A 144,179-nucleotide genomic window follows, 5' to 3' on the forward strand; every position below is an offset into this window, starting at 1 on the left:
TACTATTAGACGTGCCTAAGTGTATACCACTACTTGACACTAAGTCCATTAATAAGATTGTGCCCCTTCCAATGGAGAAGATCACACGCTCTTAATTAACTTCCTATAGTCATCCAAAATGGAAGTTTGTTCTAGTGATCCACAAACAAGCTCATCCGATATGGAGGAAGGCACTCAGAGCCAACGCGCAAACTTGTTTGCATCACTTACAAACCAGTAATGAAGACCGTGGAATTTATTTAAAATCCCTCTCCCACTTAGTTATTTATAAATGAGGAATTTTAACTATGATATCCTACTAAACATGTTTACTAACATCCACACACTGCACAATATAAAAGCAATAAATGAAAAACTAATTTTCAACTATTATGGCTTTTATCTATTGTTGTCCTCCGTGTGTCACCAACCCTAGCTGCTGCCTTATTTGGCCACCGCCACCGGGTCTTGCTGTCGCATCCATCTTGCTCCTTGTTCCGCTGCGCCTCTGGTCCTCAAAAGGTTCCACGCCTTGCAAGATTCGATCCGCGACATAAATAGAATTTTACATTTTTCGATCCTATATTCCTCGAAGGAATGTACATGTGAATTAGATCGAACATAAAATAAAAATTTACATCCATCGATCCTATATTCCATAAAAGGAATGTACATGTAACTAGATCAAAAATAAAATCCTAATTAAAAACTAAGTACAGCTCCTGTTGTATTTTATAATACAATCATGCACACACATATAATTGCCCTTGACATGTCCAAGGGTCCAATCACACACATAAAGAAAACTATAAGCCATAATAGTTGGATCCTGCATCCACAAAGTTAGCACATCCTACTATTAACCTGCCTAAATTATGTATGACATGTGCATAATTAAACTAATACCAAATACACAGAGGCAAAACCCTAGCTCTGATACAAATTGTTGGATGCTACTCGGAAAACCTAGAGGTTCCACTGTACAAAAATTTTGTACAAAGGTCTGAACCTTTTCCTAACTACCATGTGTTATTTTAAATTAAATTTTTGATCGCCTGCGGAACTTAACACGTTTGATCCAAAACTTAATTTATTTGTTCTTTTAGGTTTAGACTTGGATCTCCTGCGGAACTTAACATGTTTGATCCAAATCACCTAAGTCATTAATTCCATTAAACATTAATTTCCATAATTGGTTCCCAGTACTGACGTGGCGAGGCACATGGCCTTCTTGGATATGGGAGCAACCACCATCGACTAGACAAAATCTTTTATGGAAAGCTAATATTTAATTTCGTAAAATAACTTTAGGTTAACCGAAAGGAACAATCAAATCACAAAGAAAAGAAATAAACAAAAGAACACAACATCGAAAAACATATTCGAAATACTAGAATCGTAAGCCTCTTGTATTTGGTATTATTTCCAAAAATAACTAGTATGATGCGGAAAGGAAAAATTACTAGTTATACCTTCTAGAAAGACCTCTTGATCTTCTACCGTATTCCTCTTCTAACCTCGGACGTTGCGTGGGCAACGATCTTCCGAGACGAGAAACCACCAATGCACCTTCTTCTCCTCCTCGCTAGGTTCAGCCAAAACAAAAGAGCTTCACCAAGGATGAAGAAAAAACCACCAACCAAGCTCCAAGGGATACAAGCTTTCTCTCCTTCTTCTTCTTCTTCTCCAAGTAGTATCCGGCCACCACAAGAGCTCCAAGCAAGAGGAAGGATTCGGCCACCACAAAGAGGAAGAGAGGGAGAGAGGTTGGCCGGCCACACCACCAAGGAAAAGAGGGATAGAATAATAGAAGTTGTCCCCCATGAAGGCACCCCCACCCCTTCTTTTATATTTCTTGGCTTTGACAAATAAGGAAATTTATTTATAATAAAATTTCCTTAACTTTCCTTGACAACAATTAATTAAGAAAAATTAAATAAAATTTCTTAATCAATTAATCATGGCCGGCCACCTCAAATAGATAAATTAGGAGAGTTTCAATCAACAAAATAAAACTTCCTAATTGGTTTCCGAATTTTTTTTTAAAATAAAATTTCCCTTTAAAATCCCTTCATGGTTGATAAAAAGAAATTTCTATAATTTTAATTTTCAACATGTGAATAATTTTCAAAGAGAAAAAAATAAAATATCTTTCCAATCTACAAATAAGGAAAGAGATCTAATCTCTTTCTTTAATCTTTTGTAGATCCTTTTAAGAGAGATATTCTAATTTTAATTCTCTTTAATAAATTATATCTTTCACATAATAAAAATTAAAAATTAAAATTCTTTTTAATTTAATGGGGGTCGGCCACCTAAGCTTGGGTTCAAGCTAGGGCCGGCCACCCATGAATTAAGGCTTGGCCGACCCTAGCTTGAACCACAAGCTAGCTTGGCCGACCCCTATATCATGGGTACGAAGGTGGGTATAGGTGGGTATAGTACTCTATAAATAAGAGGCTACGATAGGGACCGAGAGGAGGAATTGGTTTTGGTCTCCCGATAAAATTAAGCATCCCGTGTTCACCCCGAACATAACTTAATTTTATCAATAATAATTCATTCCACTAGAGAACTATTATTGAACTACCGCACCAATCCCAAATTATATTTTTGGGCTCCTTCTTATTATGAGTGTGTTAGTCTCCCTGTGTTTAAGATATCGAATGTCCACTAATTAAGTGAGTTACTGACAACTCATTTAATTAATATCTTAGTCCAAGAGTAGTACCACTCAACCTTATCATCATGTCGGACTAAGTCCACCTACAGGGTTTAACATGACAATCCTTATGAGCTCCTTTTGGGGACATTATCAACCTAGTATCTCTAGGACACAGTTTCCTTCTATAATCAACAACACACACTATAAGTGATATCATTTCCCAACTTATCGGGCTTATTGATTCATCGAACTAAATCTCACCCATTGATAAATTAAAGAAATAAATATCAAACATATGTGCTTGTTATTATATTAGGATTAAGAGCACACACTTCCATAATAACTGAGGTCTTTGTTTCTTTATAAAGTCAGTATAAAAGAAACGACCTCTAATGGTCCTACTCAATACACTCTAAGTGTACTAGTGTAATTATATAGTTAAGATAAACTAATTCCTAATTACACTACGACCTTCCAATGGTTTGTTCCTTTTCATTTTGGTCGTCAGCTACTGTTTATAATTTATAAGGTACTGATAACATCATCTTCTGCATGTGACACCACATACTATGTTATCTTCAATATAAATTAATTGAACAACTACAAACAAATATAGATAATTTGACTAAATGTGATTCTTTATTCAAAATAAATGTTTACAAAAGCTTAGGCTTTCAGTATACACTCTAATAGATCGGACTCGTTTCGAATTGTTTAACCCAATTGGAAAGTCTAAACCCTAGAGGTAAAATCTTTAAAATAAATAGCTTGAAAATTATAACCCAATTGGGAAGCATGAACCCTAAAATAAAATATTAAAAAAATATTTTAATTAATTTTTTTAATTCAAAATTTGAAAAAATAATAATAAAAAATAATAGACGATATCTAGTATTTTTTATATTTTGAATTTAAAAAAAAAATTAATATTTCCTTATATAAATCCCTAATCCATGAATATATCCCCTAAACACATTACAATATTCCGTAAATACTTAAATTAATTTTATTTTAATTTTTCTTTTTACTAAATACTATAAACACAATTGAGAAGCCTGAACCCTAGAGGTAAAATCGTAAAAAAAATAACTTATAAATAATAACCCAATTGAGAGGCATGAACCCTAAAATAAAATCTTAAAGAAATATTTTAATTATTTTTTTAATTCAAAAATTAAAAGAATAATTAAAAGTAAAAAAAACAAAGCTGATATCCACTGTTCGCATCGCGCAGGATATCATATTCATGTATATATATATATATATATATATATATAATTCAGGCGCGATTCAGTGCCTGTATTTAATTTCGATGCCTCGATTTTGTTTCTATTTTTTAAATTTTGTAAAAATAAAAAATTCTTTAAAGAGCAAAGAATGAGGAGAAACTGCTTTTGTGGGGAGCAGAAGAGCTCTGAGACTCCAAGATGAATTTTAGGATTTAAGGCGATGGTGCACGGAACACGCCCAGTGGTTAAATAGATCGTGAGCGTTGGCGTCGGTCGGACTCGTTTCAAATTGTTTTCCGGGTTTCCATGTAAGTGAAGTGAATCCATTTTCGCTAGCAATTAAATTAATTATGTGCGGTAAAATTTTAATAAACTTGGTGTGTGTGTATATATATATATATGCTACCGACCGTTTATTATAGTATGATCGGTAATAAATTATTTTAAGATATTTAGAATTAATTCAGTCGTGATTCATTTTTTTATTTTCTAATTTTTTTTCAAAGTGCCTGTATTTAATTTCGGTGCCTCGATTTTGTGTTCTATTTTTTTTAATTTGTAAAAATAAAAATTTCTTTAAATACTAAATCTAAAATTGTTGGGAGATTGTTGGTGCAATATTCCCCAGGTGAAGGTTGACCTAGTTTGACTGAGCTTGAATTAGGTCAAGCTCGAGTCTTAGTGTTTATGTTTTGATGGTTTGACAATACATGTTGATAATACATGTTGACGATACATGTAGACAACATATGGAGATTGCAGGTGCAATTGTTCATGTGTGGAGATTGTGATGGAGAGTCAAGTAGGTCAAGGTTAACCGGATACTTGACTGGGAAATCCTGGTGAGTGAAGCCATGTGAAAGTCCTAACTTGGAGGTTAGGCAGACTGGAAAGTCCTGGTGAGTGAAGCCAGACAGATTAAAAGACCTAGTGAGTGAAGTTAGGCAGAAGGAAATCCTGGTGAGTGAAGCCAGGTGAAAGACCTAGTGAGTGAAGCTAGGCAGAAGAGAAATCCTAGTGAGTGAAGCTAGGTGAAAGACCTGGTGAGTGAAGCCAAGCAGAAGAGAAGCCCTAGTGAGTGAAGCTAGGCAGAAGGAAAGTCCTGGTGAGTGAAGCCAGGCACGGGGAAATCCAGATGGGTCATGGTTGACCAGACATCTGGTGAAAGTCCAAGTAGGTCAAAGAGATTGACTGGATACTTGGCACTAGGAGGAAAGTCCAAGTGGGTCAAAGGGATTGACCGGACACTTGGTGAGCGAGTTCTAGCAGGTCAAGGGTGACCAGATGCTAGGTATAATATACCAACAGGTCACGGTTGACCGGATGTTGGTTTAGGAGGCTTTAGACTTGATTTTGGGAGAAATCATGAGCTGGATCGATCAGCCGATCGATTGGCTCATGCCCAATCGATCGGTCGATCGATTGGGCGAGTCTTTGCGACAAGCTTCCTCCCAATTGATCAGTGGATCGATTGGGGCGAGTGTGCGATCGCACAGAACAGGGCTGGATCGATCAGTGGATCGATCCAGAGCCCCCAATCGATAAGTGGATCGATTGGGGAGTGCAATTTCGCACGATAAGCCTTGGATCGATCAGCCGATCGATCCAAGCAATTCCTGAGAGCACAGAGGCGCTCTGGATCGATCAGCCGATCGATCCAAAGCCTCCCCGATCGATTGGGAACATCCCAATCGATCGGGATCCGACTGTTGGCATCGATAAAGGCTGCAAGCACTCGATTCCTTCGGTGCAGATCTCTCGGCATTCATCTCAGATCTTCACCAGCGACTCCACACTTCTTCTCTACTTTACCGCCAGTTCTTGAAGGGGTCTTGGAGCAAGTTTTGCTAGTGATCCAAGATCAAGAGGCGGGCTACAACAAGAAGTTAGGGTTAGGGTTTTCACTGCATATCTTGTAAGCTTTTGCTTGTATTTCATTTCCCTTTCCTTCTTCTTGTATTAAGAGTGTTGTAGGCCTTCTTCGCCTTTGGTAGTAACCATAAAGGAGTGTTTTATTAATGGAGGTGTGTGTGTGTGCGTGGACCCTTGGACTAGTCACCTCTTGTGAGGTGGATACCAAGTAAAATCCATTGTGTTATCATTGTTGTAGTTGTTTCTTGTATTTCCGCTGCGCATCTTTAAAGAAACAAGCAACGCCAAGCACACGAGCACGCGACGAGCTATTCACCCCCCCTCTAACTTCATTTCGGTCCCAAAAAGTGGTATCAGAGCGAGGTCGCTCTTCACCGGAATCATCGCCGGAAAGGGCAAAGCTCTCAAGAAAAGCAAATGAAGTAAGGAGCAACTCTAAAGATGTGAGGCCAATGACAAAGTGACCAAGCTTTTGGTCAATTTATTGCCGAACAACATTTTAGCTCAAATTGGAGAGTTTGAAGATGCCAAGGAGCTTTGGAGCAAATTGGCAAGGATTCATGAGATCCCCTCCACTGTACCGAATCAAGGAGAATCTAAAGAGGGCGACTCAATGGATCAAGACCAAGAGGAGGACTCCGAAGTTGAGAGATGCTCAACTTCCGAAGAAGAAGTCCAAGAAGAAGCTTCATCTTCGAGGGAATGTAATGAAGGGAACAAGGAGGGAGCATACTCCTTGTTCCATGTACAAGATGATGAAGCCTCCACCTCTAGGATTGAGGGGGAGCAATCTTCATTGACACCGGATCAAGAGCAAGAAGAATCCTCCACATCCGGGTCAAGAGAAGAAGAGGATGAAGAAGCTTCCACCTCCACGAGTCAAGTCAAATCTATTGGAGGAGCATCACTATCGGATCAAGAGGAAGCCTCTACATCCACATCACATGGAGAAGATGCCACCCCTACAAGCAAAGGTATAACAATTTCAATTAATAATAAAAATCATATCATATGCTTTGAATGTAGGGAAAAAGGGCATTATAAAAGTAAATGCCCTAAATTGGCCAAGAAGAAGGGCCAAGTGGCATTGAAGGGCAAGGAGAAGCCCAAGGAGATCATCCCCAGAACAAAGAAGAGCAAGGAGCACATTGTGTGCTTCTCTTGCAATCAAAAGGGGCATTACCGAAGTCAATGCCCTAAGGGGAAGAAGGTGGTCAACGCTCAAGGAGGAAGCTCAACTCAAGGGGGAGCCTCCAAGGTAAAAAGAAAGGTAACTTTCATTGAGCCTATTCCCGTAAATAATGGTAAAAAGCATGCTAGTACTAACCTATATCATTTTAATGCTATTTACCATGAAAATAGGAGGCATAATAAGATTAAGGAGAATCATGTACCTTATCATGCTAAAATCACTACACTTAGGGCTAAGAATGTAGGTAAAAGTCTAGGCAAGAACTCTAAGGATTTTAGCTACAAGCCTAGAAAAAAAAAATGCTCATGAATTTAATGGAAACCCAAAAACTAAGGACTTAGTGATGGAAAATCAAGTCTTGAGGTCAAGACTTGACAAACTAGAAAAGACCCTAGAAAATATCCTTAAAGGGCAACATGAGCAAAACCTAGGGCTAGGACAATCAAAGCTATTCAATCGCCATAGAGGTTTGGGATACAAACCAAAGGCCAAGAAGGATGTAATTTCTTACCATAGAGTTCCATATAGTTATGGAACAAACCCTAGATCTAGTGGGCAAGCCAGAAATACTAGGGAGGTCATCCCTAAGAGTATTTTTGCAACAAATGTGACTAAGACTTCTAAGAAGTCAAAGAAAGTCACAAAGAAGGTTACAAGGGAAGCAATCCCTAGGGTTGACCTAGAAAAAGTGACCAAGGCTTCTAAGAAGTCAAACAAGGTCACTAGGAAAGTATCTAGGGAAGTTATCCTTAGTGAATACCTAGAGCATCCAAGGAGCACCAATAGGTGTTGGGTTCCTAGGAGCATTTTCTCTACCCCATAAATGGGTTAGAGAGTGTCAGTTCCAAGAAAAAGGGTAGTTAACCCACTTTGAAGAAATTGACACTCAAGGAGCATTTTCAAGGTTATTATTAATCTTTGAAAATAAAATGGATTTATGGTTACTCCTTGAAAGAGTAAAATGTGCCAAATTTGATAAGTATTGATTTTATGTTAAATGTCACAATTTGGGAAAATGTAAGAAATACCAAGTTGAGATTTTGGTAATTTCTTAGTGTTACTCTTGTGGAAAAATGAAATATGCCAACATTTGAGGAGTAAGCTTAATTTCAATTAGCATAAGTTAATCAAGAGAACTATAAATGTCAATTTAGGTTTTGGCATTTTCTTGGAGCGTTTAGAGGGCAATCTAGGTTTAATTTCAACTTAGCTAAGGTTTAAGGACACCTAGATAGGTAATCTATGTATTTTACTTATGCTAAATCTTGCCATGATTGTTTGCGCATTATATGCCATGACATCATATTTAATTTTGTATTTTGCATTCATGATTTATTATGAAAAATTACAAAAATACCATGTCATGTCATACATACATCATATAGTTATAGGAATCTTTCTTTTGAAAGCTATTTCATTTTGATGTATGCCATAACATTATCATGCATTATATTTATTTCCTTAAAAATAAGGACAAATGGCATTTATATACAAGTTTACCAACAAATGGTATTTATACACAAGTGGAATCAACAAGTAACATCCTTGTGGATGTTTACCACTCAAAATGCCTAGATAGATATGCATGATCCCTAGATTAGGAAAAAACCAAAATTTACATCTCACAAAGACCTATAAGATGACTTGTATGTGTTTTAGTGCACATTAGATACAAGTGAGATGTTAGGACGATGAACAAAACTCAAGATATTGATTTAGTGCATTCTTTTGAATTTTAAGTTCATCAAAACACATAGGAGGCTTTAGACTTGATTTTGGGAGAAATCATGAGCTGGATCGATCAGCCAATCGATTGGCTCATGCCCAATCGATCGGCCGATCGATTGGGCGAGTCTTTACGACAAGCTTCCTCCCAATCGATCAGTGGATCGATTAGGACGAGTGTGCGATCGCACAGAACAGGGCTAGATCGATCAGTGGATCGATCCAGAGCCCCCAATCGATAAGTGGATCGATTGGGGAGTGCGATTTCGCACGATAAGCCTTGGATCGATCAGCCGATCGATCCAAGCAATTCCTGAGAGCACAGAGGCGCTCTGGATCGATCAGCCGATCAATCCAAAGCCTCCCCGATCGATTGGGAACATCCCAATCGATCGGGATCCGACTGTTGGCATCGATAAAGGCTGCAGGCGCTCGATTCCTTCGGTGCAAATCTCTCGGCATTCATCTCAGATCTTCACCAGCGACTCCACACTTCTTCTCTACTCTACCGCCAGTTCTTGAAGGGGTCTTGGAGCAAGTTTTGCTAGTGATCCAAGATCAAGAGGCGGGCTACAACAAGAAGTTAGGGTTAGGGTTTTCACTGCATATCTTGTAAGCTTTTGCTTGTATTTCGTTTCCCTTTCCTTCTTCTTGTATTAAGAGTGTTCTAGGGCTTCTCCATCTTTGGTAGTAACCATAAAGGAGTGTTTTATTAGTGGAGGTGTGTGTGTGTGCGTGTGCGTGGACCCTTGGACTAGTCATCTCTTGTGAGGTGGATACCAAGTAAAATCCATTGTGTTATCATTGTTGTAGTTGTTTCTTGTATTTCCGCTGCGCATCTTTGAAGAAACAAGCAACGCCAAGCACACGAGCACGCGACGAGCTATTCACCCCCCCTCTAGCTTCATTTCGGTCCCAACAAAAATCTCATGTGTATATATATATATATATATACTCCTAAAATTATTTATCTTAACACTATAACCTAAAAAGAAAATCTAAACACTAGGAGACGCCAAGATGAATTTTAGGGTTTAAGACGATGGTGCAAAGAACGCGCCCGGTGGTTAAATAGATCGCGAGCGTTGGCGTCGGTCGGACTCGTTTCGAATTGTTTAACTCAATTGGAAAGTCTAAACCCTAGAGGTAAAATCTTAAAAATAAATAGATTGAAAATTATAACCCAATTGGGAAATATGAACCCTAAAATAAAATCTTAAAAAAATATTTGAATTAAATTTTTAAATTCAAAATTTGAAAAAAATAATAACAAAATAATAGACGATATCTATTATTTTTTAACACATTACAATACTCCATAAATACTTAAATTAATTGTATTTTAATTTTTCTTTTTACTAAATACTAGAACCCAATGGGAAGCCTGAACCATAGAGGTAAAATCTTAAAAAAAAAACTAGCTTACAAATTATAACCCAATTGAGAGACATGAACCCTAAAATTAAATCTTAAAAAAGTATTTTAATTATTTTTTAAATTCAAAATTTAAAAGAATAATTAAAAATAAAAAAAACAAAGCTGATATCCTGCGCGACGCACACTGTCGCGCACTGTGCGCGTCACGCAGGATATCATATATACAGAATTATTATGCTACGGGCTCTATCCTGCGGATTGTTACAGAGCAACTGCCATGTCATATTATTTTATTTTTTTAATACAATATTTTCTCTTTCTTACTTTTTTTCCTTCTTCTTTGTTCACGTTGTAACGAAGCCACGCTCACCGCGCCTCGTCATCGCTGGCCACTCGCTGCTGCTGCCTGCCCACCGCCGAGCTGAGAGGAAGTCTCGGCGGCCAGGGGATCTAGTCGCGTCGGAATCCGACCGTGATCGTGTTCGGTCGTGACGCGTCCAAAATTCAACCGCGATCGCGCCGCGATCGGAATCCGGCGCGATAGCGGCCGAATTCTGGCGCGGCCGTGATCGCGCAGGATTCCGGTCGCGATCACGCCGGATTCCGGTCGCGATCGCGCCGGATTCCGGTCGCGATCGCGCCGGATTCCGGTCGCGATCGCTCCGGATTTCAGTCGCGATCGCTCCGGATTCCGGCCATGATCAAGCAAGATTCCGGTCGCGATTGCTCCGGATTCCGGTCGCGATCGCTCCAGATTCCGGCCGCGATCGCGCCGTATTCCGGCCGCGATCGCGCCGTATTCCGGCCGCGATCGTGCCGGATTCCGGTCGCGATCGCGCTGATTCCAGTCGCGATCGTGTCTGGAATCTGGCGCGATTGCAGCCGGATTCAAGCACGATCGTGGCCGGAATCCAGCGCGACTAGATCCCCTCGCCGCCGAGACTTCCTCTCAGCTCGGCGATGGGCAGGCGGCGGCAGCCGGAATCCATGCCACGATCCCCGACGGGTTCACCCCTTGGGCTATAGTGTGGGTGGGTCCAGGCGGCCGGAGGCCGCCGACGGTGGGCAGATGGCCAACGGCCGGGCGGGTGGCGGGCGCGCGAGGAGGCGTGGTGAGCGTATGGCCGGCGGGTGAGGAGGCGCGGTGAGCAGTGGTGAGAACAAAGAAACTCAAGAAAAACTTATATTTAAAAAATAAAAAAATATTTAAAAAATCAAATTTTGTAGATCGCGGATGAGTCCACATGGCCAGGTTCGTATTTTAACAAAACTCATCATATATATATATATATAAAGAGAGAGAGAGAGAGGATTGATATCCTGTGCGCCCGCATAGTGCGCGATTGTGCGCGCGCAGGATATCAATTGATTTTTTAAAAAATATTTTAAATTAAAAAAATCAATTAAAAAAAATAAATATTTCCTTATATAAATTTCTAATACATTAATATATCCCCTCAACATATTATAATACTCAATAAATACTTAAATTTATTTTATTTTAAACCAAACACTATAACCTAATTGGGAATACTGAACCCTACAGATAAAATCTAAAAAAAAATAACTTAAAAACTATAACCCAAAGCCTGAACCCTAGAAATAAAATTTTTTAAAAATATTTTATTTATTAAAAAATAAACATTTATTTATATAAATTTCTAATACATTAATATATCCCCTCAACATATTACAATACTCAATAAATACTTAAAATTATTTTATTTTAATTTTTTTAAAACCAAACACTATAACATAATTGGAAAGCCTGAACCCTATAGATAAAATCTAAAAAAAAATAGCTTAAAAACTATAACCCAAAGCCTGAACTTTAGAAATAAAATTTACAAAAAAGTATTTTATTTTTTTTAATTCAAAAAATAAAAAATAAAAATAAAAATAAAACGAGTGACCCGCAGGATATCAAAACTTTATATATATATATATATATATATATATATATATATATATATATATATATATATATATATATATATATATATGACCGACCGTTTACTTATAGTATGGTCGGTAATAAATTTTTTTAAGATATTTAGAATTAATTCAGTGCGATTCATTTTTTTTATTTTCTAATTTTTTTTCGAAGTTCCTGTATTTACCCTATAGATAAAATCTAAAAAAAAATAACTTAAAAACTATAACCCAAAGTCTAAACCTTAGAAATAAAATTTACAAAAAAGTATTGTATTTTTTTTTAATCCAAAAAATAAAAAAAAAATAAAACGAGTGATATCCTGCGGGCGCGCAGGATATCAAAACTTTATATATATATATATATATGACCGACCGTTTACTTATAGTATGGTCGGTAATAAATTTTTTTAAGATATTTAGAATTAATTCAGTGCGATTCATTTTTTTTATTTTCTAATTTTTTTTCGAAGTTCCTGTATTTAATCTCGGTGCCTCGATTTTGTTTTTATTTTTTTAATTTGTAAAAATAAAAAATTCTTTAAAGAGCAAAGAATGAGGAGAAACTGCTTTTTTTTTTTTTTGGGTGGGGGGGGGGGGGGGGATAATTGGAGTCGTGAATCAACTTCGACTCAGTGCAAAAGAGCTCTGAGACATCAAAATGAATTTTAGGGTTTAAGGCGATGGTGCAGGGAACGCGCCCAGTGGTTAAATAGATCGCGAGCGTTGGCGTCGGTCAGATTCGTTTCGAATTATTTTCCGGGTTTCTATGTAAGTGAAGTGAATCCGTTTTCGCGAGCAATGGAATTAATTATGTTTGGTAAAATTTTAATAAACTTGGTGTATATATATATATATATATATATAAAACTAACTACCGACAATTTTTTATAGTATGGTCGGTAATAAATTTTTTGAAGATATTTAGAATTAATTCAGGCGCAATTCATTTTTTTTATTTTCTAATTTTTTTTTCGAGGTGCCTGTATTTAATTTCAGTGCCTCGATTTTGTTTCTATTTTTTTTTTTTTGTAAAAATAAAAATTTCTTTAAATCTAAAATCTCATATATATATATATATATATAATTATTTATCTAAACACTATAACCTAAAAAGAAAATCTAAACACTAGGAGACGCCAAGATGAATTTTAGGGTTTAAGTCAATGGTGCAAAAAACGTGCCCGGTAGTTAAATAGATCACGAGCATTGGCATCGGTCGGACTCGTTTCGAATTGTTTAACCCAATTGGGAAACCTAAACCCTATAGGTAAAATTTTAAAATTAAATAGTTTGAAAATTATAATCCAATTGGGAAGCATAACCCTAAAATAAAATCTTAAAAAAATAATTTAATTTAATTTAATTTTTAATTCAAAATTTGAAAAATAATAATAAAAAATAACAGAAGATATCTAGTATTTTTTTTTTATATTTTGAATTTAAAAAAAATCAATATTTCCTTATATAAATCCCTAATCCATTGAATATATCCCCTAAACACATTACAATACTCCGTAAATACTTTAATTAATTTTATTTTTAATTTTTCTTTTTACTAAATACTATAACCTAGTTGGGAAGTCTTAACCTAGAGGTAAAATCTTAAAAAAAAAAATAGCTTACAAATTATAACCCGGGAGACATGAACCCTAAAATAAAATCTTGAAGAAATAACCTTGGGTTCAGGCTTCTCAATTAGGTTATAGTGGTCGGACTTGTTTCGAATTGTTTTTTGGGGTTCCATGTATGTGAAGTGAATCCGTTTTCACGAGCAATTAAATTAATTACACACGGTAAAATTTTAATAAACTTGGTGTGTTTGTATATATATATATGCTACCGACCGTTTACTATAGTATAGTCGGTAATAATTTTTTTAAAGATATTTAGAATTAATTCAGGCGCCATTCATTTTTTTATTTTCTATTTTTTTTCGAAGTGCCTGTATTTAATTTCGGTTCCTCGATTTTGTTTCTATTTTTTTAAATTTGTAAAAATAAAAATTTCTTTAAATCCTAAATCTAAAATCTTTTATATATATATATCATGAACTCCTAAAATTATTTATTTTAACACTATAACCTAAAAAAAATCTAAACACTAGGAAAAAATCTTATTAGCTTAAACTCATTATAACTTAACTCCTAAATTTTAAAATCTTAAACCATAAATAAATATAATATACCTTATTGATTCAAATCCGTTACCACTAAATTCTAAAATTTTAAACCCTAAATTCATATAATATATCATAAAATAAAATAAAAAATAAAAAAAAACTTAATGAGTTCAAGTACCTGGTTTCATTCAAGACGCCTAGACCATGTAACCCATGGATGTCTAGATCAATTTCAAGCGCCCCAAATCCCGTCAGGATCATTCTCCAGGGATCCGTAACATATTAATTACTCTTTTATTATTATAATCCTTTTCCTATTAAAATAAATTTAGTATAAATTTATTATGATAGAAATTAATTTTAATATGCTCTATCTGAAATTGATGGATGGGTCAACTCCTATTGGATCGTTCTGTATTGACTTTTGTCAAGTCAACTATTGCTGAATAGATCCCTGAATGAACATTTTCAACAAAGTCCGCTTTTAATAGATCAGGTTCGCGTCGAGCAAGTTGGTGACAAATGGATAGAATCCTAGGCGACAAGTGGATAGAATCATAGTGAATCAATTCCTCTCCGCCTTGCTGAAGGAAACTAACAAGAGATGGGCAAAGACACATTGCAGCATGATCCCTCCAATGTTCAAGTTATAATTGAAGAAAAAAAAATGAAATCTTAAAAAATATTACTAAAATGGGAATTGTAGTGTCAAGAGTATTCGACGTATCTCTATTTTACTAAAAAATATTATGGAATCGTCACATCAGTGATCTCCTTAGAGCCGGTCCCGCAGATATGGAGGAAGGTAAATACAAGTACATAGTTGAAAGCGTATGGTCGGGATGCTAATCCTAGGTAATGACATATCGAGGATCGAATTCTAGACCTTTCGACCACTAAACCATGTGCCCCCAGCTGTGCTACGTCCTGGGAGCATATCTCTATTTTACTAAAGTTGCTACCTTATATAGAGAAGAAGAAAAAGAAATGTTGGATCAAATAAAAAGCCCCCTCCTTGGAACGGTTGCACTCCTCCCCTTTATTTGATATCATCATTCCAAGTTTCAACCGAGTTGGCTTTTAATAGATTAAGTTCGCGTCGAGCAGGTTGGCGACAAATGGATAGAATCCTAGTGAATTGATTCCTCTCTATCTTGTTGAAAGAGACTAACAAGAGATGGGCAAAGACGCACATTAGCATGACCCCTCCAATGCTAAGTTATAGTTGAAAACAATAATGAAGAATGGGAATTGTAGTGCCAAGAGTATTCGGCATATCTCTACTTTACTAAAGTTGTTGCCTTAAATAGAGAAGAATAAAAAGAAATGTTGGATCAAATAAAGAGCCCCCTCTTTGGAACGGTTGCGCCCCTCCCCTTTATTTCATATCATCATTCCAATCGACTGCATAATTTCAGGAGCTTGTTTAACTCTAACGTTTATAACCGACACACCTTTTCCCCCAATGCTCACTATTATTGTCAAGATAACTTACGATCATGTTCATCTGATGCTGACATGTATGTTGCTTTGTCATACTCAAATCTAGCTTAATTAACCTGCTAACCAAACCCTCCTCTGACTCAGCATAAACTTCGCTCGATTTGGCAGAGTCACTAGTAGGGGTGGGCATCGGCCGGTTTGGTCCGGTTTTACCCTACTACTGTTTTATTTTTTCGGTTTCGGTTTTAAAGATTTTTGATCCAAAACCAAACCATTTTATTACGGTTCGGTTCGGTTTTTATTGTAATACGGTCCGGTTTATATGGTCGGTTATATACGGTTTATACAATGAATTAAATTGATTTTGTGCTACTATAAATATTAGTTTAGAGACAAAGGAAAAGTATCAATTTATTAAAATAATTATGAATTGATGCACGCTGTTAGGGGTGGGCATCGGCCGGTTTGGTCCGGTTTTACCCTACTACGGTTTTATTTTTTCGGTTTCGGTTTTAAAGATTTTTGATCCAAAACCAAACCATTTTATTACGGTTCGGTTCGGTTTTTATTGTAATACGGTCCGGTTTATACGGTCGGTTATATACAGTTTATACAATGAATTAAATTGATTTTGTGTTACTACAAATATTAGTTTAGAGACAAAGGAAAAGTATCAATTTATTAAAATAATTATGAATTTAAAGTAATACTAAAATTTTGTTATCCGATAACAATAAGTAAATATTAATATATAATTTGATTATGCTATTATATTATAAATGATTAGAAATTAATCCACTTGTATAATCCAATATCCATAAAAATAATGTTTTAAGTATAATACGGTCGGTTCGGTTTTTGCGGTTTTTTGGGAGTCAAAACCGGAAACCGAACCGAATAACCGAATTTTAAAAAACTTAAACCGAAACCGGCTGAAACATCGAAAAAATCGAACAAAAAAAATCGAAAATTTTCGGTTCGATCGGTTTTTCCGGTTTGAACCGAATTATGCCCACCCCTAGTCACTAGGATTAGTTAAGAGTTCTCCCAAGTTGAGACGATCAATTCCGAGGTCATTCTGGTTCTATTCGACTCAAACTTAAGTGCAATTACGTCCTAAGGGGCTTAGATCTATATTAACCAAGTCAAGGATTTTCTACACGGACTCTATGTTGACCAAGTCAAGGACATACATGTGGAATATATGTTGATCGAGTCAAGGACCTATTGCACGTAACCCTTACTTACCCCCACATCATAATATATTAGCTATAGGTGAATTAAATGTTAGTGAATAAATTTAATGTTTAATTTTGTAAAAAGTTATTTATTTTCTACCAGGTTAATTAAATTAATAAATTTAAATAACTTATTATATATATAATTTATCCAACTTATTAATATTAATAAACAAATATTTTGAACTATTTGGAAATAATGTTCATAAATAATATCTACAAATAAAATTTATGAACTATATTTATTAATAAAACTCTCATTAAACTTGTATACAAATAAGCTCACAGTATCCGGTTCATTGATCAATTAAAAAAAATAAAATGTACAAATTTTAAATAAACTTAAATTTAGAGTTTGATAATATCTAAATAGACGGAACTTAAACCAAGCTCATAAAAAAAAACTTGGATAATAATTTATTTCAAAAACTAAAACCAAGAAACCAACTTGAACATCATAGATCAAATCCAAACTAGACAAACCTACTAGATAGGCTAAACACACCAGACAAACTGAATCGGAATGGGAATGAGAATGTGTATCATAGTATTATGGAATGAGAATGAGTATGAGTTTGAATATCATTCTTAAAAATGATATTTGATTAGTTAAATATTTTCAATTGGAATGAACCTAAATTTCCTTTTTTACCCTTACAAGAAAATAAGAGAAAAAATTAGATGGAAGAGAAAGTTGAATGTGAGAGAAACACATGATGAGATAATATGATGAGAGAGAAAGTGTGTTGGAAAAAAAAAGAGAGAAAAAGTATGATCTGAGAAAATGAGGAGAGAGTGCATGATAGGAGATATTGAGAAGAGAAAAGGTATGATGAGAGAGAAAGTGTGTTGAGAGAGAAAGAGCGATGGGGAAAAAATGAAGAGAGAGAAAGTATTATGAGAGAAAATGAAAGAGTGAGGAGAGAAAAAATATGCTGAGGGAGAAAGTATGATGAGAGAAAATGAGAGACTGAGGATCGGAGAGAGAAAGTATGTTGAGAGAGAAAGAGTGATGGAAAAATGAAGAGAGAGAGAAAGTATTATGAGATAAAATGAAAAAGTGAGGAGAGAGAAAGTATGATGAGAAAGAAAGTGGGTTGAGAGAGAAAGAATGATGGGAAAAAAATGAAAAGAGAGAAAGTGTGATGAGAGAAAATGCGAGACTGGGGAGAGAGAAAATATGATGAGAGAAAAAGTATGATTAGAGAAAATAAAGAGAGAGTGTATGATGAGAGAGAATAAAGATAGAGTGCATGATGAGAGAGAAAGTGTGATGAGAGAAAATGAGGAGAGAGAGTATGCTAAGAGATATTGAGGAGAGAGAAAGTATGATGAGAGAGAAAGTGTGATGAAAAAATAAGTAGAAAGTGTAATGGGAGAGAAAGTGTGATAGAAGAGAATGAAGAGAGAGAAAATAAGGAGAGAGAGTATGGTGGGAGAGAATATAGAAAGAAAATGGTAGAAATGTGTGATGAGAGAGAATGAGGAGAGAGAAAGTATATTGAGAGAGAAAGTGTGATGATAACATAAGGAGAGAGAAAATATGATGAGAGAGAACAAGGAGAGAGAGTGTGAAATTAAAAAATTGAACAAATATACTAAGAGTATTTTTGTCTAAAACTTAATTCACATTCCTATTCCATTAAAACCCAAGGGAGGGGGTGAATTTCATCCATACCTAAATTTTTTGGTTTTATTTCAAAATCTTGATTTCATTCCCATTAACCAAACACAAGGTTTGGGAATGAATCTATTCCCAAATCCATAAACCAAACGCCACCTAAAAAGACACATCGATTCCAGAGTATTGTGTCTAAGCTACAAATTCATCAATTCGAGGGGAGTGTAGAAATATTGAAAATTATATTTTTTAGAAAATTGTAATATGTAGCGTTCTTTATTATTTTTTGCAAGAGCCAATTTAATTATTAGATAAAGCTATTTAATTTTGTTAGAAAATTTATTAGGAGGAATAAATCTTGTCATCAATATATAAAAAGGATTAGGATTCTAAGTATTGGTCATCATCAATTTAAGAGTTAATTTTTTCCCCCAAATTCTAATACCTCCGATGGAGTATCACAACAAATATGGCCTTAGTCTAATATGGAATAACATTTTAAAAAGAGTAAAATTTGATCACATAAACACTAAGTTATTAAGGGGGTGTTATGTGTTCCATTGGTAGAGATAGGTTTATAAAAGCTGTTGACCAGCTTTAGCATATGGGGAAGCAAAATGAGTGTCCTTTTTCGAGTATAAAAGTACATGCCAACTTTTTTTAGGGGTAGGTAATTCACTGAGAGTGTGTTTAATTTAAGTTATCATATATAATTTTGATAATATGATTATTAGGTAATTACATAATTAAGATTATGGAGAATAAAATATAACCAAATGTTGTTTGGTTCGACCTATGTAATGCAATAAAAATTTATTTGTTTGAAGATTTTAATGAATAATCTAATTTATATTTTACTATATTACTCTCTTACAAAATCAACTATACATAATAATAATAATAATATTATTATTATTATTATTATTATTTAAAATCTTCGTGTTTTTTAATTTTTCTTTTTCACGTTTTTCTTTAATTTTATGTATTTTTTTTTTATGTTTTTATTTTTTTCCATTTCTTTTAAAAGTTTTTTTACTTTTTTTTTTGTTTTTTTTAACTTTTTAATGTTTTTTACATTTTTTTATTTTTAATGTTTTTTTTTTACTTTTAAAATTGTTTTTTACTTTTTTTTTTCAAATTTTTTTACGTTTTTCTATTTTGTATTTTTTATGTGTTATTCCCATTTATTATTATTTTAATTTTTTAAAGTTTTTCTATTTTTTTATGTTTTTCACATTTTTTAAATTTTTTTAATTAATTTTTTATGATAATTTTTTTACATTTTATTTTTTATTTTTTTATATTTTATATTATTTTCTTACATTTTTCTTTTTGTCACATTTTTCTCTTATCCGAGAGTATTTTAGGTAAAAAAAAATTATTAACCCGGGAATCAAGAAAAACTTGGGTTTTCTAAGATTTTTCGATTCTTGGTTGTATGCCCCTTTTGTTGACATGTCGGACATGGAACATTACTCGGGAATCATCGATTACCCAAATCAAACATGGTTTTCGTTGATAACCTTGGATGGATAACCAAGGTTATCAAGGATAACCCCAACCAAATGCACTCTAAATGATATAGAGGGTCTATATGTAGGATTGCAATATTTTTTTTTTTGGGATGAATTTTAAGAATTTTTTATGAAAGGATGGAAATATTATGGTGGTAAAAAGGTGACTATAATAAATTCGTTCTAGGGCCAACACAGAGAAGGTAAATCATGGATGACTACTAGTATTTGGATTAGTGAATGTCATATGAGAGAGACATTTATTTCGGATATGTCAAGATTTAAATCTCATACTTCATGGTGGTAATATCTCATGCGTTAGCTATTAGATCGTCAAATTGTAAATGAAAATTAATCATGTTTTTAATAAAAAAAATAAAGACAACGAAAAAAAGTAAATACAAACAAAAAGCAATACTAATAAAAAGGTTTATCATGCTTTTATACTGTTCTACTCTCCTTGCCACTCATTAGATAAATCACCATGAAAATTCTCCTATATTAAAGTTATTTATTTGATACAATATAAGAGATGAAGCCTACAAAAGCCAAAAAAAAAAAAATAATAATAATAATCTCACACAAGGAGAAGCTAAGAAAATCATCAAAAGCCCTGAGGAGATTGCTTGTTGATTGTGATTATGCCCAGGGCATAACTAAATTAGTATTAAGTAATAGACTTATATTAATGAATAAGAGTTCGAATTATAATTGCGACAAATAATCTTCTCATTTAGGTGGTCACTCAGTACCTGATTTACTTCCCTTCATCTCATCGTGAGATCAACGATGAGAAGTATTTGATGTGAGCATTATCATATATATATATATTTTACATCAATTGTTGATTGTGATAGTTGTTTTTTTGAGTTCCCTTTCCCTTGAATTCAAGTCTAAATAAGCCTCGATAAATGTTTTTGTTTGAATCTAGTTGACTCAGTTTTCCTCCCATTTATTGAAATCTAGATATAAAACCTTATTTACCAATGGCTATCATTCTAGCTATCTTAAATATTTGCTTAGTGGACAATTTTAACTATTTCAAACTTATTCAATGAAATTAATTGGATTTATTTATTTTTTAAGTCTGACGATTTGTATTCAATTTCAACCATATATTCTAATAGCTAGCTTTCTAATCAATTAAACATATCTTACGAGTCTACCCACTCGTTGATTGGCCAGAGACACGTGGCTTATCAGCAGGGCCGCTTGGCAGATACTCGATGTGTAAGTTAAAACAATTTCAGGTATTTCGAAAACCCCACAAACTTGCCGGCGGCTATACCCCATCGTTTATGAAAACGGGACGTCGTCGCCGTAGCCGTCGCTCTCGCGAATCCTCCTCACTCCGCCATGTCGCCGGAATCCATGGCGTCCGACTGCTGCACCGATGAGGTCTCCGCCTCAGAGCTCGTTTTCCGCGCCGCCTCCATGGTGCCGGCTGCCCATTACCTTCTTGCCTGCCTCATCGTCCTCCTCGTCTTCGTCTATAACTTATTGGAGTTCCACTTCTTCAGGGATCTTCTCCGTGGATTCAGGGGAGATCCGGTAGTTCTGACCTTCAATCCGAATTCGTATATCTACGAAGGAATCGTCGCCAAATGCCGAATGCTTCGAGGGAGGTGAATCATACTCCACCCTGATTCCCTTTGGTTTATTTCAGTGTCGATTTTGGTTGCAGGGTCAGGTGATGACTAGTGTCTTTTGTTCAGGTATGTTCCCACTCCGTGGCTTCCGAGTCCCCATCTTCAGACGGCATTCTTGCATTTTTATGGAAGGCCTCCTAACGTTTCCTACAGAAGGTTCTTAGAACTCACTTCATTGCTTTTTTGCCTTGATTTTTCCATGGAATCGTATAGTGACCTGGATTTTGTAAACAATCATATTGAGTCGTCTTTGTTCAACCCCATTCAGTAAAATTTTATGGGTTAGCCTCTACTAGTCAAAGACTATCCGTTTCTAAAGATCACTTTATAGGGGGTCTGAAGATGCTCTCTTTGTTGTTCCTAGATGGGTACTGTTCTTATGTCCTGCAAAATTAGATCCACATTTTTTTTTCTGCCAAAAGAATTTCAACAAGGAACAACATAGCTTCATACTCCTACTTTGTCTATGAATGTTTTCTCTTTTCATTCTCTCTCAGATGCTTCTATAATATAATGTTCTGTAATTGAGATAGATCGTGTTTTTTTTTTTTTTTTAATGTTCATCTATTGATTTTATAAGTATCAAAAGCTTTGATGAATACTAGGTTTACGTTTCAGGCAATTATTCTGCACACATGATGGTGGAACCATTGCTTTGGATTGGTTGCTTGCATCTGATGGTAAGATTAATATTTTCAGTGTGTTTGAATGCCAGATTGCTATTCTAGGGTTATTGATGTGTGTCACACTGATACAAAACTTCAAACATGACAATTAATCTTCCAAAGCCCTTGTTAAATAAATTTATTTTTGCTAACTTTTTCAGCATTTGCTAATGAACCAAGGGTTGACATATGTGTGTCTCAACTGTAGAGTGGCAGAAACTGATTCCATCCTCTTCAGGATTTCATGAGTACTACTAAAAGTTCAAATTATTTACAACATAATTATGGTGTGAAAAATTTTCCTTAATACTTCACTTGAGTTCTAGTTGTAGATGCTAATTGTTAGCTTTGGTAGTTACATTTCTGAAGTAAATTCCCTTTTGTTGATTTATGCTTCTAAAGATTCTTGATCAGATCATTCTGAACAAGTTCTGTCTTGCATTATGTGTTTTATATAAATCTGTAGCTAAACAGGTTATACATAAATTCTTTGTAAACTATTTTATTATTAACTTTTTATCAAATCTTGCACAAATTTGCGGGTTGCCATCCATCACATATTCTTCCTTTAGGAATTTCAGTTGTAACTTGTAGTGATATAAGATTCTAAGGAAAAAGGCCCTAAAGGAGTAAGGAAAGATAGATAGTTGCCTCTGTGGATAAAGTAATAACAATATTTGCAAAATAGAATCTCTTTTTTCTATGATCCATGCAAACTGTTGAAGTATTAGCAGAGTTTTCTTCACTTTGTCAGCATCTCCTATTGAGTATTCTCGAAAACACATTTTCTATAAGGTAGGAAAAAATTAATTTCTATTCTAGTTTCATTTGTAATCCATTGCAACTGAAAATTTCTTTCATGTCAAGTTTGATATGACTAAAGTTCATTTGTGTTTTGCAGTTGCAGGAGATTCCTATTACAAGGACAAGTCCATAACACAAGATGATACTACTCCTATCGTAGTTGTAATCCCTGGACTAACAAGTGATTCTGATTCTCCTGTATGTTTCCTTCTACAAGACTGATAGTTGCTACTTCTTGAAAGATATTCATAGATATATTTAATATAAGTAACTATGAGATTAGAATCCTAATCTACTGTAGTAAAGTTACAATAAGTGAATGATGAGGGAAAAGAATCACCAAATTTGTTCTGTCATTAAAAAGACATTTTCAGCGTTTAGTGCCTTTGAATCTGTGAGGTTTCTTGATAATCTTGATGAATTGAAAGGGAGCTTAAAAAATTAGGAATCTTTTACCTAAATATTGAATTTTTTTCTGCCAAACCACAGAGTTGGACAAGCCTTTTTTATGTTGGTAGAATTTCTGTTTTAACTGAAGGCACACCAAAGATCATTTGTTTATCACCAATGTTATCAATTTATAGGGTATATATAATAATTTTGTGCAGGAAGCTTTGAGAATGCTTGTGCGCCATGAATTATTATTTTTCTCTTATTCATAATTAAGAAGAAGTTTTGTATGTGATCCAAAATATGAAATCCTTTTCTACAATTAATTGTTATTGGTTTTCTTTTGGACAAACTAGGTATTTTTGAGAAGGATTATGTATTTTTGGGAGCTAAATGAGACTAATATCAGTGACTTAGCTTTAAGATTTTTTTTTCGGCACATTATTAATAGGAGTATTGTTTCTCAAGCCCCGTTGGGTCATATCATGATGATCAAGAAGCAGACAAGGGATTATCCATGGAATGTAGCCTAACACAAGACACCTACCAGTAAGCTGAACCTCACATATTCTTCTTAGGAATCGAAGACCTGCTTTGGGTTGTGAATTGGAACCTTGATTGAAGTGAAGGCTTAGTTATGTGAGATTGATAACACCCTGTTAGCTCACTTATGACACCAGGAAGCAAATGAAGCCTTTCGTTCCTAGATGATGCTACCATTTTGTCACATGACTTAAGTTCATCAAGTTATTGTTCGAAGTGCAGTTTCTCCTAGTTTTATTTTTCTACACACCCATCTTTTTTATTCATGAATTCAGGCCAGATGTTGAAGACCACAAACACTTTGTTGCTCCTTCTATTTTGTTGTTATATCTAGTTGGACCCGACTAATTCTGTGCCCTTGTGGAGTTTTCACTTTAAAAAACATTTCAAGTTGAGATCTAGTATTTGCCAGGCAGTACGTCAAGCATTTCAAATTATTGACATCTTAGCATCAACACAAATCTGCAGTACCTCAAGCATTTGACATATAGTTTGGCAAAGCAAGGGCAGAACATTGTGGTGAGCAACCATCGTGGATTGGCTGGCATTTCCATTACAGTAAGATTGACTTTAATTTTTATTTGCTTGTTTGACTTAGTAGGTAATTTTCCCTGTGAATTCATGTGGCAAGTGTGATAACTAGTATGTATTCTTTATCCCTCACTCTACTTTCTTTTCTTCATTCACTATGCTTTCACTACAATCCTTTATGGATCACTAGTATATATGAACCTTGCTAAACAAATATAATTGTTGTTCTTATTTTAGTTATTCTATCTAAACTCTATTTTAGTATGAGACAATATAAGCTACGTGGAATACATTGTAAATTCATCAGTTACTTTTTTATTTCCCTCATTAAAGAAGTGCATGTGTCAATCATAGATTTGATAATGCAAATTGGAAATTCAATTTTAAAATTTTAAACTTTGTAAAATTTTATTTTGGTAATTTTATTTAGGAAAATAAGTTAATAAAGGTAGAATTTAATTTTGTTACTCCCTTATCCATAAAATAGGAGATTATTCCAATTTTGATCCATTTTTTTAGGTACAGAATTCCTTTTTCATATCTTTAATAGACACCCCAACCTCTCTATATTAATCATTTTCTTTATAATAATTGTTGAATTTTGAAAGATTGAGTTTGGTATTACATCATTAATTGTATTAGGAACTCTTCGTTGGCTTGTGTCATTCTTATTTTACGACTGTTTTAGACTCCTAAAGAAGTTGACTCCTAAACCATCTCTTAGTGTAACATATATCTTTCCTCTTCCCATGCTACTTTTGTAGCCTCCACTAGTATGTTGCCCTTCTTTGAAGTTCCTCATTGACAAATTGAGTTGAGGATCTCTCATTCTCTAGCCTATCAATCCCACCTGAATTCTTCAGACAAGCCTACTAAGATACGTTTGTCCTCCCCTCAAGTTTACAAACTAGAAACTCTTGCTAAAGTCCTCTATTAGATTTGAGAGTTGCACACCCATGCTTCTCAACAAGGTTTGATAAACCATTCTTGATACCTTTACACTATGGGAGAAGGCTACGATCCCCCAGGGAGGATAAGGTCACGTGATGCTGTCACAAGTCAAAGGGTTTTATCCTTATACACTCAATAAGCACCTCACTCGTAATAATATCCACTGTTGCATTATAACTACAAAATAACCATCAATTGAAGACAACTATAATAACAATAAATGCTAGAAATTTTGTTAACTTAAAAATATCTTGACATAATGTTATAACTCATTCTGACAATTGGACCATGCTCACATTAACAATACAACAAAGGAAAATGCATAAAGAAAATAAAAAAAGACACAAATAAACCCATATCTAATGAGGTCCTCAGGTATATTTGAGCACGATCAATATCTAACAAAAATTAAATCTCGAAAGGTCGCCTCGAATCTATAAATCCAGAGGTTAAAGGAAAAATGATGCATGAGTTACAAGTGCAAAGTAGGGTAAGAGGGGATGTGCATGATATAATATCTCATATAAATAAAATATTTAGCAACTTAAAATGTATTTTATATCCTTTTAACATCAAATAATCATAAGAGTGCTTGTTATTTCTCTTTAATTCTTCTTAAGCAATTTCATCATTATCGTTATAAGTTGTTTTCCATCTTATTTTGTATGAAAATTAATATATATTATATAGAGAATGGATGACTCTCAATTCACATAGTAAAGGATGCATCATATATAATATATAAGGGTAAATGATCCACAATCTACTGAATAAGGAATGTGTCATATATTTATAAATATAGAAGGGGAGCTTGGGCGTAGCTGTAAAGTTGCTACCGTGTGACTTGGAGGTTACAGGTTCTAGTCTCAGAAACAACCTTTTACAAAGTAGGATAAGGCTGCGTACAAATAGACCCTTCCCGGGACCCCGTATTGGCAGGAGCTTCGTGCACCAATTGCCCTTTTAGAGGGTAAACAACCCATAATCCATACAGTAAAGGATGCATTGTATATAGAGGTTAATAATATGAAATTCACCTAGTACAAATTGTGTTATCACTAATAACAAAGGTATACAATAATTAAGCAATAAAAAACTATAAGCATTATAAAAGGACAAACAAATAAAAGACAAGTATAAGGCAAGAGTGTAGAGTATTTGTGAGATAAAATCCCCCATGCTTATCACCCACATATATCCATCAATGTGTACAACAAGAAACAAGTACAATGAAATATTTATTTATTTTATTTTAATTACCCCTAATAGATTTATCTGTACCCCTATTTCATCATGCAAGAACTTCCTTTAATTTCTCCCCTTCTAAAATAATATATTCTGTATATCTTGTAATTTTACTTAATCAATTTAATCATGTTCAAGGAAAATATCAAATGGAAGTTAGGTTGCACTAGCGATCCCATGCAACTCTAAGCTCCTTTGGCATTAAAAAGAAACTCAAAAGCAAGGGCCTTAAACAAAACTTTTTCATCTATGCACATAGGGCTAAACTCTTCCTCAAGAAGCATTGATTAACTTTTGATGCAACAATATAAAGACTAAATTTTAATTCAATTATAGATTAGAAGTAGCATACCAAAAGCGACAAATATAGCATACCCGAAAGGCTTTTAATTTTGTTGTGGCTAAAGGAGAACAAGAACTATAACTATAAGCAACTGGGATCTAAACACTAATTGAACAAAATGAGACACATGCTGAAATTGATTCAAGAGAGTATTAGAAAGGAAACAAAATAATTTGAGACTAGTCTCTTGCCATGAAGATTCACTCCAAACTATTTCCCCATAAAGCCTGGTAGGAGATTCATAGATGATGACACAAGTTGTTCCAATTGAATGAATAAGTTTCAAGTTCGAGTTTCAAAGGACCAAGATGAAAGTGAGACAAATAAAAGGATCTCATTATCAACAAAGCAAGGAGAGGAGGGGGCTTTCTATACCCTTGCTCTTTGGTGATTGGAATATACATGACACCAAGTAGGGTCGTTGGACACTAAAGAAAACAACCCCACTTCATGTCTTGTTGCTTGTGCTAAAGAAACAAAGGAGGGGCTTTCATTGTTTGTGCTGAAGGAAAAAGCAATGAAGAGGGATCAACAACAATGACAACATGGTGGTCGTGGTGTCGTAGGTGAGGCAATGATTATAAGGCTATGTGTGAGTAGAGGGGAAGATGACGCCGAGCGGAATATGTATATTATTTTGGGGCATGAAGTCGCAAAGGAATTAACAAGAAAACAAGAGAGAGTAACACAAAAAAAAGGAGTAGCCGAAATTAGGCTTAAACCTATTATGAAATCAAGAGCGCAAAGAAAAAGAGATCTAGCCATAACGTGGCTTAAGCGAAACCAATTGATTCAATATCAAAATAACTTGTCCTAAACATCATCTAAGCATAGGTTTATATAGTTTTCAAAATCCTCAAAAAAATTAAATTGAAAATTAACCAACGAGACTTAGTCCCCTAAGATTAAGGAACTTAAACCGAAAAAATCTATTTAAAGGGACGACTAGGGTTAAGGACAATGCTAGCTATAATCAAGGTTCTAAAATTGGCTAAGTGCTAGTCAGACGGTAGATCAGCGCCTATCCCTTGATTTATGTGGATTGTGGACAATGTCATATGTAAATCTGAATGTTGTCTTAAACAATTTCATAGCAATAGAGATCTAACTATGTATGCTGAAATAAATGCATACTTTCCCAAAAAATGAAAAACTAGAAAAGAAAACTAACAGTTTTGTACAAAGAAAATATAATAGACTCAGTAAATACGAGCAAAAGAAACAGTTGAACAATAAAACATGTAGTAAGTCATCATAATCATGTAGTAAACAATAGAACATTTATCCAACTCGAATTTTAAAACCTTGTTATAAGCTAAAACAACTTTAGTGGTGGAAAACATTAGAAAATAGTAGCAAGAGTTCAATTCAAGATTACATCATTGTGAACCACTAAGCAAAATATAATTGTCGAATAACATAAGTCATGCCTTAACAAAATGAGTTCAAAATTACACAACTAATAATATCTCATAGACTTATATTTATTCTACTTCTTCTTCTCTATAATTTCAATAACTTGTTCTTCATCGAACAAACTTAATATCATTATTGTGATCCTCCTCTTTTTCTTCGTATGTAAAATTATCTTCATGAAGTTCTCTCACACTAGAACTTCTTTGGGATTGTAGATTTTCATCTTCTCCACTTGCTTCATCAACATTTGCCAAGTGAGCCCGGAACCTAGTTCAATTTCATCATCTTCCCCACCATCCACAATCCAACCTTGTGCATTTGAAGCATCTTTTGCAAGAAGGACATCGACATTCCTTTCTTTTTCTCTTTTTTTGTTTGTTCAACAATCTAGCATTAAATTGGACAAATACTAGATTTTCAACCTGTTGACATCCAAACTATTTCTTTTCTTTGTATGAATCTAAAAAAAAGAGAAAGTAAATATTATAGTTAGTACATGAATATAAACTTTAAAAATTATAGCTACTTTAAGTAAAGACTGAAAGTTTAAAACTTACTCCTTTAAATATACTCCAATTTCTTTTACACCCAGATGAACTTATAGTTAATGAAAGTATCCTTAATGCCACCCTTAGCAAGTTGGGTGTATGAGCACCGTATGTACTCCACCATACACATGGATCAAATGTATCATCATTTTTTTCACATGCTTTTGCTGCCAATGCTTTTCTAAATAACCCAATCTTATCTCTATATTTTACAAATTCCTTATTAATAATTGCATCTTGTAGATCTAACTCATTGGCATGCAAAATTTCCATGCATTCAAAAATCCTCGTCGCGACCTCCTCATAAAGAGCAATAGAACTATCTTTATAGTAAAAATAGGGATTCAACAAAAAGGCAGTGGTATGCAATGATGTATCAAGTCTGTCCTTCATTTTTGACTCAATAATGACTATGATAGGCTGATAATTTGAGTCCACGTTGTTCAGGGCCAACTTGATATCATTTTTAGCTTGAAGAAGCTCCCCATATAGAAATCTCATCGATGACTTTCTATCTCCATCTACCAATCGAAGAACTCTTACCAAAGGAGCAAATATTTTCAAACAAAGTGTCACACCATTCCAAAAACTCATGCTTATCACCATTTACATTTCTCCCACAGATCGCCTGTAAACATGACCCTTAAACTAGCTTTTTTTTTAATCAAACTTTGTAATGTGAGAAAATTTGATGTAAACTTGGTAACTCCTGGTCGGACTATGTCTCTTTTCTTCGTGAAACTTGTCATCAATGACAAAGTCTTATGGTGAGCAATAGATGAAAATGGTAAAAGACTTGACTTGCTTAATAACCTTTTTATATTGTGGAAACTTGCCAATACTTTCAAGCATGAGATTAATGGTGTGAGTTGCACATGAACTTCAAAAGATCCTAGGTCGCTTTTCCCTCATCAATTTGGCTATAGCCATATTATTGGTGGCATTGTTTGTTACAATCTGAACAATATTCTGAGCTCCAACTTGTTCAACACACTTGTCAACATATTCAAAAAAAAGTTCAGCTGTTTGTGCCTCATCTGAAGACTCCTTAGACTCTAAAAATGTAGTACCCAGCTTGCAATTAACACATATTTAAGATGCTTCTTCTTTTTCTATCACTCCATGCATCTGTCATGATCGAGCACCCATTCTTTTCCCATTCTTCTTTGTGTTTCTTTAGCAGTTGCTTTGTTCTTTCAACTTCGGCTTTCAAGCTCCCTAAGTTGATATTGAGTTGGAGGCTTAAATCCTGGTCCAAATTGACTCACTACCTCCATTAGTTGCTTGAAGCTATCATTATCAACAACATTAAATGGGATTCCATTTTCATAAACCCATCTCACAACATATTGTTGAACTTGTTGAGTTCTCTCTTTGAAAAGAGCCTCATTTATATTTTTTTAGCGAAGCACTTTACTCCCACTAGAGCCTGCATTTTTTGGAGTAATTGCTGATGCATATCTATCCATGGGGCCAAGTAGAAAAGGTTTTTTAATTCCATCTATCCCTTTAATTTCAAGACCTTCTTCATCAAGAGAAATAGTCACCTCTGCTCTGCAACTTTGTTCTTCCATTATTTTGTTTTTCTTTCTGTTCCTTCCTTCTAAAATAACCTTTTTGCACTTATTTTTATGTTCTTGAGATGCTTTTCGACAACTAGATACATTTCTAGGTATATTTACTATGTGCTCCTTGATCCTACACTCCCCCCGACATCATTTTTTTCACACAACTTGCATTTAATTTTGTCGAGGTTCTTAGGATCAATTAATATCCTAAATTCCTATCCAATATCATTTGACTTTCTCCTAAGAATCTCAGATTCAAGTTGAGTGGCAGATGCCGTCAAAGATGGATTGCTTGCCATTGTGATAACCTGAGAAAATTATATATAACATAACAAAATTTAATTATACAAAGCAAAATATAGCATTAACAAGTCTGAGAATATTTTTTTATATATCTTAATCTAATTAATAAAATTTATTATATATATATATATATATATATAATCTGATTTATATAAATTAATAATATTTGTTGGATTTTTTTAAATTTTAATATAATTTTAATATGATTAATATAAATTAATAATATATAAAATTTATAAATCTGATTTATATAAAATTATAAATTAATAATATTTATTGGAATTTTTAAATTTTTAATATAATTTTTATATTTTAAAATCTGATTTATATAAATTAATAATATTTATTAGAATTTTCTAAATTTTAAATATAATTTTTAAATCTGTTATATAAATTAATAATATTTATTAAAAATAAATTTTAAATATATTATTTATATATTTAAATCTGATTATATAAATTAATTATGTTTATTAGAATTTTAAATATAATCTTTATATATTTAAATTTGTTTTATATAAATTAATAATATTTATTAAAAAAGTAAATTTTAAATATATTTAATTGGGATAATTTAATTAGGCTTTATGAAATCCTATTATTGAAATTATATCCCAGTTGGGAGTTATTTTATTTCATTAAATCCTAAAACAAATTATGCATGGTATTGAAAAACCACGCGATGACTGTCGCCACCACCGCCTCGTGGGAGGCCTCCGGCGCCGCCGGACGCGTCCGATGTTGCTTCTAGCGCCGTCAGAAGCGTCACGGAAAGCTTCCGGCACCATTGGAAGCATCCCGAGATGTCGCCGGACATGTCCTGCGACGCTTCCGGTGGCTGTGGACGCGTCCCGCGACGCGTTCGACATCGCCGGAGACGTGTTGTGACGATGACTCATCAGGAAAAACAAAATAAAAATAACTGAAACAAAGAAAAAAGTAAAAACTTACCGGAAGTAACTACCGCGGCGATGAGAGAAGACGAAGAGCCTCTTCACGCAAACGCAAAAGAGCAAATTAGGATTTTCGATTTACAAACATATTAAAACTTAAAAGCCTAAAATATCTGTGTCGCAGCGCAGAGGCCCGTCGAGGGCCGCCTAGGTTACCCACCTGCTAGGTTTTCGGCGCGGCCTGCCGCCGCACAACGCCTAGGCAGCCGCCTAGGGCATTTTTTTCGAACACATGGCTATAATTAAGGAAAAAATTAACAGAACTTAATAACAAAACCAAAAAGACGCGGATCCAAAATCTCCCTCAGCCCATGCCGTGTTTGCCCACATGACCAAGCCATGTTGGGTTCGATTAGGTCTCGTTGTCATGCCTTGTCTTGTTTGGATCCCCTCCCGCATCAGTCGCTCGGAGTTGAAGAGAATTTGTCCTCGAGTTTAGGGTGGGTGTATCTGGCGCACAACACAAGGACTTGGGTGTTTCATAACTGATTCAAAAAAATGATACAATCCATTTATCTTGCCAAGGGAGGATAGCAGTCCCATGAATACGCTGAGAAGGTCGTGCTTTAAGAACGTCCATTGATAACATAATGAAGTGAGCCCTTTTCTGAACCATGGACTGGCTTTCGATTATGCAACAAGCCATAAGAAACTCCATTGTCATCGTAACCTGATCAAAAATATTCTGCACAATTATATCACCGTTGAAAATAAATTTGTTTTCAAGTTGACTCCAAACAACGATGAAAAATCGAACTGCACAAAACACACTCTTTTCAACAGAAACCATAAAAGTGTTGGGGGGCCTCATTACTATACCGTGAGTATGATAAAGATCTATAGAGAAATTTCTGAATTCGAAATACCAGTTCCTGGATTCTGTAATAATCTCTGAATAACTCAGCATGCTTATTAGTGACTTCAACTTTGTTTCAATACCTGGATTAATACTCAAGTATAGAAAGGAATCTTGTTCAGAAGGATTGAAGCTTAAGAGAGATGTTCTCAAACAACTTAGAGCTTCCATTCCAATCTGATCATTCATTCGTTTACGCAAACCCAATCTGCCAAAAACATTACTACCTTGGTTGCATCCTCAGTTTCAGCAGTAGTTTTTAGAGTAATTAATAGAGTTCCTAGCCCTCTTGACTCTGAACTTCTATGGGATCTTGTGGTTATCACCGAACCTGTGGTAAGTGCTGAGAATACCGAACAAAATCCTTTTAAAGCGGGATCAACCTGCTGCATAGTCTTAACAGTAATTCGGATAGCAAATTGAAGAAGATGGCATGAAGCATTACTTGCTGAATACAAAGTTGTATCACTTTGTACATGTGTGTGTTCATCATCCCTATGCAATATATTGCTTTTAAAGAACGACGACAATGTTGGTAACAACAATCGTAAGGGTTTTAGTTGGCCAAAACCAGCAAACCCATGGCAATTTTCCAGCTGCAGTGTAAGCACAAAATTTTGTTGAGCTTCCCTTCCTTGAAGCAAACTGTTTGAAGTCGATCTACCAAAGGGACTAACTTCCTTGCTCTGGAACCTGAATCCCTTAGGATATAACCCAATAAGCTTCTGATGTGGATGTGCATGCCGAACATATGTTTGAATAAACGTTCCTGGATATTTGTGGGAAAACCCAAGACAATACACTGTCCACTTTGGATTTTCAATATTCTTCGTACTAGGTGGTGTAACTTGTGGACCAGTGCTAATGTCAAGCTTCTTTGATGCATCATTAGCTGTTAATAGAGTATAGAGAGGTCTTCTTTGCCATGGCATAGTAGGGAACATGGTGTTGGAGCAATCCCAATGATCCGTGCGACCATGTGTTTTGATATTTGGGCAAAGGGTTTAAGTTAGGTTCACCCTTATATTTGATATGTATATATGAGTGTGCAGGTTTGCAGGATACACATATGACTCAGTTTGATGGTTTCGGGTCCGGTGAAGGATGAAGCATCCGAAGGACCGTGGACAAGGCAGCAAGGACAAGGGTCGAGAGAAGCTACTTCGAGGCATATGCGAAGGATGACATTGGGGACGAGCCGTGGGCTTGAATGTATGAAGGACGAGAGCCAAAGGAAGTAGGCTTAAAGGCAAGAGATCAAAGCTGCGAAGAAGAGTTAAGTGAGTCGTGAGGGTCCGAGTGCGAGAGAAATGTACTCGGGAAGGGAAATCCTATATTTAGGGATTTACCAGTCGACTGTTACTGGACAGTCAACTGGGTAGAGCACAGAGAGTTTCTGGGCCCAAACGACAGGGATCAGTCGACTGGTGTAAGGACCACTGGTAAAGAGCCGTTAGAGAGACGTTGGCCGGACACTAGTTGACTGGTGCAAAGACCAGTCGATTGATAACGGTAAAAATAGCAAGACTGTTTCTTCCAAGCTCTATATAAGGGAGCTTGGGATGGCTAGCCAAAGTTGACGAAATTAGATGTAGTTAACTCTAATTAGTAGTCACTAAGTACTCAAGGTTTTCCTTGTGTCCAAGAGGTCTTGGTTGGAGTTGTGGTGAGGTTTCTCCACCCACAAGGAGTCTTGAGATAGCCGGAGTTTGCCGGGGGCTAATTCACCGAAGGATTGAGGGATCGTCCACCTTATGGACAGCCATGGAGTAGGAGCCCTAATCTCCGAACCACGTTAAAGGAAACGTGTTAGCGCTTTGCATTTCTTTCTTAGTCTTTAGTTTTCATATTTGTATTCGTATTCGTATTTGTTTGTTTTCCGCTGTGCACTAACGAATATATAGAAAGCGATCAACTTGGGGTCAATGTCTATTCAATCCCTTTCTAGCCGGCCATACGATCCCCAACACATGGCTGTGCCTAGGGACACGATCAGACTGTGTTTGATTCTGCTTGTCTGCTATGTGCTCTTCTGCTAACACCAGTAGTTTTCCTTCTTCCGTAAAGGATGAATAAAGATGAAGAACAAGTACTTGATCATTTGGTGACTCCATGGTTATCTTTTAGAAGGAACGCATGTCATTCAATGACTTCTTATCACTATAGATGATGATGGTATCAGCTGAAGACATGTTAATGCTAGTAAGCAATCATGGCTGTTAGTTAAGAACAAAGTTCTCCCACATGTCCTATCTTTGAAATTCCTGGCTCACACACTCATAAGACTTATCACCAATTATTGAATACGAATATATAATTCTCTGGATTGACGTGTGTTCATAGCTTGTAGCAAGATCAAATTGTCCTAATAATTTAGTGTCACTAGAAGTTCTATTTAAAGGGTCCCGCTTGCTGCTATCATAAGAAGAAGAATCTATACTAGATTTAATCTAAAAAATAAGATCATCGGAATGGTTTTTAATGTGTTTCACGGATCCATCTCCTCCAAGATAGAACCACAAAATGGAGAGGCCATAGAATCGTAAAAAGGAGAGGTCGAAGCTAGGCATAAATGAAAGTCTAAAGGTCTTGTTGTCCTTTAGATATGAGAGGGGTCTAGCCATCTTGGAATAAATAAATATGCGGGCTAAGGAGGCAAATTCGACCTTAAAACAAGGTCAATTTATTGCTGGGTATCTTCCATAGGCGGTAATCTAGGAGAAAGATCTTCTGGAATAAATTCAGCACAGTCTGAAAATAATTGTTGCACATTGTCAACTCCTTCATCATTGTATATCATATCACAAATCTCTTCGGTCTTGCCTTTAGGTCTTCCTCAAATGGTTTACAATCAGTTGCTTGATATAATTTTATAAGAAGTTCATAATTACCTTGCTGGACAAAACATGAATCCGGAACGAATAAATGATCATCGTCTAGCACTTCGTCCGCTCCATAATCATCATATACTAGTTCAATATTTTCCTTAGTTTTGTATAGATCATGCTGAGCAAACTCCTCCATATAATCAACGATCAATCTAGCATCTCGCCTCAACGTGTGAAGTCATTGAGACAAAGGTTGTAGGAAACCAAATGGAAGGAATTGTCTCTCCATCTTTTTTTTCATTTTGTTCCAATCGGTGATCTTGATTTTGCCTCATCTTTTACGTGATTGTCTCAATTGTTCCCACCACGTCGATGCTCGATCCTTGAGTTTGGTGGAGACCAATTTTATTTTCATATGATCGGTCACTTCTTCATGGTAAAAAATCTGCTTTACTTCGTTGATCCAATCAACAAACTCCGTTGCTTGTTTTGTACCAAAAAACTCGGGTAGGTTAACTTGAAATCTGAGGTCTCCATGATGTTCCCGGATTTTGGCATAATTAAGATAGGGTCTTTGAAAGAAGAAGAAAAAAATCTTATGACAATGAACGTTGCAATCTCGGTGTTGGGCTTCCTCAATTGGAACCTGCCTGTTACAATCACCACAATGTTCTCGTGCTGTTAAACGTTGGGTTAACTCCGAGACTTGTAGATCTCAAGTATCTCATCTTGGGTGCTACAATCACGGTGCGAGACTTCCTCATTTAGAACCTGCCTGTTGCGACCACGAACATGTCCACGACAACCCTTCATTAGCTCTTGAGCTCTGATACCAACTGACGCCGAGCAGAATATGTATATTATTTCAGGGCGTGAAGTCGCAGAGGGATTAACAAGAAAACAAGAGAGAGTAATATAAAAATAAAGGAGTAGCTGAAATTAGGCTTAAACCTATTATGAAATCAAGAGCGCAAAGAAAAAGAGATGTAGCCTTAACATGTCTTAAGCGAAACCAATTGATTCAATATCAAAATAACTTGTCCTAAACATCATCTAAGCATAGGTTTATATAGCTCTCAAAACCCTTAAAAATATCTAAATGGAAAATTAACCAACAAGGCTTAGTATTAAGGACAAATTAACCAACAAAAAATCTAAACGGAAAATTAACCAACGAGACTTAGTCCCCTAAGATTAAGGGACTTAACAGAAAAAGTCTGTTTAAAGGGTCGGCTAGGGTTAAGGACAAGGCTAGCTATAATTAAGGAAAAAATTAACTAAACTTAATAAACATAGATAACCAATTAAGTAAACCCAAAAAGATGCGAATCCAAATCTCTCTCAACCCATGCCGTGTTTGCCCACACGACCAAGCCATATTGGGTTCGATTAGGCCTCATTGTCATGCCTTGTCTTGTTTGGATCCCCTCTTGCATTAGAAGAAAAGCAACAATGATGGTAGCATTGTGTGCAACAATGTCATATTGATGATAACATGAGAATTGTTGTGTGTGAATGACAAGGTGAGGGCGATGATGATGGTGGAGGTGTTGTGTGCCAATAAGGAGAGGGAGAGGGCAATGATCATGATGGAGGTACTAAGAGCAAATGAGGCGAGGGGGAGGGCAGTGATGATGGTAGATGTTGGTTGTTGTTTGTGCAGAAGAAAGGACAAAAATATATGGGTGGGGAGAAGGGTAGATTAGAGTATAATTGGTGTTTTTTAATATCAGTCCACCATTTTTTAAAAATCATAGGTAGGCCCTTATTTAAAAAAAAAACAATGTGAATACTCTTAATAGATGTTATAGCAAATCCTCCTCTAGTGACCTCCCAATACATGAGATTTCATTCGAGCAACCATCATGTTCCTCATTGTTGAAGATGTCGCCCTACCATAATTTATTGCAACCCACACTCAGACTACAATTGACCAATTCCGTGCCACCTATACGAGAAGTTAAACCATCCTTCTCACTATTATGTACTTCAAACCCCTCATTTTATTTCGAGAGGGCGAGTTGTCGTGCCTCAATTAAGAACTATCCTAATTAAAGCCACTTGCCATGACATGTGAATGTGATGGGATGAAACAAAACATAAATTGCATATGTGGGGTAGGGCGGGTATGAAATTGAATTTTTTATACTCCTCCCCTTTTTCCCCACATGAAGTTTAGTTCACAATATAGTTTATTGGTAATTATGTGTATTTTTTATCGCCTATCTCAAACATAACCCACATAAGAGGTTGATGGGAAAGAAAAATTCAACCCATAAATTGCCTCGCTTTCCATACGGGGTGGGGATAAGAAGTTAAACCACCACCCCATCCCCCCCCCTCATGATCTCATCCCATGGCCATCCCTATATTTGTTTGACTATCATTTAGCGCCAATGATAATCCCCTTAAGTCACTCCCTTTAGAATCTTGTTCTTCTTGCAAATCTAGCAACTCATTCTAACTAACCTTGTCACCTTATACTTGTAAGAAGTCCATGCTTGAAGGAAGAAGACCCAATACCAATAATAAGAAGGTTCATCACTTGGTAATGTGTTTATGACTTGACCCACCTTGATCTTCATTGTAGAGCCCCATGAGAATCTTGCAGTAACCTTTTTTGTGTTTACTCTAGCTAGAATATGCTCGACCATGGTTCAAAACCGACGGTTTGAAGACCCTTAACCTAAACCGTCCTAGACGGTTCACGGTTCGCCACATTTCACCACGACTTAAGATTATTATTATTTTTAAAAAATATTTAAAAATTATAAATTTATTAAAAAAAATAAAAAAGAGCTTGCACTTATTTAAGTTGCTTATATGTATCCCCTTAGTGTATAAGGGAATCAAAGTCCATATAGTTAGCTTACCTTTTTACCTTAGGAAGTGACATTATTATTCAGTCTCATTTCCCGTTCTCGTAGTGTTTGTTCCTTCGATATCAAAGTCTTCTACTTCGTCATTTGAAAATTGCATTCCTTGTGTTCTTTTTTCAGCTCTCGCCTAATCATCAAATAATGCTTGCGATTCCAAACAGTCAGGAGATAAAGTAGATCGTTGTTCATCTAATATATTACCTTCGGAACTAAACGTCTGTTCTACTATAACGGTTGACAAGCTAAAATTTCTTTTATGATGATGGAGAGGATGGGAAAATTTTGAGCCTTTTGTGACCATCACGGTAGAATATCGAAATCTAACTTGCTATCTGCTTTACTAAAATCAATAGAAGTCATAAAATAATTCTCAAGTTGTTGTCTAGAACTTGAAGATCCTTGTGGATGTTTTGCTCATTGTTTGAATAAAAGTTGTGCTTTTGTAAGTTTTTAAAGTATTTGTGAGTACAAAAAAAATAAAAATACAACTTTTATTAAAAGAACGGATGAAATGTTCACGAGGATCCTCAAGTCTAGACTAGAACTTGAGAATTATTTTACGACTTCTTTTGATTTTGGTGAAACAGATAGCGAGTCAGATTTCAATATTTTATTGTGGTGGTCATAGAAGGCTTAAAGTTTTCCCATCCTCTCCATCATCGCAAAGAAATTTTAGCTTGTCTAGCGTTAACCGTCGCAAAACAGACGTTTAATTCTAGAGATAATATATTGGATGAACGACGATCTACTTAGTACTCTTTGGAAGCATAAACATTACTTGATGATTGCATGAGAGTAAAAAAAAATGAATACAAGGAATGCAATTTTCAGATGACAAAGTAGAAGACTTTGATACTGATGAACACTATGGGAATGAGAAATGGAAGCGAGTAATAATGTCACTTCCTAAGGTAAAAAGGTAAGCAAATTACGTGAGTTTTGATTCCCCTATATCTAGAGGGAATACGTAGGCAGCTTAAAGAAATGCATGCTCTTTTTTATATATTTTTAATATAAATTTATAATTTTTAAATATTTTTTAAATAATAATAATCTTGAACCGTGAACCGAATCGTAATCGTCTTGGATGGTTAAGGTTAAGGGTCAACCTTCCGGGAACCGCTGAACCGGCGGTTCCGAACCATGGTCGGGTTTATTTTAATTCCTTCAATGCAATTTCTATTGCTTTTCCTTTTGCTGATATAATAGATGGTTCAAGTTTTGATTCCTTAATTGCAATTTGTTTTACTTCTCTTGAAAAGATAGATGATTTTTCAAATACTTTTTCATCCTAGGCATCCTTTTCAGGCTTAGGATTAGAAAACTCAACTTCTACCTGTTCTTCAGATATATTAATTGCTTCACCTTGTCCTTCTTAAGCTTACCCTTATTTTTATTTTTTATTATCCTCAATCTTCAGTACCATCCTCATTCATGAATCACTTGCATTCTGAAACCTAGTTGGTTCCTTACATTTTTTATGGCCACCACTTTTTCTTTTCTCCTCATCATCACACTTCATTTCCTAAACTGATCGTCCACACATCTATTGCCATCTCTACCTTTTACCGTTTTATTCCACTATCATCAATATTTCCTATTCTTATTCATCCTCAAATCCTAACCCCTCACCATTTTGGGTTTCCTACTTCTAGCCTTCATCGTTTTTTCCCCTCTATTTTACTCTGTTTTCTAAAGACAAAATAGAATATTTCTCATGTTCTTTTACTGGCCTTTGTAGCTATATTTCTTTCTCTAGTCTTCAACATTGGCGGTTAATCTTTGTTGCTTGGTCTTCATTGGCAATGTTTTTCTATTTCCTTTTACCATCCTTATAGCTTGAATTTTCTCTATCACTCGGCCTTCATTGGCTTCCTTTTATAAGCTTGTTTAGCTGGATCCCTTTACCAACCTTTATAGTTAGATTTCTCCTTGTTTCTCAACTTTCATTACTGGTTTTTCCTATCTCACAAGTTTTTGTTGCATGTTTTGGCATAAAAATGATAGAATTAGAAGAAGTTGAAAGGTCGAGATCTCTTATTAGTAACCTTGATAAGGTTTTAGGTACTCGGCGCACTCCGGACAAGGTTTTGTGGAAGATGATTGGACACACTAAAGAACAAGATAGGCTCTGTTATGTTAAAATGATGATTCATTTCCCAACTCAGAAAGGGTGCTAGTGTTATCATCCTCCATTAAGTTCTATATGTTAATGAATGTTGCTTTCAATGAACAAGTATCTTACTTCACTACACCTTATCTTCAGGGGGAGGGGCATTGGAAGATAAGAATGGAGATTTCTTGCTCTACTTGGAAATACTTCCAATGCTTAAATCTATGTCAAATATAAACCTTTGTTTGAACCTTGTGCATGAAAATCTCAACTTTGTTATCAAGAATTTGGGACTCGACAAGGCATACTCGAGGAAGAAGATGACTATAACTAACTAATGCAAATTCAAGAATCCAACCCAAATCTCGAGGGTGAGTTTAATGTCAAGAATGCATTTCTGCATGGAAAACTAAAGGAAAAAATTTATATGGAGGTCCCATCATGATATGGAAAATTATTTGGATGCTCATACTGTATGTAGATTGAAAAAAAGTTTTATATGTACTTAAGCAATCGACATGAGCATGGTTTGACATTGTGAGAGTTATGATTGCCATGGGTTATAGACAAAGGAGTTTGAAATCTAATATTAGGAAAGTTGAAATAGTTTCTTCAGATTGAGGTGGCTTACTCTAAACAAACATTTTTATTTCCTAATAGAAATATGCTATAGATCTCCTTGAAGAAACAGGCAAGCCGACATGCAAGTCAACATAAGATATGCAATTAATGTGATTAGTCGATTCATGCATAACCTAAAAGAAGTTCATCTATAAGTAGCTCACCGAATATTACAGTATCTTAAAGGAACAACACTACTAGGAAGGAGGATTCCGTTTTAAAAAAATGGAGGTTTGGTGCAAGAGGCATATATGAATGTTGATTATGTTGGGTTAATAGTTGATAGGAGGTCAACCACCAGATGTGCACCTTTCTTGGTGGTAATCTTGTGACATGGAGGAACAAGAAACAATATATGGTAGCGCGATCTAGTGCAGAGGTTGAATTCCAAGCAATGACTCAAGGCATGTGTGAACTATTTGGTTAAAGATTATCTTAGAGGACTTGAAGCTCAAGTGTGATGACCCATGAGACTTTTTTGTCATAATAACTCTGCGATTAACATAGTTACAATTGAGTAAAACATGATCAAACAAAGCACACTAGAAAAAGTCTGTTATTTCATAAGAATATGCCGTGTTATTAATCTATAAAAGGGGTTAGGATCCTATCTATTGAAGAAGTTTTGATTAATATAATTTCAAATCTAGTCACTTATCAATTATCTAAATAGTAGTTCAATTTTTAAATTAGAGAGTTTGCTAATTTACTAGGAAACATTTGAGCCTTTGTCTTTGAATGCTGATTTTGTCGTAGGTCACACTCCTTTAGTTTTGGTCCTAGTATTCTCATATTTTGCATTATCATTTCCACACCCTATGACTACTTTGGGTTCTTGCCCGTTATCAGTTGTAACATTTTTTTTATTCATTGGAAAAGTAATTGAAAAGGAGGAAGATGTGAATGAAACTATGTTTGGCTTTCAAGAACCAAAAGGAGAAAAAAGATATACCCGTACCTCACTCATCGGAAGGGAAAACCAAAATAATAAATAGACCGTGTTAAATAAAGTTGGTGAAACAATTGTTCGGTATCTTAGAAATGATGACCCAAGAAAGATGCTGACAACTTTAAGTTTAGTTCTTCTTGGCTGGGATAATAATGTAAATTGAGAATTTTAATTCCTTTTGATTTTTGAAACTTTATATTTCAAGATCCTTTAGGAAAATAAGTTAATTAAAGTATTTTTTGATTTGATAATTATCCTATCAAAAGATTAGGAAATTATTTCAATTTTGATGGAGTCCTTTTAGTTATATGATTTTTTTGCTAGAATATTTTAATTTGTTTCAACTTTGTTTGATTGGAGACTTTAAGAGTGACCCTAGTTATGAGGGTTCAATTTTAGTGCTACATATGCCTTCTTCCTTGTCTTCACTAGGAAACTATTGTAAGATCTCCATAAATATAACAAATACTAATCAGTTTACAAAAATATGCCTTCTCAACCACTTGACTTGGTACATTTTAAATGCGTCACTTTTTTTCCTACTTGATGTTTCAACGTCTTTCCATATGTGATGATCTTTCAGTGGCTACATTTTATTGAATCAGGTGCTAACCTTAACATCATTAGCAGCTTTTCACAGACTGTAGTAAAAGGGATTTTTAGTCACGTAAACAACCTCTTCATAATGGAGTGGGGGATGCACATTGTCAAAGTTTAGATCACTGGCTTCACCCTTTTCTACAAATTTATTTTAGAAATGTCAGGGGCATATTCCTATATCTAAGTTGGTCACTATCTCCTGAACTGAAATCATATACATGGCAATCTACATCTTGCATGGTATTTATCCTTTGTATCTTATATTGGATGCTCGTGTTTATTAGGCATGTTGCTATTGTTGCTGATCTATACGCATTTAGTTTCCGTCTTGTCTTTTTTAAGTGCCTTTTCCACATTAGAATATTTCATTTTGTCCATCTGTCAGATGATCATTTTGAAGTGCTTGCTCAGAGTCCAAGCTCTGAGAGCCTACTGCCAGCATAGATACTTGAAATTGCTCAGCAAACCTGATAGAGATCCATTTTAGGTGATTATGATAGAAGCATTTTTCTTGATATTTGACAGTCTGATTGCTTTTACAATGCTGGATGGACTGAAGACATCCGAGAAGTTGTCAATTATCTTCATCAAAAATATCCAAAAGCTAATCTTTTTGCTGTTGGGACAAGTGTTGGTGCTAACATTCTGGTCAGCATACAACTCATTGTTTATTGTTGGAGATTCTGTCGTGATGTCTGCAAAATGACATTTGATTTGATTCAAGTACATATATTATGCGTGATTATCTTCTTTTGACTGTTGCTTCATAATGCATGAATAAGCTTGTATTCTAGAGGATAAATGTTGCCATCTTGGACTTTACTATGTTCTAGATTCAAAGGCTTACAGATCATTTAATGTGCAAAACACATTATTATCATGCAAAACCATTTTATTACTTTTGAGTTTTGAGTACACTTCTCCTAAATCTTCTATAACATCTAATATTGGAGTCTAGTTTAGACTCTCGTGGCCAAGGTTACTTTCATATGGTTGTCTAAAATTTAAATATCACTTGAGATCAAATGAAAAATTTTATGATTAAAACCTTTTGAGGTCGATTTTCTTAATACTCCCCTTCATGTATGTATGTATCTATCTGCAGGTGTACAATTGATTGACCCAAACCCAATAACATGAATTGATAAGATAATGTATCATTTTAACACAGTTAGGATTTGAACCTTAAATCTACACCATGTTAAAGTTGCTTCACTAACACATTTCCGAAAAGTTCAATCTGGACTAATTTATATATTAATATTCTTGATAAAACCAAAGATATTCAAGAATACCAATTTTAATCATAAGCTTATAACTATTTTTATTTACATATTGAGCAAGTTATTATTGTTATTATTATTATAGTTCTTATGGAAACATATTGAGCAAGTTGATCGATCTAATTTCATGGTTCTAATTTGATATATATGCTATGTAAGCATAGGATAGTCTAATTTGGTATATGTAGGTAAGCATAGGGCAGTTCTATTTTTTTTTTCTGACTAGGAGCACCAATAGTCTCCAGTAGAATGCATCATAGTCAGCTATGATTCAGTGGGCCCAATGGGCAACTTTGAATTTTTGAATTGCTATTCTGGAGCATGAATCAAAGCATAAATTATTATACATCTGAATATCATCTTTTTATACAATATTTTGGACCCATCATATTCTGTTACACTGACAATTCATCTCAGATTGTGATGCACTTACATTTTAGTCAACTAGATAGATGCTCTACCACAGTTCCACTAGATGTTATTCTGTGTTCTATTGCAAAATATATCCCTTTTTCAATTCCCTCAGTTATCAATTTCTTCAAGCAATCACTTCAACTTGTTTTTTTTTCACGCAATGTGTTTTCTTATTTTACAATTTTCCTATGTTACATGTTTAGGTGAAGTATCTTGGAGAAGATGAAGGGAGCACACCTATTGTTGGTGCTGTATCTATTTGTTCTCCGTGGGATTTAGTGGTCAGTTTAACATTGGTAAAAAAATTTATTATTTCTTAGGAATATTATTCTATATGTTTCTCAGGTTTCTGTTTCGAATAACTTAATTGACTGCTATAGGTTTGGCCAATTTAAATTGCAATATATCCTTTTAAACTCATGAGATATTTGTTTTTTCTAAGACTTTCTTCTCGTTTTTTCTTTCTATTTTTGTTTCTTCTTGGAGATAGTCAAAATTAGTCTCTTTTTTGTACCTTCTGTATTTTTTTTTTACAAGTTCTGGCTTCCAAGCTTGTGGATTTTTGTTGAAATTCAACTTTTTGATACATAAGCATAGTTATTGAGGTTTAACAGATGGATGCAAATTGCATTGATGTCACGATATCTTGCAGGAATATTACAGTTTTAATAGTACTTTTTTTTTGGGGGAAGGTAAATGTTTTATAAATGTCTCAAGAGAGTACCACTAAGAGCCTATAATCAAGAGCATACAATCATGATCACTAGAAATCCACAAGTCGATACACATGTATCTATAGATTGTGGAACATCCTATCAACATTGGAAACAAGATCCTCAAAACGATATATATTACGAGCTTCCCACAATACATAAATCATGCTTGAAACAGCAAGGTGCCTTGCTTTCATGATGCGGCTTCCGCTTTTGTAGTGCTAGCTGAAAATCTGGAATAACTCTTCAATTGTTCGGATCTCATATATGATGTCTATCAATCTCTTTACCTTGTCCCATAGAGCCCAAGTGATAGGGCATTCAAAGAAGATGCGCACATTTGATTCATCTTGCAGCCGACATAGAACACAAATCTTATTCGGCTCATATGTCCGTAGCTTCCCATGTGCAAGCAGCCACACAAAAACTGATGCTTTGGCATGAGTTTTGACCTCCAAACCGCCGATGTCCAAGCTGCCACAGGCCCCCTCGGCTTGAAAAACTCATAAGCATTGGTAGTCCCACTTTTTTTCCCAGCAAACCACTCCAGCAGTGCCATATTTGTTGCCCCTTGCTCGTGTAGCCTCTAAACTATTTGATCTCTAATGTCCACCAACCGCTTGATCAAAGGACCTTCCATGACAAAGGTTAACTCCCTTGATGTAATGTCGATGAACCCACCTTACCCATAGTGAATCCGTCTTGGATTGAATATTCCATAGAATCTTATTTAGTAGAGCATTATTCCAAAGTACTTTTTGAATAGATGAAACATTGTCTTCTTGTTAAAATTATCATTGCATGCATGTGTGTGTTTAAAATACCCAATGTGGGACTGAACTGGCAATACAATAACTCCAAAAAGTTATTTCACACAAAAAAAAAAATTAACAAAGACATTTGACAATGATAAAGCCAAAGAAACAATACTAGAGCAAATTTAGTCTTCAAGATGTGATGCTTTGAATTGAAGGCTATATTGAAGTTAATGATATTTTATGAGGACTGGATCCTTTTTCTCTACTTCCTCTCGGGTTTAATTAGATTTTGAAAGAGATTGCAAAGTGAATTAAATAAATTAGGGCTCCAATTTCTACTCTTGAGAGTATAAGTTAATATTTTGAAGAAATTCAGTAAAATTTAATATTACTCCAACAGATGAGCATGTTAAAAAGATCCCAGTAAAATTTGGCAACTACTTGATAGAAAGAGGATACTAAAAGAGAAGAAAGACAACCGATACTTTGAAAGTAGCAACCTATGAAGAAATTGATATAAAATGAAACTATAAGTGAGATTAGGATTCCAATCATCTACCTTGAGGTGTATAAATGTTAGAAGGTGACTAAGTTGCCAACTATTTTATCCAGGAGAGGAGAGGTCGGAAACTACGAACAATAACTATTTTTGTCAAAATTGCAAACAACTAAGATAAGGGTTTGCAAATATAAGTGAGTCAAATACTAATCATTTACTCAAGAGTGAAATGTCAGAGGAAATTGAGTTGTTAATCATATTTTACTTTGAAAGAAAATGATATTAAAACCAACAATACTAACTACCCAATGTTCAATCATGCACACGAAACAAGGAAAAAATAAATGGATGATGAGTAAAGAGTTAGAGTTAGTGGTCCTAGCATGCGACAAAAAGGAATTACAAAACTGAAAAATTGTGAATAATAAATTCTTTAAATTTTCATTTTTTTTGTTCTCCCTAAATCTTGTAGGATCAGTGGCACAACTAGAAGGTGTGAATAGTCAAAAATCTTAAAATAAAAACAATGGACTACTCTTATATAAAATACAAGGCTTACATAAAGTTAGAGAGATACAATGGAAATATAACAAAAATAAAAATTTGTTAATGTGGTTTGGATCTTGGTTTTATTTCACGCTTGTTAGGTGAGTCACTTCTCAAAATCCCACTAAAATTGTTCTCCTTCAAAATGTGGAGAAACCTCATACAAAAACTTTTCTATGAAAAAACACTTGTAAGAAAGCAACAACTTTGCATAAGTTTGAATATAAACAAGCTGGTCGAGCTCAACCTTTAACATGATTATACCAACTAATCTTTCTCCCCATTTAATGAATTTTTATACTACTTTTTTCTTTTAATGAATTTAATGATTGTTTCATCCTTTTCTTATTATGCCTTCCTTTTTTATTTATGTCACCGACTTCTTTTCCTCATATGTCATTTTGTTACTTATTTTTCTTTTTAAAAGAACTTGTTGGGTTTGGATTGACTGTCCCATGCATGCTTCATCTTGTATGATGTAGATGAGGAAATAAAAACTGTTGGTGCATGAGATGTAGACAACCATGCTTTTGTTGCATACAACAGTGAGTCAAAATGAGGAGATGGAGCACAAAGGACAAGGAAAGGATACACAACTAAAGAAACGTTCGGGGATCTTCTTTTAAGGTGAATAGGTTGCTGATCTTTTTACCTTTGACATTGAAAGATGAGAGTGGAGGGGATGCGGTTGAAGGAGCTGAGCAAAAATACCATGAGTGTGGACACTACTCTTATAATCGAGCAAGGACATGGTTCTGGCAAGGAGCTATTATTGTGCGACGTCAGGTCTTGCAGCAAGTGTAACCCAGTGAATATCTTGGTTCGGCTCTTGCACAGTAGTAGTGGATTTTGGGTTTCTAATAGAGACAGGAGCAAGTACATTGCATACAAGGATGACTAACTGGACCTTTTAACTTGGTTGAGGAAAGGGAGACATAGGAAGGAATTCGGATTTTGTTGACGATGGAGGTAGAGAAGGCTACCCCTTCATTTCAAACTCATAGTCTCCTCCTAAAGGGGATTGAGGAAGGGAGAAACCCTTACCTAACAGTCTAACACACAATCTCTCTGATACTAAAGTTGAGATAGATGAAATATTGTATATGTATTTGTTAAAAGAAAACTATTGCATCATATGTATAGAACTTGACATAATAAGCTATAATTAAAGTATCCAAAGCGAAACTAAACTCACAACACATTTGACTCCAATGACTTGATAACTAGAACAATGCATATAACAATTTGAAGGCCCTATAAATAACTTCGGCCACCAATCATCCTTTCAATTGTATTTATCTTTTGGATTTAATTTTTAATTTGCTTGGAAGTTTCTAAAGCAAATGCCCTTTCTTTGTTTCCAACCCTGAAAAAAGTTTATTGTGTCTACCAAAAGGTGATTTCTCTCCTAATTTTGCAAGGTTTTAATTATGTTTGTTGGTAAAAAAATGTTTTTTCTATTTATGTACAGACTTGATGGAGAAAAATTTTATACTTCTGTGTCATTTGATTTTGCAATTATTCTGTTCGTATATGTTTATTTTGTAGTAATAAGAAAATTAAAGACACTTTCACGAGTATCATTCTTCCAACTTGTAAGAGGTGGGATGGATTCCCTGGGCAACGAATATCACCCACGGCGCATTACACAATTTGAAAAACTTGTGATGCTGGGCCATCCGCTAGAATCCATTTGCATTTTCCGATTTATGCTAATGATTGGTGGAAAACTTCCATGGGATGAGTCGGTCACCTCCATGCTTAGTTGGATCATAAGAGTTGGATACCTCAATTATCAAAAAAAAAAAAAATCTTCCAAATTGTTTCTTGCTGAACCTTCTTTTGATGCAAAGGATTAATATGGTTTGACTAATAGGCGCATTTTTCTTCCCTTAATAAACACATTCCATGTACCATATTTTTTTGTTGATAATCATGTAACCCAACTTGAACCTTTTTGTAGTACTAACTTTAGGTTTCATCTTGTTGATATATATGGTATTTTGTGAATTTTGTAGGTTTGTGACAGGTTTCTTAATAGAAAGCCAATCCAACAATTTTATAACAGAGCCCTAACAATTGGTCTCAAGGATTATGCCAAATTGTATGTTCTGAAATCCTTGTAGTAAATGAATTTAGTCAATATGCAGATCCATTGACATTTAACCTAAGTGCTTAGTGTTTTATCAACTTTTTATTACATTAAATTAATTATCAATACATATTTCATTCTTCCAATATGATGCAGACATGAGCATGTCTTAACTAGGCTGGCAAACTGGGAAGGCATCAGACAGGTACACACTGATTATGTTAAACCATCTTAATAGAAAGTTAACCTTTGTGAATTAGTGAGTATTGGATTTACAAACCAATTCTCCAGCATCATTCTTCCTGAACATAAATTTAATGACTGCATACTTGGCTGTTAAGTAAATAGACAACAAAAGAAAAGAACTAACACAGATGTTAGCTAGGAGAATAAGATATTTCCAGGAAACTTCTTATGCGTTTTCTTAATCAAACCATACTACAACCTTATGTCCTAACTACCTATTCTAATTGACTATGTGGATCTCTGTTGGTAAGGCAACCTGGCCTATAGTGGACATATCAACATCAATGCTTATAAGGTTTCACATTTTTCTCACATGGTCTGGCCTCACAATCATCAATCCTTTTTCATTAAGCCTACGAACAACATTGCCCGTTCCTACACAAGCAAAGTATCAATACAGATATAAGCAAACATGTGTCAAACTTCAAGTGTGTTTGGTATTGAATTCACAGACAAACAACAATAAAATCAATCATCTTGTAACTTCTTCTGCAAAGAAAAAGAAGAAAGAATCTTAGGTGCTGTATCCTATTGATGAATACAGAATTTTGTTTAGCTACTCAACATCAGTGGAATTACGTTGTGAAATTGGTAAGACTACGAGAATATGAAGCAATATACTAGCCTGCATCCCTCTATTTTAATGAAAAAATTAATGAGAATTCTTATGGACAAGAAACTAGCTATTTGTTCCAGTGGATTTTAATTGGTTAGGTAAAATTTGGATTAGTATGTACATGGGTGATAGAAGTGTGACACTGTGCACTATGGTTTTGCTGGACAATTTAGCTGGTGGGTTGGTGAACTTATAGCAACAAATGATAAGTATGTGGTCACTCTCCTTAAAGCTTAATTCGCTCCAACAATTGTTTAAGATTTGATGAATTTCCTCTCGGACTTGACTAGATCATTTGCTTTTCTATGATTTGTGCCAACAAAGAAGAACCCATAATTCACTCAACTTGGCGGTGAAGAAAGGGTATTTGTGTGTAATTTTGTGAGTGAAGAAAGAGTATTTGTATCATTGTATTTTCCATCCACTGCTTTATGCCTGATTTGGTTGTGACCGATTTTGGATTCAAAATCATCCGCTGATTGATTAAGTTTTCCTTTCTGCTTAAAATTTTAATGAAATAAACAATGGAAATTTTTCTTAGTTTTCCTTTCCGCTCTCCCAAATAAACAGACCATAAGTGACTTTGCTTTGCATTGAACTCAATGGCAATGGAATGATGAATTTCACTGTAGCTGACCCCAGATAGTTAGAATGAACATATCTTGATGATGATGATTTTGACTTAGGATGAGTAGCTTCTTAGCCTCCATATTTAGGAGACAAATTTAAACTATCAATGGATAAATAAAAGACACTATAATCTTCATTCACATGGGAAATTTTAACAATTTTGTTTTAATATTTGGCTAATTTATGTATTTTATCCGTTTGCTATTTTTTTCCTAATATATTGTACTAATATTCTGTATTCTTTGTTATACTACCTAAATTTGCATTCTATACTCTTGCTCTTACTAGTCATGCTTGGTCCGGGAATTTGACAATCATGCCACTCGGGTTGTTGGGAAGTTTGAGGTAGTTTCTTCTCACTGTATTACTTGGATTGTGTTCCATTAGTAACTGTGATGCATTTATGTTCTCAGACTGTGGATACATTCTATCGCTGCTGTAGCAGTGTAAACTTTATTGGAAAGGTTGCTGTACCACTTCTATGCATCAGCGCATTGGATGATCCACTATGCACAAGGGAAGCAATTCCCTGGGATGAATGCAGGTATAAGCGCAAACAATTGACTCCTCCGGTGAGATTGAGAGTATGTTTCTCCTGAATTCTTCTGCTCATGGCTTAGCCCGTTGTGTAGGGCAAATGTGAATGTTGTTTTGGCTACTACTACTCATGGTGGACACCTTGCATATTTTAGAGGACTAACAGCTCAAAGTTTGTGGTACTGCTCTGTTTTCCTTTTTCTTTTCTTTTTATCATCTTTGAGGTTATGTGTATGGAACTTCATTTTGTTTAAATTTTGGACGGGTAATGACTATTGCCGCTAAAAGAAATATTTTCCTGATTAGAGTATTGATAAATTGTATGAACAGATGCCTCTTGAGCTAGCACATATGTAGATTTTCATAAGACTTGCGTCAACGACATGGTGTTTAAATTGCAGGTGGGTTGAAGCTGTTCGTGAGTTCCTTAACGTTGTTCAATCTAGTCCATACACGCATCAAAAGAAAAAGGTGCAGTGACATGCTCTTCTATACTACTCAATAATGAATTCGTGACCTTATTTATCATGATTAATACACGCTTCAATGTTCTGACATCAAACTTGCTGCATAGTGCAGGCACCAACAGAGGGATTACATTTGTATCATGAGCCATCAATTGACAAAGGCCCATTCTTAAACATCAAGGAAGATGGAAATGTAGCTACAACTAAGAAATATGAGGCACAGAACGATCATAAAGAGGAGTTACTTGATAGTCAAATAAATCAAAACACGAAATCTGAGGATATCGAGATTGTGAATATAGATCAGCGCAAAAATGTGGATGCTGAAGATGTTCAGCAAATTGTTGTTTCGTCAGGACAAGAACTCGAGAACAAGAACGATGATAAAGTTATTCACGAAGTGGCTGCTTCTCTGAACAACTCTGTGAATAAACTCCTGCTAAAGCAGCAGATGTCGATATGGTTGCTGGTGTACATATCCGTAGTCCGGACATGGCCAATACTTGGTTCTGCGCTCTGCATTGTCTTTCGTAAACAGGTTCGGAGAATTTTATCACCACCATGGATTGGAAAATAAAGGTTGAATCATCTGATTGTTGTTTGTTGGGGGCAAAGTATTATTAAACATTTGGAATGCATCTTTTAATAAACTGCTGGGAAAACTTGTAAAACCATCTATGTGCGATATAATACACACTTATCGTTAATAGAAATTTCGTTTTTATCCCGGACTTATATTATTGTTTTGCCCTTCCCCTTTGATAAATGTCGTCGAAATATACTGAGTAGTTCCAATGTTTATCCCTACATTTTTTTAGAAGTAGGGCCACTTACACCTCTATCATTCACTAATGGTAACTAAGAGTAGATTCACAACATTAAAAATGGTTTTTGAGGAGGGGGAATGGTGAAGGTTAAACTACAAATGTTAGTTAAGTGATCAAGAAAATTAGATGTGTCATAATTATTTTTTTTTTTTGGTAATCTAGCTATCCAACTTTTATGAATAAATCGGGAAGAGTAGATGAGTTTTAGCGGACGATCCAATATCACAAGTAATTCGAACTTTCAAGATATAATACGTCCTAGGTGAAATTTGAGACCTCATTGTTTAGGAAGCTCATCCCATCATTTATCATTACACCATAACCTAGGGGCATGAATCATAATTTATACTATAACTCTAAAGTTCTCATTTGAGGTCTTTAATTTTAATATATAGTCAATTCTTATTTTCATTTGACTTATTTTTTATCAATGAAAATCATCAATTGTCCCTTTTATTGATCATCATATTTAATCATAATTTAATATAACTTAAATTATCATCTTTTAGTTATAGTGAACAAATTTATCAACATCAAACTCATTAAAAAGTAAAATAGTAAAATTATGTCCTTCGTAAATAACATCACATAGGCTAAACCCTCATTAGTTATATATAATGATATAGCACCATCACTCAAATAAATATTGATAGCAAGTGACACCAAGTTATCAATTTTGGATCCATGGTGAGGTAGAGGAGGGTGAATGGCTAATCACTTAAATCACTTGTTTATGTCTACAATTGAGTCAGTATGTAATGGGGTATATCAAAATAATATACACTTAGCCTTTACATGATTCAAAACCTTCTATTCCTACTCTATAACCTATGACTTATTGGTCAGTCATTTATAGAATTCCTCTATACTCTCCTTTTTTGAATGTCTTCTAAAGGTGGGTTAATATACTTTTACAACCTTGCTTACAATAAGATAAAAAAAAAGAAGGTAAAAAAGTAAAACAACAAAGAAATAATACAAGATTAAAACTCTTCTTTTGACTATGCTTTCTTCCATTTCACTCTGTCAATTGTTTATTGTTGCTGCCAAAACTCCCTTTGTTTCCCTTATAACTTTCTTATTCTGAATAGTTAGTGTTTTGTGATCAATTAGTCAACTCTTTACTTACCCAATTGTCTATTTTTGTGATTACTCAAATCTTTGTCTGCCAATGGATTTGTAAGTCAACTACCTGACTTCTTAATGGACATTTGAATCCACTCATTTAACATAGCTCATAGATCATCTGACAACTCCTACCAATATCTATTAGATCAACAATTTTCTTTCAACTTTTCTACTATTTCTACTATGTCAACAGTGGGCCACATTTTTACACTAATTAAATGAGGTTGCCCTAGTTGATTGTCTAATCGACTAATTCATGAAAAAACAATATTTTGTTTACTGATAAACTAACCTAAGTTGACTGCATAGTCGATTCAACTATCAAACCTTGAGTCGACTAGATTGTTCACTATGACCAACTCTAAGCCTAAGTCCTCACCTTAGTCAAGCCTATCCAAAAGTTCAAAATATAGGTCACTTGTAGACTCTCAAATCACTTGAACTCCTCTATCAAGAGGTCACACCTCCGGAATTTACTTGTCTTACTAAGAAACCTTACCTTTGGGACTTCCCTTTCTAAGACATAAGTCTGACCTTTCTATATATCAAGTATTTAGTTCTTGATCAATTTGGACTTCCTTCGTTGCATCTACAATTTTATAATTTATACCAACACACTTGATATACACTTATACATTTGACATACCGTATACAATATACTCCTAACTTGAACTTATGTTCAAACATCAAAAATATGTGCTTAAGAGCGTATTGCACTAATAATCCTTGGGCGATAGATACAACAGCACATTGATGGATTATATTTCAAATTCCATTCTCGGTGTGACCATCTCAAATTGGCGCATTTGACGTATGCAGATGACTTATTATTATTCAGTTGGGGGATTAGGTATTAGTAGGACATTATCTTTTTAATTACAGATGTTTGGGGTGACTCTAGGGCTTCAGGTTAATAACCGGAAGTTGAACATTTATCTCGCTGGAGTAGATGATTCAATGTGGTCGCGACTTCTTTCTATTACGGTCTTCTAGGAGGGAATTATTGCCTTTCAATATTTGGGGATACCAATTACTATTGAGCTTTTACAGATTTCAAATTACAACTCACTCCTTGATTCCTTGGTAGACAAACTAACTACTAATTGGAGAAGACACTTTCTTATGAGGGAAAGACACAACTCATCACTTCAGTGCTTCAGCTTTTGGCTCTCTATATTACCTATTATCCTTGGAATTATTGACCGCATTTACATCATCTGCAATTCTTTTATGTGGACATCCAAATATTCTCCGACGTCTTGAGTGGATATGTGTAGGCCAAAAGAAGGAGAACTGAGATTTCGTGATTTGAAGTTTGGAACCTTGCCTTATTGGCCAAGGTACTTTGGCGAATACAAGCAAAGGAGGATGTTCTTCAGATCAAGTGAGTGCATCATACCTACTTGAGGCGGGCAGACATAGACTTGGGAGGCGGTGTACTTGGATTCCTCGCTAATCTAGTAGTTGTTGCATATCTATGATCTTATCTTTACGACTATTGGGTCGTCGACAGGGGCTATGCATAGGCCGACAGATTGGTTTGAGCAGGATGGAGGTGTGGCTAGGACTTATGACTTCTTTAGACGTCCCAGTCCTAAGAAGCCCTGAGTGTGGACAGTGTGAAAGCCCTACATTCAATCTAGCCATGCAGTTACACTTTAGATACTAGTTTAGAGGTAACTTTCCACCAGAGAGACTAGACTATTTGGAGAATCAGTATTGTACCTTTTGTAGGCGAGAGATGGAGACGTAGGAGTACTTGTTCTTTGGGTGCCCTCGTATAGTGGTCTTATGATAAAGGATCCAAGAGTGACTACATATGAGATAAAGGAGGTCTACCTACTGGTGAATGCTACATGTCTTCAGGCGTTTCTTCATAGGAGGTCATTTCTTGACTAAAGCTAGACACTTTGCGATGTCGACTTTGATATACTTTGTATGAAGCACTAGGAATAATTGCTTTTTTGATGAAGGACAATTAGAGAGTGAGAAATTTTTTAGAAATATACAAATTCATGTTTATTGAGAGTGTTTTTTGATTTGATGTTACATTATGAGACGCTACTAATTATCGGATATTGTACTCTATACTTCTTTCATATATACATTTTACTTATAAAAAAAACTTAATTATATAAAAAGAATTTGGGTTCTTGTAGGCAAATGAAAATGCATATGGATTTAGCACTACCTCAGTCGCTTCTCCTTGGCCTTTGGTTTCTTCTCGTTCTCTATCTTCTCCGACAAAGCCAGAAGAAAAACTCTACCTCCCACTTGGTTTTCTTCTAAACTCTCCACACCATCTTGAAAAAATTTGTTATTCAAATGGCTCATATTAAAAGAAAAATTGTCAACATGAGTCTTAACATTCAACTGTAACATAAAACAAGGCCTTTTCAGTATTAGCTCAGATTATCTGAGTAGATCTGTTGAGATTTACACCTTTAGATTAGTAACAGTCGTAGCATATCTAAAAGGCATCTCTCAAGTCTTCTACGTGATTTTTTTTTGGGTGGAGATCCAAATAACGAGAATTTGTGTTGTTAATTATCAATCCATATGATATAACACTAACTGTTTTACTATAAATGGTCATAGACAAGGATATGAGTAGCTGCAAAAAGAAAAAGAACATAATTTATTTTTGTCAAAATACTTAACAAAATATGCTTCTATATCCCAACACCAAGCAATCACTTCCTATACAAGGTGGGACATAAAACTGAAAGGGGTTTTCCATATCTTTAAGCCAAATATCAGATGACTGAGAATCTCAGTTTTGAGTACTTCATGGAAACAAAACAAAATAGCACTGGATGACCTCGAGCACCTTCATACCTCCATGAAGGAATACACAAACAGCAACATCAGATTAGGGTTCTGCAATCAAGAGTGAGGTGGTCAGAAAAACCAACAAAACCAATGATTTCTACACCAAGACATCAAACCCATACACAAGTAATACATGATAAGCAATTAACTAAATTTTATCGACCATAATCGAGTCACATGTGCATTCTGAGAAAAAGCCCAAGAAGCACACACATAATAATCATGTTGAGCATGGTATGCAATTTCAAAGACGAGGAGTATTATCAAGGATCAGCTTATGACTTCCTAGAACATTAAGCAATGAGTTCATGTGAATAGAATAATGGAACATGAATTTGTTGCTACCGAGGAATGAACTTCCTAGGTTAGTCAATGAATTGGAGCAATGGTGTATATTACGAACCAATCACAATCAAAACAATATTTCTCATGCAACACCTAGTCAAGTATAAAAATAATCTATTCCCACCAGGTGCCTGCTCTTATTGTTGGCTATAATACATATTCTGATTACAGAAAATTGATATACTTAAAACAATAAGCTATGAAATACTCAACTGTGCCCCTGAATTATAATGGCGACCGAGGCAGCATAATGTTGCAGCAAAATGTGAACAGGCTCCAAAAAACCTAAGTCTTGTTAGTGCAGCTGACAAATATTCAGGGAGAGTATGCCATAGAGTCAATTTCCAAGAGACAAAAAGGAAATCTTCGTCAAATTAAAAATCCTGCAATATTGAACCACAACATTCCAGCTGACTCTCTGAGAACCTGTGGAGCCCATACAAGACCAGTGTAGAGGAAGAATATTTGTCCATAATTCATTCCATTTTATAAGTGTGTGAATTTGTTGAACATAGTACAATAGCAATTGAATCCGTCAGTCTCCTCTCCTCCAGTCTCTAGACTCCTTTTTTTCCCACTCTGTATAAATCATATAAGTATTGCAAAGTGGATTGTATCGAACTAGAGCATGATTAATCTACCATCAATTATCTAACCCTCCTTCCATGTAATAAACACTATGAGTATTTGCATGTCCAATTAGATGTTTTTGAAGTGACAAATCTGGAGTTAAATGTCATATCATTAACAAGTACTGGAATTTGTACTTGATCTTTGAGGTAGATTAGGTTTGCTGTAACACTTGGCTAAGAACTAGATATGACTTAGTTCGCATTGATAAATGTGTATGTTGACTAGTTGGTTATGCTGGATGGAGTGCTGAAGTGTGTTGAGATTTGAAAGAATTTAAATAATAAAAGGGAATAAAAGTCCACAGAATAGTTTTTGGTTCTTTAGTTCTCTTGCTACCCTGCTCTACTCTTCTAATCCCTAATCTGTCCTCTTTATCTTTCTGTACTCTCTTCTCCCATATAGTTTATCTCTTCATCCTTTCTACTGTGCTCTCTGCTTCATCATTATCTATTCTCCATCTTTCCTTACCCTCCTGTGTCACATTTCTTTTTTCTATTTCTGTTTTGTTTTCCTCTTCTAACCCCTAGTCTTTTTTCCAGTTTTTCTTCTCATCACCACGGAAGATGATCTCTATTGCCCATTAAACCAAAATATAAATGTTTCATCTCCAATTTTACAGATCCAAAATTAAATATATGATTTCATGGAATCAGCGCCGATCAACACGGGCAAAATTTATGATTTCGTTCACCAACTTGCACTTACGAGTGTGGTGGCCTCGTGGAGGTCTCCACAAGATCCTGAGGCCGCAACACCTCATGGACTTGTGGAGGCCTCCACGAGGTCACGAGGCCATTGTGACCTGGCAGAGGCTTTTGCGACCTTGCAATGGCCTCACCTAGCCGTAATGTGGATCGACAACTCTAGTTTTTTGTTATTTATTTTTATTTATTTTCTTTCCTTTCTTTTTTTTTCTAATTTACATTTTTTATTTTTTTATAGTTAATTCCTTTCCCTTCCATTTTCCTCGTTAATTTGTTTCCCTAGATTAAAGAGAGACTAAGTACTTCTTTGAAGATATAGAAGATGAATTATTTGGAAAATTGAATTTTTAAAATATATTTTATACTTAAAACTCTGGCATGGCTCGAAATGAATTGTAATACCCTTTCATAATTGTAAAGTAGAGAACATTCTTTCAACAATATGGGAGCAAAAAAAGGGGTCAAGTTAACCTTTCAGGCAATTCACTTTGATGTCAAGCACTTGAAGATGAATTTATATGGTTGGATGCTTCTCTCTTAGAGCAACACCACAATACTTTCTTTGAATTTGAAGTCTGTCCACTAGATCAGTAAGGAAGTATAAAAGAAATTAGAAGAAATTTACGCAATGCTAATGCACAAGGCAATGGAATAAGTATTCTTGTTAATCAGCATCAAAATCATTACCCTCTAAACTTATAACTTCAGTGTGTCAATTCAATCGCTACTTCTAGATTTCTCACTAAGTCATTAGTCAATATGAATTCCGAGATTAATTGACTGAGTTCAATTAGTCGGTTACCTAATCAACTAGGCTTCAAATAGACAAATTATGTTCGTGAGTCACAAAGCCTGAGTCAACTCCTTAGTCGAATGGAAACAACCTCCAATCAACAAGACACAACAATCATTCCAATGATCAAATTTTTACCTAAATTGAGAACTTCTCTCTCCCAAGGTTACAACTCTCACAATTCACTCATGAGTTTGCTTACCTTCTACAACTTGCTAGATTACTCATCCCTAGGATGCACTAAGCCCTCCATGTGTCATCCTTCACACTTCACCTCCTTCCGGCTACTGACAACGTTGTGCCTCGATGCTCCTTATCCTATAATCCATCAGATATCCCATTAATGGATCTCAAGCTACCAAGCCAACCAACTTAGTGTGTCAATTTAAGCTCCATGAGCTACTCCAACACCACCTTCTCATCCTACAATTCCTCGAATGACTCATGCAGCCTTCTCTTAACTTCATCAAACCTACAAGCCCTTGAGCATGTTGTCATGGCTGCACTAAGTCATCATCCACACTCTAACTCATCAAATCACAAGCACCACGAGCTCCATATCCTTCTTGCCAATTTCCTGCACAACTTAACACATATATCTACCTTAAAACTTGCCAAAACATTAAAACTCATGATCACGCTTGATCACTTAGGGTATGATTACACCAACAATCATCCTTTTTGAGTTTGACAATCTATTTTAGAAAAATAAACAAATGAAATGGGACCTAAAATTTGGCTTTCCTTATACCTAAGTTCCTCCTAAAGTTAGGAATTTTTCCAAGAGTACACGAGGTTTCCAAATATCTTTTCTTCTCCCAAAGGTGAGAATTCCAACTTCCTTTTACTCCCTTTTTGACATATATATAAAAAAAATGCATCAACAATCACTAAACATATAATTGTAATCATTAATTGTATTCCAAACCCCCACATAGATTTAAATGAATACCCCAAGTTATCATGAATGTCCTAATTCTAAGCATTCCGCGCAATAACTCCAATCGACTATCTACAAGTCACTAGTCAACCTTAATTGACTAGTAACCGTCATAGTCGACTTTGCACCAATAGTGATTAACCATATAGTCTTGATCATTAATTGTATTCCAAACCCCCCACATAGATTTAAATGAATACCCCTCAAGTTATTATGAATGTGCTATTTTTGAGCATTTTGCAAAACTCCATTTGACTATCTACAAGTCACCAGTCGACTCTCATTGTCAGAGACGACTTTGCTGCTAAATTGTACAAACGTATTCACAGATCTCTAATAATTTCAAAATTTTACAAAGAGGTTCATTACAACTATATAGTGTTTTAAAGTTTGATGCATTTCTCAAAATTAGTTAAAAGTTTAATTTCCTCCTAGTTTTGTTTTGACACCTTATAATTTTATGTGTCAAAAAAATATTGAATTGCACTCATGCATTAGTTTATTTGACATCAAATACAATTTGTATCAATTTCATGCAAATTAAATATAAACTCCAATGTTTCTTTGCATGAAACTACTCTAATGTGCTAATCTAGGATTTAGCTTTCCACTCATTCCCAAACCCATTGATATACCCTACCTTTTGAATGCTAAAGGTACATTTTTTGGGATTCAAAACCTATTACTCCTAATTGGCTTCACAAATCGTTCAATAGAGATGACCTCTCTAAGCATCTTTGTAGATTAAAATACCTTACCAGCATTTTTACACCTAGATGTTTCACTTGTACCATAATCATAAGCTACTCTAGTATATGATAGTATGTTGACCTTATATGATTGTTTGTACCCTAAACCAGATTTAACATACTTTAGCCTTTGTTTCCCTAGAAATCATGTTCAAGCCCTTGGATTCATTCATTGGTAAATCTCTAGAATTATTATGCTTCCCTAGCATGCCTTAGCATATTTCTTTCCTCTTGATTTGAGCTTCCAATTTTCTTCAACTCTCTTGGACCTTTTCTTCTTCATCAGCTCCTTATTTGGGCACTTAGTATAGTATTGGCCTCTTTCATTGGATGTGATGCAAATGATAGTATCTTTCTTCTTTGCTTCTTTCTTCCTACAATTTAGATTAGTAAAATTATGAAATTCACCAAGTTTAGGAGATTTTACCTTCTCAACCTCCTTAGCATGTGGACATTTATTTTTATAATGTTCCTTCTCATTGCATCCAAAAAGTGATGTGCTCTTTAGTCTTGATTTGGATGGAAGATATTGAAGATTTACCTTCCAATTTTTATCCTCTATTAACTAAATTGGATTCATTCTCATCCCTTGAAGAGGTGAATCTCTACTTATCCAATGATGAAGTCGTGTCTTCATTGATTTCCTCAATAAATGGACTTTAAATCTCTTCCTTAACTTCATCTTGTGAAATTTTAGAATTTTCTTACATCACTTCAGCTTCCTCTTCAAATTTTCTCATTGTCTTTGAGTTTTCTCTTCATGTGTGGTTCACATGAGCAAACAACTTTTTGGCAAAGCTCCTTGGCATCCTTATATTAGCCAATCTTGCTCAAAACATAATTAGGTAAACTGAAATAATAGATTCTATAGCCTTAGTGTTACCTTCAAAAACACCAATTTGTTATAATGTTCATTTGCTCTCCTTGATATTTCTTTCTTTCTTGTCTTTTGGGACTTCAAACCTCTCTTCCTCTCTCTCTCCCCCTCCCCACTCCATGTCAAGGAACATTCCAAAAACAATTTTGAACCAAGTTTCCATGCTTTTTTTTTCAGAAAACCATTTTCTTTTGCCATGTTGGAACTTCGTAGGTCATCCTCTCCGTTTCTTGGCTTTCAACAACAATTCCACTTGTTAATATGTAACAATCTCCTCCTTAACTTGTAGCTCTCTTTGTAAACCATGCTCCTTAGTCCTTGAATAGCGCTCTTGTTCTAATTAATACCACTTGTTAGAACCAATGAGGTAATTGGTTGAATGGCTAAAGAGGGCGAATAGCAATTAACCTACAAATAAAATCTTTTACTCTTGCTAATGTCTTAGCAAATTGCTAAGACATAGATTATATGCAGCGTAAAAATATTAAAAAAAAAACAAATCAATACACACTAATCGCTAACACAGTGGTGTAACATGATCTAGAGCCCTTATTTCTACTCCACGGTTAGGAGGTGGAGAAACCTTTTACACCAATCTTCTTATAGGATTTACATAAAGTAAAACTAAAAAGATCTAGGCCATGAGTATAGGAGAGAAAGACTCAAGATATTATACAATTAATGACATCCAAAAACTTCGCTCAGTCTGTCTTTTATAGCCTCCAATATCTTCAACTTTTACTTTATCTTCACTTTTTGTTTTGTCATCGATTCGCCGACTAGACCCACCTTCAGTCATTGACTGTTTTTCTTATGGCGATAGTCTTTCAATCAGCCAACAGCCAATCAACTAACTTCTAGCATCAGTCAGTTGATCTCCTATAGACCCTAGATCATCCGACAATTACAACTTCAATGTGTCAGATCAACAACTACTTCTCACTTGCTTGTTGAGTCAATAGTTGACTAAACTCAATCAGTTGACTACCCAATTGTCTTGGCTCCGTCTATTTGTGCACCACCAAGCCTGAGTGAGTTGACTAAACTCACTAATCGACTAGATTCTAGGAACACCTCTAGTCGACTAGTCTCACTTACAATCATTCTAATCGCCTAAGTTGAGAACTACCTTCTCCCAAGGTTACAAGTTTCTCAACCCTCATAACTCACTCATAAGCTTATCTTTCGCAACTTGACTTTGTCACCAAGGTCATCTCCCGGTACGTTAATCGTCCCTTATATAACACTAAGCCCTCAACTCGCTCCACACATTATCCTTCATGCTTCACCTACATAGTTCGTCTTTTTTTTTTAGCAAATATCAACACACTGTCACAATGTTTCTCATCCTAAGGTCCCTCAGTTACCCCATAATATCCTTCTCAAATCTCCATCAGGTCTCGAGCCACCGAACCAACCAACTTAATCACATGAAGTCAAGCTCTATGAGCTACTCCAACATCATCTCAATACTTCTCGTTTGCAAACCCTCACATGCCTCATGCTACATTCTCCAAACTCTATCAAACCTCCAAGCCATTGAGTGTGTTGCTTTAGACATGCCAAATCATCACCCACACTTGACCTCGTTGAGTCATATGCTCCGTGAGCTCTATGTGCCAAATTCATGCATAACTTAATGCATATATCAAATACATATGCAAGTTTATCTTAAATCCTTTGCTCAACTATCAAATTTTGAACGATCGAGCCCAATCACTTAGTGCACAATTGCAACAATAAAGCGTTCTAGTAAAAGTGAAGATTTATAAAGATAAAATGGATGTTTGTTCAAATCTAAGTGGTAGGTACAGTATCTTGATCAAGTTGCATGAGACATAAGGACGGTTGTTTTTTATGTACCATTATGAGCGATCATCAATTGACAAACCTAAAGGCGAATAGCTCATGCCCTAAAAACAAGGAGTTAACTCTACTGATCAATCAGGTCATTAAAGCACTATGGCTAACAACATGCCATGTAAAGAATGCAAATATAGCAAAGACTCCTAAATGGTTGGGCTCTTGTTTATGGATCAATTAGATATAGAAGAATTCAAGCATGTGAAAATAGATAATTTAGAAGCTACATAGATCTTAAATCAGTAAAATTAACTTTGATGGTGAAAATACATATGGAGTGTATGAGAAATTGGTGCATATAGCACAGAGATACACTTTCTATGTTTGTTTAAATTTTTGTTCACCAAAAAAAAAAAAACTTTCAAATTGAAAGTGGCTTCTTAATGGAATAGTTAAGAAAATGTCCCTAGACATGAAAAGATAACTGCAAGTCTATCCTACATTGTTCAATTCACTTCCCTATACTTTATAGGGCATGATATCTCTCTTGCAACATCAATCTAGAGTCCAGCAACCAAAACTGTCTAACATAGATATATTATATTCTACAAAGAAACAAGAAAGGATTAACCTATTCATATTGGTCAAGAAACAAATAGGCTTTAGCCCACAAGGTTCAGTATCGACATATTAACATGGAGCAAGTACATCATTCTACTTTTGCTTACCTTCATATACTTATTTCAATAATTGCACTGAAGGAACCAAAGCATGCCCAATCCAAGATTTCCTGCTCTTAGGCTGTTCACAGTCAGGTGCCCGTGACCAAATCTTTGAGGACATGTCAAACATTATAATGCTGAACTCTCTGGTATTGCAGAACAAAACAATCCCCAATTGATCTATTGTATCAAAATTAAAAAGACCGTTACCACAAAATTGCAGAAAGATTTCATCAGGCATAAAACAAAACATCCCCCATTGCTTTTCCACTAAATCATACTCCCAAATTTCAATTCTTGTGATTGTCAATTCTTCTCCATCCAAACCACCAACTAAGAATAACCTCTCCTCGAAAACCAACAAATGAAAGCACAATAGAGAAAGTGGAAGCTCCTCATCTACCACGCTCCACATTCTCGTTTTCAGATCGAATGCAAGTAGATGATCGGGATCTCTTCCAAGAACAAACAACATACCATTCAACAAGATCGCATTGCCTAACATCGCATAGTGATGCGGAAACTGCCCTGAAGACTCCCATCGGCGAGAAGAAGAATTATAGACCTGGCAATCGGAGGGTCGAAGAATCCCACCATCGATAACGTTCTTGCTGGAAGACACGATCTTAAACTCCGTGGAGGCCTCGTCTTCAACCAGTGAGAGGATATAGGAATGAAACGACATCGGGGCGATGGGGGTGACTGTCCTAGAGAGGAGATCGGAGACGAATTGCCCACCTTCAAATTTCTCGGCGACGACCAGACAGCCGCTGGAGGTGTGGATGTGGCACAGCGAATGTGGGAGGGGGAGGTGGATCCAGGAGGCGCGGACGGGCAGGAAGGCAATGGCGCTGGGGCGGCGAGCGCCGATGCCGTCGATGAAGAGAAGAAAGATGAGGTCGTCGAGGTGGCGGGAGCGGCGGAGGGAGTAGGCGGAGAGGAAGGAGGGGGAACGGATGGTGTGGAGGAAGGAACGGGAGAGGGACTTGCAGACGAGTAGGGTGGAGATGGGGAGGAGGAGGAGGATGGATTCTTGCAGGTTGAGAGGAAGCCTCTCCCAGTCGGAGTCGGAGGAGGACGCCATGGCAGACCTCGTTTGTGTTTTTAGAGCTTGCGTTCCTTTTATTTCTCTAATTTTTAGGGTTAGATTGAATAATAATAATAATAATTGAGACAAGAATGTTCTTCCTGCCTTCGATGTTTCTAGTAATGTTTAATAAATGTAGTCAAACTAAATTTGAACTAGGGATTTAAATGAATTAAACGGTTCACGAGTTATTCGAAGTTCGGTTCGATAAAAAACTCGTTCAAATTCGTTCGTTTATCTTATCGAGCCAAACTTGAGTTCGACAGTTTTATCAAGCCGAGCTCGAACTTAAGGATATTTAGCTTGTGAGCTCGCAAACATGTTCGTTTGTAGGCTCATGAGCCAAAAAAAAAAAACGAGCCTTAAAACGAGCTCTAAAACGAGCAAAAAAATAAGTTTTAAAACGAACCTTAAAACGAGCTAAAAAAACGAGCTCTCAAATGAGCCCAAGCTCGCTTAACGAATTATACTCGTTAAGTATGATAATCAATCTAATAACGAGCCGAGCTCGAACTGTTCGTGAGCTTGATAGCTCCAAAACGAGCCGAGCTCGAACCTTATAATAAAAGTTCGATTTGAGCTCGAATATAACTTAAACGAACCGAGCTCGAATCTAATACTATTCGACTCGATTCAACTCATTTACATCCCTAATTTGAACCATCGTTGCAGAATCCATTTTTACCTCTGACCATCGTACTATGTCCGGTGAGGCATCCTGCCTTCGATTTTTTAGTTACACATGGCTGAAAAATGATTGTGTTAGTCAACTATCATCCTGTCTATTCAACTAAACATTCAAAACTTGGCATACATGAACACAATTACTCGAAAGAAAATCCAAATGTATTAACGTTAAAACACATCATATAAACATGTGCGTTTTTTGGGTTCTTTTTAAAGTAGACGAGGAGCAGGAGACCTACTCCCTTCAGTAAGGCAATCAGAGATGTGCAGAAGTCACTGCTCAAATTTATAACTCAGTTTATAAGAAATACTCATCGACAGGCCTTTGTACATATAGAAAGTTCCACACCATTTGAAACCTTTCCCCCTTTACACTTATGATTGAACCCACAGGCTGTAAAATGATACAAGTTAACCACACCCTCGCTGTATTTGTGCACATAGTGAAGTTTTGTCTGCAAAAACTGTCTGCGGCACATTGGCATTGTCTTGATGACGTCTTGTTACTCCGGATGTTCGAGAACTTAAGACTTTGATAGATATAAACTCCCTGCAAACTCCAGAAACAGTTTGTCAATGCTTCATTGCTTTCTTATATCATCTACTCTATCAATCACATCCATAGCTTTTACTCTGTCAATGTCAAAGTCGATGACAGGAAGCAATGATGGCCTTCTTGTCGTGAAAAAGTCATTCTTGCTGCAGCTCGTTGGCGAATGGCTGTTGCTCTTGCTCAACCTCTTGTTCTTACCCAATTTAGACTTTGATGTGTTAAACTCCTGACTTCTGCTGATTCCAGGGGTTAGCTTTCTGGAGTTCATGTACAGCAACATTTCTCGTTCTTCTTGGCAGAGCGTGGAACTTGGCGAGCTGTGTGTTGTTGAGGCCAATGACGAACTCAATCCATTTTGTGTGGGTGAACGGACAGGAGATTTGATGGGCGACTTGATCCCTCCACTCTCTGATTTGGTATGGCAAACAAGGTGATGAAGCCACAAAACTAAATCAAGAATGTATGCGTCAGTCTTGCCCTTATCCGCATGATGCAGTGTCTCAATTCTGAGCAAGTCTACTTGACCACCTGGTTTTTGATTAACTTCAGAACTGAATGGAATATATGCAATCAAAATTAGGTATACCTACGACAAGGGTGGCATCATGCTAGGTAAAAGGTTATGAATGATCATTCAATGAACTACCAGAAATTGATCTAAGTATCATATTGGTCTCTTACCTAGTGTTCGCCCACTCCCCGACCCATCCAAAACCATGATGAGCCCTGGTTAAGTTGAAGCCAAATTGAAATGGATATGAGAATTCATGACTTGGTAAGTAAAACCTTCACAGGATGGTATTAAATGGCAAGCTGAATTACTTGGTTGTGTTGTTGGCAAAGGGGACAAGCCATCGCAATGTTTTTTCCATCTCTGATTTGATTTGAGGAACCGTAAGCTGCAAAAGTTGGAAAAAAAAAACAGTAGCGCCAAAGAATCTGTTATTGTATTTAGCATCAATGATGAGCCATCAAACTAGAAGTAAAGTCTTTAATGATGTCGAGTCAGATTTAAACAATTATAACATACCTCTTCCTTTGTTTGAGATAATCGCAACCTAGTACGGAATGCAGATTTTATATTTGGAGGCAATCCTTGGTACAACGAATCTCTTGTATTCTGGGGCACAGAGCCTGAACGAGAGACCTATTGGTACTTGATGGTTAGAGGATAAGTTCAAAATAAAGAACTATCTTATACAATCATACATTTTCATTTCATCAAGGAAATTTCTCTTCTTTGAGTAGGTTACTTAAGCAAATAATAAATAGCATTCTTTGCTGCCAAAGCTATTTTGTATGTGAAGCCCATCTCAAGCTACATAAATGGTACTTTGTCAATCATTATATCAATAATTAAATTGGTCAGTCATTGAATCTAATGATTAGGACAATTTATTTAATGACTGTTGTCACCAAATCTAATAATTAGCAGGGATTATCTAATGAACCAAGAAGTAAAATTAAATTTAGTGCCATCTTGTGCAATTCAATTTTTTCAAAGAGAAACTCTGCATCCCTAAGAAAGTACAGAATCTATTAATAGCTCAAATCATCTCTAATTGACTGCAATGTGAAGCCCAACTAATAAAACCACCACCACAAGCAACCTAATCGGAATGAAAACCTTATTATTCATAGGACTAGAACTGCTCTCATATCAATTATATAAATTATAACAACCCACCCAGATGAAAGAGTTGACTACTAACATGGTAAACCCAACTATTATCCAAAATGTTTATGGCCAAACCAATTTTATCAACTGTGGCTTACAAATTCTCTCACTATCCCAGGATTTCGCATGGAGAACTAAACTGGGAAGCCACAGTAGTGTAATATGATGAGCACCCTGATCATAATCTATAATAATTTAAAAAATAGGTTTATATATTACCTTTGGCAAAATACAAGTTACTATCTATATCATTTTATTTAGGTTTGCAGTGACATGGACAAACAGTACATTTAACTGTTATTTGCTTCTGACAATAGAAAATATCATTAACTCCACTTTGTTACACCACGAGTTTCATTGATGTCAACAGAGTTGAAAAGCGGAAGATGATAACATTCCTAGGTAAATAGAGAAGACAACTTCCACGTAGCAAGACTTATGAAACACTGCATTTAAATTTTTCGTTTTTGGTTATTCCCTTTTGTGATAACACTCAAACCCTGAATTTAAATTTTCAGGGCGTTCCTCCTATTTTCACTAAAAAAGATGCCAAGGGACCAATGCATGCCAAATACGGTGGTGGCATGCCATATAGTCAGCAATTCATATGGCAAACCAGTACTTGTAACTGCTGGAAATATTTGCCTTCAACATATGTATCCTAAAATATGAAGATAATATTAGTGTTAGCCCTAAGAGTCAATTATGAGATGATTGATATGGACTATTGTAACATATTTTTAATAAAAGGCAACATTTTTATGTATATTATATTTACATTATATCTGTGCAAATATTGGGTAAATATAATAATATCTTGATAGGTTATATTCTATAACATATCAATTCGTTGAATTGCCTGTAAGAAACTATAGATATATAGAACATTACTTTCAATTATTCCTAGTCAAATATTAATATACAAAGGTAATATTAATATATTGAGACTAGTATGTAAGTTAATTGATAACTTAATCTCATAAATCATGGATATAAGATATCAAGTTAACACATGAGTATATATATTAGACAATATGTATTGAATTGATTCGCCATGAGAATGTTTCTTGAATTGTTATATGAGTATCATAAACATTCTCATAGTAACTTAATAAAAACAGTTATTTGACTTGAAGTCATTACGGTTCCCTACATAAGGAGTTGTGTATTTTAGTATCGACAAATGTCACCTGTAACAAGGTTGATTATAAAGATGTTTCACTAGCAATGAGCTATGGGAGGGATGTGAGTGATGTAGATGAAATTTGTCCCTTCCATATAACGGAAGTGATGTCTAGAGCCCCTTAATTAAGTAGGACTACTAAAATGCACGACTATGCTCAAATAAGTCAGTATAAGATATTGAGCTTATTTGGTTAAGTCTACTTGGAGATCAAGGAACACATACATTGATGAGAGGATGACAAGTCATAAATCAATCTAGATATCATGGACAAAAAGACTAAGTTATACAATAAAATAGTCATAGACATGTTAGGTCGGATCTACGACATTCTTGTCACTTGGATAGTCATGATGCATTGCTAGATGTCATTCATTGCTTGTGTCTTTAAAATGTAATTTTAGAGTCACTACCAATGTTACGAGAATCTATTAGGTCACATACACAGCACATCAATTTTGGAGTTTATTTTATTTTAGTATGACTAGAAGAAAGTGGGCCTAAGTTTTAAGTCTGAAATTAATTTCAAATCTAAAACTTGTTAGATAAATGGTGGTCCTTTATTTGAGAGGAGGATTGTTGGGAATATAATCAAAGTCCCACCCACATTTAAAAAAATCATGGGTTGATCTAATTGGATTTTATTGGATTACTGGATTAATCTAATTGGAACTTAAACTTATTAGATTAATTAATAATCTAATATTTGTTTGGGTTCTTTAAATAAGCCCAAACCAAATGAAGCCCACATTATTAGATAATGAATGAAGCTCGCATTATTAGATAATGTCTTAGATAAGACTTGACCACATTATTAGATAGAGTCTTATTAGATAAGACTTGGCGACATTTTATCTGATAAGATAACCCTAGCGGTTAGGGTTTGATCTCAACTTATATATATAGATAGTACCTAGCACTACGTGCACAATATCAGAAGACTCCAATTGTGCTCATGTGACGAGCAACGGCTGTGCTCATGTGGATACTCTAGAGGTGCGTACGTACTGATCGTGCTGAGACTGACCAGACTCTCGAGATACGCAGAGGTTTTGCGCATCATGAGATATCTTTCTGCACCAACGCTGTAATTAGAATTTGCCTTGATCTCTTACAATTGCTTTTTCTGCTGAGTTTTATTGTTTAATTATTGCACAAACCCAACAGATAACTGCATCAAGAGAACCAAATCTAGCTATGATAAATTAAATGTAGATAGAATCAAAACTGAATATTTGGAAGGTCTCAAAATTAGAATTATTTTACAAAAGAATCTTAGAGAGTAAAAGGGCAGACAATTAAAGCCACAAACCAGTAAAAAGAATGAATGTGAGAGAAACGAAACAAATTAAGGTGACAACTCACAAGGGTATCTATCTGAGTGACAATATTTGCATAATGCAGAGCAAGGCCAGAGGGTCCTAATCTTCTATTTATCTTTGTACTCTGCTCTGTTAGTTTAGAAGTATCTGCAGTTTGGTGAATAGCAATTTTAATTAGCAAAGAAAAAAACTACTGTGAGCAAATAGCAATTGATTCATGAATGGATGGTTCAGCTTAATAAATTTTTATGCCTTTTGTTTCAGGTAGGAAAGAACTAAGAAGTATATGTTGATTGACCAAGTAACAAGCTGGAAAGCATTGTTCAATGAAGTTAATCCTATAGTACTAGAAAACAATTGAGAAAATTGGTTGATGTTTGGTATGATGTTGATAAAAACATAAAGGATCAATGAAAGTTTGCCATATTAGCAGATCCACGTTCTAACTTACATTGAGAAAAAACTAATCCAAAACATTTTTAATTGGTTAAGAATAGATGTAGCATAGAATATCACAAGACAACTACATAGACAACATGATGTATTCGTGAGGAGCTTAAGAATAAACATTCAACTGAAAAAAAAAAAAAAAAAGGCAGTCTGGTGCACGAAGCTCCCGTTATGCGGGGTTCCGGAGAAGGATCCATTGTACACAGCCTTACCCTGCTTTTTAAAAGAGGTTGTTTCCAGGATTCGAATCCGTGACCTTTTGGTCACACAGCAACAACTTTACCGTTGCGCCAAAGCTCCCCTTCAAACATTCAACTGAAAATAGCTAAGAATAAATAAGTTCATCAATGATATTCATTGTAGAGTACAAAATGTAACCCAATGCACTTCACTCCATGCATCCAATTGACAAGAAAAAGTCCCCACGGGATGTCCAGTTGGCTAGAGGGTGACAAACTTGCTACAATAGGGCAAGGGATCAATTCCCGGCGAGCGCATGCCCTCGGGGAAAAAACCACACCCACCCCCTAGCCAACTTGGCGGTTAGCTATAAGGTGACCTCGTGATTTACCTCTCTTTACATAACTTAGGGACGGACTGTGAGGGATGCCTGGGATGAACGTAATCACTTTTGCTACAATTGACAAGAAAGAAAGTGATTGTATATATGGCGGCTCAGTCTTCAACATCTTCATAATTGAGTACCATATATAGTAGTGTTGCTCAAGAAAATCAAAATTGAGCGAGTCTCACTTGCACCAATACCCACACCATAGTTTTAAATCTCATAAAGTATCACCCATTAAAACATACCATTTAGTAAATTATCAAGGCTAATACTTGATCGGCATAGGAAACTCACCTCTATTGATTGTGTCGAAAAATATCATGTCCTGCTAACATTTGGCAAGCCTTGGCACACTTCAACACACGTCAAGATGAATTAAAGTAATATTTTTGAGACGAGTGCAATATGGATAGCCATATAGCTAGAAGGGGTGAATAGTGATTATTCTTGCACATACAAACTTATACTACTATTTATAATAACTTGTAAGGTCACACAAATAGTTAGTACAATAGAAATAAACACATAAGTGATTTGCATACCACAATCGCTAACAAGACAACATAACATGATTCAGAACTATCGTTCCTGCTTCACGGCCTATGACTCATTAGTAAGTCACTCCCTAAAGTCCACTATCATTCTTTTTCGTAGAAAACCTTTGAAGGCGGAGAACTTACAATGAAGATTGGAGGAAGGCTAAGAAAAATACAAAAGAATTGTAAGCTGAGAAAGGCTCGATATTATTTATACAATTAGTATTTTTTTCAACCAACAAACGCCCCCTTGGTCCTCCTTTATAGCCTTCAAACACTTCAAGCTTTTTGTTATTTTGCTAATTTTGATCAATCAACTAAATCCACCATCAGCCTCCTGATTGCTTCAGCCTGCAATTTTCCAAGAGTTACTTAAATCGATTGGAATCCTGCATCACATGATTGCTCCACTATAACTCTTAGATCATCCGACAATTGCAATGCTGTTTGATCAAATCAAATCAATAACTCCTCCTGACTTTCTTATTGCAGCATTAGTCAAGAGGGAAATTCATCATCAATCAAGTTACCCAATCATAGATTAGTCGATTGTACAATCAACTTATCCACAAAGGAAAATATTTTATTCATTAGCCAATCAGCCCTTAATTAACTCAACTCAGTAGTTCACTTTCTTATTGCAGCATTAGTCAAGAGTGAAATTCATCATCGATCAAATTACCCAATCATAGATTAGTTGATTGTACAATCAACTTATCCACAAAGGAAAATATTTTATTCATTAGCCAATCAGCCCGAGTCAACTCCTTAATTAACTAAACTCACTAATTGACTTGAATTACCTCAAGTCAACTGATGTCGTGATTACAATCATCTTAATGATCGAGTGTTCACCTAAGTTGAGATCTATCTTCCTCCAAGTATACATGTCTGGCAACTCTCACAGCTCACATTCCAGAGCTTACCTTTCATAGCTTGACTTAAGGTCATCTCCCGCTAGTTTACTCATTCATTGGATGGGTCAAGCCCACGACTTGCATGTCATCCTTCATGCTTCACCTACAATTCACCTTCTTCTAGCTACTATCAACATTGTGCCTCAATGCTCCTCCTCCTCCAATAGTGCCTCAGACGTAACTATACTTCTTTGATCTCTAGTGAACCTCGAACCATTGAGCCAACCAACTCGGTCATATCAAGTCACACTCCACGAGTTACTCTAACACCACCACAATGCTTATCGTCCTATAATCCCTCATATGCTTCATCCTATCTTTCTTCAATCTCCAACAATCCTCCAATTCATTAAGCATGTTGCCTTGGTTGCACCAAGTCATTATTAACACTCAACCTTGTCGTGTCATGAGCTTCGCAACCTCTATGTGGGTCCTACCAAATTCCTTACACAACTTACAACACACATCAAATACAAACGCAAATTTTAACTTAGCTCAAGGTCAAACCCGACCATTTAGGACATGATTCCACCAACAATGTTTACAAATTACAATTTCTTAAGATTGTTTCTCTAAAATTTTACTTCGATTGATTATGTAATTCCTATTGTATTATTTTTATGAGCAAACAAGTTAAGTGGAAGAAAATAATTATATGAATTCATCTTGACATGCAATAAAGCAAAAGGTGAGTAAAATAATTATTCATGTAGGATAGATATGATCGATCAGAGGAGAGGTGAATAGCGTGTTCATCTTTTTTGTTGTTTGATCGATCAACTTGTCTAAAGTTGTTTATTTACGCAACAGAAAAATGAGCAGTTTGGTGCACGAAGCTACCGAGGATGGGTTCATTGTACACATCCTTATCTTGCTTTACAAAAGACTATTTCCGAACTCAAACTGTGACCTCTGGATCACACAGCAGAAAAATGGAAAACAGAAAATAAACACAAAAATATACAAGCGCAATATGACAAGTTGACAACCACAATGCGGTTCAGAACTACTCCACGATCTATGACCCTTCGGTGAGTCAGTCCCAGAATACCCTTATCTTTCTCCTTTTTGGATTCCTTCTCGAAACCTCTTACAATAGTCCTCTTCTTACAACAATACACAAATACAAAAATAGATACAAGCAATAACAATACAATATAATACAATAAATGAAAAGATTACAAAGAGAAGTTAATTGCTTGATCGCATGGGTTACTTTGGACTACTTACTAAATGCCCTGGAATACACTAGTAAATGCCTTAGAACCTCCATGAACAAATCTCCAAAATTCTTGATCGAAACCTCCACGAAATCCCCTTTATAGGGTTTCTATTCGTGACCTTAACATGCTGGTCAGTTGACTGTTTGTTATCCTCCGATGGACATCTTGTTGACCAATCAACTAATAGCCTCCTTTCAGTCAACTAATGCATTGTATCAAAGCTCCTATTCGAATTTTTTCTCTTCGACAACTTCCTGGTTTAGCATTAGTTGACTGCACTAGTTGATTGCTTATACACTAGTTGACTATCATAGTTGACTGCAAAACTTTTGTTTGATTTCATTTAGGCTTGAATCAGTTGCCTAGTCAACTACCAATGCCTCAGTTGACTGCCCAATTGACTGCAAAACCTTATAGACATTTTCATCCCATCCTGCCATTTTTGTGTTAATAATTGTTCTCTATTGATTGTTATTGTTTTGAGTCGATTGATATTATTTATAGTTGATTCTGTGCTGAAAATACAGTCAACTGTCAGTCTACGTTTGACCTAAACAAAACTTTTTTCGGCCTGAGTTCAATTTGACTCAACCATCAATTGACTGTAGCAGTCAACTGATAATTGGTATTCCAATTTAAACCACTCTAAGGTTGAAATTTCCTCATGCTAAAAGACCACATGTCTTTAGGACTTCCTCGTATGTCTAGTAAAGGTCAAGATCACTAATTAGGACTTTATCCTTACCTAGTATCTAGTTGACCTCAACCAGACCTCTTTTGCCAAAAGACTTCTCATCTCTAAGCCTTCATCCATCACCCAGTATTCAGCCGTCATCGATCTATCAAGACTTTTCATTACCCATCCTTAAGTCACCCTTGACATGCTAGAACTTCCATTAGCTAGAATCCACTCTTATAGAACTTCCAACCTTACCTAGCATTCAGTCACCCTCCATAAACTATTTGGACTTCCATCATTGTCAAACATAAGGTCACCCTAGGCTTGCTTAGACTTCCCATCTACTACTTGTCCGGACTTCCCATAACTGATTCTCTATGACCTATCAAGATTTCTATCACGTGACTAACATATAATCCTCCGCAACTCTATTAGGACTTCCATAGCCAACACTGTTGAACTTCAACTACTAAGTATTCTAGTCAACCTTGACTCACATAAACTTTTCCACTATCAAGTTTCCGGTCAACGTTGATCCACTTGACATATGACATCAAACATGGAAACTTAATCCGAACCTACCCAAGCTTGACCAAGGATCAATTGCACCAACAATTCACTCAATTACTATCTGATATATCTCACGAAATAAAAGAAAATCCAATTGAAAGACGATTAAACTAAATTGTCATGATATAATACAAACAACAACATCAACCTAATCTTATCTCACTAGGTGGATCAGTTATATGGATTCTCCTACGCAAATCTATCCCCTACTATATCATCGTTGATATTTAACCAATTTTATCATATTTTATTGTTACTAACCAAGCCTTCTTTGTTGTTTTTGTTGTTAACTCCATCCTCTCTATCAAACTAAGAGTTGATAGCATCAACCCAAATGAAGAGAGAGACAAGAATAAGCATGATACATGAAGATATGAAAGAGTTTACTCTAACAAGACATAATTTCTAAGCTTCTATTGGTTTGACCTCATTGTCATTCTATATCGATGTGACAAGATACGACTTTCTCAACTAGTGTTAGTTGTTGAGTGCATAATGGCGCATCATCTTGGGGTCTTCACTATAATAATTTTTTTCAACTTTTGTATTTTTATCATATAACATAAGACCTATCATTTATACCTTCAACCTTGTTTATAATCACTTTGTTGAATTAGAATATCGTATGTAAATTGTAAATACAAAGATTCAGACAACTTTGGTTGTAATCCAAATGCGGGTTACAACATATGAGGGTTAACAAAAGAAAAGACAAAATCCAATTTGGCTTGATACAAACTCTTATACTGATCAATCTCCAAGCCAGAGAAATATTGCAAGTTGAAAATAAATTTTTAAAAATAACTAAAAAATATACAGCAAATCCCCAGAAAAACATGAAACCGATAATATGTGTGTACAGACATGAAATATAGTCCTTGGGTTTATGCTACTTCTTAATTCTTCTCCACTATAAATGCTAAATTATAGGAAATGGAACTGACGTCCCAGTGCTTATACTGGAAAGTACCTTTATAAGCTAACATGCCACCAAGCATTTGAACAATGTAACATACCAAAAACAATTCGTCAAAACAAGTTGACAACTTCTGAATAAAGAAAGGTCTCTCGTACTAGCACATTCAAGGTAGTATAGCACTGTTATACTACCAAGTTATCAACCAAACAGAATCCTGACACTCGTAAATTAATCATTTCACATTTCATGAGATAATGCCCGAGGCAATTTACAATATCTTTAGCAAATTAAAATTCTCTATTAAAGGAAACAAACAAGGTGTAAAAAAATGCAACTCAACTCAATTTGGCTCGATCCAAACTCTTATACTGATCAATCTCCAAGCCAGAGAAATATTGCAATTTGAAAATAAATTTTTAAAAATAACTAAAAAAATATACAGCAAATCCCCAGCAAAATATGAAACCAATAATATGTGTGTACAGACATGAAATATAGTCCTTGGGTTTATGCTACTTCTTAATTCTTCGCCACTATAAATGCTAAATTATAGGAAATGGAACTGACTTCCCAGTGCTTATACTGGAAAGTACCTTTATAAGCTAATATGCCACCAAGCATTTGAACAATGTAACATACCAAAAACAATTCGTCAAAACAAGTCAACAACTTCTGAATAAAAAAAGGTTTCTCATACTAGCACATTCAAGGTAGTATGGCACTGATATACTACCAAGTTATCAACCAAACAGAATCCTGACACTTGTAAATTAATCATTTCACATTTCATGAGATAATGCCTGAGGCAATTTACAATATCTTTAGCAAATTAAAATTCTCTATTAAAGAAAACAAACAAGGTGCAAAAAAATGCAACTCAATTCAATTCAAGAAAGCAGATATAACATGTCAGTAGACAGCATTTTAATATGGTTGGGTTTGGCAATGCATTTGCATTTCAAAAGTGCAATTCATAAATGCACTTGTGCTAAAGCACATTGTATAAAAGGAACTGTGTTTGAATAAATAAAACAAAATCACTTTCATCTATAATGTTTGGTAAAAATTTACTATGGATGTGTTTTTCATTTAAATTTGAACTATGATAATGTGATAAAAATTAAACGAAAATAAAATAACTATGTTTACATCTCTAAATTTATTATTATTTGTATGGCATAAAATGCAATATGTCGTAACTATTTTCAAAAACAAATTTCTTACTGAATAATTACATTTATTTTATTTGGAAACTATTAATACATGATTTTATATTGACTTAAATAATTAATATTTGAATTTGTTGGCTATGTAATATTATTTACTTTATATTTTAGAATGATTCTGTTACAATAGTTTGAATTACTTAATTAGTAGTAAGATAACAATGATTATGTAATAATTTAAAATTTTGTTGTAAATTTATTATTTTAATATGTTTAAATGATTAGGGTAATAATAAACAATTTTAGTTTGTATTTTTATATTATAATATTAATTCAAATATTAAATATTGATTTACAAATATTTTATAAAATCATTTATACCATAAAATTAGATATTAACATTTTATAGCATAAGCATTTATACGTACTTCGGAAAAACATTCCCTAATCCAGTCTATGCCCTATCACAAAAACTGCAGAAACATAATAAATAACAAATATGAAAAGATTGAACTTTTGTTAAGACCCACATGTAATCATGTATAAATCAATCACATGAATGTTAAGCTAGTCAAGGGAAAAACAAACTAAACTGAGACAGGTTTATATTCAAGTACCAGAATTTCCGAATGCATCACTAATCTTCAGCTGTATGAAATGGACAATATCTACAAGCTTCACCAGTACCTACAATATAGCAAGGACAATTTTTTCCTTCAAAACACAACTTCCAATGCTGACAAATACCATTAACTTTTAAACTTTTACTATCATCAATAGTGATGCAAAAAACGCGATAACGCTCATGCCAAGTGCCCCTCATCGTCGGCCCCACGGTGAGATAAAGGGAGATAAATCAAGTGTTGAGTGGCCCCCTAAGTGGGAAGGTTATTTGCCACAGTCGTGACTCAAACCCTTGCCCATTGATGCAAGTCTACCACTTGGGTACTAACTCAGCTACGCCTTGGGGGTTATTATCATCAAATATTGAACTCCCAAAAGGTTGCCAAACAATTCAAAAATTTGTAAAATCTATGCAAAACAACATGGTAGGGTGAGTAGCAATGCATTATCATATTATGATATCTTATAGCAACATATCCTCTTACATCTTCCAAATTCTTAGACCACATTGATCTTTTCTTCAAGGATTTTACATGCTTTCTTTGGCTCTTCAGCTCTTGCTTTAGAATTTGAAGATTCTCCCCTACATATCGATTAATACATTCAGGATGATGGTTGTAAAAAAAACATTGCATATAAAAAGTTAAGGGCTTTCATCATAACAACAGAAGATTTGATAAGAAAAATATGCTTAATCCAATCAGGTATCAAGATTCTAGCACGAAAAGAATGTTGGCTAATATCAGAAGAATGTTAGTTCACTTAATGCCAAGCATAAAGGTGCCTACGAAATGAATGGCTCTACCTCCACATACAATTGTGGATGGCAGTCGACATCTTTTGCTAAGCACAATAGTTCAGATTATTGACTTGAGTAAAATCTCAATTTTCGATGACAGAGAATATTGACCAGGTAAATAGCCTTTCTGCATCCTGTGCACATATTTGACAAAAAAACTCACTATTTTAAACCCAACGATTCAAGTGAAGCATGTTTCAGCAGAGTAATACAAGTTGCAATAATAACTGATTTGGTGACCAAGACCACTTAAAGAATGATTAATTATGGAATCGCAGGACTTCCGAAGGAGCGGCAGTGTTGAGACAGCTTAAATTGACTGACAGCAGAGATTGTAGAAGCAAAAATGTGATGTCAGAGAAGAGGTGTAGGGTGGCAAAAGAAAAAAAAAATTACTGTAAAAAAAAAACTAAACCCTCAAAGAGAAAAGTAATATCATAATATGTAAGTGGAACCTTTGCCTGTTGATTGTTCTCATTGTGCTATTGATAGGTCAAAAATATCTATACTAATTGGATAAGTTTGAAAACAAATACTAGCAATCAACTCCAATTAAAAATTCAACATGCTAATGAGCTTCTTTACAATCATACAGCTAATTTAAGCTAACATCAAAGAGAACTGACACTTGGGAAGCTAGGAGATTTTCTAATAGTGATATAGTATGCAATATAGAAAGTGAAAATCTGGTTCTCCGTGTATGCAAACTAACAAGCACTTTATAATAAAATTATTAAATAACCAGAAAGTAGATTTGCATAACCAAAGAGGAATATTTGCAGTAATTTGGTACACAAGTATAAAAGGATATACCACCCTCTGCATAGCTCAATGCAAGAGCATCTTCATAGTGCTTTTGATCAATATAAGGACCTTTATTTGATCTAGCACTGTTATACCAGTGAAACTAATCCTGATCTGGGACTTACTGGGAGACTAATCCAAGACTCCACAAAATGGGTATGTTTGCTCAAAATACTAGATCAATCAGTAATTTCTCATTAAAACAAAATAGAAAATACCTCTCTGAGAACAGTTTATGAAAAGTGAGAAGAAAAAATAAATGCCAATAACCTCGAAGAGAAGCTTACCTCTTTGAACTCCACTTGCACTATTGTCCTCTTGCTGCTTCCTTTTGTAATCTTGCTCAAATCTATCCAAAGTATGCAACTCATGATATAATTCCTATAGAAACGACATGAAAATAGTAAGAAACTTTTGAGAATCAAAAGAATAGCATTACCAAAGTAATGATAAAATTGCATAAAATGGCTAAATGATGGACGGCTTAGGGCTTGCCTTGACCACTCAAATATGGAATATAAAAGTCTTATATGAGACATCAAACTTATGCAGCAACAACCGGAATAACTTATCAGCCCAATCAAAAAAAAAAGGTCACTATAATGACTACGAACGAGTTAGCAATTACTAGTAAATATTGAATCTCTTTATACAACACATTTAACCTATGTAACACTACTTTAAAAACCAACAACTTAGGTATCAGCATACTGATATAGACTATTAAAACTAACCTCCCAACTTCTGAAATGAAATAGTTCAGATCTTTCCTAGAAAAGGAACACTGAACTTAAGGAATGAATCAATTTAACTTCAAATGCTTCTAATAAAATGCCACATTAGGGAATGAAATTCTTTGCTATGAAACTTTCAACTGTAGAAATAATGGTGATTCTTTAGCTTTTGTCTACCATAGTCGATGACTTTCCTATTTGTTCAAGAGAGAGGGAGATAAGTTAATTCAAACAAGCTAGGAAAACATCCATACTTCAGAGGTTTATTCAATGTTTATATATTTGATTATAAGAATAAAAGAACAGCTTATCACTCATGAAACTTTCCAAAATTACAACTCTTTTAATATGTCGTAAAAGAAATCATGCCAATATATAGTGTGTTTAAGCACTAATCAAGAGTTTCAATGAATTTTATTGACTAAGTAACTAAAAGTAATCATGAGAACATGTGCAAAATACTAAGAAACAGAAAAGTCTACCTGCATACCAGGGAAACAGACACAAACAGCAAAGATATCACACAAGAATTCAAGATACAATCATGACTCAAGATATATGTGAATATGAAGTGAAGTAGACTACATAGTGATTAATGAATACAGTATACCCACAGCTGTATGTTGAGCTAATGTCAAAAGTTGTTCAATAGCTGATTCTGCTACTTCTTTCAGCTGATTTTGAGATGTGCGTTCTGATGCCAGTCTGATATCAACATGCAATATAAATTAATAGTACAGGCAGTGGTACTGATCATGCTAACTCTGTGGGATAAAAATAGGGATTTTACCTGACAAAATAGCGCTCCAGATTGTGCCATTGAGGATCTTTACACCGATTTCCAAAGCGCACAACCTCATTAGAGAAGACATTAAGATCTTCCCTGTTGGAAGTGGAGGAAAAACTCAATAAACGGAAGAACTTAATATTTGATTTTCTAAGGCATATCTGTCAAAACCAACTTTATTATGAAATTTCTGAGGATATATTTAATCGTATGTAATACCTATCTATGGTATGAATGAACGAAGAATGGTATCCTAAAGTACCTTTTGTCAGAAATAGCAATGCTTAGCAATTCATCCATATCTCTAGATATCAGATGTTGTACACCTTCTGAGGGAAGTACAACTTCCTTCAAATGCTTTATATTCTCCTTTGAAAGTGATTGCATAAGATTGGATCCTTTAACTATTGTGTTGGCAACTTCAAAAGATAAAATGGATATTTTGTTTCCATTTGTTGACATTCCTGCCACAAAACTACTACTGAGATGCAAACTTGTGACACTACTACCAAGTGTATCCAATACTTCCACAGCTTTGCCAAGCCCCATACTACCTGCCTTTCCTAAAACAGAGCTCACTTCTGAAGCCTGCAATACAGTTATGGAATTGATATCCCTTGCTTACAAGGATGTACATAATCAAGAATTACAAGGGAAGAATACAGTATAAGCACATTGAAAGAGCATTCTTTATTTTTATCGTTAAAAGATGTTTTATCATCAATCAAGGTTACACTTACACCTAACTATCTGCAGTGCAACGGATAATATAACCAAGGTTTGAAATCTCAAGTCGTGTTGGTGTTTCGGTATTTGATTGGAACGATATTGTTTTGATGCTAGTAGTAAATTGAAGGTGGAAGGAAGGAAGAGATGAAGAGAAAGACAACCAACTGCATAGTTAAGTTCAATATATGCTTTCCATATGTAATGTTATGATTTTGACATTATCTTGTATGAAGACAAACTGTAAAAAAATAACATTATCTCAATTTTAGAATGTTGGGTGTTGAAAGTTGACATGAAATGATACTTGTTGGCATGATTTAACACTTCGACATGAGAGACATTGTCTCAATGTCAAGTAGTGTCGAGTTTCGATAATCTATCGGAACGATACATTTCTTTGCCCAGTATGGTACGATACTTCAAACCATGGATAAAATAAAATAAATGCAACAAGAACATCTTGCCTTGTTTGTCCCTGACTTCCCAAAGGCGCAGGGCTTAGAATTGGTTAGCCTAGAAGTTTGTGAGGCAGACGTGGAGAACTGTGGTTCAGTCGCATCTGCAGAAGTGACTGAAGAGTTTCCAGTTAAAGGTTGTCCCCGCAGCTGTTTCTCCATTGCTTCTTCCATGGCATTCCCTTGTGTCTTCTTGTTGGGCTGATTCGTTGTTGGCTGATTCCTGCATCCATTGGGATCTAGTGTATCACTAGGCGATTTATCCACAGACGATGTCTTTGAGCAAATTCCACCCATTTGACTGAACGCTTTCTCAATTCCAATTTTTCGCCCTTTTTCACAAACCAGAAACCAAAAGTCTCAGCAAAAAAATCGCTACAAGAAGCTGTCCTTCAAACCCAAGGATTCTATGGAGCATTCTAAACATGATGTTAAGAGTTAATCAGACATCGATTGCGGCCGCAGCTCTAACAGATGAACACAAACATGAAGTACCTAAACACACAAGAGAATGATCTAGTTCAGAACTCGAGGTCAAACTCTCCAAATAATCAGAAACTATAGGCAGAAAACCAGCAAACTAGGGAAGTAGCAAAATACCTTGTCGAAAGGATCAGAAACCGCCAAAAAAGGAGGAAGACAGTAAGGAGAACGAAACAGCAAACGATCGATGCAAGGCTTCCCCGAACGACGAAGAATCTACATACTCCTCGAACGTAACACTAATGGCAAATCTCAGACTTGGTCAGACACGAACGCCCATCAATCGCGGATTTCAGGCACATCAGTAGAAAATGCATATCATATACAATGGCGAACACAGAGGAGAAAACGACCGCAGCTGTCTCCCAGAACCGATCAAACAACGACGAACGAAGAGGGTAAACTATGGCGATTCAACGAGTGATTGATTGATAGTTCATCCCCCGGTCAAGATCGCATCTTTTCGCTTCCCACGCAATCGGGAGGCCGATAATAATCCCATGAACCAAACCACAAGCTGGTCAAACTCAAACACCCTAAGTCGTCTCTCCTTTTTTATTAATTCAGGTCGTTGGACTTCGTCAAACTAATGCTAAAGTCGACTATGGTGGTGGTAGGAGGCTGGTGCATACCTAAGTGAAGTTTTCAATTCTCCATTAGAATATATTAATGATGATTGAATTATTATAGTAAAAGTTATTTTGTTCATTTCAAATCATGTAAAGTGAAATGAGATAAATTATAGGATCATCAAATGACTAAAAAATCAAAAAATAATTCTCTAAATTATGTACTATCGAGAATTAATTCTTTATTTTATTGTAGTAAAGTTATCATCTTCTAATCAATTAGATATCTCCGTGAGAACTATTACAATTGAATTATTGATGATGTAAATTGTCATGAAGTCACGGTATGAGTTTATTTAGTGGGTAGAATATTAGATTGAATTATTATTCTCGATATTAGTCAACTTGTAGAAATTGAATATTCGGTTAAAAAAATTGACGATCTTCCCTTTTCAATTTATTAAATTGTCACATTTTTTTAGAATATTATATAATATTGTTCCCAATTTAAAATTTCAGATTTAAACTTTACAATTTATCTATAATTATAGAGTAGTTACTTAGTAGCATTTGTAACTATTTTAAAGTAATTTGATAAAGTGTAGTTACTTAGTAGCATTTGTAACTATTTTAAAGTAATTCGATAAAGTTGAATTAATTTTAACCAAATTAATAAAAAGTATTATATAATAATATTTAAAATTTAAGACTTAAAGCTCACAGATTTAGAATTTAAGATTTAACTATATATATTATGATACAATAGTTATTTAGTAGTTTTTATAACTACTTAGTAACTTCTATTATTGTTTTAAAATAATTTTAACTGTCTTAAATTTATTTGATAAAGTTTAAATAATTTTGATTAAATTGGTAAAAAAAAATTGATATAAGAATATTTTATATATAATAATTTTGATTTAAAAAAATAATCAAAATTTCATGTTGTAACAATTAATCATAACTGCTACAATATTATTGAAATTGTCCTCGGGGATATGGTGTCGTAATAGGACATCTAAATTATTATTCAGGTATCCATAGATCGATTCCCAACTATAGTGTATTTGTAGAAATTTTTTCTCCAAATGAGGCGTGCAATCAACGGATGCTGGACTTCTGAGCTACCCATCGTACGCTTCCCTATTTATCCTGATGACCGATGAATAAATTATGTAAAATCAGATTGATCATCTCAAGACGAATCAATAAAGTTAATTAGATTTATCAAATTTTTTTAACAATATCACTAAAATTAAGTGTTTTTGAAAAGTATGACATCCTTTTGATTTTTTTTTAACGCCCATCTGATTTGATAAATTTAAAATGTCTAAGTAATCTTGGCCTAATCTAATTTTTATATACTCAAAAGTTTATTGCGCGAGTACATGGTACCATGGTTAGATCCTCTAGCATCAGATTGGATATCTAAAGTTTGATACTAAGATGCAGCATATAGAAAGAGATAAACCTCTCCAAGTGCTTTTTCAATTTACTCTTATAATTAATAAAAAAATTTTGATTAATCGAATTATAAACTTAAATACTTGGTGCTAAAAAAAACATTCATTTGTTATTCCTCTAAGTACTATGTAAGATATTTCTTATATTTTTTTGTTGCGCCTATAAGGTCCGCCTCTATTCTCCTGGTGTTTGACTCGGCCTTCAATTGGGATTCCATCATTCAAACGATCCAAACCGTCTTCAGCCGACTGTAATCATTGTTTGACCCAAACCGTGTGGCCGAAGGGTCGAGATGGTTGTGCCTGGTCCAAACCGCGTGGCCCGCCCAAACGATCCAGGAATTTTATTTGACCAACTAAATTTCAAAACCGAAGAAGATAATTTGACATTAATCAAGCAACAGAGAATAAGCAACGGCAAGCAAGCAAAGCAACCATGTTGGAGAATAACACGCGTAAAGAGTTCGCCGGGAGTTAATCCATCTAAATCATTATGGAGCCCTCAAAAAAAAATTAAAACTGAGAAACATGAAGAAAAGGAGTTAAAGTAAGAGAGGGAGAAAAGTAGATGAGATCAAAATATGTATGAGAGGATCTCTCCCCCCTACTTAACAGTGAACAGATGTACCATGTGGAAACAAGCTCAAGAGATGCATTTAATAGAGGAGCCGGTCCGAATGATCTATTCAGACTGTAGACTATGGGCGTTGAAGCCGACGCCGTTGTGGCTATTTTCATTTTTTGCTTGCCTTGGCCCCCGGGCAATCCAGGTAGTTTTTAACATAGCTCCCGCCTTTGGATCAATGCACCTCGTTAAATTTTAATTATGAAACACAAAAATAATTTTAATCAATTGCTATTATAGCAATCAATTATAATCATTATAACAATCTAATACGGATTATAGTGAGTAAATTAAAAAAAAATGATGTAACGGTTAAAGTTAAGATGATGTGGGAATGAAAGTCAGGACTCAGAATAGGGGAACAATCTCTATTTGATTTTATAGATCGGTCAAATCTTGGGTCATACCCGAATAACTCCGACGCAGGACGTTCAAGTAGAGTCAACCAACCATAAAGCTAGTCGGACATAGGACTCTAGTATTTTACTCTAGAAATCAAGAAATAATGTACCTGGTTAGTCAAATAACTGGCCAGGGTCAAAGGGGCTTGGTCGGAGGAAGAGATGACCAAGCTCTAAACACATATAAGCCTTCTAAAAATCCCTCTTAATATATGATCAATCGAATAAAGACAGATCGAACACAAGGCTCTTAGTGTACACCCGACTGAACAAAGACCGGGTGAGCTTAAGAACACTTAGTATCTTAAAGCTCTTTATATATGATCGGTCGGATAAAGGTAGATCAAACATAAGGTTCTCACTGTACGCCCAATCGGGCAAAGGCCGGGCGAACTTAAGGACACTTAGTCTCTTAAAGCTCTTTATACATGATCGGTCGGATAAAAGTAGATCGAACATAAGGCTCTCAGTGTATGCCCGGTCGGGCAAAGGCTGGACGAGCTTAAAGACACTTAGCCTCTTAAAGCTCTTTATATACGATCGATTGGATAAAGGCAGATCGAATATAAGGCTCTCAATGTACGCCCGATTGAGAAAAGGTCGGGCGGGCTTAATAACACTTAGCCTATTAGAGCTCTTTATATAAGATCGGTCGGATAAAGACAGATCGAACATAAGACTCTCAGTGTACGCTCGACCAAGCAAAGGTCGGACGAGGTTAATGATACTTAGCATCTTAAAACTTTTTATATACGATCGACCAGATAAAGATAGATCAAATATAAGACCTTTAGTGTATGCCCAATTAGACAAAGGCTGGGCGGACTTAAAGACACTTAACCTCTTAGAGCTCTTTATATAAGATCGGTCGGATAAAAGTAGATCGAACATAAGCCTCTCAGTGTACGCTCAACCAGGCAAAGGTCGGGCGAGCTTAATGACACTTAGCCTCATAGACCTCTTTAAATACAATTGGCTCGATAAAGGCATACCTAACATATAACTCTCTGTGTATGCCCAGGCGGGCAAGGCTAGCCAAGTTTAAATTACTTGATGATATATTACTCTTAAAAGGAAGTTCTAGCATACATAATTTATCATATGACTTTTCAAAAGGATTTTTGGCATACTGTGTGCACTATATCAATCTTTGAATAGACCTATACAGTATTTAATACATGACAAAGCAGATTAATACAATGGCACAGTCATGCGGCGACCAGCCTTATGGACCAGCCGAAATATAATCAGCTGACAACATTTTAATGATTTATCAAAACTTGTCGGGGAATGTTCTTTTGGAACCTTCTTCGAAGGGTTATTATAAGCCAGCTAATCATAACAGCATATGCCTTCAACCGCCTCAGTAGTGACGTGAAATATAAATGACAAAAGAGGTACATTAGTGGGTAGATAAAAAATTCCTCTGACAGTTATTACATAATGTCCAAGATGTGCTTTTTTCCATCACCTAACAAACTTTGACATATAGGGGACCACTTCGCGATCACTGAGGTTATGTGAAGTGATATAAAAAGGGGATCCTCTCCATTAGCAAGGTACGCAAACATCTACATCTGAACTCTATTCTTGCGTGAGCATTTTTTCTACTGTTCTTCATTCACCTTCTGGAAATGATACTGACTTGAGCATCGAAGGGTCTTGTCAGAGATTCCCATCCTGGTCTTTGGTCATTAATACTTTGTTGAATCGTCGGATTGTGCGCATGATCGTTGAGGTGCTTCCCCGAGTCTCAAAGAGTCTTCCTCCGGTCAACAAATCATCTATCAAAGTCAGCGCGCAATCTCTCTAGCTTTCAAACAATCGATTAAAATTGTTTTTGTGTTTAATGATTTAAAAATATATTTGGTATTGAAAAATCATATTCTCAATATAATGGATCAAATTGATGTTTGAAAGTATGAATATAATTAAAAGAACTAGACGAATACATAGGACATAGTTTCATGTTATTTCAAGTTCTCTAGGTTCATTCATACTCTTAGACATCAATTTGACTTATTATGTTAAGAACAATAATTTTTTCAATACGTAATAGATTTTTTAATTTATTGCTAGGGACTTTACTACCCTGATGAATAGTTTGTCAAATCAATTGCTATATTGTAGCAATCGATTGAGAACAATAACAGGGGTAAAATTATATTGAGTATGTGATTTGATAATTTAAAAATTATGATACATGATTTAGATATTTCGAAAATTTACCTACGGTTTAGTAATTTGCTGTAAAAGAAAACATTAGAAGGAGATGAACAAGAGAATAAACTAAACTATATAGTTGCACAACATAACCAAAGATGGGAAAAGACAATTTAGCCATAATTATTTGGTGAAAATATTTTAAAATTTACTGTTGTTCGGTGAAAATATGTTAAATACGTGAGTAGAAGATAAGAGTTACAGAGATAAGATGTTAAAGTGGATGTGTAAATATAGGGATTGCACTTATTAAAAACTCTAAAGACCAAATTTACTATGGTATAAATATATTTTAGACAACCAATATTAAACACTATAGTTAAAGGGTGTGACATTATAAGAAATGTGCACATGACATAAGGAAGAGAAAAATTTTAAAAAAAACTTAGTTAGTAATAATAAAGTAAAATAAAATTTATTGAAGTATAAAAAATAATACAATAAGGAATACAATCTAATAACATAAAAGGATCCCTATAAATAATCTAACCTAGTAAGATGATGCTTAGTAGTTGTTGTTGCCTGGTTGTTCAACTTCAATGCCCTTGTTAAAATCAATGTTGGGTTGACCATACCATAATCAAAGTTGGAACCTGCTCATTGATAAAATACACTTAGTTCATTGAAAATAGCTTTCTTGTAAAGGGTAGGTTGGTGAACAAAACTTCCATCGATGCAAGATTTTAAGAAAGAGACTATTGCACATAATTTTACTCTATTTTTACAAGAAACTGTTTTTAAAGCTCAAACATATAATCTTAAGATCACATAATAATAACTCTACTTTTGTGCTAAGACCGTCCTTCAAATATATCCTAGAACAATTTCATGCCCTATGATATCTCTTTCTCGTATTCCCTCAAGCCTAATATACACCTCATCCTAAGTTGTTGTCGACTGATTGGACCTTGACTTTTGATTCCTAGGGGAATATTTTTTAGGGTTAGGGATCATTGATTTCAGTTTGGCGAGTTCATTTTTAGCCACGAGGATGTGCCGTCATCAAAACTCAACTTTGGCCATAGCCTCCTTAAATTAGCGTTTCAAGAAAATAAGAGACTTTATTCTCGTAAATTGCAATCATCTATACAAAACATTCTACTGTTTGTACTTTTTAATTATAAAAAATTTATAGCACCATGCGAAGTCATTGTATTTTTTTTTGTCATATCGATTATTTCAAGACTTAAAAAAAAAACAAGAAAAGAGTTTCAAACAATCGGGACGAAAGTTAGACATTTGAATTATAAAAAAAATAAGAAAAGAGTTTTGGGGCATATGGCTTGGGGCCGTACAATCCGGCCCACTCAGACCCTATCGGTGATGAACCACGAGACGGCTAGGGCTTTCCCTTCGGGCTGATATTTCAGTCTCCCCCGTCAGAAATAAAACGGTTTAGCTCGCCCACTGCACTGCAACTGCAACTGCAACTGCAACTGCAAGTGGAATCGAGTTGGGTGGTCCGAAATCCATGCCTTTGCCTCTGGCCGTCTCTGCCTCTCCTCGCTCGATCTTCCTCTCTAGATTTAAAATCTTCCCCTCAGTCTCACCCCGCTTCCATGCCCTCCACCGCTTCCCCTCGCCTCTCCTCCGCCCTCGCCCCTCTCTCACAACTTTCCTCCTCAAACCCCCTTCGTCCCTAACCCTCGCTACCCGTATGCCTTTCTCCGCCGCCGCCGCCGCCACCCCCGCCGCAGCTACGCCCAACCCTGACATCGCCCCCGCCATCACCATGTCCAAGAAGAAAGCCCGCCGCGACTCCCCCGAGTTCATCCTCCGCCGCGGCCTCGACATGTGCTCCAAGAACGGGGACCTCCCCGAGGCACTCCGCCTCTACGACGCCGCACGCGCCGCCGCCACTCCACTCTCCCTCCACCTCTTCAACGTCCTCCTCTATCTCTGCTCCTCCCCCTCTGCCGGTCCCCTCGGCCTCGACCGCGGCTTTGAAATCTACCGCCAGATGGGCCTTGACGGCGTCGAACCCAACGAAGCGACCTTTACTAGTTTGGCCCGCCTCGCCGCTGCCAAAGAGGACCCCGACCTTGCCTTCGACCTCGTCAAGCAGATGGCTGCCGCTGGTATCCCGCCCAAGCTGCGTTCTTTTGGTCCGGCGTTGTTTGGGTTCTGCAAGAAAGGCGAGGTCGAGAAGGCTCACGAGGTGGAGGCTTACATGACCGAGACTAACGTTGAGCCCGAGGAGACAGAGCTCGCTGCGCTCCTTCACGCCAATGTTCAAAAGGATAGGGGAGACGATGTGTATCGTCTGCTCCACCGGTTACGGACTATTGTTAGACGGGTGTCCGAGTCTACTGCAGATATGATCGAGAGTTGGTTTAATACGGAAGCTGCAGAAGAAGTTGGGGTGGAGAAATGGGATATCAAAATAGTGAAGAAAGGGATAGTGGAGGGAGGAGGCGGTTGGCATGGGCAGGGTTGGTTAGGGAAGGGACGTTGGAACGTGGGCAGGACTCAGATGGACGAGACTGGCGTGTGCAGGAGGTGCGGGGAGAAACTTGTGTGCATAGATATAGACCCTGCAGAGACAGAAGATTTTGCAAACTCACTGGCAAAGCTAGCTTCTGAGAGAGAGGCTAGGGCTGACTTCACAGGATTCAAGGTTTGTGTGTTTACACCAAGATAAATTCGACTAATCTAGCCAATAATAGTATTAATGTGTGTCATTTGTATGTTTCGGTTGTTCATTCTCATGATATTCAAATGGACAGTCAGAACACTTGATTATTAAATGACTATTGAATAGAAACTGTTGAATGTGGAAGTTGCTTAAAAATCTTGCATATCATGTGATAATATCTAAAGCCTATTCATGTTGTTGATGTTACCGGCAATGACTGCCCTTTATCAATGCATCTTGTTCTCTTACTTAGAGTTTATATATACCCCTTAACTTTTGGCAAATAATTCTTTTTTTCTTTAACTTTATGCTAATTGAAATTATAGATAGAAGACTAAATTATAGATGCCAACTCAAATCAGGATTGGCTTGATCATCATGGACCATTCGATGCTGTTTTAGATGCTGCAAACATTGGTCTTAACAACCAAAAAATATTCAATTTTTTTCAGGTAAAATTTAAAAAGTCTTCGCAATTTTATTGATTCTCTAATCATGTTGTAATATGCATAGCCATGACTAGTTTAGTGCATGCCATAATCAATTAATCACTGTGGCAGCTGAATTCGGTTGTCAATGGTATGCGTCAATTGAGTCCTTCAAAGAAATTGCCTCTGATTATTCTTCACAGTCACCGCTTGAGATCTGGCCCTGCTGGTAAACCACATAATCAGAGACTGTTGGACAGTTGGCGCAGGGCTGGGGTATTATATGCAACCCCACCTGGATCAAATGATGATTGGTAATTTTCTTTCATATTTGGACACGTGATCTTATTTTATATTTTTGCTCCTTTCCTTGCACATCAATTCAGTGTTGCTTGCACTGAATATGAAAACATGTTGCATTTGTTTACATTGAGAAATCTATTTCAATGTTCTATAATCAAACACTTTGATACTTTTAGTTGCAAATGGGTCTGACTAGCGGATATATAGTTCATTGGAAACATAGTGACAAATTACTTCAATCTCAACAATGGAAGATGTAGACTTTCTAGACAAGAATCTTTATAGAGGCTTCTAATATGACTTGTTTGCAAGATTGGAATTCATACTTTAGCATGCATCTCATTAATGCTTAGAGAATTTCCAAGTAATCATGCCTGCCAGACTTTTTTTATAGAGTTAATTTTCTTCAAATTATTGTGATGCACATATGATATCTAATAGTTAAAAGGGATAGCAAAGGTAGATTATGGGTAGGCTGTGTACCTTATTACTGAAATTGATGCAGCTGAAATATGATTAGACACGTGCAGAGTGATGGAAAATTGGAAGGGGATATGCTTAATATTGGCTAATACCAAACTGTTATTGAATACACGTTTATGACACTAGTTATGAAAATTTTATTGACCAACCTAGGTAGCATTACAATTCGAGTTGCAATGTTCTCGGACAACTATCAATTGTATACTATTTTTTATCTCACATAACAATTGTATGCTTGAAGGGGAGCCTTGGCGCAGCGGTAAAGTTGCTGCCGTGTGACCTAGAGGTCATGAGTTCGAGTTTCGGAAACAGTTTCTTGCAAAGCGAGTTAAGGCTGAGTACAATAGGCTCTTCCCCGGGGACCCATATTGGTGGGAGCTTTGAGCATGCTGCCCTTTCTATAACAATTGTATGCTTGAATGACCTACCTATATTATATTGTATTAAGCTGTTTCAATATAACATCCCATGTCTGTGGAAACTGTATTAGTGTATTGGATAGTTCAGCTGGAGTTGTATTAATGTGTTGGATATGCATAGGTTCATAGTTTAATGCACATACTTTTGAAGTATTTAATTCCTCTAACTTAAATAAAACTGATGGGTAGAAATATATTGGAGCAGTTATTAACCATTTTGCCGTCAAGAACCTTTTCACTTGTTGACTGTGTCAAGTTTATAGCTTACTAATCAAAGAGTTTTATTAGCAATTTAGGAGAGCTAGGTTAGAAGTCTGTGGAGTAAACTATGGTGGAGAATTTTGCTGGTTATATCATTTTGTACCTGAAATATCCATAGGCTGGTTCTTAGATGTTAAGTTATATAGGAGCTGATCCTCTGTTAAAGTTGAAATTCATAGTTTTCAGCTGGATTGTCATCATAGGAGACTTCATATGGAGACATTTCCCAAAATTAATGTTTTGCTATGAATGCTATTTGATGCCTATGTCAAGGTATGTGCAATAAAATGATACACTCCTTTTCCTTGTTCATTGTGCTAGATTTGATTGTAATATGATCTTCCTTCTGTATGTATCTTGGCTATGAATATATGATTCTCCCCAAAGTTATCTCCAATCTAGTTCCAGTTTCACACCTAAAGCAGACAAGCAAATACCTCATCGGAGGAATTGGTTGGGTAGCAATCCGGAGCATACTAATGGACACACAGTGACATATTATGTACTCCATGGCTTGTTTTTGCTAGATTTTTTTTACACGGTTTCTTCCTGGACCTCACTATAATTGGGCTGTATTGTTTATGTCTTGTTTGCCTCCTGCACCAATTGAACCATTCTCCTTTGCTTCTTCTCTTTGGCCACTCTAATCTTTGTACATATTCTTTTTAATAAATTGCTAGGTGCTTTGCCTTCCTTTTTTCCAGAAGAAAGATGGTAGTCATGCAAAAACCATTAAAGTAATGCTGATTTCTTCCAAAACCTTTTGCTTTTGTTTTCTTTGCTTGATCCTGGGGCTTTGACTTCAGCTAAAGGAACACAGAAATATTAGGTGGCATGATTTTGAGATAAAACAATAATTCCTGCTTCTGAACTGCTTATTTTTCAGGCATTTCTATATATGTCTGATACATCATAATTCAATCAATATCTGCCAATGGCATCTTTAAGTTCTAAGATTGCATTAATATTTCTATTTCTTTCTATACATACCTCTTAATTAATCAATGGATTGTCATACACTGCTGAGTTTTGCTTCCATGCTGTTTACAGGTATTGGCTATATGCAGCTGTTAGATGTCGATCCCTGCTTGTCACAAATGATGAAATGAGAGACCACTTATTTGAACTACTTGGAACTAGCTTCTTTCCGAGATGGAAAGAGAAGCATCAGGTATTTAAAAATGTTTTGGATGATTGCTTTCTTTTTCAACAACAAAAAAAAAACAGCAGGAAATTTACCCTTTACTGTAGAATTGATGCAACATGAACAAATCGTGTTGCCCAAAAATCTGCTTTTGATGAATGAGGAGGGAAACTAATGTTATTTAGGTGAAGATAATTCAGTAGAAGAGATCTTGACCTCTTTTATAGACCAGGAATATGAATTTGTCTGTGAAAATTCCGCTAGCCAACTCTAAATCTAAACAACTTTCTTAAAATTAAATTAACAAAATTTATAAAGCCTCGAAAAACTTAACTACATTATTCTTCCTCCACAAGAAAAACTGAACTCTGACGAGTAGGATAGCAATATGTTTCAATAAGTCTTGGAACGTCTCATGTAAATGCTTAGCAGATGATCATGAGGTGCCTGTGGAAGGTGGTTTTGGTGCCTCTTATTGCATCTCAACAAATAAGTTAGGTGTTGTGTTATAGTTCCTCTTTTGTGATCCATGTTTATTTTATATTTGATATTCCTTTTTTGTGAACTAAGTATCTTTTAGTGTTTTCATGGGAGCTAGCCCTATTTGTATATCAATGACCCTCTCAATAATATAAGTTGGTTTTGAGAGAGAGTTGATCCCAAAGTCATTAGAGTACTATCTATGAGCAAACCAATAAACAAAATAGGCTTGAATGTCTCTCGGTAAGACATCAAATCCATGACCTTCTCAATAATATAAGTTGGTTTTGAGAGAAAGAATTGATCCTGAAGTTGTTAAGAGTACTATCTATGAGCAAACCAATAAACAAAATAGGCTTGAATTTCTCTTGGTAAGACATTAAATCTAAGGACAATCTGTTACAATGTATTCCCTTTTCTATGATGTGCATCTATATGAATTTTATAAAGTTCATTGTGCAATGCAAAATCAACTGTATATGATTTATCACATGATGGTGGAAATGCACTAATCTTTTCCTCTACAGTTGATAGTAACTCTTTAATGTTTTGTTCTTATTCTTGTTTTTTCTTAATAACTTGGTTAAGTCGGCAATTGTATGGATTAATTTGTACCTCTTATTTTTTGAGTTATGCGAAGCTCCCCATGGTTAGTGCTAGCTTCTCCCTTATTAATGCAAAAACTCCATTGTGAATCACCAAGAAATGCTTGAGCATAATCTACGTGAAGATCTTTTGTTAATCTGTTAAGAAGTTTAGTTCATGCTTGTTCAACTTAGACAAGTTTTATCTGTGTGGTTGATATCTCAGGGGAATTTTTTCTTATTTTTTCTCGAGTTTAGCTAAACTGAACCTTGCTTGAGTCGTGCTTAGATGAGATCTGCGAACATTTCTAGGTGAATGATGTTTCTGGTGTGTCATTTACTCAATAAACCAACCTAGAACAAATCGTTTACCAAGTAATCACATTGAGATGAAACAAAAAAATTAATGCTCTTTTGGCAACTTATGTTTTATTTAAAATATTGAAGATAAAATGGGATTAAAATTGCATATCACACCTTGCAAACTATTTACATTTTGCGAATAAAATAATGCCTCAAACACTAATCAGTACAATATTAGTTGGTGTAGCTATGCATGTTCTCTGTGTGTGAAGACTTTGCGTGAAAACGTACTGTAGATATTATTTATTTTCTTGAGCTCACAGGGGGCTGTTCACCCTGCCAATTACTCCATGCCAGAGTTGTAACTATTTTGGAGCATTTGGATCTTATACCTTCACTTTTCCGATTTAGCAATGATATCTTTGGGGCAATTCATTAGACACTTGTTTACCCATGCCGACAGGTTCGCTTGACCTTCTCACCCAATGGTCTCGCTTTTCACATGCCACCTCCATATTCAGTAGTAATACAGGTGAACACCTTAGTTGATTTTAGTTATGACACTGTCATTCTCATCACTATCTTCATCTTGGAACTCATCGAGTCGGTTTCAGGAGTCTGAAGGTGGGCGATGGCACATACCAACAGTTTCAGGTGATGAAGTTGAAACCTCTAGGCAGTGGATCTGCTCAACCAGAAATGCTATGGCAGCCTCTTCACCTCCTCCGCAAAAAGAAACAAATAATTTATCTAAATTAAACTATTAAGACGTAAGCTTTTGTATATTCATTTTAAAACATTTCAACTTTATTTGATCATTCTTGTATTATTAGGTAAGCCAGAGAGTTCTCTTGTAAAGGACAAACATACTTGAGATACTTGAGTATTTCAATCATTAATTTTATCTTGACCGTCCGCTGCGAGTGCTCCCAATTTCATGGGCCGGATCGGTCACCCAGATAGTCAGTCAGTGAGATTAATTAGATTTATTATTTTTCTATTAATACTAACCTTTAACTATTAGCGGCCATTCATAACATAAATGATGATTATGGAGGGACCACACAAGGATCATGGAGGGACTGTGCAAAGATCATGAACCACGTTGCTGTAGTGAGGGGTATAGAGCTTGGAGAATTGAACTGGGATTGGAGAGTTCTAGGAGCTAAGCTTAGAACAGAGAACTTAGGGTATTCAGTTTGGATAGGGATCTTCGGATTCTGACCAATTTTAGACAGGGCCTTATTCATTGGTAGAGTGGATTGTAGGTGGGATCTAGCTCACCCTACTAATGAGCTTGCAGGGTCTTCCTTAATTCAGAAGATTCTTGACCAGAGAATTTAGTCTCATTGAGTTTGGAGTAGCGAGCTCGGGAATTGATCTTATCCTTTACATGGCTGATGGTACTAACCTAGAGTAGAGTCACGTAGACATGACCTATTGACCTAGGGTAAGATCGTTACTGTCCCTGCAAATCAAGCTGAGGTATGAAAGACTCGATTTAGGTGTTCAGGTCAGTAGGATGCCAAGGTGAGCCCTTATGAACAACTGGGTTGATCTAGAAGGGGCCATTGAAGAGAAAAGATCGACAGTTGTAGAGAAGGCTTCCTTGATAGCGTTACCTCCATTGCTTGCTTGATTACCATGTAATCTTTCTGAGGCCTCTTTGTGCCGTCCGATCAAGCAGGGATTAACTATCTAACGGAAGACCCGAGCCTCATATAAAGATTGAGTGCTACCCCTTTTCCTTTTCTAAGCATTTTTCCATTCTCAATTTTTTCTGTTGCTTCTGGTTAGGCCATGCCTATTAGGGTCCAGTCCCCTCGTTCCGCTTGTGGGTCTGAGGAAGAGTGGGAGAGTTACAAAGATGATTCCTACTAATGTACACCTAGAACTTGCATTAGTAATGCATTGGTTCCAAACTTTGAGGTCCCAATGCTTCGCTAGTGATGCATTACCAATCTCGAAGGATATGATGTTTTTTAGGATGTGTTTGGTTCAAGTTATCATGTATAATCTTGGTTATGTAATTACCAAGTAATCACATAATCAAGGTTATTAGAAATAAAACATAATCAAATATTATTTGGTTCAATGTAAGTAATGCAACAAAAATTTATTTGTTTGAAGATTTTAATGAATAACCTAATTTAATATTTTACTATATTACCCTTAGTTACAAAACCAACCATATATATCTTTTAAACTTTATGTTTTTTAATTTATTCTTTTTCACATTTTTCTTTATTTGTATGTGTTTTTTAATTTTTTCTATTTCTTTTCGGTTTTTTTTATTTTTTTAAAAAATTTTAGAGTTTTTTTTTATTTATTTTTTAATTTTTTAAATTTTTTTAAAGGTTTTTATATTTTTTATATTTTATATTTTTTTATATATTTTATTATTTTTTACATTTTTTTTAAATTTTTTTTTACGTTTTTTTCTTTTCCCCAATTTTTAATTATTTTTTATTATTTTTCCTATTTTTAATTTTTTTTAATGTTTTTTATTTTTTTAAAATTTTTTATTTTATTTTTTTATATTTTTTATTTTTTTCTTTACATTTTTTTAATCATATTTTTCTCTTATTCAAGGATATTTTGGATAAAATTTTTTTGTTAACCTCGGAATCAAGAAAAATCTTAATTTTTTGAGGTTTTTCTATTTCGGATTGCATGCCCCTTTTGTTAACGTGTCGGGCATGCAACATTATTTGAGAATCATCGATTATCTAAATCAAACAAGATTTTTGTTAATAACCTTGGATAGATAACCAAGGTTATAAAGCTCATTGAAATATCTTCAATGGTTAAAGTTCTAAATGAGCTTTCTTATGATCCATATCATAAGTTGTATGCTTCATGTATATTGTATTAAATTTGACAAAAAAAAATAGGTTTATATTTTCATTATTATTCTTAAACTATAAATCTCAAACTCCATCTCTATAATGATTCAAAATTTTTTATTTAATTTTTTTGATTTTACAAATCTTTCGTAAATTTTACATTGGAGATGGCCTTGGTCTGAGGCACACCACTGGCACTAATGCCCATGCAATTATTGATACTTAGTGGTCGAAATAGAGACCATAATTTCTGGAGAAACGACCACTAATTTCTTTGCAATTATTGGCCGTATACAGACAAGGTTCATTACCCCTAGATGGTCCCTCTATGATCCCTAATTTCCTAGAGATCATGGTCACGGTCTACATCATCAAAATGGTTCGACGACTGAAGTTAATAGATTAATGACTATAATCTATGAGATAAATGGTCGGACGGTTTATCAGGCTCAATTTTTTTAGGATATCATGGTCATAACTTCTACATGTATCTCTCAACTTGTATCTATAAATACCAAAATATGTTTGTTATTTAAAGGAAAAATTTTCTAGCTTTATATTTTCTTGTTTTCTTATCACTTTATTCGCTACAATCCTTGAGTAACTTAATCATCAGACGAGCCTTGCTAAAAGGAGCTTCGATACCCTCTGACATTTGCTCTGATAGGTATAGGTTAGATCATGTGGTGTAGGACTTGGCTACGCCTCCACCTTAATGTTCTCTTGGTTGGCATATTTTCGCACCATCAAGGATGACAATATAATGTAGTGAATAGTCATTTTTAATTTTTTTTTATTGTATTAAAGTCTTACACAAACGATCTATTTTATTAGAGTGATCAACGACGCATAGATAGAATTTATGGAGTAAGAAAGGCCTCGATATATATACAATCCTTCAAAACATTAACCTAATTTGAGATAAAACTTAAGATGAACATCAAATTAAATGGACAAAGGAAAAGACACCATATTTGAGATCGAACTCAAATCAACCTTAGAAACAACCAAGAGAAAGACAAAGGCAATCCTCGAATAACATTTTTTCCTTTAGTTTTTAGCTATATATAATTACATGAAATCCATTTCCATTAATTGCTTCGATGAACTACATAACATATATAGTTTGTTATTATTTGCCCACAAGTTTAAAGATAGCAAAACAATCATCATTTTCAGAGACATAGCTACTCTTCTAAGCACTCACTCCATGGTTTGGCAACGAGATGAAGTCGCCCTTCTCGTTGCACTACTATTCCAGGAGCTTCCCTCGTGTGGAACTCCTCCTTCTCCATCCCATCAGGCAGCTCCCAATCAAACTGATACACCAGGTTTGCCAGTGCAATCTCCAAAGAAGCAATGGCGAATTGCAGTCCCGGGCAAACTCTTCGTCCCGATCCGAAGGGCATGTACCGGAAATCAGTTCCGTTGAAGTCCACCGTGCCGTCCAAGAACCTCTCCGGCCTGAACTCCTCAGGCGCGTCCCAATGCTTTGGATCTCTACCAATCGCCCACACGTTCACTAAGATTCTCGTCTTCTTGGGTATGCTGTAGCCTTGAATCATGCAGTCATTCAACGTTTCTCGCGGCAGCAGTAATGGAGCTGGGGGGTGCAGCCGCAGAACCTCCTTGATGACGGCCAGCAAGTAGGTCATTTGGTGGAGGTCTTCCTCTTTGACAAGGCTCTTTCTGCTCGCTATGCCTCTCACTTCGTGTTGCAATTTCTGCATGGTGAGAGGATTGCGAACGAGCTCGACCATGGCCCATTCTAAAGTAATGTAAGATGTGTCTGTGCCACCTCCGAAAATATCCTGCAGAAAGAAACATAAAAAAAAAAAAAAGAGGAATCCAATCAGTTCTAGTTTGAGTCTCAGAAAATGATTACAAAAGAATCGATCTTACCAGAAGAAGCGACTTGAGGTTTGCTGGCTCGAGGACAAACTCGTTCTTATCCTGCAGCGACATCAAAACATCCACGAAATCCTTCTCCTTCTCCTTCTCGTCTTCTTCTTCTTTCCAATCCTCATCATGACCGTCTATATTTTTTGACCACGCACGATCCGCATGCTCCTTGATGACCTGATCCATCAGCTCCTCCCACCGCTTCCTGTTCTTCCTCGCCTTCGCCACGTAGCCTAGCAACCCATCCACCCAGCCCAGCCACCGGAAGTAGTCCCCGAGGTACACCGCCATCATCAGCCCTGAGTTCTCCTTGAACAACTCTGCGAAAACTCTGTTCCTCCCCTCCGTCCTCTTGATTTTTCCCGATACCACTCGGCAGAGCATGTTGTTCGCGAAGGAATATATGATTTCAGATAGATTTATGGTGGTCGAGGCCCGCGCCGCGATGGCCGCTACCATGGCTGCCACCTCCTCCTCCCTCGCTCGGCGGTAGGATTGCACTCGCTTGGAGCTCAGCAAGTGGACGGTACAGATCTTGCGGAGCTTCCGCCAGTAATCGCCGTAGGGGGCGAAGGCTATGTCGCCGTCGGCGATGATCTTGATCGGCGTGATGGCAGGGCGTCCGGCGCATACGAGGTCCTGGTGGCGGAGGACGTCGCAGGCGGCGTCGGGGGAGGAGACGACGAGGGTGGGGACGTGGCCGAGGTGTAGGAGCATGAGGGGGCCGTGGCGGCGGGAGAGGGCGGCGAGGGACTGGTGGAGGAGGGGGCCGATCTGGTGGAGGTTTCCGATGAGAGGAAGTCTTGGAGGTGAGGGGGGAAGGTTGGTACGTTCGGAGATCAGTTGTTTACTGAATTGCAGCAGGAGGAAGAGAAGGAGAGAAGAGAGGGGAAGAAGGAAAAAGAGAGAGAAGAAAACCATGACGTTACTGATGGAGGGTGGTAATGTTTTGGACTTATCTCAGAACACATATGCCTTGTTTTTTTATAAGTCATTCATTACAAATAACATTTTATTATTTATTATTTAATATCTCTATATAATTTTTATTTAGTATTTTAATTAATTGTGATCTTTAATTTAATTTAATTTATAATTTTTATTTAATATTTAATTAACTTATAAATTTTAATTTAATTATAGTCATTTGTATATATTTTTTATTTTATTATTAATAATTTATGAAATAAAATATTATAATTAAATAATTTATAAAATAATTTATTTTTTAATTATTTTGAAAAGGTTAAATATGTAATATTATTTTATCATTATTTATTGATTCCATCTTCAACAGAACAAATTAAAGTACATTTAATTTTTTTTTTTATAAATATGCTCTTAAATTATAAAAATTCCCAAACCTCATATCCACACTCTTCCAAACTTTTTTTTTTTTTGAGGTTTTTTAATCTTACGAACCTTTGACAAACCTGTTGAGTCATTAATGCGTCTACCCATTTGACAAACGAGTTAGTAGACATTAAATGAACTCAACTTAAACCCTTTACTAACCATGGTAGTAGACATCAATGAATCTTCACCACCATCAATAACACTGAGTTCTCGTTGATCAACTCTATGAAAACTCTATTCCTCCCTTCCATCCTCTTGAATTTTCTTGACACTACTTGATAGAGCATGTTATTAACGAAGGAATATATGATTTTTTTTTGGAAATACTTATGGTGGTTGGGATCCATGTCACGATGTGTAAAATACCATAACCCAATAATAAGGTTAAATGGACGAAATACCTTAATGGATTTTTCCAGAATATTTAGAAATTTTTTGAAAATTTTTCGGAGGCCGTATGATGTAGATTATGAGGATAAATGTTAGGCCACGGAAAAATCTGTTTAAACTACCCCATTTAAATGAGAAAAAAATTTAATTTGTCTTTTTCCTTTTCATTTCTTCTTTTCTCCGCCGCGTGCCCTAAGCTTCACCCGACGCCGTTTCCTTCTCCCCTCTCGCGACGCCGAGCCTCCGATCACCGCCCGTCTTCTCCTCTTCCCCAACCCTCGCGACGTTTCGCTTCCTCGGCTCTTCTTTTTCTTCTTCCCTTCCCCTCATTTCCTCTCCAAATCACTCCACTGCCGCCCTCTCCTGGATCATCGCCGACGTGGATTCCTCTCCCCGAATCCATAATTCGTCGACCGTCTTGCTCGTGTGACTGTTGCGGCTCGACACCGGCAACCCAGCCACCCGAGCACCACCCCATCTTCCCCTATCAGAGAGTCGTGCCCTAGCTTTGATCCGTTGTCGCTGAGAGGGCTGCGACGACCATCGCTGGAGCGACCGAGCTTTCATTTTCCTCTCCCGATTACAGTGAGCCACAGTGCCTAACCACTTCTCGCAATAGGTATGAGCAGGGACGCGCTGTGATGCCCTAGGTCTACTTCTCACAACCTTCATTCATTTATTTCTTTCACTAGTGACAACCGGAATCTCTTCACTGGTTGCGATAATTCTCTTCCTTTGTGCTAGATCTATTCTAGGGGATGTGCCAAAATCTTGCTGTACAGATCTGAGATGTTTTAGGTCGGAGGACAGCAGTACCAGTTTGCCCTGGCCATTGTTTTTCTGACAGCAAGCACATCCGGCAATGACTCAACAATCGGGCATTCAAGTTTGGGTGAGTATTTGGATTGAGTCCTTGGGTTAAATGCTTTGATGCGGATGTGATGATTTTCGATTCAGGGCTTTTGGAATTTGTTGTGGCAATCTTGCTTCGGCTGAGGACATCAAGGAAGAGGTTGCTAAGGTGAGTTATCCTAATAAGCTTTAATCCGAGCTATGAAGGAAGTGTGGATTAATTAAGGAAATTATAATGCCGGGTTGAACCTAATTCAATCAAGAAATTGATATTAGATGGATATGATAATTAGGGTTAGGGAAACTGACCCTAATTGAATGTGGAGTTATAATTAATTAGAGTTAAAATGTTGGATCTAATCTAAGCTTTGGATTAGATCTGATTTATTTAGTTAATCGAAATTTAATGAATGAATTAGGGTTCCAGGTAAATAAGAATTTGATTTAGCTATTTGATAATTGTGGGAGTAGCTAAATTAAATGTGTTGTTACAAGACTCTGATTTGCGATGAGCCAACTTACGTGGGATACTTTTGGCACGCGCTATATTGGAGGCGGGTACCTTGACTTATCTCTTTGATAATGTCATGTTGATATGCGTAGTAGGTTATAGCCTCTAGTAATAATTATGTTTATCTTAGCTTTGGTATGTCACTACATGATACATGTTGCATGCTTTTTATCTGTTCTGTATTTATGTTTTATACCCTCATGTTTATTGCCATGATTATTTATGCTCATAGAGGTAGTGACATACCATGCCTTATGATACACCGGACTAGACATTTACTATATTTGATCCGTGTACCTAGACCTGCTTATTTGATCTATTTATCTTTGGTACACGTTTTATGGAGGTAGATATGATCATGATTTGCATGCTTAGTGTCATGCACCATCTTGCATGATTGCATGCTGTGCATTGGTAGTTCCATTATTGTTAAGCTCATCACCAGTTTCATGGATCTGCACACAGAACCACTCATGAGTTAGTGATATATCAGGCAGAGTGTGTGGCAGTTTGCTCTGTTAGTGCCCCATTGGTTCACTCATGGGTAGCGTGACGCAGCGTGGTAGCACGTCAGGGATCCCTCCTCTGGATTGTCTCAGGGAGATGAGAGCTTTAAGCTCCCCCACTTATGATTTGGGGTAGGAGGATAGGTGTACTCCGACAGTATCCTGTCCACTCGGTCACTCATTTGGAGCAGTGATGGCAAAATACACAATTGTCATAGCCCTACCCACTCGGTCTCACCATCGTGTGTGAGATGGCTGACTGGCGTCAGGGATGACCAGGACATGTCATTGGCATCATATGCATGATTGCATTTATTGTTTGTGTTTACTGCACTTTATTTTCTGCATATTGGATGGATGCATATGTTTGACATGCATACAGGGACATGTTACCTTTGGTCTGATGACCTTATTATTCTGATAGGAGGTCCTGGTGAGTACAACTTCTCTTTTTTTTTTTACAGTTTTGTATTTTCCATTCCTCCAAGAGACTGTACACATATTTATTACTATTAGTAATTTCTTATTATGCATGTCAGCCCGATACTCGCTGAGTTGTTGGACTCACCCTGTTGATTATATCTATTTTAGGTTGAGGCCGCCAGGAGGTTCCAGTCGCTAGTCCCCACTTCGTGTCGCGATGATTTTCTACTTACGAACTTGGTTCCTTGTTTTGTGTTAATTTACTTGTTATATATTTTTCTATATACTTGTGATGTGTGATTGTACTCAAGGATGTTTATCGAGTTTTGATCTACTCTACTTATTTTTCCGTTGCGTTGATTTCTCTATTGTAGTTTTAAGCTTTCCGTCGTTGTAGTGGAGTAGGACTTATTTAAATATAAACTGCGTGGTTGTGTCAGCTAGAGGCTGAAATATATAAACTACGTGGATTGTTAGTTATGTTTATTATTATTGTTTCGGCCGTGTTGGCCGAGGTATATGTGACCCTGAGGGCATGTATTATAGTTTCATATTGTTACTCGTACAGGGGAGATGTTGCCAAAATTTCTTCTGGTAGGGACTATCTGAGGCGTGACACGATGGTTGTTGATCGTGTTGTTCAAATTACTCGTGATGTTGGGCTATTCGTCAGGACCTATCTCTGCTTCTGGAATTTATCCTGATGGTTGATGATAAATTTTTGTGGATTAGTCGATCATTGAATATTTAGATTAAAAAAAATGATACTGAAATCTATCAACAAGGTTGATGTTGAGGTGGAGATGAAGTTCGACTTGCAAGGTAAGGTCTGACCTATATATATGGTGTGGCCATTCGTACCAGAAATGATGTTCAGGGAGGGACCATGCAAGATCATGAGCCACGTTTATGACCTACTATAGTGAGAAGTTTATAGCTCGGAGAACTGAGCTTAATTAGAGTGGAGAGCTTAGGGAATTGGTAGTTACCATTTATACTAGAAATGATGATCAGGGAAGGACCACACTATTGAATATGTGTGAATGGTGAATAGGTGGAACAGGATAAAAACTTTATTATGAATGAGATTTTAGTCCCACATTAAGAGCTTTAAGGTATGTTAGCTAGTTTATATTGATTCATATGCATTGAGGATGTGAACAAATGCATGGGGAGAGACTCTCTCTTATACGTGGGTGTAGAGGGGGTGTGTAAATTCAGGGTCCGGATTACAGTGAACCATGTTGACTCGTATGCAGGCACTATTGGTGCGGTTAGCACTAACGGTCTAACTCAAGTTTTGATGAATGATAACCTGGTTAAGTTAGCTTAGTTGTTATCTAAGACTCTGATCGTGTGTGCAGGAGAAGCCCAGACGGGTCGACGGGCTGACCTAATGTCTGGCACGAAGCCCAACTAGGTCGATGGGCCAACCGGATAGCTGGTACGAAGTCCAGCTAGGTCGACGGGCTAATCGGATATCTGGCACGAAGCCCAGATGGGTCGAAGGGCTGACCGAACATCTGACAGGTAAATGAAGGTAAGTTACTGGAGGGGAGTGATTGTGAGGACGCGTTCACGAGAAGGGAACTTAGGCGCCGATCCGACTTAGAACCATTTCAGAACTCTAAGTCGAGATCTTGACTAGATTTCGGTCTCGAAGAGACGAAATCTAATTAATATTCTATTTAAATTTAAACTGTGCTAATACTCTGTGTTGTAGGATATATATATTTGCCTCTGGACTAACGTTTTCTCGTAGGAAGGAATCTGCTGAAAAATAAGGACCCGGGCGCCCGGAGGTGAAATTTTATCCCAACGTCGTCTCGCTAAGTGGAGCTCACTGATTGGCTCGGCTACGCCACATCCAGGGCGCCCTGAAGGTTCCGGGCATCCCGAACCTCCTATATAAGGAGGGTCAAGGCTGGAGTCAGAAACACAACTCATGATCTGCTCTTCTGTGCTTCCGCGGCGCTGCGAAAGCTCTTCGACAAATTGCTAGTTTGTTTGTAATTTTTTATTGTCGGTTCTTTTATTCTCTAATAATTCCTGTACTTGTTTTGTAATCCATATTTCGAATTATTAGTGATTGCCCATCGAAAGCACCCTTGTGTGTGAGTCTTAGAGTAGGAGTCGATATAAGCTCTGAACCAAGTAAAAAATTACTTGTGTCATCCTTTTCATTTATTCTTTTCGCTGCGTACTTACTCTCGAATTTTTTAATCTATATTCACCTCCCTTTATCGAACACTACGATCCAACAAGTGGTATCAGAGCAGGTACCGCTCTGATTTAGTGCAACCACCAATCAGACAGGGGGTGAAACTAGTTCTTTTTTTTCTTCGTTTTTCAGATTTTCATAATTTTCCAAACTGGTACTATTACCTTTTTGGAAACTTTTCTTTCGTCGCAATTAATCTGAATTAGTGCAATAGTAATTCAGTTCTTAATTTATTTTCATTTTATCTCGCAGTACTAATCCAGGACCTAGTCTTGGGACCTTCTATTGTCTATTTTTTTCTTGTGTGCAGGATATCTCAAATTGAAGGCTTCAGCACAGTATGCCCTCCCCTATTCAACGGGGATGATTTTTCGTACTGGAAGAAGCGGATGGAAGTTTATTTAAAGACGGACTTCGACCAATGGTTCAACGCCACAAAAGGCTACAGAGCACCAGTTAACAACTCCAGGATTCCACTGGACTCGGAACAGTGGACTCCAGACATGAAAAAGAAAGTATCAACGGACTTCAAAGCTCTCAACATGCTACAATGTGGGTTAACGAAGGAAGAATTGAACTGGGTCGGACCGCACCAGAATGCGAAAGAACTATGGGACAAGTTGATCGAGCTACACGAAGGGACTAGCAACGCCAAGGTAACGAAGCACGATCTATTATTAAATAGATTATTTAATATTAAAATATAGGAAGGAGAAACGACGAGTCAGCTTCTCGCAAGGATTAAAGATATTCTCAACGGACTCCACGCGATAGGACACCAAATAGAGAACTGAGATCTAATCAGGTACGCGTTAAACGCTTTTCCACGCAACACTTTGTGGACATCTATTGTGGATACCTATAAAATTTCGAAAAATTTATCCAAATTAAAATTAGATGAATTATTTTGTGAGTTAGAGTTACATGAGCAGACTAACGTTGGATCCGAGAAAGGTGTTGTCTTATTTGCAGGTTCCTCCAAGGAGAGATCTAAAAACAAGCCCGAACCCGAAGAAGAGTCTGATCAGGAGACTGAAGATGAAGAGTACCTGGTGAACCTGGTAAGGAAAATGTTCACCAGGAGAAAGAAGAGCTTTAGCAAGAAGGACCTGCAGAAGATCAACTCCCCCGAACCAAAGAACGTAACGTGCTTCGGGTGCAACAAGAAAGGCCACTACAAGAACGAGTGCCTGAAACTGAAGAGCGACAAGACAAAGACATCCAAGAAGAAGTCTCTTAAAGTAACTTGGGACGACTCTTCCTCGGATGAATCGGAGGCCGAAGATCAAAAGCACTAGAGCCACCTCGCGTTGATGGCCCTCGAAGAAGAATCAGACAAAGAATCAGAAGACGGGTCCGAACCCGAATCGAGCCACAAGTCCATACTCATTTCCGAAGGCCCCGACGAGATAAATCTTACTTTAAATAGAAAATTCTTTAAAATTATTTCGTGCTTGAATAAGAAATTGACAATACTAGAAAATGAAAATAAAACGCTCCTTGAGGAAAATCAAAACCTCAAGGAACAAAGCACAAAATCTAATCCAACTCAAGATCCAACACTTGAGGAGGGGAATTTATCACTAAAAATAGAAATTAACAAATTAAAAGAAATGTTATAAAAATTTACAACTAGATCTAAGAATTTAGATCTAATATTAAATAATCAAAAAGTAATTTACAACAAAATCGGACTTGGCTATAAGTCAAGTTCGAATAAAACATTTAAATCATTAATAGCGCAACAGAAATAATCAAGTAAAGCTTGGGTTCCGAAAGCGTGCTTAACCACGAAAGTAGGACTTAACCAATATTACATACCCAAAGAAAAAATATATTATGTAAAATCAAATGAATCAACCCAAAAACCAAAATACAAACCTAGACCAACAAATTTAAAATCTAAATATTTTAAACCCTACCAAAACTCAGAATATCACCAAGTCAATTATAACTATAAAAAGAACAGACATAAACCAAAAAACTAAAAAAACAAAAATAAAGGCCAATAATTCAGGGGGAGGCTCCGGAATAGCTGACACCTCCAAAACTAACCTACCCGACAGGGTAACCCAAACTAACTTACCCGACAGGGTAATTAGGACTAATTAGAAAGGGATAAAGTTTAACTTGACATATGGTACCGGTGAAGTTTTGGATGATAGTACGTCAGGGAAGCTTAGTCTATGCATATCTAGGAAGATATGACTTCGACCTGGTGCATTTGGCTAAATGGAACTAACCGAAGCTACCCTTTATGGATCCTAATCAGTTAGACCAATGTTTTGTATTAAGTTCAGTGATAGGACTATTTGAAAAACTTTGAAGGTATGGTTACTTAAATGATGTCCAAGTGATTCACCATAGCCCAGAAGTTTATCCAAAAAATGCTTATTTGTTGAGCCCAAAACTAAACCTGAATCTAACACAAAGTTAAACCAAACCCTAAGACTGAACCTAATTCATCTCACAAAATTATAGGATTCCCTGATTGAAAATATAGATTGGGTGAGATGACTAAGGACTCAATTAAAATTATAAATTAAATTAAATTAAAATAAATAAAATAAAATAAATTAAAATAGTTTTTTATAAAAAATTTATTATTTTAAAAATTCTTTTAAAAAACTTTAAAAAATTATTCTTTTAAAACTTTAAAAAATTATTTTCTTTTAAAAACTTTAAATTATTTTAAGAACTTTTAAAATTCTTTTAAAAACTTTAAAAATTATTTTAAAAACTTTTAAAAATTATTTTAAATTTTTTTAAATTTTTTTTTAAAAACTTTAAAAAATTCTTTTAAAAAAAACTTTAAAAAATCATTTTAAAAACTTTTAAAAAGTCTTTTAAAAATTCTTTTAAAAACTTTAAAAGATTATTCAAAAACTGTTAAAAATTCTTTTAAAAACTTTAAAAAAATTCTTTAAAAACTTTAAAAATTATTTTAAAAAACTTTTAGATACTTTAAAAATTATTTTAGAAAACTTTTAAAAATTCTTTTAAAAACTTTTAAAAATCATTTAAAAAATTCTTTTAAAATCTTTAAAAATTCTTTTAAAATCTTTAAAAATTATTTAAAAAATTCTTTAAAAACTTTAAAAAATTATTTTAAAAATTTAAAAATTATTTTAAAAACTTTAAAAAATTATTTTAAAAATTAATTAAAAAAATCATTTTAAAAAATTCTTTTAAAAACTTTTGAAATTTATTTTAAAAACTTTAAAAAATTATTCAAAACTTTTAAAAATTCTTTTAAAAACTTTAAAAAAATATTTTTAAAATTATTTTAAAAAAACTTTAAAAAATCATTTTAAAAATTCTTTAAAAAACTTTAAAAGTTATTTTAAAAAATTCTTTTAAAAACTTTAAAAATTATTTTAAAAAACTTTTAGAAACTTTATAAAATCATTTTAAATATTCTTTTAAAAACTTTAAAAAATTATTTTAAAAATTCTTTTAAAAACTTTAAAAATTATTTTTTAAATTTTTTTTAAAAACTTAAAAAATCATTTTAAAAAATATTTTTTTTTAAAAAAAACTTTAAAAATCATTTGAAAAATTCTTTTAAAAATTCTTTAAAAATTATTTTAAAAAATCTTTTAAAAACTTAAAAAATTTGTTTAAAATTGTTTAAAAAAAATATTTTAAAGAACTCTTTTAAAATCGTTTAAACTCTTTTAAAATTTTAAAAAGTATTTTAAAAATTATTATTATTTTTTAAAAAAAATGAAGTCAAAAACCAAGGGCGGGCGCCCCCGGTGTTCCCTTCCAAGGCACCCGGAAGGGACTCCGGGCGCCCCGCCCCACCCGATCCCGGGCGCCCGAAAAGGGTTCGGGCGCCCGGAGCCCCCTACATATAGGGTGGCAAGGGCACCCTCTCCCTTTACCCCAGATCCTCTTCACTGTTGTTGAGGCTCTTTCCGAGCTTCATCGCGAGAATGATGAAAATTAAAATTTTACTTCATTCTGCGGTTATTATGCTGCTGCGAATCAACCGAAGTCGTCATTTCTAAAAATATTATTCACGATGCCTCGGTATATTTCTTTATCTCTCCTAAGTTTCCTTTAAATATTTCACTGACTCCTTTTACTTAGTATAGTCTTTTTATGTAATGTAGAAAATATTCTAGATCTGGTGCTGAGCCCTCTACTGCTAGTATTGACCCTAGGTTTCCTACTGACGAATTTAGGATTAAGTTTGAGTCGACCATCTATATGCCTATTAGGACTAAGTGTTTAGATAAAGAGTTTTTCTTACGTTCCTGTATTCCAGCTATAGAGGTTATTAACCACTATAACTTGTGGAACCTTGTTTACTGTACCAGTTTAGTAAACATAAATTTATGTGCTGAATTTTATAATAACTCCGACCCCTGTACCACCTCCACCTCCAGGCTAAGCACCCCGTCCTGCTCATCGCACTCTAGGCGATCGAGTTGCCGGACTCGAGCTATCCGTGACGAGTCTTCGTCAGAAGGTCTCCGACTTGAGACGAGACAGGATATCTCTGACCTTCGATGTGATATATCTAGTTCCTGAGAGGATGCCCGGACTCGTCACACTGAGCTGATCAAGATGTTCCGTTCCTTGGGATCCGGACCACCCGGACCACTCCCTTCCTCATCTCGATAGACTTCCTGATCACTATGTATATTTTATTATGATCATTGTACTTTGACTTTGACATTGACTTATGATATTCTGGGCTACTTCGACTTAGGTATATCTCGACTTTAAAAATGATTGATTCTGATTTGTTTAATAGACTAGGATACTAAAATGTTTTCAAATTCTAGGATAAAATCTTTATTTCTTTTAAAATCTTCCATTTCTAGAATTTTAAATCAGTTTTAACCTTAGATTAGAATAATCCCTTAGAAGTTATGTTCCCCTAGGACTAGTACTTGAGCATCTCACCAACATCCTAGGATTCCCTTATTTGTGATTGCCAAACATAGAAAGGGGTGAGATGCATAGGCAAATTGCCTTGACTTAAGATACTTATTTCAGTGCATTGACATAAGTCTGGGCGTTAAATACCAAACAGATATTAATCAAGTTAAGTCTAGTCAAACACTAACTAATGCTTAGACTTAATTTGACTAATCAAGTGAAAGCTGCTATCCTCTAATAGTCAGTGAATAGCTAACTGGTTAGACAGATTTTGTAATGTCAGGTTCAGGGGGAGGTTAATTATTTTTAGACTTATTTTAAAATTAATTTTTGAAGATTTTTTTTAATCAAGTCAAAACTAAATGTTTTAAAAATTTCTTTGGATTTTTCAAAATTACTTTTAAAAATTAGTTTTCAAAATTAGTCAAAACTAAGTTGGTTTTGAAAATTGGATTCTTCATTTTTGAAAATTATATTTGGGTTTCAAAACATATTTTTGAAAATTTATCTAAAAGGTTACAAAGTCAGATTTAAAAATAAATTTTACTTCGTTAAAGTTTTACAAACTCAAACTTGATTTTACTTAGTTTTAAAAACTTGATTTGTAAATTGAACTTAACCCTAATTTTTTTATCTATACAAATTATGTTTCCAAATTGTAAAACTCTTTTCGAAAGATTAAGTTAAAATTAAAGTTATCTTTCTAAAGTTAAATGTAGCTATCTTTTAAAAGCTTAAATTATCTTTTCTATGTTTTTAGCTTAAACTCCCCCAAGATAATCTGACTTACACTTCTAAATTTTTTACCTTGCATTTTTTAAATTACAAGTTACCTTGCTATTCTATGTTAATTTTTTGATGAATGCCAGAGGGGGAGTGTTAGGTGGTTAAGTTAGTTAAACAAACAGAACAAAATTTAAAAGCTAACTTAACAACCTTATGCTTGTTTTTACTTGCATATTTATCACTAACTTAACCAGGTTGTCATTGCATCAAAAAGGGGGAGATTGTTGGTGCGGTTAGCACTAACGGTCTAACTCAAGTTTTGATGAATGACAACCTGGTTAAGTTAGTTTCGTTGTTATCTAACACTCTGATCGAGTGTGCAGGAGAAGCCCAGACAGGTCGACGGGCTGACCTGATGTCTGGTACGAAGCCTAGCTAGGTTGACGGGCCGACCGGATAGCTGGCACGAAGTCCAAACGGGTCGACGGGCTGACCGGATGTTTGACACGAAGTCCAGCTAGGTCGACGGACTGACTGGATAGCTGGCACGAAGCCCAGACAGGTCGAAGGCCTGACCAGACGTCTGGCAGGTAAATGAAGGTAAGTCACTGGAGGGGAGTGACTGTGAGGACGCGTTCCCAGGAAGGGAACTTAGGCGCCGATCCGACTTAGAACCATTTCGGAACTCTAAGTTGAGATCTTGACTAGATTTCGGTCTCGGAGAGATGGAATCTAATTAATATTATGTTTAAATTTAAACTGTGCTAATACTCTGTATTGCAGGATATATATATTTGCCTCTGAACTAACGTTTTCTTGTAGGAAGGAATCTGTTGGAAAATAAGGGTCCGGACGCCCGGAGGTGAAATTTTATCCCAACGTCGCCTCGCCAAGTAGAGCTCACTGATTGGCTCAGCTACGTCACATCTAGGGCGCCCTGAAGGTTTCAGGCACCTCGAACCTCCTATATAAGGAGGGTCAAGGCTGGAGTCAGAAACACAACTCACGACTGCTCTTCTGTGCTCCTGCAACGCTGCGAAAGCTCTCCGACAAATTGCTAGTTTGTTTGTATTTTTAATTATCGGTTCTTTTATTCTCTAATAATTCCTGTACTTGTTTTGTAATCCACATTTCGAATTATTAGTGATTGCCCATCGAAAGCACCTTTGTGTGCGGGCCTTGGAGTAGGAGTCGACACAAGCTCCGAATCAAGTAAAAAATTACTTGTGTCATCCTTTTCGTTTATTCTTTCCGCTGCGTACTTACTCTCGAATTTTTTAATCGATATTCATCCCCCTCTATCGAACGCTACGATCCAATAGGCACAACCTACAAGTACCGAATGTCGGACTGGTTCAGACAAAATTTGCTCAAGTGGAATAATCAATATTTTGCTGCTGTGTAACAGATGCATTAAATTCGAGATTAATGCAGAATCAAAATAGTCGAGTGATAATGAGTAAAACAATCAGCATTTCATTGCTCAGCGAATAATGATCATTAAGATCATTAACCCATTGGTTTAAGCTCCTATAAGGAGGTTGCACTCATAGACAGAGGACACAAAATGACACAAGCAGAAGCTCTCCACCTTCATTCCCCTCCTCCTCTATCGTGCAACTCCTGCTCGGCAGAGTACCCGTGATAGCAATCGGGTGCCACTTAGTTCGCCGTGTCTACCAGCGCTTGGAGAGAATCACAGTCAACCATTGTATCCTGGGAAACAGATGACCCAAGAAAGCCTCGAAGCATAGCCGGAGGTGGGGCGAATCTGTTTCAAGCAAACTGCGTATATCGCAGGCCTCGGTTCGTTAAACTCTCGACCGGTCGCTTCGCTCAGCTGTTTGCCTACCTGGTCGCTCGGAAGCGTGCTCGTCTGGTCACTTTCTAGTCTTCGCCCGACCGACCTCTAGTTCGCCCGGTCGATCAAATCGCCCGGTCGACCTCTAGTTCGCTCGACCGCTCACCCTTTTGCTCGGTTGGTCGCTCTGCTGCTCTGCCCGACCGACCACTTGGCTACTTCGCTCGGCTGTTCACTCGACTGCACGTTCACTCGATCACCAAGCTCGCTCGGCTAATCTGCCCGACCGACCTTCTACTCGCTCGCCAAGCTCGCTGGGTCTATCTGCCCAACCGAGCTTAATCTCGCTCGGCACTCAATCACCAAGCTCGCTCGGCTAATCTGTCGGGCCGACCTTCAACTCGCTCGATCTCTCTGCTCACCCGACTGGCTGTAAGCTTGCTCGGTCACTACACTCGGCCAGTCTCAACCTCGCTCGGGAGCTAGCCCACTCAGACATTGTGTAGCCTTCATTCGGCTCGTAGTAGAAACCAGCCCCTGCTGGCAACCTGAGGTTATCCGCTCAGGTTATCTCGATTGTAAGTTGAATTTAATTTAGTGTAGTTTAAATTTAGCTAATACCCCGTAAATCTACGACAACATATTGTTTCTTCCAACAATCTTGAAACAGACTCAGTTTTGTTGAGATGACCACAGAATAGAATGTTGAGGTGCAACAGACTCGACACCTGAAGGTTCCCTCTGCCCCGATTGGAACTGTGTCAATCAATAATGGGGAAAAGCCAGAGAAGTTCAGTGGACTGAACTTTAAGAGGTGGTAGCAGAAGATGCTCTTCTACTTGACCACACTCAACCTGGCTTGGTTCTTGATCGAGGACCCTCCCAAGCGAGCTGATGATGCTGATGCGTAGACCATCATTACAGTGGAGGCATGAACTCATTCTGAGTTCCTTTGCCGAAACTGTTGGATCGTGACACACGTGAGAGGGGGGTTGAATCACGTGATTTTTAAAACTTGTTTTCTTTTAAAAATTAAAAGCAGAGTATGCAGCGGAAAACGAAAATAAGAAAGCAAAAACTAAGACACAAGAAAACACAAGCGGTTTTTACTTGGTTCGGAGCTTTCGATGACTCCTACTCCAAGGTCTAGGTCCCGTAGATCGATCGATAGATAATCCACTAAAAACCTCTTTCGGTACCCCCGGAAGAGAGAATCAAGTACAAAAAGGTTAGGTCAAGTGCAACACACTTCAATTGCCCTTTTATAGTAATTAAGTACAAAGATAAAGTTGCCAACACTCTTATGGATCGAAATGAGAGCTCTTGTTGTGTTGATGTCTGTCTGTCGGGCGCGATCAAAACTCCTCGGATCAGTCGTCGGGCTCAGTAGCTTCATAGTAGAGTCATAGTAGCAATCGGGAGTAGTCAGAAGCTTGAATAAACGCACAGTAGCCATATGTAGTTGTTGTTTTAGTGCCTACTTGAGACTGTCTTATAAAGGGCTTGAAGGGTGCCTCCCATAGCCATGGAAGGCATCTCCAATGAGGTAAAATGCTATCTCGATTTCCTTGGCACTTATCCGCAGCGAAGTCAAATTTTATTCGTGGAGGGCGCCTTCCATGAACAGGACTGAGGCACCTTCTATAGCCATGGAGGGCACCCTCGGGTACTGTTCACCCGAAGGTAGCTTGCTTACTTGCTTGCTTTCTTGCCCTGCAACAAATGTGTTAGTCCAAATACCCTGCAAGACAAGTGTTAGCACAAATATAATAAATAGAGTAATTAGTTCCTGTCCTCCCAAGATCAGGAACTAGTCAAGGTCTCAGTCCAAGGATCCCAAATTGACATAAACTGGATCGACGCCTACTGTCCCTCAACTGGGACGCGTCCTTACAGTCACTCTCTTATAGTGACTTACCTTCCCTTACCATTTGCTAGACATCCGGTCAGTCCGTTGACCTGTCTGGACTTCCTACCAGCCATTCAGTCAGCCCGTCGACCTAGCTGAACTTCCCCATAACACTGAGTTAGCACAATAGATAAAATGGTAAGGTAAAATAGTGTTAACGGAATTCAAGTATAACCTAGGGTTATCTCCCCTTAGGGTTGCATAATTTCACTCACTAGGACTTCCATTGCCTGACTTCACTCACCAGGACTTCCTCCACCTAGCTTCACTCACTAGGGCCCAACCCGGCTTCACTCACTAGGACTTCCACGACCTAGCTTCACTCACTAGGGCTCGACTTCACTCACTAGGACTTCTACCACCTAGTTTCACTCACTAGGGTCTGACTTCATTCACCAGGACTTCTACCACCTAGTTTCACTCACTAGGGCTTGACTTCACTCACTAGGACTTGACTTCACTCACTAGGACTTCCACCTCCTAGCTTCACTCACTAGGGCCCAACTTCACTCACTAGGACTTCCACTTTGCCTAACCTTTGGTTAGGACTTAACTTTGCTAGTCATCTAGTTCTGACTAGACCTCTTTCATCCAAAGATCAAGTCTTGTTTGGATCAACCCTTGGTCAAATTGACCAAACTTAGGTATATTGTCAAACATCGAAGCCCTAGAGGTCGATTGCACCAACAATCTCCCCCTTTTTGATGTTTGATAATTTTCTTAAGTTAAGCTTGAGTCTTTAAGGGTTAATTCTCAAAGTTTGAGAGATTAAAAATGTTTTAACTTTCTAACTTAAGATAACTCTCTTCCTTTAACTTTTCTCACTTAAGATATCAATCTCCCCCTTTGGCACACATCAAAAGGATATAAACTTAAGGTTAGTTTCCATTAGGTTTTGCACCAACAATGTGCGAAAGACACATATCATTTTAAAAAAAAAAAACTTTCCAAAATGTTTGCAAAAATATCTTTCAACGTATATTTAAAATAGTTGAGAAAAAAATTCTAACTAAACATCAAAGAAAACTAAAGAAACCTTTTTTTTTTGAGTTTTCACAAAAGAAAATTTCTAAGTGACAAAAGTGATTTTATAAGTAAGTTTTCACAATTAATAACTTTTCAAAAATTATTTCCAATGATTTAAAATTTTCTAAGTAAAGTTAAAAAAAACCTTTTTTTTTTAAAACAACTTGTATAGAAAAGTAAAAATTTTAAGAAGAAGAAAATTTTCAAAGAAAAATTGTTAAGTAATATGTTCAATGAAAGTTTTGAACCAAGTTGAACTTTTAAGGAGTTTATTATTAAGAGGATTTTTTAAAATAAAGATTTGTAAAAACTCTTTTTTTTTTAAAAAAATATTTTCAAAGTGACTCAAAATAATTTTAACAGAATTGTCTAAGTTGCAAGAATGATTTAAAACGCTTTTCTAAAAAACTTTCTATAAATACCAAAAATAAACTATCAAGATTTTTCAAAAGAAGATTTAAAAGTACTTTTAAAATAAGGTTTTTGAAAAATAGAAGTAAAATTTTCAAGAAAGAAGAAAATTTTTAAACAAATGGTTAAAGATTTTAATAAATTTTTAAAAAATGATTCTCCCCCTGAATTTATTACTTCTCTTGAAATTAATACTCCTCCTGAAGTCAACACTCCCCCTGAAGTCAACACTCCTTCTTAAGCTCACACTGGGGTTTGGGTATGTTAAATTTCAAGGCCTTAGCATATTTTTATACTAAAGTGTTTTAGGGTATTTTAGTGTTAATAACACTTATATTCATCAAGTGTATTATTTACATAAGAATTTCTATATACTTGTTTATATAAGTTTGATTAAAATAAGGTTATTTAAATTAATCAATAATCAATTATTCTAGGATTAAGTTAAGAATTGATTTATTACTAACTCAATATTAAGTAACTCAATTTAATACTTTATTTGATTAAAACAACTTAAATTTTGTATTAATTGATTTAATGAAAGTCTTAGTTATAATATAATTTTTCATTTATTTTATTTTTAGATTTAATTAAAGTATTAATTCAGAGTTAAATTTATTAAAGATATTAAACCAAGTTAAGTAATTTTAAGATTCTTTCATTAAGATAAAGTAGTTTAAATTTTAATTAATGTTTTAATGTAAAATTAAGTTTGATTTAAAATGATTTAGAGTAAAGTTGATTAGGTTAAATCAAGATATTAATCAAATCAATTTTAGTACTTAAATAAAGTTAGACTGACCCCCAGGGCTATGGTGCAGTGGTAGGATATTTGGGTTGTCACTCAGACACCCGTGGTTTGAGCACCAGGTATGACGAATTTGCAATAATTTTTTTTTGCAAATTTTAGAAGATTTTTAAAATAATTTTTAAATTTTTTTTAAAGGATTTTGATTAAAATTTGCAAAAAAAGAATTTGCATAAACTTTTAAAAAGAATTTTCAAAAGGATTTTGATTGAGAGTATTAAAAGATTTATTAATCTGTTAAATAAGTTAGGAGATAAGTAGGTTAGGTTAATTTTTTTAATTAATGTAATGAATTAAGTAGATTTAAATTAAATAAGTTGTTAAATTAAGTTTAAGTTAAGTAACATAGAATAGAATTAATTTTAGTTTTAATATTAAGTTTATGTTTAACTTAAGCTTACTTAATTTAATTCAAATTTTAATTTAACTTTTAAATTTTATTTTAAATTTTAAGTTTAAAGTTTAATTTTAATTTTAACTTTAAGTTTTATCTTACTTTAATTTTAATTTTAAGTTGAATTTAATATGAATTTAATTTTAATTTAATTTATTGTAATTTAATTTATTTTCATTTATTTTTAATTTAATTTAATTTTAATTTAATTTAATTTTAATTTAATTTTAATTTAATTTAATTTTAATTAATTTAATTTAATTTAATTTTATTTTTATTTAATTATTTAATTTAATTTAATTTATTTTAATTATTTAGTTTATTTAATTAATTAATTTATGTTATTTTGATTTAATTTAATTATTTATTTTAGTTTAATTTAATTTATTTATTTTAATTTAATTAATTTTGATTTAATTATTTATTTTATTTTAATTTAATTATTTTAATAATTTAATATAAATTTTATTTTAGTTTTAATTTGATTCTAATTTTATTTAATTTTATTTTATTTTAGTTCAATTTGAGTTTAATTAAATTTTAATTTTTATTCAATTTGAGCTTACGAATGAACTACGATTGTAGGCGCTTGTGGTGGGCTAATGTCGTAATCACCAGAAGTGGACTGCCCTCCTCTTCTAACCCGAAGAGGGGAATACTTTACGAAAGTGAAGAAGATGAATGTAACTCTCCTCTTCTAACCTAAAGAGGAGAGGGGGCTGTCGGCGACAATGAAAGGATGCTGGATGACGAAGTGGACGAATCTCCTCTTCTAACCCAAAGAGGAGGTGGAGATGAAGTGGCCAGATCTCTCTCTTCTAACATGAAGAGAAGAGATGATCGAAAATGGAGAAGAAGGATAGATGGAAGGTGGCATCAGGACGTTGGCGTCGGGTGTCTTCTTGTGTTGGCGTGAGGAAGAGGTGATGTGGAAGGGATGTGGTGGAGGATTGAGGAGAGGGATGGAGAGGAGATGAACGACCGACGACGGTGAGGAAGGAGGTGGAGCCGCAGGACTTGGTGGAGGAAGAGACGGAGAGGGGTGGGGGGGGGGGGGTCGTTGGCAGCGTCCAAGGTGTGGAAGAGATGAAATTTGCTAGAGATTTGGCGTGAGAAGAGAATAGAGGGATTAGGTTTTTGCAAAAGGACAACAGTTTTAAAAAATCGTTATTGTAGCCCTAAAAAAGCGTAAATAAACAACAATTTTCAAAAACCATTGTCGTAGTCCCCAAAAAAATGCAAATAGATAACAATTTTTAAAAATCATTGTCGTAGCCTAAAAAAGAACAAACAGACAACAGTATTCAAAAATCATTGTTGTAGTCCAAAAAAATATTTTGACAAATCATTGTCTTTGATTAAAAAAAAGCTCAAAGACATACCAATTGTTAAAAAAAAGTAAAAAATAACGGTTTTGGCATAAAACTATTATCTTTTGAGTGTTGTTGAATAATCATTTTTTTATAGTACTCATACACGAGAAAGTCTCTCCGAATATATTTGTTCACATTATCAATGCATGTGTAACAATTTGAACCAATATACTTGCCATGCGATTTTCAATGAGGAACTAAAACTCCTATTTACAATGAAATCTTCTTCTTTTTCACCTCTTTTCCGTTCACATTTCTAATAATGATTTCCTCTCATATTTCCCAATAACACATATTCGAGATCTGCAATGTTCATCCCAGGATTGGCTATCAATGTTGAGGAGAATGCTTTAAGAGCAGATGCATTGAGTGTCTTCTTTGTTGCTCTAGCCCACGTTAGAAGAATCTCTCTTGTGGTCCCTTATGATTGGATGATAGGGCCAACCTGCTCCACTAACCGTTGTTTTCCCCCTTCCATTAACCTCTGGGTCATATGGAGCTCAAAGTCTAAGGGGTTGTTGAGCATGTTTAACAAATCTCCTGCAATTATGTCTTCCTTGCAATAAGCCTTGGCCATTGCTTCCTCAGCAGCCCTCCATGCTAGGTCAGAGTCTGTGGCTTTTGCCTCGGTAGATTCATCAACATCATCACCAATTTAAATCCGTAGTTTTTCCTTCATAATTCTTTCTAATTCTTCCAGTGGGCTTTCCTACCGAATCTTGAAATTAACTCATCAAACTCAGAGATATTTTGTTCCTCCAAAAAATCTCCCAGCACTCCGGCCCTTGGACTCTGCTGGCATTTGTTTCTAACAATTCTGAAGAAGATCTGCAAATGGAAGTGTTGAAACATGATTGGATGCTGGCCAAATGGTAGAAAAAACATCCTCATAGTTCATCGACGACGATTTCTTTAGGCCCGAAGCCCCGTCATCTATATTGCCATCATATACCACCTTGTCATAGATAGGCACAGTCAACACAGTGGTTGCAGTGGAATACCCAAGGCCATCAAATATGGCATCCAATGATGCCAGCGTGAAGAAGTAGTAGAGTAACCACAAGAAGTCAAATTCGACGATCCCAAGCCGCCAATGAAGACATAATTGTCGAAGATGTTAGCTCCACTATCACTGACAAAGGGGTTGTTTGTCGAGGTTGCATTCCGTCTAGACCTTGCCATGCTCCGGGAGGATCTTGCACAGTAGGATCCTCCTCGTAGTCCTACCATCTTGATTTTGGAGGTGGACATAGGGATGGACTTATCTTGTAGCTATAGCCCGAAGTTGCAAGCAAATTTATTAGATGCACTCAGATGAGCCTCCTACTCCTCAACCGAGTTTGTCTGGTGAATGTCATTGTCTTGGATTGGACTTCCGAGATCTATTCAAGTTTCCCAATATCATTGTCATCCTCTCTGTTAGTTGATCCACACATAGGTCAGACCGTCCGTCAATTATCTCTTGAAAACACTGCTCCATATCACGATCAAAAGTGTTGTCGACACATTGTTGTCTTTTCGGTAGCATGATTCCATGAGATCAACTTGGCTCTAATATCAACTAATGTAGCAAAAGCTATCAATTTCATTTATTCTCATATGAATACTAGAAGCATTCTTCTAAAACTTGTTGATTCGATAGAAGAATACCAAAAAATTGACATCCAAAACTCAAAGCTTTGGGAAAGAATGGCGCAAATGGCGGCCAAATTATTATTGATTCAAAACTATCTTCCAAATAACTAAACATATATTTAAATAGATTCAAACCCTAACTTGTGAAAGATGAAAAATACCTCTAAACCTTAGACCCAAAACCTAATAAGAAAAAAGGATAAAACTGTTCGAAGCCAAAATGACCTTCAATTTGGCTAGTAGAGCTTCTCGTGATTCATCCCCAAATCATAAATTATAGCCCCTGTCAATTTATTCTGTCATCTTGCATTAATTCTCCAAGCTCTCTACAATATGTTATATTTGTGGCCCATCTACAGTTTTCTCAAGAAATGATCACTAATATCCATCCAATTATTGGTCATATGCTAACATGGTCCATAACCCCTACTGTTGGTGAAGTTAGCACCAATGGTCAAACCTAAGTTTTGATGAATGATAAATAGATTAAAGTTAGGTGTGGTATGATTTAATCTTATTACCAAGTATGCAAAACTTGACGGGTTTAGAGGACCCAACACTAGGATGAAATTCAGTTAGGTTTGTTGGACTTGATAGTGAGTGTAGAAGTCCAGATATGTTAAAAAGTGACCTAATATCTGGCGGAAAGTCTAGCTGGGTCAGCAGGACCAGACAACTACCGAGCCCAGTTGGGTTTGCAGACCTGACAACTAGCGAGATGACCTGGTGGGTCAAAGGTAAGTCAAGCGATTCTGCATGATAAGTAAGGTAAGTCATTAAAGAAGTGTGTTCCAGTGAGGACGAGCCCCAATTAGGGATTTTAGATGTAGATCCAGTTTAGGTCTATTTTGGAAACCTAGGCTAAGACCATGACTAGATCTTGGTCTTGGGAAGACATGATCTAATTAATAATGCTTATAAATTATGCTAAGACTATTTTGCAGGTTAAATATTTTTCTAACATATTTTGCATAAGCAAAAATCAAGTTAAGCCTCTGATGAACAATGTTTGAGATCCCTAGGAGGGTCATGGAGGCACCTAAGAGGGTTGCGGAGGTGTCATGGATCTAGTGGAGGTGGCCTCGCACGGATGAACTTTGAGGATAAAGTTCTCACAGCGGGGAGGCGCTCTGGAGAGTGCTGGAGGCGCCTCAGAGTGCTTCAGAGGAGCCTCGGAGAGCATGGGAGGCGCCCTCAAGTAGATAGAAGTCGAAATCCGCACTATTTATCATGACTGGGGTTTAAGAGATTAAACTTAAGGTTGGAGGTGCCTCCGATGAGTTTGGAGGCACCTTCAGCACTCTTTAAAAGAAGTGTTCGAGCAACATAATGACATCATCCCTTCTACAAGCTTCAACGACTCTTTTGCTGCTTCGACTACGCTCTGCCGCCGCACTACTACTCCAAGACATCCTACCACTGCCAGTAGACCGACATTGACACATGAGCCTGTTCAAAGGGTCACTGCGCTAGGGCAAAATACCTCCTGTGATTTACCTGCCAGTATCTTGCCATGGGGCCGGCGATACTAGACCGCTTAAGACGGGCGATATCCAATGGTTGGATGGTTGAATGGTCACTATTTTTCTCAGAGATCATGGTCATAACCTCGCCATGCATCTTTCAACTTATATCTATAAATACTAAGATATTTTTGTTATTTGAGGGAAATTTTTTTAGCTTTATTCACTAATTGTACAATCAACATTCAGGATTTTAATGTTTGTTTGATAATATATTTATTAGGAAAAGTCCAGCAGATTAAGGTTGACAGGATGACTGGTAACAGGAAATGAGTTGGTGAGAAATCCAAGCAGATTAAGGTTGACTGATGATGAGCATATTCATATATGTTTTTATCTTGATTTAACGCACACTTGTTCTATTTTATATGCATGTATTCCATATTTTCATCTCTATGTGCTTCATTTAGTAACTTTTAGTTCAAAGAACTGCTCTTTGCTGATTTTCATTGATAGAACATGAATCTAGAGTTAAAATGGAGCATTAAACATAAAACTTTATTATTGAGCTAAACGCATGAAGCGTCTTCAAATAAAAAGGATTCAAAAGACCATTAAAATGAAGTTTTAATCAAGGAACACACTTCGACAATATCTCATGACATGAGGGTGTTCATACGAAAAAAATTAGGTGCAAAATAACACTAAAACATCCTCCAACAGAGCCCATCATGGGAACTCGTGCTACTGGGCATGACCTGTGTCCAAAATGGCCAATTTTTAGAGCCAAACATGGGTTCCCATGCTGGTGAGCATGGGTCGTGTTCGGTTCGACCTGCGCTGTGGACCAAAAGTACAACAACCATAACTTTTAGCTTGGTTGGACTTATAGGTCAAAGCACCTATGGAAATGTAGATAATTTCAAGATCTTCAATTTTGATCTAGGGTCTAACCTAAGAAAACTAGGTCTAAGGGTAAAAAATTCTGGTTTGGTGGAGCTATATAAATTTATAGATCTGGATAGCTTGGGGGATGTATAAAAGGGCCAAGCAAACCCTTGTTTGAGCATTTTGGACCAGAGGACTTCATCCTCCTCCTGCGAAGAGGGTTTTCTCCTCTAGGGGAAATCCAAGAGCAATCACCTTCATCCACTCTGACAATCCGTCCACCTTCGGAGCAAGAAACTACTCCGAAGACACCGGAAAGCTTCTCCCTAAGCATTTCCTATCTCTATTCTCTAATTTGAATTGTATGAATACTTTTATTAGTGTCTTTGGTTTATAATTTCTTTGTTATGAAGTAGTTCTCTTAATTCTAGGATGTAGGGAGTAACCCTTTTGATATGTGGACATCTTTTCAATTAATCTATTGAGTTTACATGTTACTTATTTGATGAAATATGTGTTTATAGTTTGGATCTACTGTGTTAAAATGACCTCGATGCCAAAAGCATGACATTGTATCCCATGAGGGTTTGGGGATGAACTGAAAGGAGAATCTGACTATCTGACCCATAGAAAATCGAGATGCAGAGAGTCGGATACGAAAGTGCAACCCAGTATGCCACGAGGAAACTTAGGCCGTCATAGAGTTTAATGGACCAAACCTAATTCGTTGTCATGCAGTAGAAAAAGTGGTTAATTAGAGGTCGAGTGATCTTGTGACAAGTTCCCCTAGATTTCGATCACTAGTTACGATCTTTTTGAAAGTGGATAATGATTAGGATTGGTACGCCTTTGTAGTACCCGAAGTTCATATCGGATATTATAGGATGATCTACCTATATAAATACCCATTGAGGATAGGAAATCAAACGTAGATTAGGTGTTTACAATCATTTGGGAGAAATCAAAGTCCTATAATCACTTCACCCTTCACTCACTTATCTGACTTGGCTGTCTTTTTTGCCTCTCCCTTAATTCTCTCTTGCTCTCATCTCTCTCTCAGCTCTCTCCCTTATTCTCCCTAGCATGTTCATGACTTTTATCACCCTTGATTCTCTAGATAACCTATTTTACCAATTTGACAAGTACTTGATTCACAGTCCCTGTGGATTTGATCTTTTATTACTTGATGACACTATCGGGCACTTGCGATTAGTACACATTAAGTTTTTGACGTCGTTGTTGGGAATTGTGTCAATCAATATTAGTTGGATAACAATGTGGTTAATCTAGATTTCTTTTTCTGCTTCTCTTTTTATGCAATTTTCTTTTCTTTTTCTAATAAGCAAAATGGATGCTCAAAATCAATAGTTCAATCAATCTGATGTTTTGAATTTTTCTCCTTATTGTTGTGAGATCTGTGGTGTAACATGACACGTGATTGATAATTATCTACTACTAATTGACCATGCATATAGAGTAGGTAGGGAAAAAATGGAGTCATCTCCCTAACTATAATGATTGGTAGTAACACCAGTTATATTGTGAGATGCGTGAAATAATAGGATATACAACCAATAATTGCAGTAGGTTTCATAACTTATAAATCAAGTGTAATAATTTTATTGCAACTCAAAATAAAGTGAATGAAGCTATGAAGAAAGCACTTGAAGAAACTGATTTAGTTGTGTTTACCGATGTTATTGTTACTATTGTTGTTGATGTTAATCTTGTTGTAGTTTGCCCTGCTTATAATAATATTGTGGATGAGAGTGTAGGGACTTGTGCTATAGAAACAATGCCCCAAGAATCACTTTCTTTGGTCACACAACTACTTGACATTACAGATATTGCGGAACTAAACTAGTTGATAATGGAAGTGTAAGGACTTATGCAATGAAGGCAAAACTAGAACATTTTCTAGCCACATATGAAACCATGTTTAATGATTTATTCACTTTTATGATTGATGTAGATAAAATTTCATTTGATATATCTGAAGCTACTAATCAATATTTTTTCAAGCATGTTGGTGGTAGGATAGGTTTTTCACAGCAATCACATGGATGATCTCTTGACAATTGTTAGAAGATGAGTATATTTAATGATGGCCTAAGGCCTGGAGCAAGCAAGTACCTGCTCCTCCATGAGCAAGGTTCAAGGATAATGCAAGGCTAGGGTTTAGGGTTTCACCAAGAGCAAGCACGAGTCATGCCTTCCTTGATTTCCCTTCTTTCCTTTTTTCTAACCCTAACTCCCTACTTGGTTTTTGTTGTCTAATTTTTTTTAGGATTCAAAGTTAAGGAGGATTGTGAATACCAGATAGGGGTGTCTTCAAAATATAAATGACTCAAACATTTGGTGTACATCACTTGGTAACTCCACTTACTAACTTCCTCCAAATTAAAATTATGATTATCTTTGAGATATTAAAAAAATTTAAGTCTAGGGGGATGTATATATATTGGGTTGTTAATTAGTTTTGCATAGTATCACTTTTGCATAATAAATTTTTCTTCTAGATTATATCATATTATGTTTAGTTCCAGTTGATGTTTTGGATTCAAATAGAAGTACCCATGCATGCCTTGTCCATTAAGCAATATTTTAATGTGTTTAGTATTAGTTCTATCATTTGGATGCATTCTTTTATTTTTGGTGATTCATGTTTTTCTATCTAGTAGTAAAATTTTATAAAAGCGATGTTGACTTGATTTTTGTTTCACCATATGTCTACTTGATAGTTTGACCATTACACTTCACTTTTAATTTGTTTCCAAAATGTTGATTTAGTGTAACATAGTCATTATTCATTTTGTTAGATTAGTACCATGGTGACCCTTTCCTAATATTTTAGTTACTAAATTATGCTCAGTTTGTGATAGTCTATTTGAAAAAATTAAAATCCCAAATGAGAGAAAAAGAAAAGAAAAGAAAATATTTGAGATGCAATGAAATATTTGAGTAAAAAAATAAAAATGGTAATAATGGGGTAGAAAATAGTTGTCACGGGTGGAAATGATGATATGCTCCTTTGAGACTAAGTTAGGTTACCGGCAAAATATTTGTCCATTTTTCTCACTACCGAGTATACCTTTGAGACTTGGTATTGGGAAAAATGGATGAACCTCGCGTATGACAGATAAGTGTCTAACGCTGGAAACTTTGGAAATATAATTGAATGATGACTTGACTTAGGGAGGACCTTGAAATTTTAGGAACAAACTATGCACTTAAAGTAGCTCGTACCTTTACTTAAAAATGATACTACTTGATAGGATTAGATGAATTTATTGAAGTTTGGGAGATATGAATTCACATGCAGTCTTGATATTGATGTTTGTTTGAGGATAAGTAAAGGTTTAAGTCTAGAAGATTTTGATGAGCATATTTCATATAGGTTTTTATCATGATTTGACACACATATTGTCTCATTTTATATGTATATATTTCATATTTTTATCTCTATATGCTTCATTTAGTTACTTTTAGTTTGGAGAACTTCTCTTTGATTGTTTTCATTAATAGGACATGTATTTGGAGCTAAAATGGAGCATTGAACATAAAGCCTCATTATCGAGCCGAACACATGAAGCACCCACGAAGAAAAAGGATTCAAAAGACCATCAAAATGAAGTTTTAATCAAGTAACACACTCCAGCAATGTCCCATGACACGAGAGTGTTCATACTAAAGAAATTGGGTGCAAACAACACCAAAACACCCCTCAATAGAGCCCACCACGTGCACCCATGCTGCTGGGCATGACTCATGTCCAAATAGCCAATTTTCATAATTAAACATGGGTGCTCGTACTGGTCAGCATGGGTCATATTCAATTAGACTTACACTGTGGACCAAAAGTAAAATAGATATAACTTTTGGCTCAATTGGAGTTACAGGTTAGACTACTTATGGAAATGCAGATAATTTCAAGATCAATAACTTTAATTCAAGGTCTAACCCGAGAAAACCTGGTCTAAGGGTCGAAAAAGCCATTTTGGTAAAACAATCAAGCAAACCCTTGTTTGAGCATCTTGGACCAAAGGATTTTGTCCTCCTCCTGGGAGACGGTTTTCCCCTCTAGGAGAAATCTCAAGCAATCACCTTTATCCACTCTGACGATTCATCCACCTCCGGCTTAAGAAACTACTATGAAAATACTGAGAATCTTCTCCCTAAGCATTTCTTATCTATATTCTTTGATTTGAATTATATAAATGCTTTTATGAGTATATTTTGTTTGTAATTCCTTTGTCATGGAGTAGTTCTCTTGATTTTAGGATATAGGGAGTATCACTTTTGATATGTGAACATCTTTTCCATTAATCTATTGAGTTTGTATGTTACTTGTTCGATGAAATGTGTGTTTATCGTTTAGATCTACTGTATTAACACGACCTCAATACCAAAAGTATGAGATTCGTATTCCACTAGGATTTGAGAATGAACCAAAAGGAGAACTTGATCCTTTCACCAGTAGAAAACAGAGGCATGGAGAGTCGGATACAAAAGTGCAACCCAGTATGTTGCAAGAAACCCTAAGCCGTCATGGAGTTTAATGGACCAAACCTAATTCATTGTCATGAAGTAGGAAAAGTGCTCAATTAGAGGTTTAGGAATCTTGTGATAGGTTCCCCTAGGTTTCGATTACTAGTTTCGATCCTTCTAAAAGTAGATAATGATTAGGGTTGGTATGCCATTATAATACCAAAAGTTCATATCGGATACCATAGGATGATCTACCTACATAAATACCCATTGAGGATAAAAAACCAAACGTAGATTAGGTATTTACAATCATTTGGGAGAAACTGAAGTCCTAGAATCACTTCATCCTTCATTTACTTCTTTGACTCGACTCTCTTTTCTGCCTCTCCCTTAATTTTCTCTTGCTCGCATCTCTCTCTCAACTCTCTCTCGCTCGTTCTCCCTAGCTTGTTCATGACTTCAACCACCCTTGATTCTCTAGATAACTTATTTTACCAATCTGACTAGTATTTGATTCATAGTTCTTGTGGATTCAATCTTTTATTACTTGATTACACTGCCATGCAATTGTGATTAGCACACATCAACCAGATACTTGATAGTCAAGTGAAAAGTATTGACAAGTCAAGGTTGACCTAAGCAAGGAAAAAGTCTAAGCAAGTCAAATTTGACTGGATGTCTAACAAAAAGAAAAGTCCAAGTAGGTCAAACTTGATTGGATGCTTAGCATGTGAAAAGTCCAAGCAAGTCAAGGTTAACCAGATGACTAACAAAGGAAAAAGTACAAGAAGATCAAGGTTGACCTGATGCTCGGTAAGGGAAAAGTCTAGGTAGGTCAAGGCTGACCATATTTGGCAAGGGAAAAATCCAAGCAGGTCACGGATGATCGGATATTGGCAAAGGAAAAACCCTAGGGGAGTAAATCATAGGTGGTGAAAAGTCTTAAGGAATGAATTCCAAGTAAGTGTGATTGAAACAAAGTTTTTGATCGATCGTGCGTAATCTACCAGACTAGCGTATTTGATTGACCAAAGTACAATATTTTTAATACTACTTTGCATTACTCTTCTATCTATTGTACTAATTTGGTATTACATGAAAGTTTGATTGGATTAAGTCGATCAAAACTAAACAGAAGAAGAAGTCCAAATGGTTTAGTTGAACCAGATGTTTGACGGGTAAGTAAGGTAAGTCCTAGAGAGACCTTGCGGTTTTGGAAGGTAGTGAGGACGCATCCCAGTTGAGACAACATTTAGACGTTAATCCGATTGAAGAAACTCACGAAAGTTTTTAAGTCTAGTTCAAACAGTCTTAATTGTCAGTTTGATTCATGCATACTTATCTATTTCTAACTCTATTCACTCAAAATTTGGTGCATATCAAAATTCAATCTGTTTGAGTATCCCTCAAAATTCAATCTGTTTGATATATATACTATCCCTCCAAATTTCACCTAATTTGAGATAAAACTATGATATTACATCACAATGAACAAAGGAAAAGACAAGCCTATGCACCTTATTTGAGATCAAACACAAATCAACCTTAGATTAGAAAGAACCAAGAGAAAGACAAAGGCAATCCTTGAACAACATTTTTTTCCTTTAGCTACTTTTAGCTATAGTTACATGAAATCCATTACTATTAATTGCTTCAATGGACTACATATAAAAAAAACTATCCCCTTGGGACGGTCTAATGGTTAGTGCATACGGTGTTGCCGACTTGAGGTTTTAGATTCAAATCTAGATAAAGTTGAGGTAAATGTCTCCTTGTGCTAGTCACTATTTCAAGGATTAGTAGTCATTCGTGATTGACCTCCTCCATGTTAGTTTTGGGATGGATTGATGGGCATGCTGGGGGTGATCACAATCACCTTTTGCCAACTTTAGTTCCGTTGAAGTCCACCTTGCTGTCTAAGAATCTTTCCGACCTGAACTCCTCAAGTGCATCCCAGTTCTTTGGATCTCTACCAATTGCCCACACATTCACTAAGATTCTTGTCTTCTTAAGTATGTTGTAACCTTGAATCATGCTGTCATTCAATGTTTCTCGTAGCACCATTAGGTGAGCTTATTTGTAAGTTGTATATATGGATACGAATCAAACCCGTTTAAGTGATCAGACTTGAGTTCATTGGTTTTAGATTATCGGATATGGATTCGATGTATAGAACCTTTTAGCCGGATTTATTATCATCTATGGACTGATAATAGATCAATTTACTATATAAGGGAGAGGTCTCTGATGGATTAGGTATCTTGATAGAAATTTCATTTCCTATTGACAAGAGTTTGTGCGGCGCCGTCATCCCTAATTCCCTCAAAAGAGTTCTATTTGTTTGCCTTCGCTTCTTCTTCTTCCTTAGGGACTTGGATATTGAGACAACACTACAGGACAAGGACTATGACGCTACATTCAGGTTGCTTGTCGTTACAGTTTATACATTAATTTGTTATGCCATGATTTTGTAGGAACAAAATCTTGTTTATGTACTTGTATTTTCATATTAGAATTCTTGTTTTATTCTTAGAATTCATACTGCATAGGATTTCATGTTTTATCAATTGGTATCAGAGCCACGATTTTGTTTATTCAGCTTTCATAAAGTTAGTATTTTTCGTTGATATTTTATTTTAGCAATTTGATTATCGAATTACTGTAATAGAAAACCTAGGAAAGACTTGGGTTTTCGTGTTTTTTGTGTTTTTGTGAAGAACATGAAGATCAACAAGTGAACCGTTGTTTCTTTGTCGAAAATCGCAACGTTTGATCTAATTTTAGGTCAAATCGTGATGGCTTAATTGATTGGCTTGGTCGGCTAATTGATTACTAAGTCTAAAATGGTGAATAGAATTGATGGGAAAATTGATTCAGTTGACACCAATCGATTAGTAAATTTCACAAATCGATTGGGATAATAAATCGAATACAAAATTAATTTTTTTATCAATCAGATTAATCGATTCAATGCTACCTGTTCAAAATCATGATAAAATCAATTAGAATCGATTGATATCTTCAACCTATTAATACCTTTAATTGATTAGGAATAGTTTCCAATCGATTAATAGAAAAATCATGATAAATCAATTGAAATTAATTAGTTTAATCTATTGATGAATTTAATCTATTAGAATTGAGGTTCAATCAATTCAATTAACTATCTTAAACTCATGACAGATTATTCCTAATCGATTAAAAGCTTTAAAGAAGTAATTATTAATAGATTCGATTTATTTCTAATCAATTAGATTCTTTTTGCGTGCTACAGTACGGCAATGCGTGCATGTGCATCGATTTCATGAATCGATTAAATGTCATGCATGCATGTGAATCGATTAATTATATTTTTGTGAATCGATTAAATGTATTGTTTGAATCCATTAAATAATGGTTCAATTATCGAACTTCCAGTAAGCTTCAGCTTCTTTGGGTTCTGTGTATATATATATATATATGATTACGTGGCCTTATAGAGTAGTTTTTCAAATGAATTGGATAAAATTAATCGATTAATTAAATGATTATCTGTTGAATTAAAGTTTCTAGTATTTTATTGAATTTACATATATAACGTGTTACCAAGTTAAATATGATGTCGATTCAAAAAAAGACATCTTAAATAAATTTAATATATTTTATGTTGATAGACATATATATATCTATGTTAAGAATAATTAGTTCAAAATAAATTTATTTTTATACTAGATATATACTCAAGTTACACTAATAGCAAAATTGTTGTTTTACTTCGACATAGGTTACTTTATAGATGCTAAAGTTAAAAAAAAATAGCCAGATATTCGCCTTGGCGCCAAACAAAATACAGTTAGTGCCCAAAAATACCTTAAGCCAAAACTACTAGCGCGCGACCTCCGTTCTTTAACCCTAGATGTCGATCTCTTCCCTTGTTTTTTTTTTGCCAATCTCTTCCTCCTCTTCCCCTAGACGCCAATCTCTTGCTTTACAACAACTCTTCGAACTGCCAATCTCTTCCCCCTCTTCCCCTATCACTAGAGGAGAGTGATTCATTGACATACATTTTCTCTGGACTTTTAGCGATTTGAGGTATGTGAAAACTACCAATGTCTTCCCCTGGACGCCGATCTCGTGTTTTTTTTTTCTTTGCCATGCAAGATTTAGGGTTTTCAATGTTGACTGCACTTTGCCTTTATCCCGGTCAATGTGTCGGCTTATTAGACATCGAATGCTTGCACTTTCTTACACTTGTTTATTCATGCTTGTGTGCCTATTGCTGAGATTTTGTTTGTTGCTGCTTTGTTTCAAAAGTCGGCCAACAAAATCTATGGACTGAAGAATCTAATTGTTTACAAAATTTTGGTATTTAATCTGGCTTATAAATACCTCAATGCATACTCTCTGTTTATTTGAAGTTCTTGGAAATTTGTAGCCTTATTTTGCCCTGTATATACAATATGAACCTACGTAAACTTGGCGACACTCATAAATTGGAGAGTTGTCTCTGCTTATAATAAGGATCCATGGTTATTCACTTATTTATGCCATGTCAAACTTTTGTAATTAAGTGTCCGCTTATCTTTTTGGATAGTTTTAACATTGCATATGATGGTGCCAACTATTTAATATGGGTTTGGTTAGCTTAATCATTGTTTAACCCATCAAAAATATTCAAGAGATTGAGAAGCCGTTGCAGTTTCATCTTGCAAAAGGTTGTTTTGTACTCATCTCCTCTGGTTTAGTCCACTGTTAAAGAGTACATAAAGAGGTGTGAAGTATGGTCATAAAACTTTAGATTGATGAGAACTAAAACTTTCTTGATAATTGTTTAGATGTACCTCAACTATATATGATTGTTTGCAAAGTATGAGTTTTCTGTTTTATTTTAGAATTTTAAATGTTCTGTTCATTAAATGTTAGAAAGGAAAACTGAGTGTGACTTAACTCTTGTTGGATTAGTATAATCTCCTTACCAATCTAATTGGCTCCTTCAAAACTAAAGGTCATAATGTTAATTTTTATGATGCAAATCTACTTGTGTGATGTACTTTCTATGATGTATTACTCTTTCTGTGATGTAATTTCTAATAGTTTACATGTTATGCACACTTGTTCATAGTGAAAATGTTGTTCACGATTTCTTGGTACTCTGTAAATTAAATTGTAGAATTATCCAAACTTTCTTCGATGATCTTGTAATTAGCTTCGTAGATAACCATTATGTTTAGCTTATACAGGCACTTATTTTTTGGTACTCATTTTTTGGGATTTTAATATATTGAAATGGATAAATCTTGGATTCACTCAGATAGAAGGTACAAACAATATGGGGAGGATGTTGAACAGTTCATTAGAGGTTGTTTACAAAACCCCCATATTGACTCTAATTTAATTCATTGTACTTGTTGTAAATGTATTAATCTTAAAAAAGGACCGATGAAGTCCATTCGAGAGCATCTTTATTTCCATGGTTTTAATCAAAATTATGCAAATTAGATTTGGCATGGTGAGTTTTCCGAGAATGATAGAGTAAATTTGAGTACCAACCAAGGGTCAATTAATAATTATTACGATAAGTTTGAAACTGCTAATATGTGTGAGGCAACATATGATAACTATATAGAAAATCCAAAAATGTTTATGAAATTTTTGAAGGAAGCAGAGAAATCGTTGTATAATGGATGTAAATGTTATACAAAGTTGAGTGCACTTGTGAAACTGTACAATACCAAAGCAAGGCATGAGATGAGTGATGCTCTATTTACAGATCTACTAATGGATTTTAGAGATATGCTATCAGATAATCACAATCTGCCATCCAAAATGTATGATATAAAAAATATTGAGTTGTTTGGTGTTGAGTCATGAAAAGATTCATGTTTGTGCCAATGATTGCATCATTTATAGGAAGCAATATAAAGATTGTCTAAGTTGCCCAAAATGTGGATTGTCGAGGTGGAAGCTAACCAAGAAGAACATTGAGAAGAAAGGTGTTCCTGCTAAGGTGGTGTGGTATTTTCCTCCTATACCAAGATTTAAGCGCATGTTTAAATCTTTAGAGACCTCAAAAAATTTAACATGACATGCAGAATCCATAGGAGTTGTTGGTCAGCTACGTCATCTAGCTGATTCACTATCTTGGAAGTTGGTGGATCATATGTGGCTCAACTTTAAATGTGAGCCAAGAAATCTTCGCCTAGCAAATCCTTATAGCAACCTTAGCAGTCGGTATAGCTGTTGGCCACCTATAATCTGCCTCCAAACATGTGTATGAAGAGAAAATTCATCATGCTAACTAAGCTCATTTCAAGGCCTAAATAGCCAGGAAATGATATAGATGTATATCTCAAGGTGCTAGTTGAAGATTTGCAATGATTGTGGGAAGGAGTTAATGGTGTCTATGATGCTTATTGAAGACAATTTTTCATTCTTAAAGTAGTCTTATTATGGACTGATCCTGTCTGAAAACTCGTTACAACCCATATCATCGACCATCAATGACTTTTCTGCCTACGGTAACCTTAGTGGATGTACTACACATGGTTATTATGCATGTTCATTATATGGAGAAGATACTTATGCAAAACATTTGGAAAATGGAAAGAAAATGTCATATGTTGGTCATAGACAATTCCTACCACGGTTTCATCCCTATCGAAGGCAAATGAAGGAGTTCAATGTCATGGAAGATCATGGAGAAGCATCTAAACCATTATCTGGGGTTACATTGTTTGACAAGTTTTCGTACATAAGGTGTGAGTTTAGAAAGAAGATTAGTGCTAATGGTAAAAAAATGCCAAGGAGAATAATGTGGAAGACAATAAAGAAGAAAAAGATTTTGGAGCAACAAATTTTAGAAAATGTTTGAAGAAGAAATCAATTTTTTTTCAACCTTATTAGAAACACCTGCGTGTTAGGCATTGTCTAAATGTGATGTACATTGAGAAAAATGTCTTTGAATCTCTCATTAATATTTTGATGAATGTTAAAGGAAAAACTAAGAACAATATGGCAATAGGTTGGACATGGTTAAAATGGAAGTTAGGCCTGAATTGACCCCTAAATTTGGTGAAAAAAGAATATATCTTCTTCCTGCTACATGTTCTTTCATTAAAAAAGAAAAGTTACAAGTGCGCAAGTCATTAATGGATACAAAAGTTCCAGAAGGTTTATTATCAAACATGAAGAATCTGGTGTACATTTTGAGCTAAAGTTGACTAGATTGAAGTCTCATGGTTGTCATGTGTTACTGTAGCTGTGAGATATGACAAATTAAATAATAAGTGTTATTGGAGAAATACACTTATTGGATTTTTCAGGAATTTTTAGAAATTTAAATGGAGTCCGTGTAACTCTTTTAAGGGGATGAATCGAATATGCTTAGAGAAAGTCTGTTTGATATATCAATTAAGAGGGAGTTGATTGATGAATTAACTTAGGGTTAAATTGATTAAACCTAAGTATATAATAAAAAACTAGGTTAACTTCTCTAATACTCCACCGAATCCCCTCCTCCCTCTCCCTCTTGTTGGAGCAATTCTAATGGTCTGTGCGACCATGTGTTTTGGTGTTTGTGTAAAGGGTTTAAGTTAGGCTCACCCTTGTATTTGATATGTGTACTTGAGTTGTGCAGGACTGCAGGATACATATGTGCCTCAGGTTGATGGCTTCAGGTCCGGTGAAGGATGAAGCATCCGAGGGATCGTGGACAAGACAGCGAGGACAAGGGCCGAGGGAAGCGACTTCGAGGCATACGTGAAGGATGACATTGGGGACGAGCCGTGGGCTTGAATGCATTCGAGGGATGAGAGTCAAAGGAAGTAGGCTTGAAGGCAAGAGGTCAAGGTTACAAAGAGGCATCAAGTGAGTCATAAGGGTAAAGGTCCGAGTGTTGAGAGATTGTACTCGGGGTAAAATATTAGATTTAAGGTTTTACTGTAGCAGTACTGTAGCGTTACTGTAGCAGTCGACTGTATGTTTTAGCAATCGACCGTGCAGTCAACTGGGAGCGAACAGAATGCTTCTGTTCATTCGGTCAGTGTAGAGCAGTCGACTGTTAGTTTTTGCAGTCGACTCGTATTGAGCCGTTGGGATATAACGGTCGAATTTCCACAGAGCGCAGTCGACTACATGTTTTGGCAGTCGACTGGTAGGCGGGGTTTTCAACCCGTAGCCTATATAACCAAGGCTTGGAAGCTTGATTATCCCTGACGAAATTAGTAGTGGTAAACCCTAATTAGTAGTCTACTTGTTCTCAAGTGTTTGTGAGTGTTGTGGTGAGATTTCTCCACCCACAAGGAGCTACTTGAGATAATCGAAGTTTGTCGGGGGCTAATCCACTGACGGATCGGGATCGTCCACCTCAAGGATACGCTGTGGAGTAGGAGCCCTAATCTCCGAACCACGTTAAATGAACATGTTAATGGTTTGCATTTCCTTTCTTAGATTTAGTCTTTAGCTTGTTTGTTGTTTGTATTTCCGCTGTGCAAGCTAACAAGTGTAGGAAGCAAGGATTTGGGGGTACCGTCTATCCAATCTCCCATTCAAGTCGGCCACCGATCCCACGTCGATTCCCCCTTCTCTCCCTCTTTCGCTGTGCCACCCCAACCGAGAGACGCTGGCGCTCGGAGCTGCCAATCATCGACGCTGACCACCTGAGCTCCGATCTAACCGTTGCCTTTCCCCTCTTGTCTGCAGACACTCAAAGCTTGTCGGAAAATCGAGCAAGGAGCCTTGGATCTTCCGATCGCTTCACTGACAACCTCATTTGTTCTCCGATCGTGCTGGATCTTTACTCGACACCACAGATTTTCCATCACGTCGATGCCATGCGACCACCATCAGCTGAGCCTTCTCATCTGCCAATCATAGCGAGTAGTGTCGAGCCCTAGCTTCCTCCCATAGCCGATGTCGCCATTTCGCGAGAGGCCAGGACAACAACGTCGCTAGCCATGTGAGAATCATCGTTGCCTTTCTTTTCACTGATCCCTCACTATACTCTCGATCCACCCCCATCGTGAGATTCGCCTTGGTCCATCGACGACCCCAATTACCAGTCGCCTAGGTCTTTCCGTTGAGAAGCCTTGGCAGATAGCTAGTCTTCGGCTACCAGTATCGTTGCCTCCACCTAGCGTTGTGTTCTGGCCAAGACTATCGCTGTTTTATTGTGAGCCTCTGCCGGAGCAACAAACAATCGATGGGAAGAAGTTGGAAGGTAAGGAATTTTTTAACCTAAGCTTAGTTGACTTATTTTAGTTCTGATTGGAAATTGGAATTAGAATGCGGTGTTTGGATGTGGGAAAATCTTGGATAATTAGAATTACTATTGATTAATACATAGGTTCTGATCTAATGGAATTGTGTAGTTAACCAAGTAATTGGTCAGGAATCTGTATCAAGGATTAAGTGGATTTAGTTTGGTTAAGTTCTGATTATTTGTAAGGTGAAGGTATGGTGGGATAATTGGGGTTTGATTTGCATTATTTGGCCTATGTTAGATCTGGGAATTGATTGTGTTACTAATTTCAAGTTTCTAATTTGAGATCGGAGCACAAATTGGATGATATTTAGCACGATCGACAGATAAAGACGGGTACTTCTTTCTTGGCCTTTATAGTTCTTTGAACTTAGTGCATGGATTATTTGATGGTTAAGTTGTTTTTTCTTGATTCCACTCGTATTTTTCCTGCGATTGATACTTATGTGCTTGATTTTGAGATGCTCTTTTTATTATCTATATAGTCTCACTGTTTTATATTCCTATTCTGTAGGATGCACACGTGTATGGTGTGTACGACAGGAATTTACATTTAGATTGTTTGTATGTAGTAGTGTGCACACGAGTTTGGTGTATGCTATAGAAGTTATCATGTTAATTATACATATATTAGTGTGCATATGTGTATAAGTGTTGCTACGTATTGTAGATGTTGTTGGTTGATGAAGGTTGGAGCTTTTCATGCATATAGGTATATGTGATTGATAGATCATGTTCTAGATCTATGTGTGTTGGGTGTGCATCTATGCCAGGAAGTTCTGTTGGAGGTATCTTGTCGATTAAACCTGTGTTGTGGTGTGTGTACATATGGCTGGTGTGTACTATTGGAGTATCTAGTTGATTATGCCTATGTTGAGTGTTCACACATGTCTGGTGTGTATTACTGGAGGTATCTTGTTGATTATATCTGTATTATGTGTGCACATGTGTCTGGTATGTACTATTAGAGGATTATGTTGAGTATATTGTACTTATGTTGAGGGAGTTGTTGCAGTGATGGTCATTGTATCGGTATCATGATTATTTACATCATGTTCATCATTGCACTATATGCATGTTGACGACCATTGCTCCTTTGTGGTATGAGTTAGTTTGACGACCATTGCTCCCATTCTGTATGATCTAGCTTGACGACCATTGCTTCCATGTGGTATGAGCTAGTTTGACGACCATTGCTCCCTTTCGGTATGAGCTAACTTGACGACCATTGCTTCCTTGTGGTATGAGCTAGTTTGATGACTATTACTCCCATGTGGTATGAGCTAGTTTGACGACCATTGCTCTCTTGCGATATGAGCTAGTTTGACGGTTATTGCTCCCATGTGGTATGAGCTAGTTTAATGGCCATTGCTCCCTAGTAGTTGAGCTGCTCATAGATCATAGAGTGATCTTGTGCAGCTCGTAGCTAAATGACTACCTCCTGTCTACCCATAGTGATTTGTGGTAGAGTGATCTCGCGCATACATGGACCTCAACATTTCAGATTGCCCACAATGATCTATGGTAGAGTGATCTCGTGCAGTCCCTAGTGTTGGTTGCTACTCGAAAAGTCTAGAGGTTCCACTGTACAAAAATTTTGTACAAAGGTCTGAACCTTTTCCTAGCTACCATGTGTTCTTTTAAATTAAATTTTGGATCGCCTGCGGAACTTAACACGTTTGATCCAAAACTTAATCTATTTGTTCTTTTAGGTTTTGGCTTGGATCTCCTGCGGAACTTAACACGTTCGACCCAAATCACTTTAAGTTATTAATTCCATTAAATATTAATTTCCATAATTGGTTCCCAGTACTGACGTGGCGAGGCACATGGCCTTCTTGAATATGGGAGCAACCACCACCGACTAGACAAAACCTTTTATAGAAATCTAATATTTAATTTCCTAAAATAACTTTAGGTTAACCGAAAAGAACAATCAAATCACAAGGAAAAATAAAACAAAAGAACACAACTTCGAAAAACATATTCGAAATACTAGAATCGTAAGCCTCTTGTATTTGGTATTATTTCCATAAATAACTAGCATGATGCGGAAAGAAAATTACTAGTTATACCTTTTAGAAAGACCTCTTGATCTTCTACAGTATTCCTCTTCTAACCTCGGACGTTGTGTGGGCAACGATCTTCGAGATGAGAATCCACCAAAGCACCTTCTTCTCCTTTCTTCAAGTTTCGCCAAGCACAAAGCTTCCAAAGATGAAGATCTTTTCCACCAACCAAGCTCCAAGGATACAAGCTTTCTCCTTCTTCTTCTTCTTCTCCAAGTAGTATCCGCCACCACAAGAGCTCCAAGCCAATAGAGAAGGTTCGCCACCACCAAGAGGAAGAAAGGAAGAGAGGTTGGTACAACACCAAGGAAAAGAGGGAGAGAAATAATAGAGGTTGTTCACAATGAAGCCTTCTCTACCCCCTCTTTTATAATCCTTGGTCTTGGCAAATAAGGAAATTTAATTAAAAACTTCCTTAATTCTTTTGCCATGAAAAGGAAAAATTTATTTAATTAAAAATAATTTTCCTTTTCTCAATTTACATGGCCGGCCACCACAAGAGCTACAAACAAGGAGAGTTTTAATTAATTAAAACTTCCTAATTTGTCTCCAGAAATTTATAAAATTTCTCCAATAATTTAATCCCTTCATGATTGGTTTAAAAAGGAAATTTAATAAATTAAAATCTTTCTTTTAAACATGTGGATAAAAAGAAAGTTATCTCTAAAAATTAAAATCTCTTTTAATCTACAAATAAGGAAAGATATCAAATCTTTTCTCAATCTTTTGTAGAAACTAATAAAAGAGAATTATTAATTTTTAAACTTTCTTTTAAATCATGAACATGATTAAAAAGGAAAGTTTTTTTAAAATTTAAAATCTTCCTTTAATCAACAAATAAGGAAAGATTTCAAATTTTAAACTCTCTTTTAAACATGTAGATGATTTACAAATAAGGAAAGTTTTTACCAAAAATTAAAACCATCCTTTTAAACTACAAATAAGGAAAGAGATTAATCTCTTCTCTTAATCTTTTGTAGAAAGCTATAAAAGGAAATTTTTAATTTTTAAACTCTCTTTTAAAATCATGATATCCACATAAGAAATAATTTTAATAAAAATCCTTTTAAATATTCTAGTGGTCGGCCACCTAAGCTTGGGACCCAAGCTTTGGCCGGCCACCTACATGGCTCATCCACTTGGTCTTGGCCGGCCCCATTGGATGGGTAAGAAGGTGGGTATGCGGTGGGTATAAATCTCTATATACTAGAGGCTACGATAGGGACCGAGAGGAGGAATTGGTTTTGGTCTCCCGATGAAATTAAGCATCCCGTGTTCGCCCCGAACACACAACTTAATTTCATCAATAATAATTCATTCCACTAAAGAACTATTATTGAACTACCGCACCAATCCCAAATTACATTTTGGGCTCCTTATTATGAGCATGTTAGTCTCCCTGTGTTTAAGATATCGAATGTCCACTAATTAAGTGAGTTACTGACAACTCATTTAATTAATATCTAGGTCCAAGAGTAGTACCACTCAACCTTATCGTCATGTCGGACTAAGTCCACCTGCAGGGTTTAACATGACAATCCTTATGAGCTCCTCTTGGGGACATTATCAACCTAGTATCTCTAGGACACAGTTTCCTTCTATAATCAACAACACACACTATAAGTGATACCATTTCCCAACTTATCGGGTTTATTGATTCATCGAACTAAATCTCACCCATTGATAAATTAAAGAAATAAATATCAAACATATGTGCTTGTTATTATATTAGGATTAAGAGCACACACTTCCATAATAACTGAGGTCTTTGTTTCTTTATAAAGTCAGTATAAAAGAAACGACCTCTAATGGTCCTACTCAATACACTCTAAGTGTACTAGTGTAATTATATAGTTAAGATAAACTAATACCTAATTACACTACGACCTTCCAATGGTTTGTTCCTTTCCATTATGGTCGTGAGCTACTGTTTATAATTTATAAGGTACTGATAACATGATCCTCTGTGTGTGACACCACACACCATGTTATCTACAATATAAATTAATTGAACAACTACATTTATCATAAATGTAGATATTTGACCAATGTGATTCTTATTTCTAGATAAATATTTATACCAAAAGCTAGGCTTTTAGTATACACTCTAACACCTAGTTAGATAGCTAGATGTCTTGGTCACTTGTATTTTCTTGTGGCAGAGCGTAGCTCCCACGTATGATGACTTGTGGTTTTATTCTTGGGTTATTATACCCTGGGCTACCCACAGTGATCTGTGATAGAGTGATCTCGCGCAGCTTGTGGCTAGATAACTACTTCCTGTTTACCCATAGTGATATGTGGTAGAGTGACCTCGCGCAGACCTTAGCTAGATAGCTAGATGTTTTGGTCACTTGTGGATTGTTTGTAGTAGAGTGTTACTCTCACATATTGCAGATTGTGTGTGGCGGAGCGTTGCTCCCACATATTTCAAATTATTTATTGTAGAGCGTTGCTCCCACAAATTGCCGATTGTTTGTGGTGAAGCGTTGTTCTCGCATATGTTGTATGTTTGTGATGGAGCGTTGCTCTCACATTTAATGATCTATCACTCTTTTATCATATATTGTTATGCTGTTATATATTTATTGCCCAGGTGTTATTAGCAGGTTTATTACTGATTCCTAGTGATTTATTGATTGTTATATCATGGGTGTTAGACTGGTACTGGCAGTGTTCGAAAACTCGGGCTAGGCGGCCGCCTAGGCGTTGCGCGGCAGCAAGCCGTGCCGGAAACCTCCCAGGCGGGTGCCCTAGGTGGCTCTCGGCGGGACTCGACGGAACTCAGCGGGCCTCGGCGGGCCTCGATCGAGTTATTTAGGTTTTAAACTTTTAATATTTTGTTCCAAATTTGCTGTTTACGTCTTCGCCGTGCGCCGCTTCGTCTTCCAAATTTGCTGTTTCGTCCTCATCGTCACTGCGTCCTCATCGTCGCTGTTTCGTCGTGCGTTGCTTCGAAGGCTTCGTCGCTCCGGGCTCCGGTAAGTTTTTACGTCTTATTTCGTTAAGTTGTTAACTTTTTTTATTCCTGTTGAGTCATCGTTGCGCAGTCTCCGGCGACGCCGGACGCGTCCGCAGCCGCCGGAAGCGTCGTAGGACGCGCCCGACAGCATCTCGTGAAGCTTCCAGCGGCACTGGAAGCTTTCCGCGACGCTTCCGGCGTCGTTGGAAGCAACGTCGGACTTCGCCGGACGCGCCGGACACGTCCGGCGGAGCTTTCGGCGGCGTCGGAGGTCTCCCGCGAGGCGCCGGTGGTGGCCGTGGCGTCCGCGCCGTCGTGCGAGTCGCGAGACGGGGACAACGTTTTTTGTTTGTTTGTTTTTTTTAGATTTATTAAATTAAAACAATTCCTAACGGGGATAATTTCAAATTCAATAATAGGTTGGTTCGTAAAACCTAATAAAATTATCATCCCAATTAAATATATTTTAAATATATTTTTTTATAATAAATTGTATTAATTTTTATAAAAGAATTTTGAATATATAAAATTATATATAAAATTAAGATTCCATTATTAATTTTATAACTTATATAATCAGATTTAAATATATTAATAATATACTTAAAATTTTAAATAAATAATATTAAATATTAATTTATATATTAACAGATTTAAAAATTATAATAAACATTATCATTTATCAGATTTAAAAAATAAAAAATATAAAAAATATTTAAAATTTTAAAAATATAATACATATTATTAATTTATATTTTATATAAATCATATTTATAAATTTTATATATTATTAATTTATATTAATCGGATTTATAAATATTAAAATTATATTAAAATTTCAAAAATTCTAATAAATATTATTAATTTATATAAATCAGTTTTAAAAATATGAAAAATAAATTAAAATTTTAAATATTCTAATAAATATTATTAATTTATATAAATCAGTTTTAAAAATATGAAAAATACATTAAAAATTTAAAAATTCTAATAAATATTATTAATTTATATAAATCAGTTTTAAAAATATGGAAAATAAATTAAAATTTAAAAGATTCCAATAAATATTATTAATTTATAAAAGTATAAAACAGATTTAAAAATATAAAAAATATATTTAAAATTTAATTGATTTAAACAAATATTGAATAATTTTTATTAATTAGATTAAGATATATAAAAAAATATTCTCAGACTTGTTAATGATTTAATGTTATTGAAATATTTTGTATTGTATGTCTGTATGGTATAATTAAATTTTATTATCATGTTAATATGTTATGTGATTATGTCTTGTTATATATAATTTTTTTAGATTATATGTTAGACTGTTATCAATGGCAAGCAATCCATCTTCGATAGCATCTGTCACTCAACCCGAATTCGGGATTCTTAGAAGAAAGTCAAATGACATCAGATGAGAGTTTGAGATATTGATTGATCCTAAGAACCTCGACAAAATTAAATGTAAGTTATGTGGAAAAGTAATGTTAGGAGGAGTGTATAGGATAAAGGAGCACATTGGAAATATACCTGGAAATGTATCTGGTTATCGAAAAGCATCTCAAGAAGACAAAAATAAGTGCAAACAGACTATTTTAGAAGGGAGGAACAGAAAGAAGAGCAAAATAATGGAAGAACAAAGTTGTAGAGCAGAGGTGGGTATTTCCGTAGATGAAGAAGAAGGTCTTGAAATTGAAGGGATGGATGGAGTTAAAAAACCTCTTCCACTTGGCCCCATGGATAGATATGCATCGGCAATTGCTCCAGAAAATGCAGGCTCCAGTGGAAGTAAAGTACTTCGGCAAAAAAATATAAATGATGCTCTTTTCAAAGAGAGAACTCAACAAGTTCAACAATATGTTGGGAGATGGGTTTATGAAAATGAAATCTCATTCAATGTTGTTGATAATGATAGCTTCAAGCAACTAATGGAGGCAGTGGGTCAATTTGGATCAGGATTCAAGCCTCCAATTCAATATCAACTTAGGGAGCC

The 144,179-nt window shown here is 35.7% G+C and overlaps 5 protein-coding genes across 16 annotated transcripts; 2 read left to right on the top strand and 3 right to left on the bottom strand.

Moving 5' to 3' along the window:
• Positions 1 to 21,180: 21,180 nt before the first annotated feature.
• On the top strand, positions 21,181 to 52,200 carry LOC122015537 (phospholipase ABHD3-like). Of its 3 annotated transcripts, XM_042572491.1 has the most exons (15): positions 21,181 to 21,346; positions 21,430 to 21,534; positions 21,625 to 21,714; positions 22,177 to 22,238; positions 23,125 to 23,225; positions 24,429 to 24,518; positions 43,190 to 43,312; positions 44,565 to 44,657; positions 48,896 to 48,981; positions 49,126 to 49,174; positions 50,750 to 50,806; positions 50,875 to 51,005; positions 51,094 to 51,177; positions 51,400 to 51,469; positions 51,578 to 52,200. In XM_042572491.1, exons 1-15 carry the CDS (start codon positions 21,303 to 21,305, stop codon positions 52,040 to 52,042), a joined length of 1,650 nt encoding a protein of 549 aa, XP_042428425.1. In that variant the 5' UTR covers positions 21,181 to 21,302; the 3' UTR covers positions 52,043 to 52,200. The 3 variants fall into 3 exon arrangements, with proteins under 3 accessions (XP_042428425.1, XP_042428423.1, XP_042428424.1); XM_042572489.1 differs by having other exon boundaries at positions 21,181 to 21,534; XM_042572490.1 differs by having other exon boundaries at positions 21,181 to 21,534; positions 44,565 to 44,642.
• Positions 52,201 to 55,980: 3,780 nt separating this feature from the next.
• LOC122014295 (F-box/kelch-repeat protein At5g43190-like) lies at positions 55,981 to 64,932 on the bottom strand. Of its 9 annotated transcripts, none has more exons than XR_006120635.1 (3): positions 63,825 to 64,932; positions 56,811 to 56,901; positions 55,981 to 56,300 (listed from the first exon to the last, which is right to left on the bottom strand). XR_006120635.1 is itself a non-coding variant. In XM_042570487.1 (3 exons), exons 1-3 carry the CDS (start codon positions 64,900 to 64,902, stop codon positions 56,288 to 56,290), a joined length of 711 nt encoding a protein of 236 aa, XP_042426421.1. In that variant the 5' UTR covers positions 64,903 to 64,932; the 3' UTR covers positions 55,981 to 56,287. The 9 variants fall into 9 exon arrangements, 6 of the variants coding, with proteins under 6 accessions (XP_042426421.1, XP_042426420.1, XP_042426422.1 ...); XR_006120636.1 differs by having other exon boundaries at positions 56,811 to 56,980; XR_006120634.1 differs by having other exon boundaries at positions 56,811 to 57,176.
• A 923-nt stretch (positions 64,933 to 65,855) lies between these two features.
• LOC122014739 (protein PSK SIMULATOR 1-like) lies at positions 65,856 to 83,300 on the bottom strand. Of its 2 annotated transcripts, none has more exons than XM_042571134.1 (13): positions 82,889 to 83,300; positions 82,298 to 82,707; positions 81,367 to 81,692; positions 81,108 to 81,200; positions 80,932 to 81,022; positions 79,871 to 79,964; positions 78,466 to 78,563; positions 77,974 to 78,043; positions 70,372 to 70,475; positions 67,176 to 67,292; positions 66,968 to 67,044; positions 66,827 to 66,871; positions 65,856 to 66,696 (listed from the first exon to the last, which is right to left on the bottom strand). In XM_042571134.1, the coding sequence occupies exons 2-13, from the start codon at positions 82,583 to 82,585 to the stop codon at positions 66,174 to 66,176; spliced, it is 1,926 nt and encodes a 641-aa protein (XP_042427068.1). In that variant the 5' UTR covers positions 82,586 to 82,707; positions 82,889 to 83,300; the 3' UTR covers positions 65,856 to 66,173. The 2 variants fall into 2 exon arrangements, with proteins under 2 accessions (XP_042427068.1, XP_042427067.1); XM_042571133.1 differs by having other exon boundaries at positions 82,298 to 82,783.
• A 6,132-nt stretch (positions 83,301 to 89,432) lies between these two features.
• Positions 89,433 to 96,007, top strand: LOC122015220 (proteinaceous RNase P 1, chloroplastic/mitochondrial-like). Its single transcript, XM_042571987.1, has 6 exons — positions 89,433 to 90,669; positions 91,050 to 91,139; positions 91,248 to 91,429; positions 93,632 to 93,752; positions 95,556 to 95,624; positions 95,707 to 96,007. Exons 1-6 carry the CDS (start codon positions 89,524 to 89,526, stop codon positions 95,857 to 95,859), a joined length of 1,761 nt encoding a protein of 586 aa, XP_042427921.1. The 5' UTR covers positions 89,433 to 89,523; the 3' UTR covers positions 95,860 to 96,007.
• A 2,962-nt stretch (positions 96,008 to 98,969) lies between these two features.
• Positions 98,970 to 100,802, bottom strand: LOC122016200 (cytochrome P450 71A1-like). Its single transcript, XM_042573433.1, has 2 exons — positions 99,841 to 100,802; positions 98,970 to 99,749 (listed from the first exon to the last, which is right to left on the bottom strand). Exons 1-2 carry the CDS (start codon positions 100,759 to 100,761, stop codon positions 99,126 to 99,128), a joined length of 1,545 nt encoding a protein of 514 aa, XP_042429367.1. The 5' UTR covers positions 100,762 to 100,802; the 3' UTR covers positions 98,970 to 99,125.
• Positions 100,803 to 144,179: the final 43,377 nt, after the last annotated feature.

Source organism: Zingiber officinale, chromosome 8B, assembly GCF_018446385.1.
Source record: "Zingiber officinale cultivar Zhangliang chromosome 8B, Zo_v1.1, whole genome shotgun sequence".
NCBI lineage: Eukaryota > Viridiplantae > Streptophyta > Magnoliopsida > Zingiberales > Zingiberaceae > Zingiber > Zingiber officinale.

Excerpts from the sequence above, each read along its gene's own strand:
- LOC122015220 (XM_042571987.1), top strand. The coding sequence starts at position 89,524 with ATGCCTTTGCCTCTGGCCGTCTCTGCCTCTCCTCGCTCGATCTTCCTC. Across the intron at positions 91,430-93,631 it reads CCTGGATCAAATGATGATTG|GTATTGGCTATATGCAGCTG; the intron begins GTAATTTTCTTT and ends TGCTGTTTACAG. Across the intron at positions 93,753-95,555 it reads GATGGAAAGAGAAGCATCAG|GTTCGCTTGACCTTCTCACC; the intron begins GTATTTAAAAAT and ends CCATGCCGACAG.
- LOC122014739 (XM_042571134.1), bottom strand. The coding sequence starts at position 82,585 with ATGGGTGGAATTTGCTCAAAGACATCGTCTGTGGATAAATCGCCTAGT. Across the intron at positions 81,693-82,297 it reads GGAAGTCAGGGACAAACAAG|GCTTCAGAAGTGAGCTCTGT; the intron begins GCAAGATGTTCT and ends ACTGTATTGCAG. Across the intron at positions 66,872-66,967 it reads TTTGCCAACAACACAACCAA|GGCTCATCATGGTTTTGGAT; the intron begins GTAATTCAGCTT and ends CAACTTAACCAG.
- LOC122015537 (XM_042572489.1), top strand. The coding sequence starts at position 21,266 with ATGTCGCCGGAATCCATGGCGTCCGACTGCTGCACCGATGAGGTCTCC. Across the intron at positions 43,313-44,564 it reads GTGTTGGTGCTAACATTCTG|GTGAAGTATCTTGGAGAAGA; the intron begins GTCAGCATACAA and ends TTACATGTTTAG. Across the intron at positions 51,178-51,399 it reads CTAACAGCTCAAAGTTTGTG|GTGGGTTGAAGCTGTTCGTG; the intron begins GTACTGCTCTGT and ends TTTAAATTGCAG.
- LOC122016200 (XM_042573433.1), bottom strand. The coding sequence starts at position 100,761 with ATGGTTTTCTTCTCTCTCTTTTTCCTTCTTCCCCTCTCTTCTCTCCTT. Across the intron at positions 99,750-99,840 it reads ACCTCAAGTCGCTTCTTCTG|GATATTTTCGGAGGTGGCAC; the intron begins GTAAGATCGATT and ends TTCTTTCTGCAG.
- LOC122014295 (XM_042570482.1), bottom strand. The coding sequence starts at position 64,902 with ATGGCGTCCTCCTCCGACTCCGACTGGGAGAGGCTTCCTCTCAACCTG.